This window comes from Hemitrygon akajei, chromosome 18, assembly GCF_048418815.1.
Source record: "Hemitrygon akajei chromosome 18, sHemAka1.3, whole genome shotgun sequence".
Lineage (NCBI taxonomy): Eukaryota > Metazoa > Chordata > Chondrichthyes > Myliobatiformes > Dasyatidae > Hemitrygon > Hemitrygon akajei.
The window spans coordinates 29,141,102-29,272,973 of record NC_133141.1 but is presented as its reverse complement, the minus strand read 5'-3'; the positions used below and the strand labels follow the sequence as shown (position 1 = coordinate 29,272,973).

The 131,872-nt window shown below is 49.9% G+C and overlaps 4 protein-coding genes across 5 annotated transcripts; 2 read left to right on the top strand and 2 right to left on the bottom strand.

Annotated features, from left to right (window-relative positions):
- Nucleotides 1-15,390: 15,390 nt before the first annotated feature.
- Nucleotides 15,391-17,034, bottom strand: LOC140741638 (integrin beta-7-like). The gene is made up of 3 exons (XM_073071922.1): nucleotides 16,690-17,034; nucleotides 16,358-16,434; nucleotides 15,391-15,672 (listed from the first exon to the last, which is right to left on the bottom strand). The coding sequence occupies exons 1-3, from the start codon at nucleotides 16,778-16,780 to the stop codon at nucleotides 15,391-15,393; spliced, it is 450 nt and encodes a 149-aa protein (XP_072928023.1). The 5' UTR covers nucleotides 16,781-17,034.
- Nucleotides 17,035-29,658: 12,624 nt separating this feature from the next.
- Nucleotides 29,659-52,618, bottom strand: LOC140741239 (retinoic acid receptor gamma-like). 2 transcript variants are annotated; one of them, XM_073071209.1, is made up of 9 exons: nucleotides 52,454-52,618; nucleotides 46,055-46,363; nucleotides 42,703-42,851; nucleotides 39,880-40,021; nucleotides 37,399-37,556; nucleotides 36,649-36,825; nucleotides 36,145-36,349; nucleotides 34,707-34,865; nucleotides 29,659-31,031 (listed from the first exon to the last, which is right to left on the bottom strand). In XM_073071209.1, the coding sequence occupies exons 2-9, from the start codon at nucleotides 46,209-46,211 to the stop codon at nucleotides 30,901-30,903; spliced, it is 1,278 nt and encodes a 425-aa protein (XP_072927310.1). In that variant the 5' UTR covers nucleotides 46,212-46,363; nucleotides 52,454-52,618; the 3' UTR covers nucleotides 29,659-30,900. The 2 variants fall into 2 exon arrangements, with proteins under 2 accessions (XP_072927310.1, XP_072927309.1); XM_073071208.1 differs by having other exon boundaries at nucleotides 46,028-46,363; nucleotides 52,454-52,617.
- A 19,274-nt stretch (nucleotides 52,619-71,892) lies between these two features.
- Nucleotides 71,893-121,997, top strand: espl1 (extra spindle pole bodies like 1, separase). Its single transcript, XM_073071206.1, has 29 exons — nucleotides 71,893-72,023; nucleotides 74,921-75,967; nucleotides 77,025-77,123; nucleotides 78,251-78,371; nucleotides 79,066-79,202; nucleotides 79,899-80,092; nucleotides 80,882-81,130; nucleotides 83,718-83,862; nucleotides 84,943-85,093; nucleotides 85,593-85,732; nucleotides 90,514-90,648; nucleotides 91,065-91,184; nucleotides 94,463-94,634; nucleotides 97,869-97,997; nucleotides 102,374-102,530; nucleotides 103,519-103,628; nucleotides 104,016-105,251; nucleotides 105,528-105,689; nucleotides 105,795-106,008; nucleotides 106,106-106,311; nucleotides 107,058-107,185; nucleotides 109,629-109,751; nucleotides 110,260-110,415; nucleotides 111,666-111,845; nucleotides 112,148-112,252; nucleotides 112,494-112,609; nucleotides 113,509-113,592; nucleotides 114,388-114,552; nucleotides 121,640-121,997. The coding sequence occupies exons 1-29, from the start codon at nucleotides 71,949-71,951 to the stop codon at nucleotides 121,839-121,841; spliced, it is 6,258 nt and encodes a 2,085-aa protein (XP_072927307.1). The 5' UTR covers nucleotides 71,893-71,948; the 3' UTR covers nucleotides 121,842-121,997.
- A 3,942-nt stretch (nucleotides 121,998-125,939) lies between these two features.
- Nucleotides 125,940-130,162, top strand: pfdn5 (prefoldin 5). Its single transcript, XM_073071205.1, has 6 exons — nucleotides 125,940-126,085; nucleotides 128,091-128,193; nucleotides 128,482-128,513; nucleotides 128,809-128,883; nucleotides 129,288-129,393; nucleotides 129,568-130,162. The coding sequence occupies exons 1-6, from the start codon at nucleotides 126,014-126,016 to the stop codon at nucleotides 129,645-129,647; spliced, it is 468 nt and encodes a 155-aa protein (XP_072927306.1). The 5' UTR covers nucleotides 125,940-126,013; the 3' UTR covers nucleotides 129,648-130,162.
- The last annotated feature ends 1,710 nt before the right edge of the window (nucleotides 130,163-131,872 follow it).

Sequence of the window (131,872 nt, the reverse complement as noted above, 5' to 3'; positions counted from 1 at the left end):
ACACACACTCCTCCCCAACTCCCCCATCACACACACACCCTCCTCCCCTAACTCCCCCATCACACACACACACCCTCCCCAACTCCCCCATCACACACACACACCTCCCCAACTCCCCCATCACACACACACTCCTCCACAACACCCCCATCACACACACACCCCTCCCCCCAACTCCCCCATCACCACACACTCTCCACCAACTCCCCCATCACACACACACACTCCTCCCTAACTCCCCATCACACACACACTCCTCCCCCAACTCCCCATCACACACACACTCCTCCCCAACTCCCCATCACACACACACTCCTCCCAACACCCCCATCACACACACACACTCCTCCCCACTCCCCATCACACACACACTCCTCCCAACTCCCCATCACACACACACACTCCTCCCAACTCCCATCACACACACTCCACCCAACTCCCCCATCGCACGCACACTCCTCCCCACTCCCCCATCACCACACACTCCTCCCCAACTCCCCCATCACACACACACACTCCTCCCCAACTCCCCCATCACACACACACTCCTCCCCAACACCCCCATCACACACACACACTCTCCCCAACTCCCCCATCACACACACACTCCTCCACAACTCCCCCATCACACACACACTCCTCCCCAACTCCCCCATCACACACACACTCCTCCCCAACTCCCCCATCACACACACACACTCCTCCCCAACTCCCCATCACACACACTCCTCCCCAACTCCCCGTCACACACACACACTCCTCCCCAACTCCCCATCACACACACACTCCTCCCTAACTCCCCATCACACACACACACTCCTCCCCAACTCCCCCATCACACACACACTCCTCCAACTCCCATCACACACACACACTCCTCCCCTAACTCCCCATCACACACACACACTCCTCCACAACTCCCCCTCAGCACACACTCCACCCCAACTCCCCCATCACACACACACTCCTCCCCAACTCCCCATCACACACACACTCCTCCCCAACTCCCCCATCACACACACACACTCCTCCAACTCCCCCATCACACACACACTCCTCCCCAACTCCCCATCACACACACACACTCCTCCACAACTCCCCATCACACACACACACTCCTCCCCAACTCCCCATCACACACACACTCCTCCACAACTCCCCATCACACACACACTCCTCCCCAACTCCCCCATCACACACACACACTCCTCCCCAACTCCCCATCACACCACACTCCTCCACAACTCCCCATCACACACACACTCCTCCCCATCTCCCCCATCACACACACACACTCCTCCCCAACTCCACCATCACACACACACACTCCTCCCCAACTCCCCCATCACACACACACTCCTCCACAACTCCCCATCACACACACACTCCTCCACAACTCCCCCATCACACACACACTCCTCCCCAACTCCCCCATCACACACACACTCCTCCCCAACTCCCCCATCGCACGCACACTCCTCCCCAACTCCCCCATCACACACACACTCCTCCCCAACTCCCCCATCACACACACACACTCCTCCCCAACTCCCCCATCACACACACACTCCTCCCCAACACCCCATCACACACACACACTCCTCCCCAACTCCCCCATCACACACACACTCCTCCCAACTCCTCCATCACACAAAACACTCCTCCACAACTCCCCATCACACACACACTCCTCCACAACTCCCCCATCACACACACACTCCTCCCCAACTCCCCCATCACACACACACACTCCTCCCCAACTCCCCCATCACACACACACACTCTCCCCAACTCCCCCATCTCACACACACACTCCTCCACAACTCCCCCATCACACACACACTCCTCCCCAACTCCCCAATCACACACACACACTCCTCCACAACTCCCCATCACACACACACACTCCTCCCCAACTCCCATCACACACACACTCCTCCCAACTCCCCCATCACACACACACACTCCTCCCCAACTCCCCCATCACACACACACTCCTCCCAATCTCCACCATCACACACTACACACTCCTCCCCAACTCCCCACAGCACACTCACACACTCCTCCCCAACTCCCCATCACACACACACTCCTCCCCATCTCCCCCATCACACACACAACTCCTCCCTAACTCCCCCATCACACACACACTCCTCCCAACTCCCCCATCACACACACACACTCCTCCCAACTCCCCATCACACACACACACTCCTCCCAACTCCCCATCACACACACACTCCTCCCCAACTCCCCCATCACACACACACACTCCTCCCCAACTCCCCCATCACACACACACTCCTCCCCAACTCCCCCATCACACACACACACTCCTCCCAACTCCCCATCACACACACACACTCCTCCCTAACTCCCCCATCACACACACACTCCTCCCCAACTCCCCATCACACACACACTCCTCCACAACTCCCCCATCACACACACACACTCCTCCCAACTCCCCATCACAACACACACTCCTCCCCAACTCCCCATCACACACACACTCCTCCCCAACTCCCCCATCACACACACACTCCTCCCCAACTCCCCCATCACACACACACACTCCTCCCAACACCCCATCACACACACACACTCCTCCCCAACTCCCATCACACACACACTCCTCCCCAACTCCCCCATCACACACACACACTCCTCCCAACTCCCCATCACACACACACTCCTCCACAACTCCCCCATCACACACACACTCCTCCCCAACTCCCCATCACACACACACACTCCTCCCCCAACTCCCCCATCACACACACACACTCCTCCCCAACTCCCCCTATCACACACACACACTCCTCCACAACTCCCCCATCACACACACACTCCTCCCCAACTCCCCATCACACACACACACTCCTCCCCAACTCCCCCATCACACACACACTCCTCCCCAACTCCCCATCACACACACACTCCTCCCCAACTCCCCCATCACACACACACTCCTCCCCAACTCCCATCACACACACACACACTCCTCCCCAACTCCCCCATCACACACACACTCCTCCCCAACTCCCCCATCACACACACACTCCTCCCCAACTCCCCCATCACACACACACCTCCTCCCCAACTCCCCCATCACACACACACTCCTCCCCAACTCCCCATCACACACACACCTCCTCCCAACTCCCCCATCACACACACACACCTCCCCAACTCCCCATCACACACACACACCTCCCCAACTCCCCCATCACACACACACTCCTCCCCAACACCCCCATCACACACACACCTCCTCCCCAACTCCCATCACACACACACTCCTCCACAACTCCCCATCACACACACACACTCCTCCTAACTCCATCACACACACACTCCTCCCAACTCCCCATCACACACACACTCCTCCCCAACTCCCCATCACACACACACACACTCCTCCCAACTCCCCCATCACACACACACACTCCTCCCCAACTCCCCCATCACACACACACTCCTCCCCAACTCCCCCACACACACACTCACTCCTCCCAACTCCCCCATCACACACACACTCCTCCCCAACTCCCCCATCGCACGCACACTCCTCCCCAACTCCCCCATCACACACACACTCCTCCCCAACTCCCCATCACACACACACACTCTCCCAACTCCCCCATCACACACACACTCCTCCCCAACACCCCATCACACACACACACTCCTCCCCAACTCCCCATCACACACACACTCCTCCACAACTCCCCCATCACACACACACTCCTCCCCAACTCCCCATCACACACACACTCCTCCCCAACTCCCCCATCACACACACACACTCCTCCCCAACTCCCCCATCACACACACCTCCTCCCCAACTCCCCCGTCACACACACACACTCCTCCCAACTCCCCATCACACACACACACTCCTCCCTAACTCCCCTATCACACACACACACTCCTCCCCAACTCCCCCATCACACACACACACTCCTCCCCAACTCCCCATCACACACACACTCTCCCCAACTCCCCATCACACACACACTCCTCCCTAACTCCCCATCACACACACACACTCCTCCACAACTCCCCCATCAGACACACACTCCACCCCAACTCCCCATCACACACACACACTCCTCCCCAACTCCCCCATCACACACACACTCCTCCCCAACTCCACCATCACACACACACACTCCTCCCCAACTCCCCCATCACACACACACACTCCTCCCCAACTCCCCATCACACACACACACTCCTCCACAACTCCCCCATCACACACACACACTCCTCCCCAACTCCCCATCACACACACACTCCTCCACAACTCCCCCATCACACACACACTCCTCCCCAACTCCCCTATCACACACACACACCTCCCAACTCCCCATCACACACACACTCCTCCACAACTCCCCATCACACACACACTCCTCCCCATCTCCCCCATCACACACACACACTCCTCCCCAACTCCCCCATCCCACACACACACCTCCTCCCCAACTCCCCCATCACACACACACTCCTCCACAACTCCCCCATCACACACACACTCCTCCACAACTCCCCCATCACACACACACTCCTCCCCAACTCCCCATCACACACACACTCCTCCCCAACTCCCCATCGCACGCACACTCCTCCCCAACTCCCCCATCACACACACACTCCTCCCCAACTCCCCCATCACACACACACACTCCTCCCCAACTCCCCCATCACACACACACTCACTCCCCAACACCCCCATCACACACACACACTCCTCCCTAACTCCCCCATCACACACACACACTCCTCCACAACTCCCCCATCAGACACACACTCCTCCCCAACTCCCCCATCACACACACACACTCCTCCCCAACTCCCCCATCACACACACACTCCTCCACAACTCCCCATCACACACACACTCCTCCACAACTCCCCCATCACACACACACACTCCTCCACAACTCCCCATCACACACACACTCCTCCCCAACTCCACCATCACACACACACACTCCTCCCCAACTCCCCCATCACACACACACACTCCTCCCCAACTCCCCCATCACACACACACACTCCTCCACAACTCCCCCATCACACACACACACTCCTCCCAACTCCCCATCACACACACACTCCTCCACAACTCCCCCATCACACACACACTCCTCCCCAACTCCCCCATCACACACACACACTCCTCCCCAACTCCCCCATCACACACACACTCCTCCACAACTCCCCATCACACACACACTCCTCCCCATCTCCCCCATCACACACACACACTCCTCCCCAACTCCCCATCACACACACACACTCCTCCCCAACTCCCCCATCACACACACACACTCCTCCCCAACTCCCCCATCACACACACACCTCCTCCCTAACTCCCCCATCACACCACACACTCCTCCCCAACTCCCCATCACACACACACTCCTCCCCAACACCCCCATCACACACACACACTCCTCCCCAACTCCCCATCACACACACACTCCTCCCCAACTCCCCCATCACACACACACACTCCTCCACAACTCCCCATCACACACACACTCCTCCCCAACTCCCCCATCACACACACACACTCCTCCCCAACTCCCCCATCACACACACACACTCCTCCCAACTCCCCCATCTCACACACACACTCCTCCACACTCCCCCATCACACACACACTCCTCCCCAACTCCCCATCACACACACACACTCCTCCCCAACTCCCCCATCACACACACACACTCCTCCCCAACTCCCCCATCACACACACACCTCCCCAACACCCCCATCACACACACACTCCTCCCCAACTCCCCATCACACACACACACTCCTCCCCACTCCCCCATCACACACACACTCCTCCCCAACTCCCCCATCACACACACACCCTCCTCCACAACTCCCCCATCACACACACACTCCTCCCCAACTCCCATCACTCACACACACTCATCCCCAACTCCCCCATCACACACACACCCTCCTCCCTAACTCCCCATCACACACACACTCCTCCCCAACTCCCCCATCACACACACACCCTCCTCCCTAACTCCCCATCACACACACACTCCTCCCCAACTCCCCCATCACACACACACTCCTCCCCAACTCCCCCATCACACACACACCCTCCTCCACAACTCCCCCATCACACACACACTCCTCCCCAACTCCCCCATCACACACACACCTCCTCCCCAACTCCCCCATCACACACACACACTCCTCCCCAACTCCCCCATCACACACACACCCTCCTCCCCAACTCCCCCATCACACACACACACTCCTCCACAACTCCCCATCACACACACACACTCTCCACAACTCCCCCATCACACACACACTCCTCCCCAACTCCCCCATCACACACACTCCTCCCCAACTCCCCCATCACACACACACCCTCCTCACAACTCCCCATCACACACACACTCTCCCCAACTCCCCATCACACACACACTCCTCCACAACTCCCCCATCACACACACACACTCCTCCCAACTCCCCATCACACACACACTCCTCCACAACTCCCCATCACACACACACTCCTCCCCAACTCCCCCATCACACACACACTCCTCCCCAACTCCCCCATCACACACACACCCTCCTCCACAACTCCCCAATCACACACACACTCCTCCCCAACTCCCCCATCACACACACACCTCCTCCCCAACTCCCCATCACACACACACACTCATCCCCAACTCCCCCATCACACACACACCCTCCTCCCAACTCCCCCATCACACACACACACTCCTCCACAACTCCCCATCACACACACACTCCTCCACAACTCCCCCATCACACACACACTCCTCCCCAACTCCCCATCACACACACACCTCCTCCCCAACTCCCCCATCACACACACACACTCCTCCCCAACTCCCCCATCACACACACACCCTCCTCCCCAACTCCCCATCACACACACACACCTCCCCAACTCCCCCATCACACACACACACCTCCCCAACTCCCCCATCACACACACACTCCTCCACAACACCCCCATCACACACACACCCTCCTCCCCAACTCCCCATCACACACACACTCCTCCACAACTCCCCCATCACACACACACACTCCTCCCTAACTCCCCATCACACACACACTCCTCCCCAACTCCCCATCACACACACACTCCTCCCCAACTCCCCATCACACACACACACTCTCCTCCCCAACTCCCCCATCACACACACACACTCCTCCCCAACTCCCCATCACACACACACCTCCCCAACTCCCCATCACACACACACTCCTCCCCAACTCCCCCATCACACACACCACTCCTCCCCAACTCCCCCATCGCACGCACACTCCTCCCCAACTCCCCCATCACACACACACTCCTCCCCAACTCCCCCATCACACACACACACTCCTCCCCAACTCCCCATCACACACACACTCCTCCCCAACACCCCCATCACACACACACACTCCTCCCCAACTCCCCATCACACACACACTCCTCCACAACTCCCCCATCACACACACACTCCTCCCCAACTCCCCCATCACACACACACTCCTCCCCAACTCCCCCATCACACACACACACTCCTCCCCAACTCCCCCATCACACACACTCCTCCCCAACTCCCCCATCAGACACACACTCCTCCCCAACTCCCGCATCACACACACACTCCTCCCCAACTCCCCCGTCACACACACACACTCCTCCCCAACTCCCCATCACACACACACACTCCTCCCTAACTCCCCTATCACACACACACACTCCTCCCCAACTCCCCATCACACACACACACTCCTCCCCAACTCCCCATCACACACACACACTCCTCCCAACTCCCCCATCACACACACACTCCTCCCCAACTCCCCATCGCACGCACACTCCTCCCCAACTCCCCATCACACACACACTCCTCCCCAACTCCCCCATCACACACACACACTCCTCCCCAACTCCCCTATCACACACACACACTCCTCCCCAACTCCCCCATCACACACACACTCCTCCCCAACTCCCCCATCACACACACTCCTCCCCAACTCCCCATCACACACACACACTCCTCCCCAACTCCCCCATCCACGCACACTCCTCCCCAACTCCCCCATCACACACACACTCCTCCCCAACTCCCCCATCACACACACACACTCCTCCCCAACTCCCCCATCACACACACACACTCCTCCCCAACACCCCATCACACACACACTCCTCCCCAACTCCCCCATCACACACACACTCCTCCACAACTCCCCCATCACACACACACTCCTCCCCAACTCCCCCATCACACACACACTCCTCCCCAACTCCCCCATCACACACCACACTCCTCCCCAACTCCCCCATCACACACACTCCTCCCCAACTCCCCCGTCACACACACACACTCCTCCCCAACTCCCCATCACACACACACACTCCTCCCTAACTCCCCATCACACACACACACTCCCCAACTCCCCATCACACACACACACTCCTCCCCAACTCCCCCATCACACACACACTCCTCCCCAACTCCCCATCACACACACACACTCCTCCCTAACTCCCCCATCACACACACACACTCCTCCACAACTCCCCCATCAGACACACACTCCACCCCAACTCCCCCATCACACACACACACTCCTCCCCAACTCCCCCATCACACACACACTCCTCCCCAACTCCACCATCACACACACACACTCCTCCCCAACTCCCCCATCACACACACACACTCCCTCCCCAACTCCCCCATCACACACACACACTCCTCCACAACTCCCCATCACACACACACACACTCCTCCCCAACTCCCCATCACACACACACTCCTCCACAACTCCCCCATCACACACACACTCCTCCCCAACTCCCCCATCACACACACACACTCCTCCCCAACTCCCCATCACACACACACTCCTCCACAACTCCCCATCACACACACACTCCTCCCCATCTCCCCCATCACACACACACACTCCTCCCCAACTCCCCCATCACACACCACACACTCCTCCCCAACTCCCCCATCACACACACACTCCTCCACAACTCCCCCATCACACACACACTCCTCCACAACTCCCCCATCACACACACACTCCTCCCCAACTCCCCCATCGCACGCACACTCCTCCCCAACTCCCCCATCACACACACACTCCTCCCCAACTCCCCCATCACACACACACACTCCTCCCCAACTCCCCCATCACACACACACTCCTCCCCAACACCCCCATCACACACACACACTCCTCCCTAACTCCCCCATCACACACACACACTCCTCCACAACTCCCCCCATCAGACACACACTCCTCCCCAACTCCCCATCACACACACACACTCCTCCCCAACTCCCCCATCACACACACACTCCTCCACAACTCCCCCATCACACACACACTCCTCCACAACTCCCCCATCACACACACACTCCTCCACAACTCCCCCATCACACACACACTCCTCCCAACTCCACCATCACACACACACTCCTCCCCAACTCCCCCATCACACACACACACTCCTCCCCAACTCCCCCATCACACACACACACTCCTCCACAACTCCCCCATCACACACACACACTCCTCCCCAACTCCCCATCACACACACACTCCTCCACAACTCCCCCATCACACACACACTCCTCCCCAACTCCCCCATCACACACACACACTCCTCCCCAACTCCCCATCACACACACACTCCTCCACAACTCCCCATCACACACACACACTCCTCCCCATCTCCCCCATCACACACACACACTCCTCCCAACTCCCCCATCACACACACACACTCCTCCCCAACTCCCCCATCACACACACACACTCCTCCCCAACTCCCCCATCACACACACACACTCCTCCCTAACTCCCCATCACACACACACTCCTCCCCAACTCCCCATCACACACACACTCCTCCCCAACACCCCCATCACACACACACACCTCCTCCCCAACTCCCCATCACACACACACTCCTCCCCAACTCCCCATCACACACACACACTCCTCCACAACTCCCCATCACACACACACTCCTCCCCAACTCCCCCATCACACACACACACTCCTCCCCAACTCCCCCATCACACACACACACTCCTCCCCAACTCCCCCATCTCACACACACACTCCTCCACAACTCCCCCATCACACACACACTCCTCCCCAACTCCCCATCACACACACATACTCCTCCCCAACTCCCCCATCACACACACACTCCTCCCCAACTCCCCATCACACACACACCCTCCTCCCCAACTCCCCCATCACACACACACTCATCCCCAACTCCCCATCACACACCACACACTCCTCCCCAACTCCCCCATCACACACACACTCCTCCCCAACTCCCCATCACACACACACCTCCTCCACAACTCCCCCATCACACACACACTCCTCCCCAACTCCCATCACACACACACACTCCTCCCCAACTCCCCCATCACACACACACTCCTCCCCAACTCCCCCATCACACACACACCCTCCTCCCCAACTCCCCCATCACACACACACACTCCTCCACAACTCCCCATCACACACACACTCCTCCACAACTCCCCATCAACACACACACTCCTCCCCAACTCCCCCATCACACACCACTCCTCCCCAACTCCCCCATCACACACACACTCCTCCCCAACTCCCCCATCACACACACACCCTCCTCCCCAACTCCCCCATCACACACACACACCTCCCAACTCCCCCATCACACACACACTCCTCCCCAACTCCCCCATCACACACACACTCCTCCACAACACCCCATCACACACACACCCTCCTCCCAACTCCCCATCACACACACACTCCTCCACAACTCCCCCATCACACACACACACTCCTCCCTAACTCCCCATCACACACACACTCCTCCCCAACTCCCCATCACACACACACTCCTCCCCAACTCCCCATCACACACACACACACTCCTCCCCAACTCCCCCATCACACACACACACTCCTCCCCAACTCCCCCATCACACACACACTCCTCCCCAACTCCCCATCACACACACACTCCTCCCCAACTCCCCCATCACACACACACTCCTCCCCAACTCCCCCATCGCACGCACACTCCTCCCCAACTCCCCCATCACACACACACTCCTCCCCAACTCCCCATCACACACACACCACTCCTCCCCAACTCCCCCATCACACACACACTCCTCCCAACACCCCCCATCACACACACACACTCCTCCCCAACTCCCCCATCACACACACACTCCTCCACAACTCCCCATCACACACACACTCCTCCCCAACTCCCCCATCACACACACACTCCTCCCCAACTCCCCCATCACACACACACACTCCTCCCAAACTCCCCCATCACACACACACTCCTCCCAACTCCCCCATACACACACACACTCCTCCCCAACTCCCCATCACACACACACTCCTCCCCAACTCCCCCGTCACACACACACACTCCTCCCCAACTCCCCATCACACACACACACTCCTCCCTAACTCCCCCTATCACACACACACACACCTCCTCCCAACTCCCCCATCACACACACACACTCCTCCCCAACTCCCCCATCACACACACACTCCTCCCCAAACTCCCCATCACACACACACACTCCTCCCCAACTCCCCCATCACACACACACTCCTCCCCAACTCCACCATCACACACACACACTCCTCCCAACTCCCCCATCACACACACACACTCCTCCCCAACTCCCCATCACACACACACACTCCTCCACAACTCCCCCATCACACACACACACTCCTCCCCAACTCCCCATCACACACACACTCCTCCACAACTCCCCCATCACACACACACTCCTCCCCAACTCCCCCATCACACACACACACTCTCCCCAACTCCCCATCACACACACACTCCTCCACAACTCCCCCATCACACACACACTCCTCCCCAACTCCCCCATCACACACACACACTCCTCCCCCAACTCCCCCATCACACACACACTCCTCCCCAACTCCCCATCACACACACACTCCTCCCCAACTCCCCCATCACACACACACACTCCTCCCTAACTCCCCCATCACACACACACACTCCTCCACAACTCCCCCATCACACACACACTCCTCCCCAACTCCCCCATCACACACACACACTCCTCCCCAACTCCCCCATCACACACACACTCCTCCCCAACTCCCCATCACACACCACACTCCTCCCCAACTCCCCATCACACACACACACTCCTCCCCAACTCCCCATCACACACACACACTCCTCCCCAACTCCCCCATCACACACACACTCCTCCCCAACTCCCCCATCACACACACACACTCCTCCCCAACTCCCCATCACACACACACTCCTCCACAACTCCCCATCACACACACACTCCTCCCCATCTCCCCCATCACACACACACACTCCTCCCAACTCCCCCATCACACACACACTCCTCCCCAACTCCCCCATCACACACACACTCCTCCCCAACTCCCCCATCACACACACACACTCCTCCCTAACTCCCCCATCACACACCACACACTCCTCCACAACTCCCCCATCACACACACACTCCTCCCCAACTCCCCCATCACACACACACACTCTCCCCAACTCCCCCATCACACACACACCTCCTCCCCAACTCCCCATCACACACACACACTCCTCCCCAACTCCCCATCACACACACACTCCTCCCCAACTCCCCATCACACACACACACCTCCTCCCCAACTCCCCCATCACACACACACACTCCTCCCCAACTCCCCATCACACACACACACTCCTCCCCAACTCCCCATCACACACACACACTCCTCCCTAACTCCCCTATCACACACACACACTCCTCCCCAACTCCCCCAATCACACACACACACTCCTCCCCAACTCCCCATCACACACCACACACTCCTCCCCAACTCCCCCATCACACACACACACTCCTCCCCAACTCCCCCATCACACACACACACTCCTCCCCAACTCCCCCATCTCACACACACAATCCTCCCCAACTCCCCCATCACACACACACACTCCTCCCCAACTCCCACATCACACACACACACTCCTCCCCAACTCCCCCATCTCACACACACAATCCTCCCCAACACCCCATCACACACACACACTCCTCCCCAACTCCCCCATCACACACACACACTCTCCCCAACTCCCCATCTCACACACACAATCCTCCCCAACTCCCCCCATCACACACACACACTCCTCCCCAACTCCCCCATCACACACACACACTCCTCCCCAACTCCCCCATCACACACACACTCCTCCCCAACACCCCCATCACCACACACACTCCTCCCCAACTCCCCATCACACACACACACTCCTCCCCAACTCCCCATCACAAACACACACTCCTCCCCAACTCCCCCATCACACACAGACTCCTCCCCAACACCCCCATCACACACACACACACTCCTCCCCAACTCCCATCACACACACACTCCTCCCCAACTCCCCATCACACACACACACTCCTCCCCAACTCCCCCATCATACACACACACTCCTCCCCAACTCCCCCATCGCACACACACTCCTCCCCAACTCCCCCATCACACACACACACTCCTCCCCAACTCCCCATCACACACACACTCCTCCACAACTCCCCCATCACACACACACACTCCTCCCCCAACTCCCCATCACACACACACACTCCTCCCCAACTCCCCCATCACACACACACTCCTCCCCAACTCCCCATCACACACACACACTCCTCCCCAACTCCCCCATCACACACACACTCCTCCCCAACTCCCCATCACACACACACTCCTCCACAACTCCCCATCACACACACACTCCTCCCCAACTCCCCCATCACACACACACACTCCTCCCTAACTCCCCCATCACACACACACTCCTCCCCAACACCCCCATCACACACACACACTCCTCCTAACTCCCCATCACACACACACTCCTCCCCAACTCCCCCATCACACACACACTCCTCCCCAACTCCCCATCACACACACACACTCCTCCCCAACTCCCCCATCACACACACACACTCCTCCCCAACTCCCCCATCACACACACACTCCTCCCCAACTCCCCCATCTCACACACACACTCCTCCCTAACTCCCCCATCACACACACACTCCTCCCCAACACCCCCATCACACACACACACTCCTCCCCAACTCCCCCATCACACACACACACTCCTCCCCAACTCCCCCATCACACACACTCCTCCCCAACTCCCCCATCACACACACACACTCCTCCCTAACTCCCCCATCACACACACACACTCCTCCCCAACTCCCCCATCTCACACACACTCCTCCCTAACTCCCCCATCACACACACACTCCTCCCCAACTCCCCCATCACACACACACACTCCTCCCCAACTCCCTCATCACACACACACACTCCTCCCCAACTCCCCCATCACACACACACACTCCTCCCCAACTCCCCATCACACACACACACACTCCTCCCCAACTCCCCATCACACACACACTCCTCCCCAACTGCCCCATCACACACACACTCCTCCCCAACTCCCCCATCACACACACACACTCCTCCCCAACTCCCCCATCACACACACACTCCTCCCCAACTCCCCCATCACACACACACTCCTCCCCAACTCCCCATCACACACACACACTCTCCCCAACTCCCCCATCACACACACACTCCTCCACAACTCCCCCATCACACACACACTCTCCTCCCCACAACCCCCATCACACACACACACTCCTCCCCAACTCCCCCATCACACACACACTCTCCTCCCCAACTCCCCATCACACACACACTCCTCCCCAACTCCCCCATCACACACACACACTCCTCCCCAACTCCCCATCACACACACACTCTCCTCCCCAACTCCCCATCATCACACACACACTCCTCCCCAACTCCCCCATCACACACACACTCCTCCCCAACTCCCCCATCACACACACACACTCCTCCCCAACTCCCCCATCACACACACACACTCCTCCACAACTCCCCCATCACACACACACTCTCCTCCCCAACACCCCCATCACACACACACTCCTCCACAACTCCCCATCACACACACACTCTCCTCCCCAACTCCCCCATCACACACACACACTCCTCCCCAACTCCCCCATCTCACACACACTCCTCCCTAACTCCCCCATCACACACACACACTCCTCCACAACTCCCCATCACACACACACTCCTCCCCAACTCCCCATCACACACACACTCCTCCCCAACTCCCCCATCACACACACACTCCTCCCCAACTCCCCCATCACACACACACCTCCCCATCTCTTTCTCCTCACACAGACTCGCATTCCCTCGGCTCTGCACACCCAGAGGTCGTTGGGTAGGGAAGGGGAAGGAGGGTCTGTGACTCACCTGGCCGGATTTTGACGCGTATTTTTTGGGGAGCCAGTTGTACGTGGCCCTCTCCCTCAATGGGCTGTCCCAGCCTCCGGTTCTCCAGCACCTCGTGGGAGCTGCTTGGATTCATGATATCGTCCAGTGGGCAACCCCGGGTTTGCAGGCTCTGATTCCCATCACAGCGCACCGAGTCCGGCTCCCCAGGCTTGGTGAAACTCTGCAGGAGAAGAGGGGTTTGGGTGTGTGGGAGTGAGGGCAGTAAGAGCACCCAGTGGGAGTGAGATATTTGAACCCCCTCCAACTCCCTCACCTCCCTCCATCTCTCCCTCCCTCCCCACCTTCCGCATCTTTCTCTGCTGTTTCTGCACGCTATTTTCTGAGACCACACAGTTTCTTCAGTAAGTGAATGTTGTTTTTCAGCATAGCTCTCCTGGAGACGCAGCATTGGAAGTGAGGTATGGGGATGGGAGAGGGGTTGGTCTCGAGGTGGGAAGAGAGGTACGGAGATTGAGGTACAGAGCAAGAGATGAAAAGAGAAAGCAGAGGGATTCTATCTCTGTGTGTGTGGAGGGTTTGAGAAACAGAGAGCAAAGGGGTGAGTGTGAAAGATAGTGAGGCCGAGAGGTGGAGGAGGGAGGGAAGGGTAGAGGACAAACCACTGTGAGGAAGGAGAGGATGTGTGAGGAGGGCTGTGAGGAGGAGGATCCCAGCAATGGACCTTCTCAGTGGGTCCCAGGCAGGAGGTGGGATTACTGGACTTGGGGGAGGGGAAGGTGCCTTGGGCAGGGCTGAGGGTAGGAGACACCTTCCCTTCCCTTCATCTCCTCTCCCCAATCCCCCTTTTCACTCTGCTCCCCTCCCCTTTCTCCCTCCCAGGTGGAAGGTCACTGACTCCCACCTACCTTTTGTTTACACCAGGAACAGCTGGGGTGGGCGCTGATGCAGTCATCACAGGAGGCATGAGATCCACAGGGCGGTGCTGAGGGGAGACACATAGGTCACTGATACTCCACACCCCTCTATCTTCTGACCCCCTCCCCACCCAACCACTCAGTTACTCCCCTCCCTCAATCATTTTCTCCCTTCCTCTCTCTCTCCATCATTTACTCTGCTCCCTCCCTCCTTCCCCCACCTCAATTACTCACCTCCCTCAATCATTTTCTCCCTTCCTCTCTCTCTCCATCATTTACTCTGCTCCCTCCCTCCTTCCCCCCCCCCCACCTTAGTTACTCACCTCCTGCAGCCAGTTTCCCACCTCCACATCCAGAAGGGTCAAGGTCCCAGAGGAGGAGGGTGATTGGCACCCACACCCACACTGGTGGCATCTGTGGCAAAGAACACCAGTCAATCCCCAGACTCCCAGACTTCTCCCCCTCCCCAGGGGCACGACACACTGTGAACAGTGGGGAGTGTCAAGGGACAGAGGGACCTCAGCTTACAAAGGTTGGGTGTGTGTTGAGAGACTGAGGAAGTTCGATGTACAACCTCAGTCCCTCAACACTTTTTGCCTCAGAGGGGGGTGTCTGTGGGGGCGTGTGGGGACGGAAACACTCTTGGTTCTGCAGCGCAGGGAAGAGTCCACAGCGAGTGCTGGGGGTTAGGATTGCAGAGAAGGGGTCAGCACAGACTCAGTGGGCTGAAGGGCTCTGTCTCACCTCAGCTCGCACACTTCCCGTCTCCACTTCCCTCCTCCCAACCCCATCACTTTCACATCCCTCTAGCCTTACCACTGATGACGCCTCCTCACACACTCGCCCCTCATCTTAGCATGAAACCTGTCCTGTCCGTGCTGACTAAGATCTCCATATCAGCCAGTCCAATTTGCCTGTGTTTGTCCCATTTCCCTCTAAACCATTCCCGTCTGTGTACCTGTCCAAATGTCTTTTAAATATTGTTAATGTACCAGCTTCAGCCACTTCCTCTGGCAGCTCGTTCCACACACCCATCACACTCTGTGTGGAAAAAGTCCCCCCCCCCCCATGTTCCCCGTATATCTCTCTTCTCACAGCTTAAACCTGTTCCTTCTGTTGATTGATTCCCCAGATCCTGGGGAAATATACGTCCATCCTACCAACACCACTCAAAAGCTTATAAACCTCGATCAGGTCTCCCCTCAGCCTCCGTCGCTCTAGAGAAAACAACCCAAGTTTGTCCAGCCTCTCCTTGTAGCTCACACTCTCTAATCCAGGTAGCACCCTGGTGAACCTCCTCTGCTCCCTCTCCAAAGACCCCATACCCTTCCTGTAATGGGGCGACCACTACTGAACACAAAACTCCAGATGTGGCCTGATTAGAGTTTTATAAAGCTGCAACATCTTGACTTTTATATACAGTGGAGTTAAAAAGGTGTAAAAAAGACAAACTACCATTTACCTGAGTAACAAATTATGTATTTAAATGAAATACAGAACAAATTGGAACACTACCAATACTACTATAGCACTATAAAACTGTATTAGTTCCTAATGGTTATTGACAGAGAAATTTTTGCAGCCTACGCTGCCATATTCTCTCGACTGACTGTAACTGTACAAAATCAGTCCAGACACCTAGTGCAGATAAAGGACTGCTATCAACGATTGCATTCTCCTTATCTTCCTTTTCATTATAACATTCAAGATGACTGTAGATACCTTCAAATTCTTTGTAGTTTCTAACTTGTTGAAGTAGTGAAATAATTTTATTTTCACTTCCGGCCGTTTCTATCATCTTCAAACCTGAATGCTTGAAACTGCAGTCAGCAAAACAGCTCTTAATTCTATTACTGCTTATTTCTCGCCAACTATCAATGACAAAAATCATTGCTTTTGAACACAAACACACGCATCTAATGCTATTTAAAGACTGTTCATGCTAAGCGCTGTTGTTTCTACACAAGTGTACACAGCTAACACTAGTTAGAAGCTGTTTGGCCACAGTTTCCTGCCCCAGTTAAACAGCATAGTGTCCCAAATAGACAAAGGGACCTCCCCCACAAGCTATTTTCTCAATGTGTTTTTGATTTTAAAAGTTGCCCCAAATAAACAGCTGTCCAGATTAACTGATGGCCCGATTAACCTGAATCCACTGTATATTATCTTATCTTTTAACGTATGAGAGGTCCAGTCAATAGTTCTACAACAGTGGGGCAGAGGCTGTCCTTGAGCCTGGTGATATGTGATTTCAGGTTTTCTATCTTTTGCTTGATGGGAAAGGGGAGAAGAGAGAATGTCCAGGGTGGGTGGGAGTGGGGGTTCCTTTGAAGCTGACACCTCTGTTGCGGTCACCACTCCCTATGACAGCTTGTTCCATACACCCACCACCCTTCTGGCTGAAATAGTTGCCCCTTAGGTCCCCCTTAATTCCTTCACTTCTCCACAGACAACTCACATAACATTACAGCACAGTACGGGCTCTTAGACCGATGGTGTTATGCAACCCTTTAACCTACTCCAAGATCAATCTAACCCTTCCCTCCTACATAGCCCTCCATTTTTCTATCATCCATGTGTCTATCTAAGAGTCTCTTGAATGTCCCTCATGTATCTGCCTCTCACACCACCCCTGGCAGCAGGTTCCACACATTCACCACTCATTGTGTGAAAAACCTGCCCCGGACATCCCCCCATCACCTTAAAATGATGCGCTCTTGTATCAGCCATTTCCACCCTGGGAAAAAGTCTCTGCCTTTATCATCCTGTACACCTCTATCAAATCATCTCTCATCCTCTTTCGCTCCAGAGAGAAGAGCCCTAACTTGCTCAATCTATTGTCATATGACACGTTTTCTGATCCAGGCAGCTTTCTGGTAAATCTCCTCTGCATTGTCTCTAAAGCTTCCACAACCCTTCTATTATGAGGCAACCAGAACCGAACACAATACTCCAAGTGTGGTCCAATCAGAGTTTTAAGAGCTGCAACATTACCTCACTGATCTTGATTTTATTCCCCTGACTAATAGAGGCAGAAACACTTAAACACCCAATCAACTTGCACGGCAGCTTTGAGTGATCTATGGACCTTGACCCCACAATCCCTCTGTTTCTCCACACTGCTAGTAATCCTGCCATTAACCCAAGATCTAGGCCTCAATAACTCCCTGTGCAACTGGAACCTCAATTTCCTCATTTCAGATTAGCAACAACGTCTCCTCCACAATCTCCATCAGCACAGATGCACCACAAGGCTGTGTCCTTAGCCCCCTGCTCTACTCACTTTACACCAATGAGGGTAAACACAGCTCCGATGCCATTTTGAAGTTTGTTGACGACACCACTGTTGTTGGTTGAACCAAAGCGAGTGACCAATGGGCATACAGGAGAGAGATTGAAAACCCGGCTGAGTGGTGCCACAATAACAACCTCTCACTCAAAGTCAGCAAGACCAAGGAGCTGATTACTGACTACGGGAGGAGGAAACTGGAGATCCACCAGGGGATCAGAGGTGGGGAAGGTCAGTCATTTCGGAGAGTCTGTCCTGCGCCCAGCACGCAAGAGCCATTACAAAGAAAGCATGGCAGCTCCTCTACTTTTTTACAAATTTGAGAAGATTTGGTGTGTCATCTAAAACTTCGACAAACTTCTATAGATGCACAGTGGAGAGTGTATTGACTGGTTGCATCACGGCCTGGTATGGAAACATCAGTGCCCAGGAACAAAAAAGCCTTCAGAAAGTGACGGGTACAACCCAGTCCATCACAGGCAAAGCCCTTCCCGCTACTGAGCACACCTACAGGGAGCACTGTCACAAGAAAGCAGAATCCATCACCAAGGACCCCCACCATCCAGACCACACTCTCTTCTCACCATGACCATTGAGCAGGAAGTACAGGAGCCTTAGATCTCACACCAGCAGGTTCAGGAACAGTTATTACCCTTCAACGATCAGTCCCCTGAACCGGCGTGGATAACTTCACTCACCTCAACTCTGAGCCAATTCCACAACCTACAGACTCACCTTTAAGGACTTTACAATTCATGTTCTCAGTATTATTTATTTTTTATTTGCACAATTTGCCTTTTTTGCACATTTGTTGTTTGTCATTCTTTGTTTATATACAGTTTTTCATAAGTTCTATTGTGATACTTTATTTTCATGTAAATGCCTGCAAGAAAATGGCTCTTACTGTAGTAAATGGTGACATACTTTGATGATAGATTTTCTTTGATTTTGACTTTGATTAATCCTGTGTAGTCTGCCTTTAATTTCACCTTCCAAAGTTAATCACACTTTTCCAGCTTGAACTCCATCTGCCACTTCTCAGCCCAGTTCTGCATCCTGTCAATGTCCCATGACAACCTTTTACACTGTCCACAACTCCACCAGCTTCATGTCATCTGCAAACTTACTAACCCATCCTGCACTGGTGAGTATTGAAGGGCAACCTGAGGGAGAACTTCTTCACGCAGTGTGGATCAAGCTGCCAGTGAGTTTGATTGTGACCTTTGAGATACATTTGGGTAAGTCCATGAGTGGAAGGCTATGGTGCAGGTGCAAGTCTATGGGACTAGGCTGTGCTGTAGTGCTTTATGTCTCGAATTTTTTCCTATAATCCTTAATTCCCCTACTCTGCAAAAATCTGTCTAACTATGTTTTTTTAAATATACTTAATGAGGTACCCTCTACTGCTTCATTGGGCAGAGAATTTCACAGATTCACCACTCTCTGGGAAAAGCAGTTTCTCCTCATCTCTGTCCTAAATCTATTTCCCTAAATCTTGAGGCCATATCCCCTAGTTCTGGTCTCAGTTACCAATGGAAACAATTTCCTGTCTCTATCTTATCTATCCTTTTCATAATTATATATGTTTTACATTATTATTCATTATTATATGTGTTTTTATAAGATCCCCTCTGATTCTTGTGAATTCCAGTGAGTATAGTCCCAGGCGGACACATCCTTCTACACCCTGCGTGTTCATGTCTAAGTCATCCTGTCCAAGGAAGAGGGCAGTGTTGGGGGGCTGGAGGTCCTTCATCAGTGGTGTTCCGTAGAACATTTGGGGAAATTTGGAGTGTCACCAAAGACTTGAGCAAGTTCCCACAGATGTACGATGGAGACCATTCTGACTGGGTGCATCACCGTCTGGTGTGGAGTCTCCAATGCAGAGGATCACAAGAGGCTGCAGAGGGTTGTAGACCCAGTCAGCTCCATCACAGGCACAAACCTCCCCAACATCGAGGACATCCTCAAGAGGCAGGGTCTCAGAAAGGCGTCATCCATCACTGAGGACCCTCATGACCCGGACATGCCCTCTTCTCGTTACTACCATCAGAGAGGAGGATCAGGAGCCTGAAGACCCACACTCAATGATTCAGGAACAGTTTCTTCCCCTCCACCATCAGATTTCTGAACGGTCCATAAATCCAGGAGCACTATCTGCGTTCCTCTTTTACACTAATTTATTATAATCTATAGTCTGTTACGAAGGATGAACAGCTCTGATGGGCAGAAGGGTGCAGGGTTGCCCATGTCCCCCCCCCCCCCACCCCCGGGAGAATCACAAACCGTTACTGTTGCCAGGCTGCTAATGAGAGAGAAAGAGATGGAACAAAAACATACTTGGACTGGAACATTTGCTTCAGATAAGGGAGAGATAACACCGGGAGAAAGATACTTGTTGTTCCACCATATTATGACTCCTGTAAGACTCACGGCTCCGGAGAGGGCTGTTTACTCGGTACCATTCTGTTCATTAAAATTCCTCAGTGGACAGTCAGAGTGGGCTGGTTTGATGGGTTAAGCCATTCAAAACTGATTGACATCTGAGACCCCGTGAGTGGGGATAAAAGTGAGGTCTGGGGAGACACCCCTCAGACACACTAGTGAGCACTGCTTGAGTGTTGGAACCCACGGGAAGGTGTGGGGCATCGGAGACCGAACGAAGGATCGGTCAGTTTAACTCACAGTGTTTATAGCGAGGCCGGTGGGGGCTTGTGTGTGTGTCCATCCTTGCCTGGGTGATGAGTCCACCACGGAAGAACGGTCTAGCTAAAGGACGGAGGGGTCACACTTGAATGGCCACAGCAACAACACATCGACGGATCAAGAACGTAAAGGAAGGTTTGACTGGCTGTAGCTGTTTGCTCGTTCTCTCTCTCTCTCCAACAATTACAACACATCGACCAACAACTACCTCAGCCTGTATGAACTGAACTGAACTTTATATTTCCATGTGACAATTCATTATCCCCTAGACATCGATAGAGCTTGTTTATTATTGATTATTATTATACCCACACTTTTAGGCTTAGTATTGCTAACGTGTATTATCTGTATATTTGCATTGTTGATATTGATTTGTATATTTTACTAATAAACACTGTTTTGAAAATAGTACCAGACTCCAACGGATACTTCTATCTTTGCTGGTAAGACACCCAGTTACGGGGTATGTAACAAGTCATTTGTATGTCTTGCTCTGCGCTGCTATCACAAAACAATGAAACAACACATTTCACAACGTACGGCAGTAATAATAAACCTAATTCTGATTCAGATTCTCGATCAGTGCTTAGACCTCTGCTGTTTGTCGTGTATAGGTGAGATTTAGACAAAAATGTAAATGAGATAATTGGTAAGTTTGCAGATGACAAGAAAATTGGTGGAATCTTGGACAGTGAAGAAGATTGTCAGAAGATCAGATAGGATATAGATCAGTTATAGCGTGGGCAGTGAAATGGCAGATGGTGTTTAATCAGGGCAAGTGTGAGGTGTTGCACTCCGAGAGGTCAAATGGAAGGGGAAAATGTACAGTTACCAGCAGGAGCACTGATGTGCAGAGGTATCCTGGGGTCTCTGAAATTGGTGACAGAAGTAGATAGTGAAAAAGTGGTTTTAAAAAAAAAAGCTTGCTTTTGTCGATCAAGGTCCTCACAATGCAGCTACATAAAACTCTGGTCAAGGTGCACTTGGAGTACTGAGTACATTTCTGGTCACCCTATTACAGGAAGGTTGTGGGGTCTTTGGAGAGGGAGCAGAGGAGATTCACTGGGATGCTGCCTGGATTAGAGAGCACGAGCTATAAGGAGAGGCTGGACAGACTTGGGTTGTTTTCTCTGGAGCAGCGGTGACTGAGGGGAGACCTGATAGACGTTTATAAGCTTTTGAGTGGTGTTGGTAGGATGGACGTATATTTCCCCAGGATCTGGGGAATCAATCAACAGAGGGAACAGGTTTAAGCTGTGAGAGGAGAGATATACGGGGAACATGGGGGGGGGGGGACTTTTTCCACACAGAGTGTGATGGGTGTGTGGAACGAGCTGCCAGAGGAAGTGGCTGAAGCTGGTACATTAACAATATTTAAAAGACATTTGGACAGGTACACAGACGGGAATGGTTTAGAGGGAAATGGGACAAACACAGGCAAATTGGACTGGCTGATATGGAGATCTTAGTCAGCACGGACAGGACAGGTTTCATGCTAAGATGAGGGGCGAGTGTGTGAGGAGGCATCATCAGTGGTAAGGCTAGAGGGATGTGAAAGTGATGGGGTTGGGAGGAGGGAAGTGGAGACGGGAAGTGTGCGAGCTGAGGTGAGACAGAGCCCTTCAGCCCACTGAGTCTGTGCTGACCCCTTCTCTGCAATTTCACGTGGTAGGAAAGATGTGGAGAGGGGGCTGAAGAGTTTCACCAGGATGTTGCTGGGTTACGGAGAATGAGCTATAAGGAGGGGTTAGCCAAATGTGGTTGTCTAATTATAATTGCAGCCTGTAATTGCCCTTTTAAGAATGTAGACAGAGCAGACAGCTGGTATCTATCTCCCCAGAGCGGAACTGTCTGACACCAGAGGGAATAAATTTAAGCTGAGAGGGTTAAGTTCAAAGGTGATGTGAGTGGCAAGTTTTTTTACACAGGGAGTGATGGGTGTTGGAACATGCTGCCGGGTGGTGGTAGAGTGTTTAACAGGCTGTTCGAAAGACACATGAATGTGCAGAGAATGGAGTGACATCGACATTGTGTAGACAGAAGGGTTAAATTGGCATCACGCTAAGCACAGACATGGTGGGCTGAAAGGCCTGTTCTGTGTCTTAAGCCCTGTGAGAGTCTCTGATTCCACCCCTTCCTCTGGCAGCATCTTTCAGATATCACCCACAGTCTGTGTGTGAGGAAACGTTCCCCTTTAAAACAGGTCACACCTGCTCCCTCTTGTTTATGCCTGTACTCTTGGTAAAATATTCTGACTTAACTTTGCCTCCCATAATCTTCTACATGGACATGCCCTCTTCTCATGATTACCTCCAGGGAGGAGGCACAGGAACCTGAAGGCCTACACTCAATGATTTAGGAACAGCTTTCTTCCCCTCTGTCATCAGATTTCTGAACAGTCCATGAACACTACCTCACTATTCTTTTTTGGAATATTTATTTGCTATGTCACCAAAGACTCGAGCAAATTTCCACAGCTGTACAGTGGAGAGCGTTCTGACTGGGTGCATCACCGTCTGGTGTGGAGACTCCCACGCAGAGGGTCACAAGAGACCGCAGAGGGTTGTAGACCCAGTCAGCTCCGTCACAGGCACAAACCTCCCCAACATCGAGAACATCCTCAAGAGACGGCGCCTCAAGGCAGCATCCATTATCAAAGACCCTCTTCTCATTACTACCATCAGGGAGGAGGTACAAGAGCCTGAAGACCCACACTCGGCGATTCAGGAACAGCTTCTTCCCCTCCACCATCAGATTTCTGAACCGTCCACAAATTCATTAACACTAGCTCACTATTTTGCTTTCTCTTTGTACTATATATTTGCAACTTCTAGTTTTTTTTAATGTCTTGAACAAAACAACAAATTTCATAGCACATGTCAGTGATGATTCTGAGTTTCTTAAACACCAAAGAAACAGAGGTGGGGGTGGGGTACGAGGAGTGAGAAGTGTACAAAGTGGGAGGGGGAGAAGGAGATGTGCCTGGTGGCAGAGAAGTGATTGAGGGAAAGAGATAAACAGAGAGACAGAAATGGAGAGGGGGAATAAAGGAGGAAGAGGGAGAGAGGTGAGGGAGATGGGGAAAGGGGGAGAGGAAAGGGAAGGGGAGAAAGACAATAGAAAAGAGGGAAGTCAGGGAGAAGGACAGGAAAGGACAGGCTGGAGGGGAGAGAAAATATCGCAGAGAGAATAAAAGAAGCTGGGGAGAGAGGGAGAGGTACAGGAGTGGAGGGAAGAGAGAGGTGAGGGGAGGGTTGAGAGAGGCGAAGAGCGAGGGATGGAGGGAGAGAGGTAGGCAAAAGGAAGGAAAAGCTCAGCGATAAAGGAAAAAGGGAGAGAGGGGGAAGAGGGACACGGAGAGAGGGTGTGGGACACAGTGAGGGAAAGGAAGATCCCACACGGAGCGCACCTGCTACTGATGGGGACGGTCTCGCTGTTCTCCCGCTCTGGCGCCGGTAACGTCCCCTTGGTCAGTGGGCTAAAGGCCTCGGTCCGGTGGTGAGGTGCTCGGATCGCGGGGAAACGGAGAGGACACGCGGAGCGAGGCTAGACAACCGTTCAGAGAGCGGAGCGGCAACTGGGGTTACAGCGAAGTCCCAACAGGAACCGCGTCAGAGAGGGAGAGAGAGAAAAGCAGAGAGCGAACCCAGCAGAAGAGAGAGAACAGCAGTGGGAGGAAAGGAGGAGACCAGCAGAGAGAGAGAGAGAGAGAGAAAGTAAGAGACCCAGCAGAGGGAGGGAGGGAGAGACCATGAGTGAGGGACCCAGTAAGAGGCAGAAACCAGCAGAGGGACCCTGCATTCTGGGCTCTCCATTTAGCAGAGGGGATTTACCAGGATGCGGCCAGGAATTGGAGGACTGAGTTATGGAGAGAGAATGGGCAGGTTGAGTGTAGGAGACTGGGGAGGGACATTGTAAAACCATGAGGGATCTAGATAAGTTGTGTGGTCTGCCCTGCTGGTCTCATTCCCTCTGATCCCTCCCTCTGCTGGGTCTCCCCTCTCACCATGTCTGTGCTCCTCGCGGGGTGGGGGGGGGGGAGGGAGTGGGAACTAGAATGGGGAATGGAAAAAAAGAGAAGGGGAGGGGGAGATTACGGAAGTTGGAAAAATCGATGTTCACGCCATTAGGTTTGACGTCTACCGTGAGAGGATATGAGGTGTTGCTCCTTCAACCTGAGTGTGGCGGTAGAGGAGTCCATGGACTGACAGTGTCAGAAGGGAATGGGAATGGGAAGTCATATTGAAATGGGTGGCCAGTGAGAAATCCCGACTTCTGTGGCGGACAGAGCGAAAATGCTCGATGAAGTGGTCCCCCAATCCACGTCAGGTCTCACCAATGTAGGGGATGCACTGGGAGCATCATAAGCCTTTCCTACCCACGGACCTGACCAAGTGCCTTTAAAATGTTGTTAATGCACCTGCCTCAACCACTTCCTCTGGTGGCTGGTTCCATGTATTGACCACCCTCCAGGTGAAAAAAAACCTCTCAGGTCACAATTAAACATCTACCCTCTCTCCTTAAACCTGACTTTAAGACGCTCCATAAGACATGGGAGCAGAATCAGGCCATTTGGCCCATCCATTCTGCTCCACCATTCAATCATGGCTGATCATTTTTTTTAATCTCCTCCTCAACCCCAGTGCCTGGCCATTGATCCCATGTCCAATCAAGAACCTATCAGTCTCTGCATTGTATACACCCAATGACCTGGCAAAGAATTCCAGAAATTCACCACCCTCTGGCTAAAGAAATTTCTCTGCATCTCCGTTTTGAATGGACGCCCCTCTATCCTGAGGCTGTGCCCTCTTGTCCTAGACTCCCCCACCATGGGAAACATCTTTTCCACATCTACTCTGTACAGGCCTTTCAACATTTAAAAGATTTCTATGAGATCCCCCTCATCCTTCTAAATTCTAGCCAGTACAGACCCAGAGCCATCAAACACTCCTTGAATGATAACCCTTTCAGTCCTGGAATCCTCCTTGTGAACCTCCTCTGGACCCTCTCCAATGCCAGCGCATCTTTTCTAAGATGAGGAGCCCAAAACTGTTCACAATACTCAAGGTGAAGCCTCACCAGTGCTTTATAAAGCCTCAGCGTCACATCCCTGTTCTTGTATTCTAGACCTTATGAAATGAATGCTAACATGGCATTTGCCTTCCTCTCCACCGACTCTACCTGTAAGTTAACATTTAGGGTGTTCTGCACAAGGACTCCCAAGTCCCTCTGCATCTCAGATTCCTGGATTTTCTCCCTGCTCCTACCCTTAGATAAAAAAGCTATGACCATCCACTTTATCTACACCCCTCGTGTTTCTATAAAGCTCTGTCAGGTCACCCCTCAGCCTCTTTCATTCCGAGGAAAACAGTCCCAGCCTGTCCAGTCTCTCCCGATAACTCAACCCTCCAGTCCCAGTAACATCCTGGTGAATCGTTTCTGCACTCTCTCCAGCTCAATCCCATCCTTCCTATTGCTGGGTGACAAAACTGTACACAGAACTACAAGGTGCAGACTCACCAATATCCTGTACAGCTGGAAAACAACGTCCCAAAAACTTGAACACGGTACCCTGTGGTTCCGGGGCCAATGTGGGTCCCGATATCAGTGTAGGTATGCCACATCCTGTCACTGCTATGTATGTTGCTCAGATCCCCTGGCCAGGAGCAGAGATAGTGGTGTAACTGTCACATGGGTCAGATTAGCACCTGTGCAAAGCCTATGCACGCACACACACACACACACACACACACAAACACTCACACATACACAGACACACAGACATACACAAACAGATGTACATGCACCAAAGACACACGCATAATCACACTCACACAGACACACACACAAGCACGTACACAGACACATACAATTTGACATACACACACACTCTCTCTCACACAGATACACATGCACCAAACACACACACACACACACTCACACAGACACAGACACAGACACACGCACACACACACAGATACACACATACACACACACAATCTGACATACACACAAACTCTCTCTCACACAGATACACATGCACCAAACACACACACACACACACACACACACACAGACACAGAGACACACACACACACAGATACACACATACACACACACACACACACACAATCTGACATACACACAAACTCTCTCTCACACAGATACACATGCACCAAACACACACACAGAGACACAGACACACACACACACACACACACACACACACATACACAATCTGACATACACACATACTCTCTCATACACAGATACACATGCACCGAACACACACACATACTCACACTCGCACGCATCGACCCACACTGTCAAAGTACTCCCATGATGACATTGCTGGACATGCTCCCTCCACTCACTCCCCCCAGCTCTCTGTAGATGGAGTTACCATGGAACGGGGTCACGGAAAGCAGAGGGCTCTCAAATTTGGGGAGAAAGAGAGAGAGAGCGAGTGTGTGTGTGAGAGAGAGAGAGACAGACTGTATATCTGTGTGAGGATTGCGGGGGAGAGAGAAAGAGGGGGAGGAGAAGTCAGAGGTTGATCCTATTAGGTGAGGATTCTCAGATGGGTGGGGATGGAGTGTGGGGGGTGGGGTGAAGTGATGAGAGGAGACACTGGAGTTGCCCCTGATCCATGAGGAACCATCTGTGAACTCAACACTGGACTGTGGGGTGAGTCATCATCACTGGGAGGGAGGGTCAGTGAGGAGGAGGGTGATGAGGAGGGGACAGGTGAAAGGGATTTGAGCTAAGGTGGGAGATGAGGTGAGGATGTATACTGTGGGAGGGGAGGTGTGGAGCAAAGGGGTGACCTTATAAGTGTTTAAAATTATGGATGCATGGTAACAGCATTTTCCCCAGGGTAGGGGAGTCCAAAACTGGAGGAGAACTATTTTAAAGAGATCTGAGGGGCAATTTTTTCACAAAAGGGACCTGAAAGGCAATCCAGTGTTGGTAGTGATGTGGTGAGGGAGATCTGGCAGGGGGAATGTGGAGGGGGGGGGGGAGAGCTGGTCTAGAATATCAGTGATTGTGATTGTGATGGTGATCTGGCAGTGTATGGTCTTGTGATGGAGATCTATGGGAGGGGATCCACTGGCAATGATCTGGTAGGGGAGATCTGGAGGGAGACAAATCGGGTGGGGATGATCATGTATGGAGATACAGTGGGGTGATCCACTGGGGATAGATCAAGTGGGCAATGTTGTGGGGCGATTCCATGGGAGACCAGCAAGAGATTGGCTTGGGAGATCCGGTGCGGATCCAGCACAGACACCGAGTATTCAGAGCAGAAAGGTTTTTATTTCCTTTTTTGTGCAAAAATAGAATTTCAGCCACAAACAAGCTCGGCACGGGGGTTGGGGGCAGGTATTTTGGGTCACAAGCCCCTCTCCCCCTGACCTTGCCCCCCTGGACAAGCAGGTGGGCATCGTCCCCACAGTCCACCATCCTCTTCCCCCACCCCCCAGCTGGGGTAATTGGGGAGGTGTCTCTCCAGCACCTCTGAACCCCAGCAACCCCCACCTGCGTAAAGCCCCCCCACCCATTGCGAAAGCCCCCAAACCAAACTCATAATGGAGTCTTGCTGTGTGTCTCATCCCTCTCTCTTGAATACCCCCAAGGGTCCAGGGTAGGTGCAGAGGGTGGATGGGTGAGTGGGTGTGTGTGTGTGTGAGGAAATGTACCATCCCTCCCAACCCTCCCCCCCAACGTACACACCATGGAAACCCCATCCATCCTTATCAGAGTGTTTCACCCTCCTCCCAGGTGTTTGTTCAAACTCCGTCATTCACTAGTATTGGAGTCTTGCTGTGCAGATACCCCCACCAGAGACATGGGGGGGGATAGATCCAAACCCATAATGGAGTCTTGCTGAGTAGTTTCTCCCACCCCCCTCCCCCAGCGACAGGGTAGGGGGGCCGATCCAAATCTCAACCCATCCACTCATATGGAGTCTTGCTGTGCAGTCCTGCACCCCTCTCCAGAGACAGAGGACCCTGTCGTATATTGGAGTTGTCCTCTGCAGTGCCCACCCCTACCCCACCCATCCACCAGTATTGGAATCACTCTCTCCCCACCCCCGTTTGAAGGGGGAGGGGTTAGTCCATTCCCCAGCATATCCACGCATTGTGGGATCTTGCTGTGTAGTCCCCCCCACCCCATTTCCCAGGGGAGGGGGGGTTTGATCCAAATGCTGATCAACCAGAATAATGGAATCTTGCTGTGCAGTGCCCACCCCCTCTATTTTCCAAGGGAGGTGGGGTTTGGCCCAATCCCCAAAATCTCCATGCCTATTGGAATCTTGCTGTGCAGTAGCCCCCACACCCCTACCCAGAGAACAGGGAAGCTGGAGGCCCATTCCCAGATAGTGGAGTCTTGCTTTGCAGTCTCTCCACACCCCTGGTCCCAGGGGAAAGGGTGGGAGGACACGGATGAGAGGAAAGGGGTTGATTCAAACTCCGATCACTCGCCCCAATTCCCTCTCGCCCAAGGGACAGTTGCTCCCAGCGGAGGGAGGGCACGATCAGAGGGGTGGGTGAGGGCTGCCTCCAGCCTCCTGTTCTGGCAGTGTCTCGGGATTCTCCAGCATCTCGCGGATCAGAGGGGGCATCGGGCCCGGGATCTCCGTCTTCAGGGTGAGGGCTCGCTCTGCACCTGGGTGGGGCGAAGAGGTCAGAGGTCAAAGAGAGGGAGGGCTGGTAGATAGAGAGAGCAGACAGGAGGGAGAAAAGGAATGGAGAGAGAGGGAGGGAGGAAGGAGGTGGAGGGCAGAGAGAGGAGAGAGGGGATAGAGGGGGAGGGGAGGAAGAGAAGGTAATGAGGGGGTAAAGGGGGTGCAGAGAGGGTGGAGAGAGACATACCCATTGTATCCCCAGAATAACCCTCTCTCCCTCCCCACCCAGAAGAAATGCCACCCTCACCTCCATCACCAACATCCTCTGCCCACACCCCACACACGCAGCCCTATCACGCCCTCACCACCCCACCCAAACACCGCTCCCTCCCCATTGCACCACACACACATACTCCACACTTCCCAATCCCCAACCACAGTCCCTCAGAGCATCGACCCAAGCTGTCCACGGTCCTCGCTGGTTTTTAACACACTCCCAGTCTGGGAAAGGGCTAGCTCAGTGGAGTGCTGGGGAGGGGGTGGTTTCTCTGGAACCCCTCCCATCTGACACCCCCCACTCCCCAACCCCACCAAGAGCTCTGGGACACTTGGGGGCAGATTCTGTACATTAGGGACTCTCTCTCCCGGCCTGTGTCACAAGGGCAGCTGGGAACATTCCAGAAGGTGGTCAATTGGACAAGTGGTCAGTGGTGTCTGGACCAGATCCTAGGGGCTGGTGGATGAAGGTGGTGAGGGGGGATCCCTGGGGTCAGGGATCCTGGGGTACAGAAATCTACTTTTGAATGCTGACATGACTTAACAAATGGATAATTCCACAAGGCACTGGGAAGGTTTCCAGACGATGCACAGCACAGACAGTTCTGTGAAGTGACCTCACGCACCTTGAGTGGGGCCCTGTTGGCGCCAGTTTGTTTTCAGGGGTTATCATAGCCAGACCTTTGTGCATTACTCACAGTGATTACCACATGCTTTGTGCTTATTCTCTGCTCTGTGCAGTGAAGATATTGTTGAAAATGTCAAATAGACCTGCAGTTACCCCTATGAGTGATAGTGAAAAGAAAAAGAAGCATTTATGTTTATCTATAACACAGAAAGTCAAGTTGTTGGAAAAACTTGACAGCGATGTTAAGGTTCTGTGCTGAAAGTAATGAACAGAAGTTAATGAAAAATAGAAGAACACTGCATTAAGTGAAAAATGAAGATTGATTGCGTATTGGAAGAGTGAATTCATCAGCACTGGAGTGAACATAATCCACTTAACAATATGCTGATCCCGAAACAAGCAAAGATCTATCATGACAAATTGAAAATTGAATAATCAGCAGGCTGGTTGCAGAACTTAAGGAAAGGTGCAGTATTATTTTTTGAAAGATTTGTGCTGAAAAAGCATCTGTTGATCACGAAGCAGCAGAGAAATTCATTGATGAGCCTGTCAAGATCGTTGCTGATGAAAGTCTAACACGCTGAATGGCTGCATCAGTATAAATGTGTGATGTATGAATGTAAGACAGAGACGACGTGCACGTTGGAAGAATTGCGGTGCTGAGACGGAACCTGTGTGGGAAACTCAACCCGGTGTAACCAGGTTGTAGACTGTCCTGATGCCTCGGACGAGATGAACTGCTGTAAGTGATTCCAAACTCCCAATCTGCACTGGAGGCTGCGGAAGGGATGGTGAGGAGGGGGTATTGCACAAGGTTCAGTAGGGTGGGAGCGCTGCACTGTGGCAGATGCTGTGAGAAGAGAATTGGAATAGGTTTACTATTGTCACACGTACCGATGTACAGTGAAAAAGTTGTCTTCTATACTGTTCATACAGATCAAATCATTGCAATCAATCAATCGACCTTACAACAGTGGGTTAGAAGCTGTCCTTGAGCCTGGTGGTACATGCTTTCAGCCGAGGGGATGGTGGCAAGGTGTGTGCAGGACTGAGGGGCGTAGATATGGTGAATGCAATGCACACTGTCTTTTACCCCAGGGTTGGGGTTGTGTTTTAGGCAGCTTTGAGCCTGCAGGCCTCCTACAGGAACAGCGGCACCATCCACTGGCCTGTAGTGGCACTGCAGTGTGACCGAGATGTGTTTACATAGAAAATAGAACAGCATGGAATAGGCCCGTCGCACCACCTTGTCTGTGCTAACCTACAGGTTGAGCATTCCCCCTTATTTGAAAATCTCTGAAATTTGAAGTTTTTTTGAGCGCTGTCATATGCCACAAGTAGAAAATTTCACAAGGCGCTAGGAAGGTTCCCAGGTGATGTGCAGGTTTCTACGCACCACATACAGTTCTGAGAGGTGATCTCACATACCCCAAGTGGGGCCTGCAATTTACCTCTAATCAAATTCAATCTTTTTGTTTTTATACCTTGCATAAAGCATAAAAAAGTGAAGTACAAATACAGTATTTTAATCAAAACATGGCATGGTAGGTGGAGACTGAAGATATTGTTGTACAACGGCTGATTCAACTGATCTCTCGATACTGTTGTGCTGCTTTTGCCACCCTGCACACATTATTTTTTCATTATAATAATGGTATGTAATAATTTTTACTGTAATGTGTGATAAAGGAGTGTAAGAGAAAGACTGCTCACCAGTAGCACATAAATTCAGAGTTGGGAATGATGTAGATGCCAAACAGCCACTGACTGTCCACCTGGGCAGCTGATAGCTTACCTCTAATGTGCCCGTTATTGTTTCATGCACAAAATTAGTAAATCTATTACATAAAACTATCTTCAGAGTCTATGTACAAAATGGATTTTGTGTTTACACTTGGGTCCCATCCCCAAGCTATCTCATTATTCAAAAAATATTCCAAATTCCAAAAAAATCTCAATCCAAGATACTCCTGGCCCCAGGCAATTAGGATAAGGGGTGTTCAACCCGTACAATGGACATTGTTCCATTTGTGTTCTTCCTTGCAAAAATCGTAACTTCAGAATCAAAATCAGTTTTATTATCATGGATACGTGTCATGAAATGTGTAGCAATTCCTAGAATGTTCTGTGTGGGTCCTGTACCTCCACCCTGATGGTAGTAATGAGAAGAGGGCATGACCTCTTGCAGATATCCTTGATGTTGGGGAGGTTTGTGCCTGTGATGGATCTGACTGGGTCTACAACCCTCTGTAGTCTCTTGTGATCCTCTGCATTGGAGACTCCACACCAGACGGTGATGCACCCAGTCAGAACGCTCTCCATCGTACATCTGTAGAACTTTGCTGAAGTCTTTGGTAATACACCAAATCTCCTCAAACTCCTAATGAAGCAGAGCCACTGTTGTACCTTCTTTGTAATTGTATCAATGTGTTGGGCCCAGGATAGAACTTCAGAGATATTGCCACCCAGGAACTTGAAACTGCTCACCCTTTCCACTGCTGACCCCTCACTGAGGACTGGTGTGTGTTCCCTCGACCTCCCCATCCTGAAGTCCACGATCAATTCCTTGGTCTTACTGCTGTTGAGTGCAAGGTTGTTGTTGTGACACCACTCAAACAGACAATCTGTCAGCAGCCTGCATGCCACTGTGAGATTTTGACAACAGCGCTTCTGTCAAGGTTCAGTCATTCTCGCACTCCTCAACTCCAGGGAAGGCAGACACAGCCTGTCTGATGGCTCCCTCCCTCCTGTACCACTTGGGAAACCTTCCCCCCCCCCACCTTGGTCTGCAAAAGGACAGCCAGACACCCACCTTTGGCACTAATACCCCTCAGGTCAGTAATTTTCATCAGCATTCGGGGGAACATGGAGGGTTTGTCCGGCCTGCGTTTCCGGGCATAGACCTTCAGTGCTTCCAATAACGGTTCCTGAAGACGATCAACTCTGTCTGGGTCCTCAAGGTCCATCCGATCTGGAGGCAGGGGGCATGGGAGAGAGGAGAGAACAATGTCAGTGCCCGAGTAGTGGGTCAGTGAGATCTTAGGGTACAGGTACACAGAGAGACCGGTAAACGACGGGAGTGTTGTAGAACAGAGGATGCTTGGGGTACAGGTACACAGTTCCCTGATAGTGGCATTACAAGCAGACAGGAATGTGAAGACGACATTTGGCATGTTGGTTTTCATTAGCCAGAGCACTGAGTACGGGAGTTGGGATGTTCTGTTGCAGTTATTTGCGATGTTGGTGAGGCAGCACTGGGAGAATCGTGAACTGTTTTGGTCACAGTTATAGGAAAAGTGCCATTCAGCTGGAAAGAGTGCCGAGATTTAAAGAGGATGTTCCCAGGACTTCGTATTGGAGAGAGATTTGGTTGGTTGGGACTTTGTTCCCTGGAGTTTAGGAGATTGGATGGGGTGTGTGGGTGCAGTGACCTTACAGAGGGTTTTAAAACCATCAGAGGCATGGATAGGGTAAATACACACAGTCCTTTCTCTCAGGCTGTGGAATCAAGAACTAGAGGGCACAGGTTTAAGGTGAGAGGGAAAAGATTGAACAGGGACCGATTGTAATGTGTTCAGTTTTAGTCACCCCACTACATGAAAGACATTGTGATACTGGAATGAGTTCCGAGGCAATTTATGAGGATGTTGTTGGGTCTCAAGGGACTAAATTGAGCAGGTTGGGAATTTATAAGTCATAATACATAAGACATTGGAGCAATATTTGGGCAGTTGGCCCACTGTGTCTGATTTATTTTCCCTGGAGTGTAAGAGAATGGGAGTGATCTTATCAAGGAGCAGAACTCAGGAGGGTCATAGTCACAGTCTTGTTTCCCAAACACTTTTCTGCACAGTTCAGGGTAGGGGAACCAGAGGGTACAGGACTAAGGGTTTTAGCGGAGAGATTCAATTGGAACAAGAGGGGCAACCTGGAGGGTGGTCTGTAGCTGCCAGAGGAAGCGGTTGAGGCAGGTATGTTAACATTTAAAATACACCTGGACAGGTCCATGGATAGGAAAGCTTTAGAGGGATATGGGACAAACACAGGCAAATGGGACTGGCTTAGATGGATGGATTGTTTGAGTTGATTGTGTGTGTGTGTGTGTGTGTGTGTGTGTGTGTGTGTGTGTGTGTGTGTGTGTGTGTGTGTGTGTGTGTGTGTGTGTGTGTGTGTGTGTGTGTGTGTGTGTGTGTGTGTGCGTCCTGTCCTCTCTCTCTCACTCGGAGGGCAGGTGTTCCTCTGGCCCTCACCCCCACAGATGAGGCAGATAGCACTGAGGAGGCCAGTCTCCGTGTCGTCCATCTCCAGGGGCAGAAGGTGACTGGCGAATGCGAAGAGGAGGTCGGTGAGGGGCCCAAAGCCGGCATTGTGCATCTGGGTCCTGTTCAACGTCAGCCCGTCCGAGAAGGTCATGGTGTCCTGCTCAGGGGTGTACCGGGTGCAAATGCGCAGCATCTACAGGGGGGTGGGGAGGGAGAGTGGAAGAACAGCATGAGGTTCAGCGGGGGGTACAAGATGGAGCAGTTCATGAACAGTCCCTCGGACCACCGTGCTATCCTGGACTAACTGTACCAGTGGTTTAATGACACAAGTAACCCTGACTGGTTTTAGAAACTTGCCTGTCCCACATTCAACATTCTATGCCCTACATTTGAATGCTCTATGCCCCTTGCCCCTTGTTTTCCCGCTCCTTGTACCCTACCCCCACTCCTCCTCTCCCGCCAGGCACCGCTGACAGACCCCACGGCACTGACCAGGATGTCGAGGCAGGCGGCCTTAAGCAGGGTGATCTGGTCAGCAATGCTGAGGCCGGTGAAGCCCGGCAGCCGCTTGGCAAACTCCACAATCTTGATGATGCACTTGGTGGCGAGCTCACTGAACTTGTCCCAGAGACCCAGGTCCAGCTGCACTCGGTGGTCAGCACTGGAGTTCTGCAGGTCGAGGTGAGGGGAGGAAATGGGAGGGAGAGAGGGAGGAGGAGGAAGGGGGTGAGGAAATATGGAGGGTGGAGGAAGAATGAGAGAAGACGGGGTAGGGGAGTAAATGGAGAGGTAGGTGGGAGGGACAGACAATAAAGTAAGAGAAAAACATTTTCCACAGGGTCCTTTTCCCATTCTCCAATCCCCTCTCACCCTCTCTCCCCCCTCCCCCCCCTCTCTCCCCTTTCTCTTTCCTCCTTCCCCATCTCTCTCCCTCTCTCTCCCCCGTCTCTCCCCTGATCTTCATCACTCCCTCTCTCTCTCTCCCCATCTCCCTCCCCCTTTCTCTCCCCCTTTCTTTTACTCCCCCCTTTCTCCCCAATTTCTCCCCCTCTGTCTCCCCCTCGCCTTCATCACTCCCTCTCTTTCCCCCACCTCTCTGCCCCTCTCTTTCACTCCACCCTCTCCCCATTTCTCTCCCCCCTCACCTTCATCACTCCCTCTCTCTCTCCCCGTCTCTCTCCCCCCTTTCTCTCCCCCACCTCTCTCCCCCCAACCCCTCACCCCTCTCTCTCCCTCTCTCACCGTGGTGTACTTGCCCAGCTGACACAGTGAAGGGAAGGTTTCCTGATGGGCCCGGCACACCTTCTCGATCAGTTCCTCCAGCTCCACACTCAACTCCGAGTTCCCTCCATCCCCGTCCTGGGATCGCGGCTTCCTCACATTCCGGTCATTCCGCACCGCTGTCCGGGGAGGGAGAGAGAGAATGGGGAGAGAGGAGGAGAGGGAGCAAGAGGGAAAGAGAGTTTTAATTTTCAAATTATTATGGAAAAAATTTGGACTGGTCCACAAGTTAAAGTCTTTAACTGGGGAAAATTTTGAAGTCAATCCCTTGAGGAGTGTAGGGTTGGTCAGGGTGAGTTTATGAGGGAAATCAGGAGTGCAAAAAGAGGACATGAGATGTCATACAGCCAATAGAGCACTACAGCACAGAAACTGGACCATAGTTCTCCACACCCCTCCCATCCATGTCCCTACTTATTTTGCTTAAACACTGCAATCAAAACCACTGGCAGCTCATTCCACACTCACACCACCCCCTGAGTGAAGAAATTCCCCCTCATGTTCCCCTTTCATCCTAAATCTATGTCTTCTAGTTCTAGTCTCACCCCACCTGAGGGGAAAATCCCTACCTAAGCCACACAATTTTGTATACAGTACCTCTATCAAATCTCCCCTCATTCTTTTGTGTTTCAGGGAATAAGGTCCTAACCTTTCCAACCTTTCCCTGTAACTCTGTCCTCATGGCCCGGCAACATCCTTGTAAACTTTCTCTGCACTCTTTCAATCTTATTGATATCTGTCCTGTAGGTGGGTGACCAGAAATGTACACAAGACTCCAAATTAGGCCTCACCAACGTCATACACAACCTTACAACAGGCCTGAGAGCTTCAAGTTCCTAGGGAATGAAGTGGTATAGGTCGAGTGGATAGCCAGAGACCTTTATCATGCATCACGACTGACACAGCATCTGCTCTGCCCGTGACCGGTAGAAACTGCAGAGAGTTGTGGACACGGCTCAGCACATCACGGAAACCAGACTCCCCTCCATAGGCTCTGTCTATACTCACTGCCTCAGTGAAACAGCCAGCATAATCAAATCAAAGACCCCACACACTCCAGACATTCTCTCTCCTCCCGTCTCCCATCGGGCAGAAGATACAAAAGCCTGAAAGCACGTTCCACCAGGCTCGAGGACAACTTCTACCGCACTGTTATCAGTCTATGGAACAGTTCTCCGGTACAATAAGTTGAACTCTTGATCTTACAATCTACCTTGTCATGAGCTTGCACCTTATTGCCTGCCTACACTGCACTCTCTCTGTAACTGTGACACTTTATTCTGCATTCTGTTATTGTTTCCCTTGTTCTACCTCAATGCACTGTGTGATGATCTGATCGGTATGGAAGACAAGAATTTCACTGTATCTCAGTACGGGTGACAATAATAAACCAGCCTCCTCTCCATGGACTCAGCTGCCTCAGGGTAGCAGCCAGCATAATCAAAGCCACGCTGACTGTTCCTCACTGATAGATCTTCACTCAGAATCCCCTCCCACAACTCCTCCACCGCCCCAGATGTCAGTCTGATTTCCCTGGCTTGTCTTTGCAGACCTCCTCAAAGAATAAAACAACTTTCGCCACCTTCCAGTCTCCCTGTGGCAAAGGGAGATGCGGAGATCTCTGCTAGAGCTCCAGCATCTTCTTCCCTGCTTTCCCACAGTGTCCTGGGATATACCTGGGGACGTACCCTCCTTCGTCTGCTTCAGAGTGCCAGCAGTGTAGCAGTGACAGAGAAAGTGCAGTACACGCAGAAAGCAAGGTCCATAACGGTAGATTGTGAGGTCAAGAGTCCATCTTATTGTACTAGGGGACCGTTCAATAGTCTGATCATAGTGGGGTAGAAGCTGTCCTTGAGCCTGGTGGATCGTGCTTTCAGGTTTTTGTATCTTCTGCCCGATGGGAGAGGGGAGAAGAGAGAATGTTCAGGGTGGGTGTGGTCTTTGATTAATCTGTCTGCTTTACCCAGGTAGCAGGAAATGTAGATTAACACACATAAATTGCTGGAGAAACTCAGCAGGTCAGGCAGCATCTACGGAAGGGAATAAACAGTTGACATTTTGATCTGAGACCCTTCATCAGGATCTCAACCTGAAACATTGAATGTTTATTCATTTCCATAGAAGCTGCCTGGCCCACTGAGTTTCTCCAGGACTTTGTGTCTCAAAGGTTCCAACAGGGTTGTCATAGCAACTTTTACTTCCCCAGTACTGATCAGAACTTCCTCAATGCAAAATGAGGTGTGGTTTGGAGGAACAGAGCTTTGATTAGGAGGAGTTGTGTGCGGGATATCATGTCTCATGAACTTGACTGAGGGGGCTGAGGATCGGCACGGGCAGGAAGTGAGGGGATGGGAGGAATGTGGTACAGGAAGGGGCTGAGGGAGAGAAAGGAGCAGGAGTGTGGTGAGGACAATAAGGGTGAGGAGTGTGTGGGACTCTTACACTCTCGGGACATCCCGACCTGGAAACACTTCTGTAGCCGACAGAACTGGCATCGATTCCTCGTCACCTTACTGATGGAGCAGTTCCTGTCACGGTGACACGTGTAAACCATGTTCCTCTGGATACTCCGGCGGAAAAAGCCCTGCCAGACAGAAACAGCAGCCTCATCCTCACTCCTCTCATCCTCCTCCCTCAGCTCCCTCCCTCCCTTCCTCACTCACCCTCCTTCCTCCCTCTCCCTCCCTCACCATCCATTCCTCATTCCACCTCCCTCCCTCTCACCCTCTCTCTCCCTTCTCCCCATTCCACCCTTCCTCCTTCCCCTCTCTTCTTTCCTCGCTCCTTCAATCCTTCCTTCTTTTCTTCCCTCCCCCTCCTTCTCTTTCCTCGTCCACTTTTTCTCTCCTCCTCCATCTCTGAATAGTGGTAGGGTGAGGGTGGGTTGGGGGAAGAGATCATTGACGATTCACTCCAAGACTCGGGATAATTTGCCCCTGCTTTGCTGACTGATTGGCTCTGATCTGCTCCCCTCATTTGGGATGGTCTAGCAGTGTGTTGGGGGGGGGGGGGGTCAGTATTTAGTAGGCTTAGGGGCTTCCTCCTGTGCCATACACACCCATGACAAGGTCCCACATAGTAGACTAGTCCGGAAGGTCAGGAGTAAGAGGGCACCTGGGGTGAAATGGTTGATTGAATCCATTATCCTAGTGGCAGGACACAAGGGAGTGGAGGGTGTCAAAGAGTCACACAGCACAGAAACAGGCCCTTTGGGCCAAATGGCCCATACCGACCACGATTCCAATGTAAGCCACTCCCTTTTGCCCTCATCTGGCTCAAATCTCTTGTTTTCTGATGAACCGGTCCAGGTTTTATGATGAACCCGGTCCTAGTTTCGTGGTTAAGCCAGTCCTTGTTTTCCAATGAGCCCAATACATTTTTTTGTGTGATGAACCCACGTTTCCTGCTTAATCCGGTCAGGGAGAGTATCTGATCCAATCCAGACAACCGATGCCAGGTTTTGTGTGGTATGACAAACACGAGAAATTCTGCAGATGCTGGAAAACCAAACAACACACTCAAAATGCTGCAGGAACTCAGCAGGTGAGGAAGCGTCTGTGGAAAAAAAGTAAACAGTCGACGTTTCGGGCCGAGAACCTTCTTCCTGAAAGGGTCCTGAGTTCCTTTAGCGTTTTGTGTGTGTTGTGCGGTATGAATTAGTAATAACTTGATTTAACTCTCAGCCTTCCTGAAAGTGTTTTCACACAGCTGCCGGCTGTTCCAGGTTCTGTACTGGTCCAGTCTGGATTTTGTGATTGTACCGATCGAGGTTCTGAAGTAGATCAAATCCATATGTTTATGTCAGACACCCAATCCTGGTTTTGTGGTTGCTCTCTTCTGGAATTAGTTATTAAGCTATACAGTCCATGTTTTGTATATAGATCCATGCCAGATTTTGTAAATCAATCCTCAGCCAATTTCATCCAGGTTATGTAATGGATCCATTTCAAGTTTTGCAATTGAACAATTCCAGATTCTGTGATCGATCCGCGTTAGGGATTGTGATTGATCTAATCCCAGCACTTTGAAGGCTCCAAGACAGGTTTTGTTATTGTTTTACTTCGAGGTTTGCTATTAATCCATTCCAGATTTTGTGATTAATCCAGCCCCGTGATTGTACCATTACAATTTCCCTGGGGGTGAAGGGTTGACCAGGTTGGGATTTATACCTGTTGGGGATTTGGGAATACAAAAGACCATCTCATAAGAGAGGTTGGGAACTGAAGAAAGGAGGGTGAATAGTATGAATGGGCTGTTTGGTCGGGGGTGGGGAAGAGGGAGAATAAGGAGAGAGGGGGGTATCTTTAGACGGAGGTGAGAAGGAGTCCGTTCCCCAGGAAGTAATGGGATTTCAGGAATTCGGTTATTCTATTCCCATGAGACTGTGTAAGTGGGATGATGGGGTGGGCAGATGTTTCGGGGGGAGGAGAAAGGAGAGCGGAGGTTGGGATCGATCCCTTGCTCTTCTCTGGAGCTGATCTGCCTTGGGTTTTAGTTCATCTGCTCATCTCCAGTGATCCAGTGCAACACACAAAATATCCAGTCCGGGCTAAGGGATGATCTACTCGGATCTTGTCACAAACCACTCCAGGTTTGCTGTTGATCCAGTCCGGGTTTGATGACACACTGGGAATAAGTGTGGGATGTGGGGAGGGTGGATTTTACTCAAAAGGCTTCTTCACTCTTATTCCTGGCCGAGACCAAACACATTTTCCAGGCAGGTCCAGTTCCTCCCTCCCTTCTTCCTGCCGACCTTCTCACTGTTGCCATCAGGAAGAAGGTACAGGAACCTCAAGACCCACACCCCCAGATTCAGGAACAGTTATTACCCCTGCCATCAGGCTCTTGAACAAAAGGTGATAGCTACGTTCACTTGCCACATCATTCAGATGTTTCCCCACAACCAATGATCTCACCTTAAGGACTCTTTATCTCAGGTTCTCGTTATTTACTGGTATTTATTTATATTTGCACAGTTCGTTGTCTTCTGCACTCTGATCTTTCATTAACCCTGTTATAGTTACTATTCCATAGATTTGCTGAGTATGCCTGCAGGAAAATGAATCTCAGGGCTGTATGTGGTGACATATATGTACAGTAGTTCAATGAATTTACTTTGAACCTTCCTTCCCTCCCTCTTCCTCCTCTCTCCTCCCTCCTTCCTTCCGTCCACCAATGGTTGGGTCCCGGGGAGAGCAGTGAATGGGAATGGGAGCTGAGTGTGAGTTGGAGTGTGCACAATGAGTGTGAGCAGCAGCCACTCACCTTGCAGCCCTCGCACGAGCTGACCCCGTAGTGATATCCTGAGGACTTGTCCTGACACACGAAGCAGGGTTTGTAGACCCGGGGCGGAGGAGGGGGCGACGGGGAACTGGGCGCCATCTCCTCCGAGCTCGTGCTCTGCGTGTCTAGAGCTGTGGGGAGAGGGACCGTGTGTCATATGTGTGGGACCGTTGAGAGGCACTGCGATTGACAGCATGTCTAGCACACGCAATTAACACACCCACAGTGTGCAATAAATTACCTAGAATACATAGTATGTACACAGACTACGCTATACACACTTGCTAAGTGCAATATCTACACCATAGCACACAATATACACCCGCATAATACACCTCATAGTGCACAATATATACACCTGGAACACACAATAAACACCTGGACAATTTTAAGTTCCTCTGAGGACCTGTAAGTGCAATTATGAAGAAAGCACAGCAGCACCTCTACTTTGTGACAATCTGGCATGACATCTAAAACCTTGACAAACTTCTATAGACGTGTCGTGGGGAGTATACTGACTGGCTGCATCACAGCCTGGTATGGAAACACCAATGCCCTTGAACAGAAAAGCCTACAAAAAGTAGTGGATATGGCCCAGTCCATCACAGGTGAAGCCCCCCCACCGTTCCGCACATCTACATGGAGCGTTGTCGCGGGAAAGCAGCGTCCATCATCAAGGACCCCCACCATTTGCTGCCATTTGGAAGGAGGTACAGGAGCCCCAGGACTCTTACCACCAGGTTCAGGAACAGTTATTACCCCTCAACCATCAGACTCCTGAACCAGAGGGGATAACTTCACTCGCCCCATCACTTGATATGTTCCCACAACCGATGGTCTCACTTTAAGGACTCTTTACATTACCTCTTTATTTCATGCTCCTTCATTTCATTTCATGTTTTCTCATACTCATTATTTATTGCTATTTATCTTTATTTGCATTTGCACAGTTTATTGATCATTGATCCTGTTTACAGTCACTGTTCTATAGATTTGCTGAGTCTGCCTACAGGAGAAAGAATCTCCGGGTTGTATGTGGTGACATGTACGCGCTCTGATAATAAATTTTACTTTGAACTTTGAACTTCATCTCATGGTCTTGATATTTATTACCTATATATTTATAATTTTTGTTTGTCTTTTGTGCACAGATGGAACACAGAGGTGGTGTGGTCTTTCATTGATTCTATTGTATGATGGATTTATTGAGTATGCCCACAAGAAAGAGAATCTCGGTGTTCTTTCAACTTTGAACATTTTTGGAGCATTCAATAAACACCCAGAGTGTGCAGTAAATGCCTGGAAGTCAGGATTACACATGGAGTGCACAATTGACAGACCCTGGAGTGTGCAATAAATGTACCCCTCACTCCATAAATACTGACCACCACAGTTAAAAACTCCTCCAATAAACACCTCCAGTCAATAAAACCCCTCTCCCGGTAAATAGCTGTTTAGAAAAAAAAACTCCAACAGATACCCTCCAGCAAATACTCACACAAGGAAATACATGTGCCTGTAAAGACTCCTTGGATAAACACACTCTCAGTATATACCCCATCAAATAAATGTTCAGGAAAATGCTTCTTCCAAGTAAACACCCTTCCGGTAAATACCCCATTTGTACATATGCCTTCCAGTAATCAGCCTCTCCTGTAAATACCATATCAGTAAATACTACCTCCAGGTGTTAACATCTTCAGTAAATAAACTTCACAATTGCTACTCAATATAGTAAAATGGGCCAGCACTAAATACACTTCCAGTAATGCCTGCTCATCAGTAAAAAAGCCTGCTGGGATCCCACAGCACACCACTCCCTGCCTCCATCCCAGCTATGTGTCCAGATCCTGGGATCGGGAACCAGGATAAAGGACGCATTCAGTGCGAGGATTCCAGTCTTTCACACAGACGACTGTTTTCATTGCACACGGAGACAGGAAACTTCACAAACCCCACCAACTTCACTCACCAGCCAGCGTTAAAACATCCCAACCTCAACACAAAATTGTCTATTCTGAGAGACAAAGTGTTACTATAACACCGGGGAACGGTACCGGTGGGGACGAGTCTGTCACTGTGTAACACTGGGGTACGATACCGGTGGGGACGGGTCTGTCACTGTGTAACACCGGGGGTACGGTACCGGTGGGGACGGGTCTGTCACTGTACAACACTAGGGTACGGTACCAATAGGGACGGGTCTGTCACTGTGTAACACCGGGGTACGGTACCGGTGGGGACGAGTCTGTCACTGTGTAACACAGGGGTACGGTACCGGTGGGGACGAGTCTGTCGCTGTGTAACACCGGGGTACGGTACCGGTGGGGACGGGTCTGTCGCTGTGTAACACCGGGGGACGGTACCGGTGGGGACGGGTCTGTCGCTGTGTAACACCCGGGTACGGTACCGGTGGGGACGGGTCTGTCACTGTGTGACACCGGGGTATGGTACCAGTGGGGACGGGTCCGTCGCTGTGTAACACCGGGGTACGGTACCGGTGTGGACGGGTCTGTCACTGTATAACACCGGGGTACGGTACCGGTGGGGACGGGTCTGTCACTGTATAACGCAGGGGTACGGTACCGGTGGGGACAGGTCTGTCGCTGTATGGCATTTACTGGTCTCTCTGTGTACCTGTATCCCGAGCTCCCTCTGTTCTCCAATACTCCTGAAGCCCTGCTGTTCACTGTGACAGTCCTGCCTGGGTTAATCTTGCCAAATTAGAGCAACTTGAATTTAGCTGAATTAAACTTAATTTGCCATTCCTCTGCCCCCAATCTCCCCCATTTAACCTTCACCATCGATGACACCATTTATTTTAATGTCTGGAAAATGAGAAACCATTTTCGGAACCAGATTTCTTTGGAATTTTTGAAGGAATTCTCCTTCAGAGTATGGAGTTATCCCTGGTGGGGGTGTTGCTCTTGAGTCAGGGTTCCTGGGAATTCCTCGGAATGGGAAGGAGTAATTCTATCTACAACTTTAGGGGTAGTTAAGGGGGATGAGCTGAGGCCTGACACGGCAGGGAACAGACAGCCAGAATGGTCACAGCCCTGGAATAAAGTGCTTCATTGGGCAATGAGTCATTTTCCTAATTTGTTCCATGTGCGACTGAGACAGATCTCATCACAGTCCAGACAGTCTTACAGTGCCCCTCCCTCTCTCTCTCTCTCTCTCTCACACACACACACACACCTTGTTCACACACAAACCTATTTCCCATGGTGCTCCCTCCCTCACCTCCACACCCTCCCAAACCCACTGCCCACTTCCGTCCATCCTCGCCCCTCCCGAGGTTACTCACAGAACGGGGCTCCCTGCTGGGACTCACCCCCGGCTCCTCCCCCTCGGTAGGGGTTTAGTCCGGAGCTGTGGTTCAGTAGCCCCAAGGGGGGGGACCCCCTTAGCGTCCGGGCAAAGGGGAACGAGTGCACCATGGCCGGGAAACTCCTCACATGCCTGGGGGCGCCCAGGGGTTCCGGCTCCATGCCCACCTCCGGCAAGGGCTGCCACCTCTCTCCTCACGCCCCTTACCGCCACCCACCTCCCCCTCACGCTGAGTGGCTGGGCATGTTCTTGGGGGGGAGGCGGTGGGGTGGGACGGTATGAGGACAGTGGCTGGCTCCCGACTGTGATGGTCCTGTGTGTGAGTGAGATAGAGAGAAAAAGAAATGGAGTCAGAGACCACGGTTACATCACAGAATGTGAAACAGACAATGCGGAACACGCAATTAAGATTACGCAACAATAAACGTGGAACTCCTTTGAATTTACTCCCTCTCACCTTAAATGCATATCCTCTGGTTTTAGACAAAGGTACCAGCTCCCTACTCTATCAATGCCTCTCACAGTCTTATAAACCTCTATCAGATCTCCCCTCAGTCACCGCCGCTCCAGAGAAAACAACCCAAGTTTGTCCAGCCTCTCCTTATAGCTGATGCCCTCTAATCCAGGTAGCATCCTGGTGAACCTCCTCTGCTCCCTCTCCAAAGCCCCCACACCCTTCCTGTAATGGGACGATCAGAAATGTACTCAATACTGCAGATGTGGCCTGAACGGTTTTATAAAGCTGCAACATATCCTCCTGACTCTTGAACTCAGTGCCTGAACTCATAAAGGCAGACATGCCGTATGCCTTCTTTACCACCCTCTCAACCTGTGCAGCCACATAAATGAGTAAATTTTTGATAAACGTTTACAGAGACACATCAAATTTCTTTAGACTCCTGAGGAAGTTGAGGCATTGGTGGCATCAAGGTGGTTAGACCAAGACAGGCTGTTGGTGAAGTCCAGAGAGCAATGTCAAAGGTCAATATCTGGACCTTGCTGAGGCTGGAGGTAGAAAACCCCAAAGTTCAAGTCAGCAAGCCCAGGCCAGAAACTGGAGGTTGGAGGCCGGAGGCCATGCCAAGGACTGGAGGCCTGGAGGCAGCCTGGTCCTCGGGTCAGAACTTATCTGTGTGCGTGAGGGGTTGGGTGACAGGGTGGGAAAGGGCTGCTTGTTTTGTTCCTTCGCTGTTGTTTTTGCTCTTTCTCATTGTTCTGTGCTTTGTGGCGTACTGCTCTGCCGAGCATTGTGGGTATGATGCTATGCTGGTGCCGGAATGTGTGGTGACACTTGCGGGCTGCCCCCAGCACACCCTTGGGTGTGAACACAAATGACACATTTCACTGGAATCTGATGTTCATTCGGGGGAACTCGAAGCTCTCAGTCCTCTCAACACAAGGATCATTGGTGCAGACAGGAGGATCCACCAATCCACTCCCCCCTGTCCTGACGCCAATGACCAGCTCTTTTGTTTTGCTGGTGCTGAGGGAAAGGTTGTTGTCATGGCCACAAACCTCAAGTTGGATTGGATGAAGGAACAACATGGAAGGTTGGAACAACATCTGCCAGTGACATGAAAATAGGTGGAAGCTCCATGAGAGGTTGGTAACACTCTTTTCCCCAGAGTAGGGGAGCCTGAAACTGAAGAGCATAAGGTGAGAGGGGAAATGTCCAAAGGGGACCTGAGGGGCCACTTTGTCACCAGAGTGTGATGGGAGTGTGCGACCGGATTGTGATGAGGAAAGTTGCTGAGCCTGTAGTGGTTGAGTCTACAGATGGAAACTTAGCAACAAGAGGAATCAGGAGGATAAGAAGGAGGAGTAAAGACCCAGCAACACCTTCATTTCCTCAGGAAGCTAAAGAAATTCAACCTTCCCCAATCCTTATCATTGCACTATGGAAAGCATCCTCTCCAGATGCATATCTGTGACTGTGACGCTTTATTCTGCATTCTGTTATTGTTTTACCTTGTTCTACCTCAATACACTGTGTAATGGTCTGATCTGTATGGAAGACAAGATTTTCACTGTATCTCAGTACATAATAATCTAATTTACTAATTGACAGTTTATGCAAGTGGGGAGAGAGGGCCTATGTGAGGGTTAGAGGGAACTGCAGCAGATGCTGGAAATCCAGAGCAACACACAAAATGCTGGAGGAACTCAGCAGGTCAGGCAGCATCTATGGAGGGGAATAAACAGTCAACGTTTCAGGCCGAGACCCTTCATCAGGACTGCAAAGGGAGGGGGCAGAACATAACACCCACCCATGTACCTTCCTCCTCACCTGGTCCCACATCACCCCCTCACCTGGTCCCACCTATCCCCCTTTCACCTGGACCACCTATCCCCTCTCATCTGGATGCACCCATCACCCCCTCACCTGGAACAACCCATTCCCTCTTCACCTGGCCCCACCTATCCCTCCTTACCTGGTTCTACCTATCACCCCTCACATGGGCACACCGATCACTCCCTTACCTGGTCCCATCTTCCCTTGCTTCCTTTGAGCCCATCTAAGGACATCTTATCCTGTACTCACTGGAGTTTTGAAGAATGCGGGGGGGGGGGGCGGGTATCCCATTGAAACCTATCGAATATTGAAAGACCCTGATAGAGTGGATGTGGAGAGGATATTTCCTATGGTGAAGGAGTCTAGGACCAGAAGGCACAGCCTCAGAATAGAGGGGCGTCCATTTAGGTGGGCAAGAATTTCTTTAGCCAGGGCGGTGAATCTGTGGTATTCATAACCACACATGGCCGTGGAGAGCAAGTCATTGGGCATATTTGAAGCGGAGGATGAAAGGATAATAAACCAGCCATGATGGAATGGCTGAACAGCCTAATTCTGCTCCTGTGTCTGATCCCCCTCACAGTGATCACCTGCTAGCTCTTCCCCAGCCCTTTCCCCCACCGTGTCCCCCCCCCCTCTTCCTTTCCAGTCCCAGTGAAGGATTTGGCCTGAAACATCAACTGTCCATCTCCCTCAGCAGGGTGCCCAACCTGCCACCTCCCAGAGAGATGTGTGACACAATACCAGCAGACTGGTCTGACTGGTCGGTTGGCAGCAAGTCAAGAGGCCACACCTGGATCACAGCACTCAATTCTGGTCCCCAATACTCAGAGACGGACCTGAGGTGTTGGAGGCATTCCATAGGAGATTCATTGGGATAAACCGCAGGAAGATGGGGGTGGGGGGTTATCCCTCCAGGTGAGACTAGACTGTTTAGGAGAAAGAAAGGTGAGCTTTTTCAAACATCTCAGATCCTGAGTTGAGACAAGCAAGGGGGTTGAACTTATTAGGGAAGCTGTTCATAGTCATACAGGGTGTTGAGAAGGTCATAGCTAAAACATAGTTCTGGTCCATAAGACCATAAGACAGAGAAATAGAATTCTTCCCAATGAGTCTGCTCCACCATTCCATCATGGCTGATTTATTTTTCCCTCTCAACTCAGTTTTTCTCCCTTCTCCATGTAAACTTTGACACGCTGAATAATCACGAACCTATTAACCTCCACTTTAAATATATGACTTGGCCTCCACAACCATCTGTGGCAACGAATTCCTCATCATCTCTGTTCTAAAGGGACGTCCTTCTAATTCTGAGGCTGTATCTTCTGGTCCTGGACTCCCCCTCCTCCACTACTGGAAATATCCTCTCCACGTATACTCTATCTCGGCCTTTCAATATTTGATACATTTCAATAAGATTCTCCCTCATTCTTCCAAACTCCAGCAAGTATATGCAATTCCTGGGATCAGAGGTTATCCCACCAGGAGAGGCTGGACAGTTTGTGTCTGTAACCTGTGGAGTTTAGGATAACCCTGAGGGAATGTGAGAGGAGAGATGTGGAGATATGGGAGAGCCTCGCGTGAGGGGACACAGTTGTAAGGATGGAGAGGGAGGGAGGGAGGTCAGTTAATAGTGAGGTGCATAAGAACATTTATCTCTCTGAGGGAGGGGTATCTCTGGAATTCTCTAGTGGGGGTGGAGCCAGAACATTGGATGTGTTGGGGGTGGAGGTGGATGAATATTGGGAAGGTCAAGTGATTGAGGCCTGTGTTGAGGCAGGAGAGGGCAGGAGTGGTAGGAGGGGCAGCTGGGATTGGACCTGGGGTGAGGCTATGTCCTATGTTTGTGTGGAGGGTGGCTGTGTCACTTGTGCAGGAGACCTCCCTGTACTCCAGGGAGTCCCTAGGATTTGGCAGGGAGCTCTCCCTCAGTCCCACCTCCCCATGCTCTCTCACCCATCCTCCATCGCCCTGTCTCCCGCTTGCCTGTCATAGGTGAGGCAGGGGAGGAAGAAAGAGGGTGCAGAAAGAGGGGGAGAGAGAGGGGGAGAGACAGTGCGTGAGAGGGAGGGGGAAGCGGAGGAGAGAGGGAGACAGAGGAGAGGGAGAGAGTTAGAGAGGGAGGAGGAGAGTGAGAGGGAGGGAGAGGGACAGGAGTGAGGGGAGGAGGGGAGTGGGTGTGTGAGATAGGGGAGAGGGGGTGTGAGAGAGGGAAGATGGTGAGAGAGGGGGTATGAGGGATAGTAAGTGGAGAGAGGAGTGAGAGGGCACACATAAGGGGAGAGAGATGGGAAGAGTGCGAAGGGAGATTGGGAGAGCAAAGGGTGAGAGAGGGGAAGGGGATAGAGAAAGGAGGAGAGAGAGGGGGGAGCAGAGGCAACAATTAAAGAGGGAAGGAGGGATGCAGAGAGGTGAGAGGCAGGACAGACAGAGTGTGTGTCAGGGAGAGTGAGGGAGGTAGGGAGGGATGGGAGGTGGTGAGGCGGGATCAGGGGAGAGAACACAGATCTCTCTGGCAGCAGAAATCTCCTGAGCTGTTTCTGTTCCATTCCTCATCCTGCAGTCAATCTGATTAACCCCCCAACTGCCAGTCCACATGCCAGCTGACAGTTCTCCACAGTCCCTCCGCTCCCCTCTCTCTCCTTCCCTACCTCTCCCCTCTCTTCCCCTCTCCATCTTTCTCTTCCACCTCTCTCCCACTCACTCACCCTCTCTATCCCCCTCTCTCTCCCACTCCCCCTCTGTTCCCCCCTCTCTCTGCCCCACTCACTCACCCATCTACCCCCTTCCCCCCTCTCTCTCTTTCTCTCTCCCCCCCCTCCCCCTTCTATCTGCCGATACCGATTCTATTTCTACAAGACATATTATACTATTTGGGGGGGGGGGATATGTGTGTGTGTGTGTGTGTGTGTGTGTGTGTGTGTGTGTGTGTGTGTGTGTGTGTGTGTGTGTGTGTGTGTGTGTGTGTGTGTGTGTGTGTGTGTGTGTGTGTGTGTGTACTCAGCCTGTCTGGGCTCGCTCTCAACTTCAACAAGTTCTCTCCTTGCCCGACACACTGGCTGCTCAGATCACAAACACACCCAACAGGTAACTTATGGAGAGAGAGTGGGGGCAGTGAAGAGAGAAAAAAGGGGGATGGATGTGTGAGGAAATAGGGGAAGAGTAGAAGAGAGGAATGAGGAGATTGATTGAGAGAGCAAGGGACGGAGAGAGACAGATAGAGATGAAGAAAATCAGACAGAGATGGAGGGAGGGTCAGAGAGAGAGATTCTTGCAAAGTGAGAATGTGTTGGGGTGATGGACTGAGAGTGAGAAAAAGAGTGAAAGAGAGACTGAGGGAGAAAAGGAGACTGACAAATTACAGAGAAGGGAGATAGAAGGAGAAAGAGACGGGGAGAAAGTGAGTGACAAATGACAGTGAGAGAGGGGGAGAAAATGAAAGTGGCAAATGACAAAGAGAAAGCTGGGGCAAGAAAAAGAGTAGTAAATGATAGAGAGAGGGAGAGAAAGAGAAAGTGGCAAATGAAAGAGAGAAAAGGAGAGTGACAAATGACACAGGGAAAGGAGAGAGGGAGAGAAAGAGAAATGGCAAATGACAGAGAGGGAGAATGATAGAGGGGGGTAGAGAAAGTGGCAAATGACAGAAAGAGAGAAAGAGAGAGGGGGAGAGAGAGCGGCAAATGACAAGGAGAGAGGGAGAAAGAGAAAGTGGCAAATGAAAGAGAGAAAAAAAGTGACAAATGACACAGAGGGAAAGAGGGAGAGAGAGTGGCAAATGACAGAGAGAAAGAGAGTGAGAAATAACCGAGAGAGAAAGAGTGAGAAATGACAGAGAGTGAGAGAGAAATGACAGAGAGAGAGATTGAGTGACCGGCAGTGAGAGAGACAGACAGATGGACAGAAACAGAGAGAGAGAGAGAGAGAGAGAGAGAGAGAGAGAGAGAGAGAGAGAGAGAGAGAGAGACAGACAGAGAGAGAGAGAGAGTTTAAAAGCACATAATACAAGGGAGAGAACTGAAGAGAAGGGGAGAGGCAGGCAGAGGGACGAAGAGAGAGACGGGGAAGGCGAGGAGAGGGACAGAGGGAGAGACAGGGAGGGGATGAACTCACCTTTGCTCTGACGGAGGGTGTTAGAGTGTGGGCGAGCTGTGTATTCTGGATTCCTCTCTCCGGGACAGACCGCCTAGGCTGGTGGGCTCCATGAAACTCTCGCAGGCTGCCACATCATGTGATACAGAGGCAAACATGATTCACATACTTCACTGAAACCACAAAATGACTAGAGGGAGAGAGAAAAAAAGAAAATTATTTCACAGAGTGAAGGAGAGCTGGTAAGTTTAACCCCCTCCCTGCCCAGAGCTAGTAAGAACTGGAACAGAACTGATCCAGGAACAGGACAACTAGTCTAGCAGTGGGTCAGAACTAGTCCAGGAATGGGACAGAACCTTTCCAGGACAGAAGCTGAGGGGAGGGAGGGAGGAGAGATAGAATAGGGATGAAGAGAAAAAAGGAGGGAGATGAGACAGAGAGAGGGAAGGTGGGAGATTGATAGCGAGACAGCAAGGGTCAGCAGTCCCTGGAGAGGGTCCAGAGGAGGTTCAGACCGATCCTGGGAATGAAAGGCTTGCTGTACGAGGAACGTTTGATGTCTCTGGGAGTTCAGAAGGATGAGGAAGGTTGGGAAATCTCATTGAAGCCTCTAGAATACTGGAGAGAGCGGTCGTGAAGAAGTCGTTTCCATTAGTGAGAGAGTCCAGGATCCGAGGGCACAGACTCAGTATGAAGGGGCATTCTTTTGGAACTATAATGAGGAGTATTTCTTCAGCCAGTGGGTTATGAATCCCTCTCCTTTCCCCCTTCTCCTCTCCCTCTGTCTCCTCCACCTTCCCCTCCTGTCCCCTTCCCTTACCTTCCCCCTCCCTCTCACCCCTCTCTCTCCTCTCTCTTTCCTTCTCCTTCCCTCCTCCATCTCCAAGTGCTTCTGAAATGACACTATTGTACCTGCCTCAACCACTTCCTCTGGCAGCTCCCTCCATAGACTCACCACTCTATATGGAAAAATTACCCCTCAGGTCCCTTTTAAATCTTCCCTCTCTCATCTTCAACCTACGGCTCCTAGTTTTTTACTCTCCTACCCTGGGGAGAAGACTGTTACTGTCCACCTTTTCTATGCTTCTCACAATTTTAACCATTTCTATAAGGTCACCCCTCATTCTCCCACATTCCACAGAATGAAGACCGAGCCTGGCCAACCTCTCCCTGTAACTCAGACCTTCTAGTCCCGGCCACGTCCTTGTGCCTCTCCTCTCACCCTTTCCAGTTTAACCACGTCTTTCCTACAACAGGGTGACCGGAACTGTACACAGTGCTCCCAGTGCGGTCCCACCATCGACTTGTACAACTGCAACATGATGTGCCAACCCCTGTACTCAGTGTCCTGACTGATGAAGGCCAGCGTGCCAGACACCCTCACCCCCATGACACCACTTGTACCCCTCGGTCCCTCTGTCCCATCACACTCCCAAGGGTCCCACCGTTCATCGAACAAGTCCTGTGCTGGAAGGTCACGTTCCAAAATGCATCATCTCACATTTACCTGTATTGAGATGCATTTGTCACCCCTTGGCCCACTTCCCTAACTGATTAATGAATCAAGACCATCACCCCTCCCCCCGTGATCACTAACAACCACTCCCAATTTCTTGTCATCCACAATACTGGCTACATCAGTGTCAGCTGAACAAGAGAGCCGGAGCTGGTCATTGACTTCAGAAAGGGTGGGGAGGGGGGACAGCGCACATGTTTCTGTGTACACCAGTGGTCCTGAGGTCAAGAGGATTGAAGGCTTCAAGTTCCTAGGAGTGTACATCACCAATAGCCTGTCCTGGTCCAACCACTTCGAAGTCAGGGCCAAGAAAACTCACCAGTGCCTCTACTTCCTCAGGAGGCTTAAGAAATTCGGCATGTCCCCATTGACCCTCACCAATTATTACAGATGCACCACAGAAAACATCCTATCTGGATATAACATAGCTTGGTATGACAACTGCTCTGCCTGTGACCACAAGAAAGTGCAGAGAGTTGAGGACACGGCTCAGCACATTGGGAAACCCCCCCTCCCCCATGGACTCTGTCTACATTTCTCACTGTCTCAGTGAAGCAGTCTGTGTAATTAAAGACCCCACCCACCACAGACATTCTCTCCTCTCCCTCTCCCTTCAGGCAGAAGATACAAAAGCCTGAAAGCACGTTCCACCAGGCTCTAAGGCAGCTTCTCTCCTGTTATCAGACTTCGGAGTGGTTCCCTAGTACGAATAGATGGACTCCTGACCTCACAATCTACCTCATCATGGCCCTCGCACCTTATTGTCTGCCTACATTGCACTTTCTCTGTAACTGTGACACTTTATTCTGCATTCTGTTGTTGTTCTACCTTGTTCTACCTCAATGCACTGTGTAATGATCTGATCTGAATGGACAGTGTACAAGACAAGCATTTCACTGTATCTCAGTACATGTGACAATAATAAACCAATTCCAATTCCAAAATTTAATTTGCTTATTTGGTTGTTGTCATTTAACCATTTCTTCTTGCACTACTACAGTTTGCATTACAGTCTTTGCACCATTCTGTTGTCTTGTGTTCGTCACCATGCTACAAGGACAAAGTGAAGTTTATTGTCACCTGTACAAGTCGCTGTGTGTACAGGTGCAGTGAAAACCTACAGCAGCGTCACAGGCACAGAGTATCAGAAACACAACATTCACAAGGAAAAGTATAAAGATAAATTTATTTCAAAAGAAATTAAAATAAAATCAATCAACGTAATCTGATTCTGATCATGCCAGGTTTAACTCAATTAGAACAAACCAAGTCCATCATAGTGCAGAGTGGTCACGGTGTTTCTGTACTGAGGTGGTGATCAGGGTTGTGCCGGTTGGTTCAGAAACCGAATGGTTGAAGGGAAGTAGCTGTTCCTGAACCTGGTGGTGTGGGACTTCAGGCTTCTGTACCTCCTGCCTGATGGGAGCTGTGAGAAGATGGGATGGCCCGGATGGTGGGGATTTCTGATGATGGACGCTACCGATGGTAGGGAGGGAGGGAAGTGCCCGTGATGTATTGGGCAGAGTCCACTACTCTCTGCAGCTTCATATGTTCCAGCACATTCCAATTGCTGTTCCAGACCATGATGCAACCAGTTAGAATTCTTTTATTTATTTGAGCTTTTCTCTTTTCAGTGAAGGAGGATGAGAGGTGATTTGATACAGGTGTATAAGATGATAAAAGAGGCAGAGAGTGGACAGCCAGTGCCCTGTTCCCAGGGCAGAAATGTCTAATGCAATAGGGCATAATTTTAAGATGATGGAGAAAAGTATAGGGAGAATGCCAAGGATATGTTTTTTACACAAAGAATGGTTGTTGCATGGAGGCAGATACATCAGGGACATTTAAGAGACTCTTAGATAGGCACATGGATGAAAGATAAATGGAGGGCATTATAGGAGGGAAGGGTTAGATTGATTAAAAAGGTCAGCACAACATTGTGTTCTATGTACTATTCGTATTGCGTCAATCTAGGCCTGGATAGACCAAGAAAAGGACAGAACCCAGTCCAGTATGGAGCTGTTTGGACCCACGCCAGGACAGCACAAAGCAGGTTCAGTACAAACCAGTACAAGGGAGAAAACTCCAGGACAGTGATCAGATGGAAAGGCAGGGACCGATTGGGATCAGTCAGCACGGCTTTGTGCATGGAAGTTTGTGTTTCATGAACTTGACTGAGTTGTTTGAAATGGCAGCCAAGAGGATTGAATGAGAAGCAGAATCAGGTTTATTATCACCAACATATGTTGTGAAATGTGTTGTTTTGTGGCAGCAGTTCATTGCAATACATAAAATTTACTATAAATTACAATACGAAATACACTCAGTACACTCCTGTATTGAATAAAGTGGCCACGGAGTGTACGTTCATGGTCTTCTGCTGCTGTAGCCCGTCCAACTCAAGCTTCAACGTGTTGTGTATTCAGAGATGCTCTTCCGCACACCACTGTTGTAATGCGAGGTGATTTACATTACTGTCACCTTCCTGTCAGTTCAAACCAGTCTGACCATTCTCCACTGACCTCTCATTAACAGTCTCAGAACCACCGCTTGCTCACTGGATGTTTTTTTTCCCGTTTTTCAAACCATTCTCTGTAAACTCTAGAGACTGGGTGAAAATCCCAGGAGATCAGCCGTTTCTGAGATACCCAAACCACTCCATCCTGGCACCAACAATCATTCCACAGTCAAAGTCACTTAGATCACATTTTTCCCCCATTCTGAAGTTTGGTCTGAATGACAACTGAACATCTTGACCATGTCTGCATGTTTTTATGCTTTGAGTTGCTGCCACATGATTGGCTGGTTAGATACTTGTATTGATGAGCAGGTGTACAAGGGCACCTAATAAAGTGGCCTCTGAGTGTATATCACTAAAGCAGTGCAAAAAAGGGAGCAAAACAGTGATGTAGTGTTTATGGGTTCATGGGCCATTCAGAAATCTGATGGCAGAGAGGAAAAAGCTGTTCCTAAAATGTTGTGTTTGGGTCTTCAGGATCCTGAATCTCTTCCCTGTTGGTATTATGAGAAGAGGGCAAATCCTGGGTGGTGATGGATGTCATCTTCGTGAGGCACCAGTTCTTGAGGATGTCCTCGATGTTGGGGAGGTTTGTGCCTGTGGTGGATCTGACTGAGTCTACAACCCTCTGCAGTCTCTTGTGATCCTCTGCACTGGAGACTCCACACCCAGTCAGAATGCTCTCTACTGTACATCCGTAGAAGTTTGCTAGAGTCTAGCAAGCTCCTCGATATACCAAATCTTCCCAAACTCCTAATGAAGTAGAGCTTTTGGTGTGCCTTCTTTGTGTTTGTATCAATATGTTGGGCCCAGGAGAGATCCTCTGAGATGTCGAAGTCCAGGAAATTGAAACTACTCACTCTTTCCACTGCTGACCCCTTGATGAAGACTAATACGTGTTCTCCTGAAATTCCCTTCCCAGAGTCAATAAAACCAGAACCGACAACAATCCATAGCTGCAGAATTAGACCATTCGGCCCATCAAGTCTGCTTTCATGGCTGATTTACTATCCTTCTCAACCCCATTCTCCTGCCTTCTCCCCATAACATTTGATGTCATTACTAATCATGAATCTACCAACCTATACTGGAGTTTGTACTGTGCCTAGCCACAGCCATGAAGGAGAGAGTAGAGCAGTGGGCTAAGCACACATCCTTGAGGTGTTCCTGCATTGACTGGCAGTGTGGAGAAGGTGTTATTTCTGATCCGCGCTGACTGTGGTCTCCCAATGAAAAAGTCAAAGATCCAGTTGTAAAGGGAAATATGGAGGCCCAGGTTTTGAAGCCTATTGATTAGTACTGAGGGGATGAAGGTGATGACTGATAATGGTGGGGTGGTAGACATTGTCTATGTGGACTTCAGCAGGCCCTTGACAAGGTCCCACACAGAAGGCTAGTCTGGAACCTCATATCTCATGGGATCCAAGGGGAGTTGGGCAAGGTAGCACACCAGGGTCTCTACTTCCTCAGGAGGCTAAAGAAATTCAACACATCCTCATTGACCCTCACCAATTTTTCTGGATACGCCACAGGTTGGTACAGCATCTGCTCTGCCCACGGCCACAAGAAACTGCAGAGAGTTGTGGTCAATGTACAGCTCAACACATCACGGAAACCAGCCTCCCCTCCATGGACTCTGTCTACACTTCTCACTGTCTCAATAAAACAGCCAACATAATTAAAGACCCCACCCACCCCAGACATTCTCTCTCCTCCCCCTCTCCCATCGGGCAGAAGATACAAAAGCCTGAAAGCACGTTCCACCAGGCTGAAGGACTGCTTCTACCCTGCTATGATCAGACTATTGAACATCACACACAAAATGCTAGAGGAACTCAGCAAGTCAGTAAGCATCTATGGAGGGGGATAAATTGCTAATGTTTTTCACCAAGACCCTTCGTCAGGACTGGTTTCTTTACCTCATAATATACCTCGTTATGATGCTGCACCATATTGTTTACCTGCACCCCACTTTCTCTGTAACTGTGACACTTTATTCTGCATTCTGTTATTGTTTTACCTTGTTCTACCTCGACACACTGTGTAATGATCTGATCTGAATGGACAGTGTGGAAGACAAGCTTTTCACTGTATCTCAGTACCTGTGACAATAATAAACCAATTCCAACTCCCACTCTCGATCCCCTCTCTCCCCTCCTCACTCTCCCTTGCTGCCTCTCTCTCCTGCTCCCCCTCCCTCCCTGCTGCCTGTCTCACTCCTGTGTTAATTTTTTCCACTGTGCCATGTTTCCCACTCCTGCAGTGCCTGACGTCATGTGTCCAAGACGGCTCTCAGATCCTTCAGAATCTTTCCCACTCTCCATTGACAGAGACCTCCTCCTCTTCTCAGTCCCAAACCCCACCTCCTCTCTCTCACACTCCCCCTTTCCCCCTTCTTTCACTCCGACACCCTCGCTCACTTTGTCTGCTCTTCATCACTCCCTCTCTCCATCTCTTCCTCACTTTCTCTCTCTCCTCCCTCACTCCTTCTCTCCCTCCATCCCTGTTTCCTTCCCTCCCCCGGTTGTCTCACTACCTAACTCCTCTGGTGTCTCCCTCTTTCCCCACCGCACCATCTCTCTTTCTATTTCTCTTCACCTCCCCTCTTCCCCCTCCCAACCCCTTACCCTTCCCCTTTCTTTTCCTTTCTCCCCACTCTTTCCCACCCTGTCTCTCTCCCTCCTCCACTTTCTTCCAACCTCTCTCCCTCCATCTCTCTCTCTCTTTTCCCCTTCCTCCTCCCTTGCTCTTTCAGAATCAGAATCGGGTTTATTATCACTGATATGTTGTTTCTGGACAGCATAAAAATTACTATCAATTACAAAATAAATAACAGTGCAAAAGAGGAATACAGTAGTGAGGTAGCATTCATGGACCGTCCAGAAATCTGATGGCAGAGAGGAAGAAGCTGTTCTTGAATCATTTAGTGTGGGTCTTCAGGCTCCTGTACCTCCTCCCTGATGTTAGTAATGAGAGGAGAGCAAGTTCCAGATGGTGAGAGTCTTTGCTGACTTCTTGGAGCACTGCTTCTTGAAGATGTTATCGATGGTGAGGAGGGTTGTGCCCATGATGGAGTGGCCAGGTCTACAAGCCTCTTGCTCCCTCTCTCCCTTTCTCCCCCTCTCCCTTTCAATATCCCTCTCTCATTATCCCCCTCTTCTCCTCTGTCCTCCCTCCCTTTCCCTCACCATCTCTTTCTCTCCCTCTCTCTCCCTGTCTTTACTCTTCCCCCCAACTTTCATCCTGGTGTTCAATCCCTCCCTCACTCCCTCTATTTTCACACTGGGAGAGTTGACTTCCCTCTTCCAGGTCTCAGACCTGGATCTCAGGATTCCCAGACCCCTGATCCTGGACAAGTTCTGTGGATTCCCAAATTCGCAGAACCCTGTATCCTGGGATTCCCAGACCCTTGGCCTCAATCCTAATATCCCAGGATTCCCGCTCCCAGGTTCCTAGTCAGGATCCCTGTATCCCTGGGATTCCCAGACTACTGCCCTGGCTGGGATACCAATATCTTAGAATTCCCAGATCCTATGATTCCTGCTCCCACAGGTTGTAGGCTGGGCCTGGCTTGGGGCGATGGGTCCCACCCTGTCTCCACAGCAACCAGGCCTAGTCAGCCTGGCTGCTACTGAGTCAGTGCCAGAATATAGCAAAAACAACAAATCACCGCTCAACCCGTCCAGCCGGTCGGGATGTGTAGTCCAGACATGTACGTACGTGTGTGTGTGTGTGTGTGTGTGTGTGTGTGTGTGTGTGTGTGTGTGTGTGTGTGTGTGTGTGTGTGTGTGTGTGTGTGTGTGTGTGTGTGTGTGTGTGTGTGTGTGTGTGTGTGTGTGTACAAATGTGTAGTTTGTGTGTGGGTGTAGGTGTGCACAATAATTTGTTTGTATGTAATACTGTGTGTGGGGTGGGTGTGTGATATTGTGTGTGTATGTTTGGGTGCAATTGTGTGTATGTTTTAAACAGTCTGTGTGTAAAATACTCTGTCTGTGTTTGTGTGCCTGTCTCTATTTTTGTGCCACACACCACAGGAACAGACCCTTTGGCCCACTGCCAGTGCTGATCCCCTCCACTGATCCCATCCCCCAGGACTCACTCTGTACCCTCCTCTCCTCTGATGATTCGGGGGCTGATCCCAGGCAGTTCACACTCACTCCTCCTCCCCTCTCCCTCCAACCTCTCTCTCTCCACTCACCTTCTCTCCCTCCACCCTCCCTCTCTCCCCTCTTCTGTCCAGCTGTTGCCCTCCCTCCACCTCCTCTCACTTCCCCTATCTTCCTCTCTCTCACTCCCTCCCTCCTCCCTTCCTCACTCCCCCTCGCTTGCTGGCCATCCAGCTGTGTCCCTGGCTGCCTCTGCTCTGCCTGGGGCTGAACATGTGGCAGTCATTCAGTAATTGGTTTCAGAGGCTGCAGCAGGATGTGGGAGCCTCTGCATTCCTGCCCAACACTGAGGCCCTTGTCCGTGCCAGCCGGGGGGGGGGGGGGGGGGGGGGAAGAGAGAGAGGGTGAGAAAGAGGGGGGGGAAGGACAGGGGGAGGGAGGAGGGAGTGTGGGAGAGGAGGGAGGGGGAGAGGGAGGTGGTGAGAGGGTGGGGAGAGGGGAGAGCGGGAAGAGGGGAGAGATGATGAGAGGCGGAGGGAGGAGATCAGGGAGGGAGGAGGTGAGAGAGGGGAAGAAGGGGGAGAGATGGAGGAATAGAGGGGAGAGGGTGAGGGAGAAGGGGAGGGAAAGAGTGGTAAAGAGAGGGGAGAGAGAAGGGCGAGGGAGAGGGGGATGGGGAGGAGAGGGGGATGGGGAGGAGAGGGGGATAGGGATTAGAGATAGGGGAGAGGGAGAGAGAGGAAATAGAGGGGGAGGAGTGGGACTGAACACAAAGTTCTTTATTCCCACCTCCCTGTTCCTCTCCCTCCTACCCTTTTGAGCCCATTGAGTCTGTTCCAGCCCACAAGTCAAACCCATCCCCTATTAATCCCCACGAGTGACCCACCCCCACACATGCTGAGATGTGGGTGGGAAGCAGAGCATGGGGCGGGGGGGGGGGATGTCCAATGGGGTCATATGGAGAATATGACAGACAGACAGAGTGTGTCTCTGCCCGCTGGGTCGCCACCTTTCCATCTGTCCCTCTGTACTTTCTCCCTCCTTCCCTTTCTCATTCCCTCCCTTACTCTCCTCCCGCTCTCAGTCTCCATCGTTCCCTCTCTCTCCATTCTTCCCTTCCTTCTCTGACTTTCTCCCTTCCTCTCTCTCCTTTCTCTTCCTATTCTGGGAGGAAGGGGAATGTGAAGAGGGGGGAAAAGGGATTAGGAGGGAGCACATGGGAGGAAGAAAGGAGGGAGGCAGGATAGGAAGGTGAAAGGAGAGGAGAGGAGAAGGGAGAGGGAGAGAGAAGGGGCAAGGGATTGGTGTTTTGGGTGGTGAGCACGTTAACACAGAGTTACCCTTTTGGGTTTAGTCACGTCAGTGTGAAACCACCAACCCCTTCCCTCTTCCCTCACTCAACCTTGGGACACTCCCTCTGAACAGCCCTCATAATTATATAAACCTCTATCAGCCACCACAGCTCCAGAGAAAACAACCCAAGTTTGTCCAGCTTCTAATGTCCTAATCCTGGCAGCAACTGGATGAACCTCTTCTGCATCCTCTCCAGTGCTCCACACCCCTTCCTGTAATGGGGCGACTAGAACTGTACATGATACTCCAAGTGTGGACTGACCAGAGCTTTATATAGCTGTCACGTGACTTCCTGACTCTTATGGTCAACACCCTGACCAATGAAGACAAGTGTGCTTTGTACTTTGCTTGCTGTTCTATCTAATTGTGTGGCTGATTTCTGAGAAAATAATGCGACGAGGGTTATTAAATGCAGTCCAGTACATGAGAAAACTCAACCACCACTACTGAGCTCATTTGCAAAGAGCGCTACCACAAGAAAGCAGCACCCATCGTCAAGGACGCCCACCTTCTCACTGCTACCATCAGGCAGGAGATACAGGAGCCTTAGGTCCCACACCACCAGGTTCAGGAATGGTTATTACCCTAGGCTCCTGAACTGGCGTGGATAACTTCACTCACCACAACTCTGAAATGATTTAATGATCTACAGACTCAATTTCAAGGACTCTTTACAACTCACGTTTTCAGCATGACTATTTTTAATTTACATGTTTTGCTGTCTATTGCACACTGTTCGTTTGTCCATCTTTGCTTTTTGTAAAATTCTATTGTATTTCTTTTTCTCCTGTAAATGCCTGCAAGAAAACGTATCTCAGAATCAGAATCAGAATATGTCATGAAATTTGTTGTTTTGCAGCGGCAGTACAGTACAAGACATAAAATATTTATAAGTTACAATTAAAAATGTAAATAAATACATAAATAGTATAAAAGGAAAGGAATAATGAGATAGTGTTAAGCAACACGCACAAAATGCTGGAGGAACTCAGCAGACCAGGCAACATCTATGGAAAAGATTAAACAGTTGACATTTCGGGCCGAGATCCTTCTTCAGCACTGGAAAGGAAGGGGAGAAATTAGAGTAAGAAGGTGGGAGGAGCGGAGGAAGAAGTACAAGGTAGCAGGTGATAGGTGAAACGGGGGGGGAGGGGTGAAGTAACGAGCTGGGAAGTCGGTTGGTGAAAGAGATACAGGGCTGGAGAAGGGGGAATCTGATAGGAGAGGACAGAAGACCATGGAAGAAAGGGAAGGGGGGGGGGGAGCACCAGAGGGAGGTGATGGGCAGGCAAGGAGAGAGGGAAAAGGGAATGGGGAATGATGAAAGGGGGGACATTACCATATGTTCAAGAAATCAAAGTTCGTGCCAAAGGGTTGGAGGCTACCCAGATGGAATATAAGGTGTTCCTCCTCCTGAGTGTGGCTTCATCGCAACAGTAGAGGAGGCCGTGGACTGACATATCGGAATGGGAATGGGAAGTGGAATTGAAATGGGTGGCCACTGGGAGATCCTGCTTTCTCTGGTGGATGGAGCGTAGGTGCTTGGTGAAGTGGTCTCCCAATCTATGTCGGGTCTCACTGATATACACGAGGCCACTTGGGAGCACTGGGTACAATAGATGACCCCAAAGGACTCACAGGTGAAACATCACCTCACCTGGATGGACTGTTTGGGGCCCTGAATAATAGTGAGGGAGGAAGTGTAGAGGCAGGCGTGGCACTTTTTCCGCTTGCAAGGAGGGACATCAGTGGAGAGGGATGAATGGACAAGGGAGTCACGTAGGGAGCAATCCCTACGGAAAGTAGAAAGTGTGGGGGGTAGGGAAAGACATGCTTGGTGGTGGGATCCCATTTGAAATGGTTACGGAGAATTATGCGCTGGACACGGAGGCTGGTGGGGTGGTAGGTGAGGAACAGAAGAACCCTATCCCTGGTATGGCAGTGGAAGAGCGGGTAAGGAGAGTCGTTTGTGAAATGGAAGAGATGTGGGTGAGGGCAGCGTTGATGGTGGAGGAAGGGAAGCCCCTTCCTTTGAAGAAGGAGAACATCTCATTAGTTCTGGAATGAAAAGCTTCATCCTGAGAGCAGATGCGGCGGAGACAGAGGAACTGAGAGAAGGGGGTGGCAGTTTTACAAGTGACAGGGTGGGAAGAGGTGTAGCCCAGATAGCTGTGAGAGTCAGTGGGTTTATAAAATATATCAGTTGATAGACTGTCTCCAGAGTTAGAGACAGAGAGATTGAGTAAGAGGAGGGGGGTTTCAGAAACGGATCAAATAAATTTGAGGCTGGGTGGAAGCTGGAGGCAAAGTTGATGAAGTCGACGAGCTCAGCAGGGGTGCAGGACCAATGCAGTCGTCGATGTAGTGTAGGAAGAGTTGGGGAGCAATGATTTTCTTGTGTTGATGAGGTTATGTTCATGGGTTCATGATCTATTCAGAAATCTGACGACGAGCACACCAGGCTGCTAGCATGCAGGAAACTCAACTGAACTTTACTGCCAACGCTGCTTGTACAACATGTGAACTCCTCCCATATGGGAGTGACTAACTGAGTGACACAGGAATAACACCATTATCTATCACTACATCTCCCCTTCCTGAGAAAAAAGAAAAACTAGGTATGTACTTCTTGTCTAGAGAACTGCATTGAAATTATTATCACTGAACTTGAATGATTCAGTTCACTTTACCCCATAGCACTTGTTATGCTCCTTGCATAAACATTTTTTTAAAATTGCCAACATTATAACTGTCTTTCTCTTTGTTTTTAAAGGTTTCTCACTCTCTTTGTGTTCCTCCCTTTTCACCAATTACTTCTTTTAAAGAACAGTCTCATTTTGTGAAATGTTTTCAACATTATAACTCTTTTTAAAAACACTCAATCCAAGGGGGGTCAGGCCAGACTACCTGAATACTCTGGCAGAGTGAGTGCATTACTCTGCCTCTTTAGTCACTCGCCCTAAGCCATTAGGCTATGGAGTTTATCTCTGTGGTGGGACAGAGAAACGACCCTGGTATCAGTTCCTGGAAGTGTTGGAGTGGATGGAGATTCTTGAATCGGTGCGTCCTCCTCAGCTAAGTGGTCCTCGTCATAAGGATCAGGCCACTTTATTTCTGCCTGTACCTTTCGTGGAATTTGAAGGTGCACATGAGCATGCCTGTTTGGCCTGATTTCACCTTGTGAAGTTCTGATCACAAATGATTGTGGTGCATGTTGCCAGACTATCGTTCCTTTGGTGGATTGGGCTGAAACCCTAACAGCTTCACCACTCCTGAGCAGTGACAAGATTTTGCTCTGAGTCTGAGAGCACGCACGCTCTTCGTTTTCTCACGCTGTGGTCTCTCAAGATTTCTCACTTTGTCCAAGTCTGGTAAGTGAAGTTGGAGAAGGGAAGGAAGAATAGGGAAGCTTGTTCTCAGTCTCTGGCTCTGATGAACAGAAGCCACTTGCAAGAAGTGTGGAGTGATTAGCTAGCACTGCTTTGAAGGGGTCTTTTGCCTTCAGTAGAAGTTTGTACTGCTTTTTCTTGTTCTCCATTTGCCTGTGGGTAATGCAGACTGCTTGTCTATGTTTGAACTCTATCCCCAGTGTAGCAGTGGGATTTAATAGCAGAAGGGGGTATCGAACCATTGGGAAGACATAAGTTATGTTGCAGCTTTATAAAACACTAGTTAGGCTGCATCAGGTTGCCCCATTATAGAAAGGGTTTGGAGAGGGTGCAGAAGAGGTTTGCTAGGATTCGGCCTGGTTAAGAGGGCATGTGCTATAATAAGAGATTGGACAAAAGGGCTGTTTTCTCTGGAGCAAAGGAGGCTGAATGGAGATCTGATAGAGGTTTATAAGATTATGAGAGACATAGATAGAATAGACAGACAATATCTTTTCCCCAGGGTTGAAATGTTTAATACCAGAGGACATGCATTGAAGGTGAGGGGGGTAAGTTCAAAGGAGATGTGAGGGGAAAGTTTTTTACACAGAGTGGTGGGTGTCTGGAATGCACTGCCTGGGGTGGTGGTAGGGGCAGAAACATTAAAGACTTTTAAGAGACATTTAGATAGGCACATGAATGTGAGGAAAATGGAAGGGTGTGGGCATTATCTTGGCAGAGGGGGTGAGTTTAGTTGGCCATTTGATCACAGATTTATTTGGTTTGGCACACTGTGGGCTAAACAGCCTGGTCCTGTGCGTGCTGGTACTGCTCTGTGTTCTAATTGCACAACCAAAGTCGGCCCTGTCGGTCTGAGGGTTGTTGGAGGATTTGGTACAACAGTCTAAGATTTGCTGATTTCCTGTTGCCATGGGAGAAAACGCCGCAGAACATTATTCTCTCTGTGATGCCCAAGCCCACTGGTGGATTAGTGGAACGGCTCGACAGAAATAGAAAAGCGCCGTGATGCAAGCTGACCCTGAGTCAATGGTGGGAGGGTTTTGAGCAGCCTCATCTGACAGAGAGATTCACATTAACACACTGGCCCTATTTTACATAGCTCTCTCCAGTGAATTGCTCCAAATATCTATCCTGTTTCGATCTAAAGCTATGCATCATTTCAAACTGTCTCCCCAAGTCACAGGGGTATGTGATGCTTGCTCCTTAAGTGCCTTGGGGTGCTTTGTGATGTTACAGACCTCTATAAATATAGTCTGCTATTGTGTCTGGGAAAGACTCAGTCTTATGAATTAACATTGCATGCACAAACTCTCCCCTCTCTTTCACCATTCCCCATTCCCATTTCCCTCTCTCGCCTTATCTCCTTACCTGCCCATCACCTCTCTCTGGCTCTCCTCCCCCTTCCCTTTCTTTCATGCTCCTCTTCCCTCTCCTATCAGATTCTCCCTTCTCCAGTCCTTTATCTCTTTCACAAATCAACTCTTTACTTCACCCCCCTCCCACTCTCCTGACTTTGCCTATCACCTGCCACCTTGTACTTCTTCCTCCCCTCTCCCCACCTTCTTACTCTCGCTTCTCATCTTTTATTTTCCACTGATGAAGGGCCTCGGCCTGAAACACTGACTGTACGCTTTTCCATAGATGCTGCCTGACCTGCTGAGTGCCTCCAGCATTTTGTGTGTGTTGCTCAGATTTCCAGCATCTGCAGATTTTCTCGTGTTTGCTAGAACCATGAGTTTGCATCTAGTTTGGCGAAGAACTTTGTAATTTTGCTCCGCCCAGCGTACCCAACTTGTGCTCAGGGCAGAATAAACTTTTCGTGCCTCACTACATTATTCAATTTTGTTAGATCAACACAGATCCTCACTGTGCTGTCTGGCTTGGGAACAGGGACAATGCCCGCACACCAATCAGTAGGTCCATTTACTCCAGTTATGGTATCAAGCGCCTCCAATCTCTCAAGTTCAGCTTTGACTTTGTTCACCAATGGGACTGGTATATGCCTTACTATGGTCAGAGAGTAGGGCATCACACCTGGCCTCCAACGGATAAGGTACGCATATTTTCAGTACCCCTAGGCCTGTGAACAACTCTGGGTACTTTTCCTGCCACTGAGCATTCTGTAGCAAATCCAACCTTGCAATGAGGTTCAGCTTCCCGATGGTATGTCATCCCAGTAGTGGTGAGAAGAGATTCTGGACAATATAGACATCCTCATTTAATTGTTTCTCATTTTTACGGATGGAAGTAGTAAACACTCCTTTCGCACTGAGCTTATGTGTCCCTGGCCCCATGAGCACTTTCTTTGTTGGGTTTAGCGTAAGGCCTGTTTTCTTCACCAGTTTTGTGAACAGACATCCGAGGACAGCTGTGACATCTACCCCAGCATCCATTTTGAATGTAACTGCCTCATTTTGCAACTGGACCCTAGTATACCAGCCTTGTCTATTTGAACGTAGAGCCCCGAGGAAAGCTCTCTAATTTTGAGTGACACTGGCTTTTATAAAAGCTGCACAAAATCAAAAAGGGTGAATGACTGAGGATGTTATATTTGAATGCGTGCAGTATACGGAATAAGGTAAATGAACTTCCAGAACAATTGCAGATCGGCAGGTATGATGTTATAGGCATCACTGAATCATGGCTGAAAGATTTGTAGCTGGGTGCTTAATGTCCAAGGATACACATTGTATTGAAAGAACAGGCAGGAAGGCAGTGGAGGCATTGCTCAGTTGGTAAAAAATGAAATCAAATTATTAGAAAGAGGTCACATTAGGTTGGAAGGTGCTGAATTGTTGTGGATAGAGCTAAGAAACTGGAAGGGTGAAAAGACCCTGATGGGAGTTGTATACAGACTCCAAAACAGTAGTAAGGATGTAGAAATTACAATGGGAGATAGAAAATACATGGCAAAAGGGCAATGTTACAGTAGTCAAGGGGAACTTCAATATGCAAGTAGATTGGGAATATCAGGTTGGTGCTGGATTACAGGAGTGCCTACAAGATGCCTTTCTAGAGCAGCTCATGGTTGAGCCCATTAGAGGATCAGATATTCTGAATGGGGTGTTGTGCAATGAGCCAGAATTGATGAGAGAGTTGAAGGTAAAAGAACCCTTAGGGGTGAGTGATCATAACATGATGGAATTCACCCTGAAATTTGAGAAGGAGGTGCTAAAGCCAGATGCATCAGTCTGAGAGAGGCATGCAGAGGCATGAGAGAGTAGTTGACCAGACTTGATTGGAAAAGAACACTGGCAGAGCAGCAATAGCTGGAATTTCTGAAAGCTCAGGATATATACATACATCCTAAAGAGGAAGAAGTATTCTAAAGGCAAGATGACACAACAAGACAAGTCAAAGCCAACATAAAAGTCAAAGAGAGGGAATATAATAGAGCAAAAATTAATGGGAAGTTAGAGGATTGGGAAGTTTTTACAAACCAACAGAAGACAACTAAAAAGTCATTAAGTACGGAATACGAAAGTAAATTTGCCAATAATATTAAAGAGGATACCAAACGTTTCTTCAGATACATAAAGTGTAAAAGAGAGGTGAGAGTGGATATTGGAACACTGGAAACAATGTTGGAGAGGTAGTAATGGGGGACAAGGAAATGGAGGATGAACTGAATAAGTATTTTGCATCAGTCTTCACTGTGGAAGACACTAGCAGTATGGTGGAAGTTCCAGGTGTCAGGAGTCATGAAGTGTGTGAAGTTACTAGGGAGAAGGTTCTTAGGAAGCTGAAAGGTCTGAAGGTAGATAAGTCACCTGGACCAGATGGTGTACATCCCAGAGTTCTGAAAGAGGTGGCTGAAGAGATTATGATGGCATTAGTAACGACCTTTCAAGAATCACTAGATTCTAGAATGGTTCTGGAAGACTGGAAAATTGCAAATGTTACTCCACTCTTCAAGAAGGAAGAGAGACAGAAGAAAGGAAACTATAGGCCAGTTAGTCTGACCTCAGTGGTTGGGAAGAAGTTTGAGTTAATTATTAAGGATGAAGTCTCAGGGTACTTGGAGGCTCCTGATAAAATAGGCCATAGTCAGCGTGGTTTCCCCAAGGGAAAATCTTGCCTGACTAATTTGTTGGAATTCTTTGAAGAAATAACAAGCAGGATAGACAAAGGAGAATTGGTTGATGTTGTGTACTTGAATTTTCAGAAGGCCTTCGACAAGGTGCTGAACATGAGGGTGCTTAACCAGCCACAAGCCCATGGTATTACAGGAAAGATTCTAGCATAGATAAAGCAGTGGGCTGATTGGCAGGAGGCAAAGAGTGGGAATAAAGGAAGCCTTTTCTGGTTGGCTGCTGGTGACTAGTGGTGCTCCACAGGGATTGTCTGTGTTGGGGCCAATTCTTTTATGTTATATGTCAATCACTTGGATAATGGAATTTATGGCTTTGTTGCAAAGTTTGCCACATCTCCCGCAGTTGGATGTTTGACCTGCTCTTTGTTTCGCTTGCTGTTTTGTTTGAGCTGAGCTCTGCTGTCACCTCTTTCTGACTGTACCTTGTTTGTACCCTTTTCGTACAGCTTCAAGCTTAACCTCAGCATCATTATCGTGCTTGAGTTCTGCCTGTTGCTGGCGAACATTCTCACTCTGCTTGACCATAGTAATAGCTTCCTCCAGTGTGAGGTTTGCTTGCATCTGGACTCTCAACAACAATCCTGTCTCCAATGAGCTCATCTCACAGATTTCCACTCTCGGTGTGTAAAAAGGGCCCAAAGGATCATTGGGGACCTGAGTCACCCCAACCACAAACTGTCCCAGCTGCTACCATCCGGGAAACGGTACCACAGCATAAGAGCCAGGACCAACAGGCTCCGGGACAGCTTCTTCCACCAGGCCATCAGACTGATTAATTCACGCTGACACAATTTTATTTCTCTGCTATATTGACTGTCCTGTTGTACATAATATTTATTATAAATTACTACAATTGCATATTGCACATTTAGACGGAGATGTGATGTAAAGATTTTTACTCCTCCTGTATATGAAGGATGTAAATAATAAAGTTAATTCAATTGTCTGACAGTTGTCTGACAGGGCATGCAATGCTATGATGAAATCATTTACACTTCCAACTGGCTCCTATTTCCTGGAGTTGAACTTTTATAAGGTAATATTTGGTTTATAAGTAGATGTAGGTACTGCAGGTATTTGCTCTATTTTCCTGTTTGTTTATTATTGTGTTTGTTTCTGAGGGATAGTGTGGAGCACACCAGGATGCCAGCAGGCAGGATACTGAACTGAAGTTTATTGATAACCATGTTTGTACTGTGTGTAAACTTCCTCCCATGTGGGAGCAGCTAATTGAGTGACATTCATGGGAGAGTGTGGGATGCATCAATGGGAGAGATGGGCAATCTGGAAAGGCAGACGAGAGGGGGCAAATAGAGGAGAAACCAGAATGCACTCCATGTCTTCCTCACTCTCAGGATTCTCGAGTTCAGCTGGAATTTGGGGGATGAAGAGGAATCGAAGGTGAGAGACAGAGACAGGGAAGGAGGAAGGTGGGAGAGGGAAGGGGTGGAGAAAGAGCAGAGAAGAAAAGGAGAGTGAGGCAGGGTGGGGTTGAGGCAGAAAAGGAATTGAGCAAGTGAGGGAGCGGAGGTGAAGGTGAGATGAGGATAGGAGTGAGGTAGGGGAAGAAGAGGAAGAGTGAATGAGCGAGGGAGTGAGGAGGAAAGCAAGGGAAGGAGGGAGAATGATGGAGGGGAAGGGTGGGGGAATGTGGGAGGGTGTGAGGGGAGTGGTGAGGAGGAAGAAGGGGGTGTGGTGAGAATGTAATGTAGTTGTGATGATTTAATCGCGTTCTTGAATAATAGGGAGTGACCATACTCGAGGGGTCGAACTTTCCCCGCCTACCAGTTACCCGAATGTTCCCTCCCTCCACACCAGGCCGGCTGGATGGACTGTAGCTCTGTGAACAGGCAGCTGCCAACACCTGTCCTCATCCACTTTATTATTAACCTAAGGCATTGGTTAGAAAATGAAATTAAGAAACCACCCTGACTCGGCAATGGGGCTGGGAGGAATTTATCAATTAATAGTTATATCGCTTGTTACAGTGTATGAGTGAGCAGCCCCCGCCGAAATCCTGCTCGGGAAAGGCGTTCTGTATGTCGCTGGGAGGGGTTTGGATGAGAGGAAAATATGGTAAATCACTGACATTAACTCCGTTAGGAGCGGGCATCTTCCTGCATTTTTGCTTTCACAATCTGTGATTGGCCCATTAGAGAGGGGCGGAGCGGTTTGTGTCGAGCTGATCATGTGCGTCAGACTGCTGGTTGCGATTGGTGGAAGGTGTTGAGGAACTTAGCTCTCATTGCCTGCGCTGGCTGCCTGACGTATCGGAGCGCGGGGACAGTCGACGGAAGGCGGTTACAACACATGGGGGGAGGGCCGTGCTGCGATTGGCGGGTGCTCACGAGAAGGCAGTGTCATGTGGGCGATGGCCGGCCCGCGCTTGACGGACCAGACTGTGATTGGCGGGAGCTTGACTCGTGCTGCATCACGTGGGAGGGTGGGCACGTTCTGTGATTGGCTGGAGCGAGCGCGGGTGGTTTTGAACGGCTAACGACGAACGGCCGTCGGCAGGCCGTTGCAGACCTTAACAGGGAGATGGTGAGCGTAGCGGAGCTGCGGCGCCGCACTGGCGGCCCGCGGGACTGTGACCGGCTACGGGCCGAGCTGCAGGTGAGCCCTGGTGCTGCCGCCATCCCCACAACTCTTTCGTATTCAACTTCGTACTCTGTCCTTCACAGAGCACTGATCCCAACCACGACTGTGACTCCTGGGTTAATCCTCACTGAACCTTGACCTAGGCCTCACTGTTATGGCCATGTCTCTGATCCCTCCCCCCCCCCCCCCATTAATCTCCAGTTTGCCTTTCCTGAACCTTGATCCCTGTGTTGGCTCCCACAAAACCCTGACCCCTTCACTGTGACCCTGACTTGCCTCGGTCCAGTTCATATTACCCTCGCTGTCCCCTTCCTGTGAGCTTTGACCCCTGGCTGTAACCCTTTCTCTGCCCAGTGAAGGTAGGAGTGCATGGTAGATTATGGGAGAAGTATGTTAGCTGAAATTTGGCAGATAATGGAGACAAGAATAAACACAGAAACTGGTAATCTGAAATTAAAAACACAAACTTGGCAGAGCAACATAGATCCCCTGCTGATCCTCTCCACCATCTGTGGGTCAGGATTGTGATGGAGCCTACTGCCTACTAAGCTATTACTTTTGCCTGACTGTCCATGTTCCTCCCTGCACATTTGCATATCTGTCAAAGGCCACCCACCACTCAATATATCCTCTCCTTATAGCTCATGACCTTAAATTCAGGCAGCATCTTTCTGGATTGATGCTGATCAGCAGAGGCATACTGCACCCTCTCCAAAGTCTCCAATGAGGCATCCAAAATTGATTGCTGGGGCTGAAGCAGAGTTTTTTTTAAGCTGTAAAGGAATTTCTGATTCTTGAACTCAATGCTTGGACTAATAAAAAGCAAGCATGTCATATGCCTTCCTTACCATGATATTTGCTTGTGTGGCCACTTTCAGTCAGTTTTGGGCTTGGACCCCAAGATCCCTCTGCATATCATTTAATGTATAATTTCCTATCTTGCATTTGACATCCCAAAATGCAACCTCTCACTTGTCCAGAATAAACTCCTTTACCACATCCTCGCTAACATTTCCAAATGCCCTGTATCTTAGAACATAAGAAGTTGCCTGTCGAGCAATAAGATATTCAATAAGATATTCTGTTCAGGCTCCAAACGCAGCCTGAACAGAATTTAGTAACTTCTTGACACATTAAACTCCATTCCTCGGCTAATAAAGGCAAGTGTGCCTTCTTACTGTGTGGCCACTTTCAGAAAACTGTGGACTTAGATACCCTCACACATCAACACAGTTAAGGGTCCTACAATTAATATGTCCACTTGGGTGTGTGATGACAGACTTGACCCTGATAACTTCCCCCCACCTTCAGTACCTCACAGAAGCCAGCCACCCTTTCATGGGTTCATTGTTTATTCAGAAATTTAATGGTAGTAATGATAAGAGGGCAATTCCTGGTTGATGGGGGTCCTTAAATGGTGCCTTTTGAAGATGTCCTCGATGGTGGAGAGGCTGGTGCCCATGATGGAGCATTGCAACCCTCTGGAACTTTTCTCAATTCCGTACCGTGGTTTCTCCACACCAGACGGTGAAGCTCTCCACTGTACACCTGCAGAAATTTGCTAGAATATTTGGTGACATATCAAATCTCCTCAAACTCCTAATGCTGGTGTGCCTTCTTCATAATTACATCAAAATGTTGGGCCCAGAATAGATCTTCAGAGATGTTGACACCCAGGAACTTGAAACTGCTCACCCTTTCCACTGCTGACCCCTCACTGGTGTGTGTTCCCTCGACCTCCCCATCCTGAAGTCCACAATCAATTCCTCGGTCTTACTGACGTTGTGTGCAAGGTTATTGTTGTGACACCACTCAATTGGCTGATCTATCTCACTCCTGTACTCCTCATCACCGTTTGAAATCCTGCTGGACAACAGTTGTATCATTGGCAAATCTATAGATGTTTGAGAGTCAAGGATCCAGTTGCAGAGGGAGGTACAGAGGCCCTGGGCTTTGGAGCTTGTTGGTTAGTACTGAGGGTATGATGGTGTTGAACACTGAGCTGTATCAATGAACAGCAGTCTGACATAGGTATTGCTGTTGTCTAGGTGATCCAAGGCCGAGTGGAAGGTCAACATGCTTGTAAATTTTCTCTGTACTCTTACAATCTTGTTGATCTCATGGCCCATGTGCTTCTCTCATGCTGTGCAGCTGCAGAACTCTCCAACAGAGATGCCCTTGTTATTGTTTATAGAGAGAGTAGAGCAGTGGGATAAGCACACATCCTTGAAATGTGCCGGTGTTGACTGTCAGCGAAGAGGAGATGTAATTTCTGATCCACACAGACTGTGGTCTCCTGAGGGGATGTCAAGGATCCAGTTGCAGAGGGAGGTACAGAGGCCCTGGGTTTTGGAGCTTGTTGATTAGTACTGAGGGTATGATGGTGTTGAACACTGAGCTGTGCCAATAAACCGCAGTCTGACGTAGATATTGCTGTTGATTAGGTGATCCAAGGCTGAGAGGAGAGCCAGTGAAATTGCATCTGCTGTTGACCTATTGTGGTGGTAGGCAAATTGCAGTGGGTCCAGGTCTCTGCTTAGGCAGGAGTTGATTCTAGCCATGACCAACCTCTTCCTCACAGTAAATGTGAGTGCCACTGGGTGATAGTCATTGAGGCAGCTTGCCCTGTTCTTCTTGGGCACTGGTATGATTGTCATCCTTTTGAAATGGGAGAGAACCTTCGAATGCAGAACTGAGAGATTGGAAGTGTTCTTGAACACTCCAGCTAGTTGGTTGGCACAGGTTTTCACAACTCTATTAGGTACATCTTGCTATTCTGTTATTGTTTTACCTTGCTCTACTCCAATGCATTGTGTAATGATTTGATCTGTATGAATAGTATGCAAAAGGACCTTTTTGCTGTACCTTGGTATGTGTGGCAGTAATAAACCAATTCCAATTCCTCCCTGCAGGAGTCGTTGCGCAGCCTGTTGGAACAGCCGAGAGAGAGTGCTGAGAACCGGGCTACCTGTGACCGAGTGCTGCGGGCCTGTATCCAGCGGCTGTGCGAGGGGACTTCTGACCCTAGGCATCCTGATAGCCTGAGCCGATTGGGGGAGCTGGCCTACCAGGGCTACCGGGCCTCAGGCAGTCCACCAGCGCAACCGCTCTATGCCGAGCGGCTGCTCTTCCATCTGCTGAGAGCGGCGGCGACTGCTGGCGCCTCTGCTGACTGCTGCTTGCCCCTGTGCTATCACCTGTACCAGGACCTGGCCTCCTGCCGCGGTGGGAGTGCTGGCTTCACCCAAGATTATGAGGCGGTGGCCAAGAACAGCTTCAGTGTGCTGTGGAAGAGGGCGGAGTCTGAGGAGGAGGCAAGCGAGGAAGGTGGAGGCAGACCCTACCGGCAGGCCCTGACACTGCGACTGAGCTCCCTCCGGTTCCTGGCCCTCCTGGAGGGGGGCCCATTGAGGCCCAGCCCACTGCTTGGGAAGTTCTCACTGGCCTGCAGCCTGTACGAGAAGGGTGGCGGCTGGCCAAGCAAGGGGCAGGCTGGGCATCTGGCCCGGGCTTTCGAGGAGGGGCTGCTGCCCTCGCTGGACTCCATTGGTCCCAGCCCCTTCCTGATCTGCCAGTTGACCACCCACTGCTGCTCAGTCCTGTGCAGGGCTGGTCATCCCACGCTGGCCCTGGACATCCTTTCCCGGGCCCAGGAGCTCCTCCCCTCCAGTGCCCCGCCCCACTTTGGGGCCTGCCTGGGTCTTTGCCAGCTGGCGGCCCGGATGAGGCTCCCAGGGCTGGGGTGGAGCGAGACCCTAGACCAGGCCGAGCAGCTGCTGCACTCAGTGGGAGAGGCTCCAGGCTGGGATGAGATGTGGGCCCTGGCCTTGGGCTGCCGGCAACTGACTATGGCAGCTGGGCTAGAGGCAAGGAGAGGGCAGAAGGAGCCTTTCTCTGCCCAAGAATTGTTAGGACTGGCTGCCTTCCTCCGGCTCTACCTCCCTCTGCTGACACAGGAGGTGAGATATGGGAGGGAGGAGTGAGGAAGGGGTGGTGGGCTGGGAGGGTAGGAAGTGGGCAGAAAGGTGGCATGGAGATAGGATGTGGAGAGGGAGAGTGAGTGAGAGTGCAGTCGGAGGGGGAGAGGGAGGTTATGGGGTGGAGGGTGTGAAGAGAGAGGGGGTGAAGAGGGAAGCTGGAGAGAGTGGAGAAAGGAGGGAGGAATTGCGTCTGGGAGGATCCTTTTGGCCCAGGATTTGCCAGGGACGGCAACCTTCCTGAGGCTCTGCCTACCTCTTGTGAGACAGGAGGTGGGAGTGAGGACTGAGAGAGTTGAGGAGAGAGTGGAGAAGATAAACACAATTGGAGGGGAAAGGGGTTGAAGGAGTCAGTGGGAAAAAAAAGATGTGAGAGGAAGGATGAGGAAAGTTCCTGGGTGGTGGGAGGAGAGCAATGCATAGTCTTGGTGAAGGGGGTTGAGCAGAGGCTCTGTTCCTGCTTTGGTTGGTGGGAGGGGGTGCTTGGTGTGAGTGGTTTCTGACATCTGCCTAGTTGAATCTCCTTTTAGCTGGCTGGCACTGCCTGACTAAGCTCCTTCACTGACACCTTCTGGCTCTCCCTGAGCAGCCATAAGATCATAAGACATCAGAACAAAATGGTCTTCTCCACCATTCCATCATGGCTGATTTATTTTCCTTTCAACCCCATTCTCTGACTTCTCCCATAACCTTTGACAACCTTAGTAAACAAGAACCTATTAATGTTTCCTTTAAATATTCCCATTGCCTTGCCTTCTACCACTGTCTGTGACAATGAATTCCACAGATTCACCACCTTCTGGCTAAAGAAATTCCTCCTCATCTCTGTTCTAAACAGACAATCTTCTATTCTGAGGCTATGCTTCTGGTCCCAGACTCTCCCAGAATTAGAATCATTCTACGTTCACTCTTTCTGAGTCTTTCAGTCATCTGTAACCTGGGGAGAGCTGTGCTGAGCTTGGCCTGGGAGGGGTTGGGCTGATTGTTAGCCTTCTCTCCACCAGGACTCATTAATGGTGTCTCCCATTGTGTTTCGCAGGTGGATGGGGCTCAGGAACAGACTGCCCTGTGGAAACAGTGCTTTCAGAATTTGGAAGGCTTCACCAGCAGTGTGTATGATTACCTAATGGAGTCTCAGGTAATGACGACACATCCCGCATCTGCTCACCCTCCTCCCCCCCACCCAGCAATTTGCCTCTCTCGGCTCTGTCCACTCCCCACATAACTGCAGTCTCTCTCCATTCCCTAAACCAGCAGAAATTAGGCCATTCAATCATGGCTTTTTTTTTTATCCTCATTCTCCCGCCTTCTTCCTCTAACAGTCAGTTTCCCTTGCCAATCATGAACCTGTCAATCTCAATGATTTTGGCCTCCACCACCCTCTGACAATTAATTTGACAGATTTACCACCTCTGGCTGAAGAAATTCTTCATTGTTCCAGTTCCAAAGGGATGTTCCTTCATTCTGAGGCTGTGCACTCGAATCCTAGAGTTTCCTATTGAAGAAGATGTCCTCTCCACATCTGCTCTGTCCAGGCTTTAAATATCTGGGAGGTTTCAATGAGATCCCTTCCATCTCGTCTTCATCGGGTACTGGCCCAGAGACATTAGATACTCCCAGGCCATTACAATTGAATCTCTCTACCCAAAATTTTGGTTCTCTAGCCATCTGCAGTTTTATTTTGTGTGTGTTGTCTATATAGATTTCAGTAAAGCTCTTTGACAGAGTTCCACGTAGTACGGTTTGATACAGATCTCCAAAGATCCCCAGATTCTTGGTAGGTCATAGGTTCAGGGTGAAATATTTAAGGGGAATCTGAGTGAGAACATCTTCACTCAGAGGGTGGTGTGAGTGTGGAACAAGCTGTCAGCAGAAGTGGTTGATGCGGTTTTGATTTCAACGTTTAAGAGAATTTTGGATAGGTACATGGATGGGAGGGGTATGGCGGGCTATGATCCCAGTGCGGACAAGGCAGAATTACAGCTCAGCAAGGACTAGATGCCTGTTTCTGCGCTGTAGTTCTCTGACTCTGAATTACTTGGAAAATATTATTTAATTTTAAATTTAATCCTGATGAGTTGGAGCCCACTGTATCACAAAGAATCCTCAGTGCTTCAAACGGGTTAAGTGTGTTTGCATTGTAGACTGAATATGTTCTGTTCCACTGCTATAATCTAAAATAAAATAGGTAACTGGTTGTAAAGTATTTAGTGTGAGGACTGGTGCTTGCATTATGTTGAGGCTATTTATATTCCTCTCTCCCAGGAGAAAGATCCCTCAGAGGCCCAATGCTTGGCGGATTCCTGTCACGATATGGTGAAAACAATGGTGCAGCTGGAAGCTGCACTGACCCAGGAGGGTCTGTCTGAGTACGCGGGTGCTACAGGTAAGTGGGAAAGGCAAATGGGGTTGTCTGTCACCCTGTGGAGTTGGGAACCATGGGGAGATAGAGGGTTGGATTCGCTATCCACCTATCCATCTAAGTCCTTTGTAAACAGAGTGACCGAAACACATGAAATTCTGCAGGTGCTGGAAATCTTGAGCAACACACACAAAATACTGGAGGAACTCAACAGGTCAAACAGCATCTATGGAATTGAATAAACAGTTGACTTTACAGGCTAAGGGCCTTTATTAGGATGGGCAAGGAAGGGGGCAGAAGTCAGAATAAGAAGGTAAGGGAAGGAGTACAAGATAGCAGGTGATGGGTAAGACCAGGTAATGAGAAAGATGGGTGGGTGGAGGCACGGATGCCTCCTGTGTACTTTCTGCCCTCAGCGTAATATCTGTCAGATACCCCCTTCGTGCTCCCTGTCCCTGACACAATGTGTGTCACAGGCACCTGCTGCGTGCTCCTTGCCCTCAGCTTGATAGCTGGCACAGGCACTTCCTGCACGTTCCCTGTCCCCCGCAGAATATCTGGCACAGGAGCCTCCTCAGAGTTTCTTGTCCCTGACATGATGTCTGGCATAGACATTCCCTGTGCGTTTCCTTCCCTCAGTGCGATATATGGCAACAGTGTTTACCCCTTGTACGAGTCTCTCACCTCTAATGGCTTACCTGCATTCTGTTCCCCACAGCTCTGCGGGTCCACAACCTGGCCTATGGGTTCTACAGCCACAGACTGTTCACACAGGCTATAGAGGTGGCCTGCGCCCTGGGAATGGAGGGACCCCTACCTGGCTGGTTCCGGCACATACATCTCCCCCAGGATCGGGTAAGTCCCAAGGAGGTGGGGTGGCTGTCCACTCTCTCTTCCCCTGCACTCCTCCTCTCCCACCTTCCTCACAATCTGTCCTCTCCCAACCCCCCCACCCACTTCACCATTGGATTACACAGTAACCCACAACCCCTCTCCCTCCCTCCACTGAATCATAAAGCTAAAAAGCGGATCAAAGAAGCAAAGCCCCAAGTTAAGAGACTTATGACTGGACAAAACACAACTAACATGAAACTTTCTCTCTGTCTGTAAGCACTGTCAAGGACAATGTAGAAAGGATAGATGCTTTGGAGACAACTTGAAGAATTTACTGAGAAGTGTGAGAAACCATATAAGCCTGTGGTGCTGATAAATGTTGAGTGGGGACGGCAGCGCAAGAAAAGTGGACATTGGAGCAATTGATGCAGGAATCAGAAATTTAAGTGAGGAGAAGACTGATGGTTATTCTGTTATAAAGAAGATAAAGTATTATGCTGACTATATGGAAACTGTCAGACCACCACCCCCCCCCCTCCCCGCTCTATCTCCCTCTTCTGTTGGACTATCCTGTCTCCTCTCCCTGTCTGCCTGTGTCGGGCTCTCCACCAGTCCACTCTTCCCTTTCCTGATCAGACTATGCTACTTTGTCTCTCGCTGCCCCATCAGACTAGCCCTCACCACCTGCCTCTCTCCTACCTTGTCACTCCCCTACAGGTTCCTAAGTTCTACCGGCTGCTGGTGGACTGCTGTCGGAAGGCGGGGAGGTTGCAGCTGGCTCTGGACCTGGTCACCGTGTGGCTCGGCTCACCAGCCTGTTGGGGTCCAGGTTCCCTGTCCAAGCCCGTTGCTCTGTGGGTCAGCCTGAAGGCCGAGGCAGTGAAAGATGGGGACGAGGAGCTCCAGCTCAGGTAGGACCCTTTCCCTCCTCCTTCATTTCCCCTTCACCTCTTCTCCCCCCCGCCACCCCTCCCCTTCTGCAGGTGCATAGTTTCAAGGGATGGGGCTGAAACATGCCTCCATCAACCCTTAGCAATATTTATTGATGCACCATAGAAAGCATTCTGCCTGAATGCTTCATGGCTTGGTACAGCAACTGCTCTGCCCGTGACCACAAAAACATGCAGAGTTTTGCTAACACAGCTCAGCACATCATGAAAACCAGCCTCCCCCCACCCCCCTCCATGGATTCTGTCTACACTTCTCACTGCCTGAGTGAGGCAGACAGAATAATCAGAGACCCCACCCACCCCAGACATTCTCTCTCCTCCTCCCTCCCACTGGGCAGGAGATGCAAAAGCCTGAAAGCACGTACCATCAGGCTCCAGGACAGCCTCTACCCCACTGTTATCAGACTCTTGTGTGATAAGGCTAACCTCTGGCATCAGAATTTAATGCATGTACATGTACTGCACTTTCACTCTGTGTATGTGTGTGTGAGTGAGTGAGAGAGACATTACGCTGACCCCCATATGTGTGTGATGTTACACTGATTCCTCTGTGTGTGTGCGCGTGGTGTTACGCTGACCTATGTTTATGTGTGTGGTGTTACAAGTGGCATGTGCATGCTGTAAAACTCTTACAATGGCATGTGCGTTCTTTCACTGACCTCTGTTCGTGCACAGTGTTACACTGACCTTTTGTGCGTGTGCAGTCCGTATCACTAACCCTTCTATTCTAATGCCTCTCCCTATCCACAGGACGTTGATGGATGCGTTAGAGCCTTGGGGCCTGGATTCCTGCTTCCTGGCTGGGCTGCTCTCTGAGGAGCTGCAGGCCTACAAGCGGCTGCGGGTGGACACTGCCCAGGAAAGGTTCAATGTGATCTGTGACCTGCTGCAGCTGGCAGACCAAGAGCCGTGTGCCCGGCTGGAGCAGGAGCGTGCTGTGCATCTGGTGGAGCTGGCACAGGTCCTGTGTTACCGTGACTTCCGACAGCACACCCAATGGTGAGGCCATGGGGCAGTGTGTCGGCAAGCACATAGAGTGGTAGAGAGGGGAATGTGGGGCTTGATTCAGGACTGCAGGGGAAGGTTGGTCTTTATTGCAGAAAGGAAGGCAGTAGTGTTGGTGTCCAGGAACAGAGATCTCTATTTAACAGGAATTGAGATAAAGGTGTGGACTGTTTCCAAATGGGGAGGGAATGTTGGTGAGGGTTGGGAGTTGCCAGCACTCTTGGGGAGCATGTGGAAGGGTCATGAAAGTAGGACAACCTGTTGGGATGGGGTAGGGTTGGCATCCACGAATGCATGCACTTCAAATATAAAGCAATAGTACACAGTTAATGCCAGACCCTTAACAGCGCTTTAATGTGCAGAGGGATTTTGGGTCACTGAAAATGGCTACACGGGTTGATAGGATAGTAAAGAAGTTGTATAAAATGCTTGCCTTATTCAGTTGAGGTACTGCGTTCAAGAGTCAGGTAGTTGTGCTGTAGCTTAATAAATTAACTCTGTTCAGGCAGCACTTGGAGTATTGTGTGCAGTTCTGGTCACTCTATTACAGGAGTGGTGCAGAGGAGGTTCACCAGGATGTTCAGTTGACGTTTCGGGCTGAGACCCTTCAGGATGAAAAAAGGACTCGGCCTGAAACGTCGACAGTACTTCTCCCTATAGAAGTACTGGCCTGCTGCGTTTCACCAGCATTTTGTGTGTGTTGCTTGAATTTTCAGCATCTGCAGATTTCCTCGTGTTTGCGTTTTTAAATTCACCAGGATGTTGCCTGGATGAGAGGGCACGAGCTATATGAAAAGGTTGGACAAACTTGGGTTGTTTTTCTCTGGAGCATCAGAGGGTGAGGGGAGATCAGATAGAAGTTTATAAAATGATGAGAGGTATAGATAGAGTAGACAGACAGTATCTTTCACCCAGACTGGAAATGACTAATAGCAGAGGGCATGCATTTAAAGTGAGAGGGGAAAGTTTAAAGGAGATGTGAGGGGCAAGTATTATTTTACAGAGTATAAAGTGTATTGGTGGCCGCCAAGGCTGGTGGTTGAGGCGTTTAAGAGGCTGTTAGACAGGCAGGAAATGGAAGGATGGGGTCATTGTGTATGTAGTAGGAACTAATTTAGTTGGACATTTGATTACTAATTTTGTTTAAGATTGTGTTCCTGTGTTGTGCTGTTCAATGGGGAACAACGGGGTCAGGGTTAAAGGTGTAGGCTGTTCTCTAGAATGGGAGAGAATGTTGGTGAGGTCCCATTTGGGATATCATTACAAGTAGACAAGGTAGTGAGGAAGATGTTTACCACACTTGGTCTCCAGTCAGGGCACTGGGTAAAGGAGTTGGGATATTATGTTGCAGTTGTACAAGGCTGCACTAGCAGTCCTGTGTACAGTTTTGGTATTCTGTTGTAGGAAAGATGTCAATACGGTGGAAAAAATGCAGAGGAGATTTACAAGGACATTGCTGGGGCTGGAGGGACTGAATTACGCAGAGATGTTGGGCAGGTTGCGAGTTTATTCCTTGGAGTATAGTTGGAGGGGCAGATAGTGTCGGAGACTGCAGAAAGACTTGGATAGGATGGAAAAAGAAGTGGCAGGTGAAATAGTGTAAGGTAATGCACTTTCGTAGGAAGATTAAAAGTGCAAACTATTTTCTACACGGGTAGAGTATTCAGAAATTGGAGGTGCAAAGGGATTTGGGAATCCCAAGTTTAGGATTCCCTTAATGATATCTTACAGTTTGAGCTGGTAGTAAGATTTAATAGGAAACTGAAGGGCAACTTTTTCACTTAGAGAATGGTCCATCTATTGAACGTGCTGCCAGAGGAAGTGGTTGAGGCAAGTTAGTTAATAGCACTTATAAAACACTTGGACAGGTACATGGATAGGAAAGGTTTATGGGCCAAACATGTTGAACAAATTGGACAGGCTTATGTAAGAATCTTGATCTGTATGGACCATTTGGGCCAAAGGTCCTCTGCTCTCTGGCTTTGCGTATCCAGAAATTGGAGGTGCACAGGGATTTTCCTAGTTCCACAATTTTTAAGTTTAATTTGCAAGTTGAATCAAGGTAAGCTAAACAAGACAAAAGCCCATGGTGTTAGAAGCAAGGTCCTTGCATGGACAGATGATTGTTAGGCTGGGACAAAGAGAGCCTTTTTGGGATGGTTGCCAGTGACTAGTGGTGTTCCGCAGGATCAGTTTTGGGACCACTTCTGTTCACCTTGTGCATTAATAATCTGGATGAAGGAAGTGATGGCATTGTGGCCAGGTGGGATAGTTGGGAGAATGGTCAAGGAAGTGGTAGATGGAATACCATGTGGGGTTGAGGACAAGAGTCAATCTTACTGTATTAGGGGAGTATTCAACAGTTCTGATGGAGAGTCTCTGCCTGAAACATCAACTGTTTGTTCCATAGATGCTGCCTGGCCTGCTGAGTTCCTCCAGCATTTTGTATGTTGTTCAAAATTTCCAGCATCTGCAGAATCTCTGAGTCATATAGCCAGCCATATGGAGATTTCTAAAGTCATGAGGGGTGTAGAAAGGATTAGAATATTTCCCTCACCTCTGTTTCCCCACTTCTTTACAGTTCAGCCACAGACTGCGTGGAGGAGGCACTGGTGATTCTGGAATCCTTGCTGGAGACCTCCACCAGCAGGCAGCAACTGCAGGATGACCAGGCTCGAGCCTCCCTATGGCTCTACATCTGCAATCTGGAGGACAGAATCCGGGATGTGAGACAACTCCTTTATACATCCCGTCTTGTTGGGGGTGGTGGGATAATGGGGTGGGGAGCACTGTGGCCTTGTCTTCTCTGTTCGTTGTCACAGCATGCAGAGCACAAATGACACGAAAATTAACTTCTTGCAACAGAATTAGATTTATTATCATATGGAGCACAGTACAGTACAGCCCTTTGGCTTACAATGTTATGCCAACCCTTTAACCTACTCCAAGATAAATTTAACCCTTCCCTCGCACATTGCCCTTCATTTTTCACTGATATACTATATGATGTGAAATTTGTTGTTTAACAGCAGCAGTGCCATGCAAGGCATAAAAATGACTATGAATCACAAAATTAGTGCATGAAAGAGAGCAAAATAGTGGGATAGTGTCCGTGGACTATTCAAAAATCTGATAAAAGAGGGGAAAGAAGCTGTTCCTGAACTGTTGAATGTGTGTCTGTGTGTACCACCACCTTGATGGTAGTAGCGAGAAGAGGTGCTTAGTGGTGGATGCCATCTTCTTGAGGCATCACCTTTTGAAGGTGTCCTCGATGTTGGGGAGGGCTTGTACCTGTGATGGAGCTGACTGAGTCTACAACCCTCTGCAGTCTCTTGTGAACCTCTGTGTGGGAGTCTCCATATCAGATGGAGATGCAGCCAGTTAGAATGTTCTCCATGGTACATCTGTAGAAATTTGCTGGGGTCTTCGGTGACATACCGGGTCTCAAGTTCCTAATTCAGTATAACCACTGGCATGCCTTCTTCATTATTGCATCAATGTGTTGGACCCAGGATAGATTCTCCAAAATGTTGCACTGGACATTACCCACACAACTTAACATAAACTTAAGTTAACAAAGATTTCACAGCTTGCAGAACAAAATAATCATTGTGATATTTGCAAGTTGAGAGAGGGGTAGTGGTCTGAGGTAGTGCTTGGGTTTTTCAAGTGAGTTCAGACTCTTCACTATCTGTGCAGTATGGGACTGGTTTAGAGTTCAGGCATCTGTCTTTCTGCCTCTGTGCATGTCTCTCTCTCTGTACCTGACACCACCTTATCTCTCCTCCCCCTCCCCCCCCCCACAGAGTGTGGAAGGGTGCCGGAGGAAGCGGGCAGCAGCAGTGGGCACTGCTGGGCTGGAGGAGGGAGAAACCAATGATGTGGATTATGAGGAGCGACAGCAGGGGGCAGCCTTCCCACAAGACAGTATTGCCTTCAACCTGCGTGCTGAGAACCGTGAGTGTGTGTTATCCCCCACCCCCAACTCCTCCCTCCTTCCTGTCGCATTCAACCTGTGGTCTGAGACACGTGTGTGCATGCAATTCCTCCTCCAATCCTCCCTCTCCCTAACTTCAACATGCAAGCTAAGACACTTGAGTGTGTGTGATCCCTCCCACCTTTCCTCCACCATTACCTTCAGCTTGAAGGGTAAGACTTGTGAGTCTGCTTGATTCCCGCCCCCCCCCGCCACATCTCTGAGGGCCGAGATCTGTCAATGGAACTCGGTAATCTCACCCTCTCCCACTGCCCCTCCCTCCCCACTTGTTCAACCCCCCCACCCCAGCACACCGCTAGCCAGTCTGAGGTCAGAGACCTCAAAGTTAAGCAGTTTCCTGCCCCCCACCACCTCTGTCAACTTCTCTACACATTCTCTCCCTCTGTTGGCATTAACCTGAGGCATTGTTATGGAATCCTCACCATATACACATCCTGTTCTCTGCCTTCCCACTGCCAGGGCACTGCCGACCCCTGGACCAAGCCCTGCACCTTTGGAAGAGGGTCCTTTCAGAGTATCTGGCTCCTGCCCTCCGCAGCCTGGAGCAGACAGTCCACGATCTTCACCTGATGGCTGCTCTCTACCGGCTCATGGACAAGGTAACTTAAGAATCTTGCGACAACTCATCCTTGCTGATCTCTGCCAGTCCCTTCTGCCTGAGTTAGGCCCATCTCCCTCTCCTCCCTTCTTGTCCAGGTGCCAGGCATTGTATTTGTACCTGCCTCCAACATATCTTCCGGTAGCTCATTCCAGATGAGCACCATCTCTCTAGAGACTGCAGACAATCTGCTAGACGAACTCAGTGAGTCAAGCAGCATCTGTGGGGGAGGGGAAGAAGTTTCAACTCAAACCATTGATAACTCCTCACTCCACACAGATGGACACATGTACAGGCACACAGTAGATGCAGAAAGATCTGGTGAGTTCCTCCAGCAGATTGTTGCTCCAGATTCCAGCATATGTATGTTCTGGTGTCTTGTGAAAAACTTGTCCCTCGGGTCCCCTTTACATCTCTCCTCTCTCACCTTAAATCTGTGCCCTCTAGTTTTAGACTCCCAAGCCCTGGGGAAAAAGACTGTCAGGTCAGGTTACCCCACTGCCACCTTTTTTTCCAGGTGCAACGGTCCCAGCCTTTCCTCGTAACTCAAGCCCTTCAGTCCTGGTAACATCTCCATAATTTTTTCTGCATCCACTCCAGCTCATTCCCATCTTTCCTCTAGCTGGGTGACCAGAACTGGTCACACTACACCAACCATGGTCTCGCCAACATTTTGCACAGCTATAATGTGATGTCACAACTCCTGTATCTCAGAGCCCTGACTGATGAAGTCCAGCGTGCCAAGCGCCTTTGCCAGTCCATTTGTGTCCCACTTCCAGGGAACTAGTCACCTGTAGTCCAAGGTCTCGCTGTTCGGTAACATTTCTTGGGCCCTCCAATTCACAGTGTAAGTCCAGCCCTGGTTTAACTGTCCAAAATGTATTTGTCTGAGTTAAATTACATTGGTCATTCCCTCGCCCACTTTCCCAGGTGATGAAGATCCTGTTGTAACCTCAGACAGCCTTCTACACTGTCCTCTTATATGAGGGGTGCCAATCCTTTTGTCAGTGTGTCACCAAATTGGCAATAATTGTCTTTTTTTTAAAAAAAGTTCTCTCAAATGTCAAGGTAATTTTGAGCAAAGATACCATAGATTAATGAATTAGTAACAATAATGATGGACTTTGAGGGAAAAGGGTGAGTCCTATTGCTTATTTATGTGTATTTATTGTTTTATTATTGGAAATCTGGTGCAGCTTATAGAGAGGTACTTACACCCAAGGTGCAGGACATCTGGGTAACAGTCAGGAGGGTGAAAGGGGTTAAACAGCCAGTGTGGAGTACCCCTGTGACCATCTCATTCAACATCAGGTATACCACTTTGGATAGTGTTGAGGAAGGAAGACAGTAGAGGAAAGTCACAGTATGGCTCTGTGCCTCAGAAGGGAGGGGAAGAAGAAGCAAGTTGTTCTGATAGGGGATTCATTAGTTAGGGGAACAGAAGGGAGGTTCTGTGGATGAGAATGAAATTCCCGGATAATTTGTTACCTCCCAGGTGTCAGGGTCCAAGACATCTCGGATCAAGTCCTCACATTCTTAAGTAAAAGGGTGAGCAGCCAGAGGTTGTGGTCCATATAGGTACCAATGATGTGGGTAGGAAGAGGGACGAGGTTTTGCAAATTGAGTTCAGGGAGTTAGGTGCTAAGTTAAAGGACAGGACTTCAGGGTTGTGATCTTAGGATTGCTACCCTGGCCACATGCTAGTGAGGCCAGAAATAGGGAGATCATCCAGTTTAACACATGGCCAAGGAGTTGGTGTAGCAAGAGGGCATAAGACTTTTGGAACATTGGGCTCTCTTCCAGGGAAGGTGGGACCTTTACAGAAGGAATTGTTTGCACCGAACTGGAGGGGGAACTAATATCCTAGCATGAATGCTGCACGGTGGGGTTTAAACCAGAGTTGCAGGGAGATGGGAATTAGAGTGTCAGAACAGTTAGTGGAGAGGTTGTAGAGACAGATGTTGTTGAGACCTCAGACAAAGTCAGGAATGAAAAACGTTGAGCATGGTGGGACTAATGTTCTGAGCTGTGTATATTTCAATGCAAGAAGTATTGTAAGAAAGGCAGATGAACTCAGGACTTATCAACACATGGAATTATATTATCGCCATTGCTGAGACATGGTTGCAGGAGGGGCAGGACTGGCAGCTCAATATTCTGGGGTTCCGTTGTTTCAGACGTGATAGAGCCGGAGGGGTGGCGTTACTAGTCAGGAAAATATCACGGCAATGCTCATTCAGGACAGATTGGAGAATTCGTGTAGAGAGGCTTTATAGATAGAAATGAGGAATAACAGAGGTATGACCATGTTAATGGGGCTATATTAAAGGCCACTCAATAGTCCGTGGAATTTAGAGGAACAAATTTGTAAAGAGATTGCAGATTGTTACAAGAAACATAAGGTTGTGATAATAAGTGATTTTAACTTTCCACATATTGACTTGGACTGCCATACTGTAAAAGGGCTAGATGGGATCGAGTTTGTCAAATGTGTCAGGAAAGTTTCCTCATTCAGTACATAGAAATCCCAACAAGAGTGTGTGCAATACTTGATATGCTATTAGGTAATGAGACAGGGCAGGTGACATGTTTGTGCAGGGGAACACTTTGTATCTGGTGATTATAATGCTATTAGTTTCAAGGTTGCTATGGAAAAGGATAGGTCTGGTCCTTGGGGTGAGATCCTAAGTTGGAGAAAGGCCAATTTTGATGATATCAGAAAGGGTCTGGCAAGTGTGGATTTGAAGAGGCTGTTTTCTGGCAAAGAGGGAGGCCTTCAAAAGTGAAATTTAGAGAGTATAGAGTTTGTATGTTCCTGTCAGAATAAAAGGCTAGGACAACAGGTTTAGGGAACCTTGGTTTTCAAGAGGCAAAGCAGCAGCGAAGTCATGAACTTTATACAGATTGTAGAGGTGGTGTTTGCTGTCTTGGGTAGATAAATTCCCAGGGCATGACAAGATGTTCCCTCAGACCCTGGGGGAGGGGAGTGCAGAAGTTGCAGGAGCCCGAGTGGATATATTTATATCATCCTTAGCGACAGGTGAGGTACCAGAGGATTGGAGGACAGCTAATGTTTCGCAGTTTATGAGTTTCTGAGAATAAACCAGAATATTGCAGTATAGGCTAGTGAGCTTGGCATCAGTAGTGGGAAAGTTATTGGAAGGTATTCTAAGAGACTGAGTATATGAGTATTCAAACAGACAGGGATTGATTAGGGATAGTCAACATGGTTTTGTGCATAGTAGGTCATGTCTAACCAATCTTTATTGAGTTTTTTAAAGAAGTTACCAGCAAAGTTGATTGAGGCAAGGCAATGGATGTTGTCTATGTGGACTTCAGCAAGGTATTTGACAAGATATTGGATTAGGCATTAGCTTTGCAGGAGAAGCCAGGGATTGGTAGTAGATGGTTGCCTCTCTGACTGGAGGTCTGTGACTAGTGGAGTGCCACAGGAATCAGTTCTGGGTCCGTTGTTGGTCATCTATATCAACGATCTGGATGATAATGTTAACTGGGTCAGCAAATTTGCAGATGACACCAAGACTGGAGGTGTAGTGAACAGTGAGAAAGGCTATCAAAGTTTGCAGTGGGATCTGGACCGGCTGCAAAGGTGGGCTGAAAAATGACCAATGGAATTTAATGCAGACAAGTGCAAGGTGTTGCACTTTCGTAGGACCATCTAGAGTATGTACTAGAGTAGTAGTACCACAGTGAGTGGTATGACACTGAGCATTGCAGTAGAACAAAAGGATCTGAGAATAGAGGTCCCTAATTCCTTGAAAGTGGCAGCACATGTAGAGAGGGTTGTTAAGGGAGTTTTTTGACCTTCATATATGAAAGTACAGGAGATGGGATGTTATGTTGAAGTTGTGTAAGATATTGGTTAGGCCTAATTTGGAGTATTGTGTGCAATTTTGGTCACCTAGCTACAGGAAGGTTGTCAATAAGATTGAAAGAGTACAGAGAAAATTTCCAAGGATGTTGCTGGGACTGGAGGACCTGAGTTATAAGGAAAGATTGAATAGGTTAAAACTTTATTGCCTAGAATGTAGAAGATTGAGAGGAGATTTGATAGTTCTACAAAATTATGAGGGGTATAGATGGGGTGAATGCGAGCAGGCTTTTTCCACTGAGGTTGGATGAAACTACAACCAGAGATCATGGGTTAAGGGTGAAAGGTGAAATGCTTAAGGGGAACCTGAGGGAACATGTCTTTACACAGAGGATGGTGAGAGTGAAACGAGCTGCCTGTAGAAGTGGTGGGTGTGGGTTTGATTTCAACATTAAGAGAAATTTGGATAGGTGCATGGATAGGATGCAATGGAGGGCTATGGTCTGGGTGTGTGTTGATGTAACTAGACAGAATAATTGACACAGACTAGATGGGCAGTAGGACTGGTTTCTGTTCTGTAGTGTTCTATGATACAACAACGGAAGAGGGTGTCGGGTGGTTGAGGAGGGAAGTGAATGTGGGGTATGAGGGTTGTAGGGGAGGCTGTTTGAGAGGAGGGATGGCTGGTTGAGAGGTGACAAGGGTGTGAGGTGGATGAATGAAGAGGAAGTTAGGGTAGCAGAAGGGGGAGAGGGATGGGTGTGAGGTGGGGAGAAGCTGGGGAGGAGGTAGGGAGGGGAAGAATGGGATGTGAGAGGATGGGTGAGGTGAAGGAGGGGAGTGGCGAGAGGCTGAGGGTGTGGATGAGACGGCAGGGAGGGAGGTGAGGTGTGTGAGGACAACAGGCGTGTTGGTGTGTCTCCTGACTCTCCCTTCTCTACTTCCCCAAGCCCTTCCAGGCGATGGAGAGCTACGGGTTGAGCCTATGCCTTCTGGATCCCCACTCAGAGCCCCTCTCTGTCACCAATGTCCTGCTACATGTGGCCGAGATTCTGTTGCAGCTGGAAGATGCCCAGCTGGCAGGGGTAGGTGCTGGGGCAAGGGTGGGAAGGGAGTATGACTGGGAACCTGGTGTGGGTCTGTGGACACCAGGGATCTGGAATGTGGGGAATGGAGGAACATAAATGGATTAGTGTGGGGGTGGAGAAGGGTGCTGGCAATGGACAGGTTGGGATGGAGGGGTGACACGGCAGAATGGGAGAGGTGGGACCAATGAGTCCTGGGCTGGGTGGGGAGGGTGCTGAAGCACCAGTGGGAGGGCATGGCAGGTATGGCAGGCAGACTCGGTGTCCAGCTGTCTGCAGGGTTGAAGGAGGGGGAGTTGCTGGGTGGGTGGGTGTCTTTTGCCATTGGTTAGGGTGGTGAGACTATGTTGTGAAGCAGCCTCATGTTATCATCTGTGCTCTCTCCCTTGCCCCCCACCCCCGATCTCTACCCCCAGACCTGTTTGGATGAAGCCGAGCTCCTCCTGAAGAGTTCGGATCCTGCTAAAAGTGACTACCCACTGGTGATGTCCACCTATTCTATCCTGCGCAGTCAGCAGCTCTACGCCACCCAGCAGGTATGTGGCTGCACTGTCCGTCAGGGAAGATGTTTACAGGCCATGTATTTCAGATTGGAAGAGTGACACGACAGGGGAACAGGACCTTTACCTACCCGTTTACATCGATTCCTTTCTATTCCTCTGACATTCCTGCAGATCTAACCCCTCCTCCACATTGTACACCCACAAACGGAAAGGTAATTAACTTACCAACTCCATTCATCATTGGGTTGTGGGATGTACCCAGACCAGAGCACTCGGGGATAAACCACAGAGTCACGGAGAGTGTGCAAACTCCCACAGGCAGTGCCAGATGTCCTGTAGCTGGAAGGCAAAGGCTGTACCCATTGAACCACTGAAACAGGTACTCCAGCCCAATGATCATGATGACCAAGATGTCCATCTGAGCCAGTCTCATTTGCACACGTAGCAGACATAAGTTACAAACGATAAATAGCACTGATAGTGAGGTAGTGATCCCTGGTTCACGGACTGTTCAAGCATCTTATGGCAGATGAAAAGAAGCTGTTTTGAATTGTTGAGTGTGGTCTTCAGGCTCATGCACCCCTTGTCCTGTGGCAGTAACAGGAGGAGGGCATGTCCTGGATGGTTCAGGTCCCTTATGATGGATACCATTTTCTTGAGGCACTGCCTCTTGAAGATGTCCTTGGTGGTGGGGAGGGTTGTGCCTGTGATGGAGCTGGCTGAGTTTACAACCCTCTGCAACTTCTTTCAATCCTGTGCATTGGAGCCTCCATACCAGGCTGTGATGTAACCAGTCAGAATGTTCTCTATGGTACATCTGTAGAAATTTGCAAGAGTCTGTGGTGTCCTCACCACAGACTCTTGCAAATAAGTGGGAGTCCTCAAACTCACAATGAGAAGTGCCTTCTTTATGATTGCATCAATATGCTGAGCCCAGGAAAGATACTCATTCTGTTATACCCTGTCCAAATTTTACCCACCTCTGTTGTCTCCTCTGGCAGCTCATTCCATATACCTTCTGCAAAACATGCCCCTTTAAATCTTTGCATTCTCAACTTAAACCTGTGCCTTAGAATTGTTGACTCCCCTGCAATGGGAAAATCCACCTTATCTATGCCCCTCTAGGTTTTATAAATGTTTATAAGGTTACCTGCCCCAGTCTTCTTCACTCCAGGAAAAGCAGTCCCAGCCTGTCCAGTCTCTCCTGAATAATTCAAGCCCTCCAGTCCCAGTAACAAACTCAGAATCAGATCTTTTATCACTGACTTAGATTACATAAATGTTGTCTCCTGGCAGTATAGTGTAAAGATATAACATTACAGTAATTTGCAAAATAAATAGTGCAAAAAGAAAGAAAGAAATAGTGTTTGTGGGTTCATAGACCATTCAAAAATCTGATGGTGGAAGGAAAGAAACTGTTCCTAAAACATTGAGTGTGAGTCTTTAGGCTCCTGATCCTCCTCCCTGATGGTAGTAACGAGAAGAGGGCATGTCCGGATCATGAGGGTCCTCAGTGATGGATGCTGCCTCGAGGCGCCGAGTCTTGAAGATGTCCTCGATGGTGGGGGAGGGCTATACCTGTGAATGGAGATATCCGAGTGGACAACCCTCTGCAGCCTCTTGTGATCCTGTGCATTGGGGCTTTCTGAGACGCACTCAGTACAGCTATAGAAATTTGTAAGAGTAAGGTCCTTGTGAATCTCATCTGCCTCATCCTTCCCATGGTGTGGTGACCAGAACTGCACATGCTATTCCAAGTGCAGTCTCATCAACATTTTGTATAAGTTCTGTCTAGACAATCAAAAGCCATGATAAAACCATCATTAGAACTATGGCCAGTCTATTTAGGTCTTAGGCTACAACAGGACATTGACAGGGTGCAGAGCAGGGCTGAGAAATGGCAGATGGAGTTCAATCTGGAAAAATGTGAAGTGATTCACTTTGGATGATCGAATTTGAAGACAGAATATAGGGTTAATGGGAGGATTCTTAACAGTGTTGAGGAACAGAGGATCTTGGGGTACTTGTCTACAGATCCTTCAAAGTTGTTGCACAAGTTGATAGGTTGTTAAGAAGGTGTTGGCCTTCATTAGTCGGATTGAGTTAAGTAACAGTGAGGTAATGTAGCTCTGTAAAAGTCTGATTAGAGCACACTTTGAGTGTTGTGTTCAGTTCTAGTCCCCTGTTATCGGAAGGATGTGGAAGCTTTAGTGAGGGAGCAGAGGGGCCAGGATGTTGACTGGATTGGAGAGTGTGTCTTATGAGGATAGGTTGAGCAAAGGATGATGACAGATGACTTGATAGAATTATATAAGATTCTAAGAGACAAAAATTGAGTGGAAAGCCAGCACCTTTTCCAAAATGGCCAATACAAGAGGACATCATTTAAGGTGATTGGCAGAAAGTCTAGGTTGGTATTAGATGTAATTTTTTTTTTTACACACTGTGAGGGGCGATGGTCGAGCCAGATACATTAGGGGCATTTAAGAGATTCAGGCACATGGATGATAGAAAAATGAAGGCTAAATGGAAGGGAAGGGTCAGATTGATCTTGGAGTAGGTTAAAAGGTCAGCATAACATCATGTGCTGTAGGGCCTGTAATGTGCTCTGTTCTATCTGTCAGCACTGATGGCACTGATCTGGCTGTGGACTCAACTCCACCTACCTGCCTTTGCCCCATAATTTATATCAGTATTGGATGATTGACCATCCCTCACCCTCCACAGACAATGCTTGACCTGCCCAGCTCCTGCATTTTGTGTTTCATTCTGATCAATCTGAAGAAGGTCTCAAATTGGTAAATTGGTTTATTATTGTTGCATGTAGCGAGGTACAGTGGAAAGCATTTGGTTTGCATGCCGTCCATACAGATAATTTCCCCACATCAGAACATTGTAATTCAGAGGCAAAACAACAATAGAATGCAGAATAAAGTGTTACAGACAGAGAAAGTGCAATAAGGTGCAAGGACCATGACAAGGTAGACAGTTAGGTTAAGAGTCAACCGTAACGTAGTAGGGCACCGTTCAAAAGTCAAGTCTGATGACAGTGGGTAGAAACTGTCCTTGAGCATGGTTGTACGTGGTTTCAAGCTTTTGTACCTTCTGCCCGATTTGGGGGAAGGGTAGTGGGGGCGATAAAGAGAGAATGTGGGTGGGTGGAATCTTTGATTATGTTGGTTGCTTTTAGCAGGCAACGGGAAGCGTAGACAGAGTGAATGGGGTGGTAGGCTGGTTTCTGCGGTGTGTCCACGACGCTCTGTGATCTTGGGCAGAAGTCTGTCTAACCCCTTGATTATGTTCCCCTGCAGGTTGCCGAGGGGTTGGCCCTGTTGCTGGAGATCTTGCAGTCTCCTTTGCTCCAGACGCCCTCCAAGGTATGGTACCTGCTGAAGGCCAAGGCCCAACAGCTGACGGCTTCCTATCTCAGCCTGCCTGCTTCTGTCCTCCCTGCCCAGTTGCGTGGAAAGCTCCAGGAACAAGGTAGGTCACTGAAGCATCCTAGCTTGGGCTGGGTGCCCCATTTTCTCACATATCATGAAGGGATATGGATCAGCAAGATTAAGTGTAATTAGCTTAATTAGTTCAATACTAAATTGAATAGAAAAACAAGCTGTGCACCTCTCATTATTTTACAAACCTCTATCAGGTCTCCCTTCAATCTCTGCCGCTCCAGAGAAAACAAGGCAAATTTGTCCAACCTCTCCTTATAGCTCATATCCTCTAATCTAGACAGCCTCCTGGTAAACCTCTTCTGCACCCTCTCCAAAGCCTCTACGCCAGTGTTTCCCAACCTTTTTTTGCCCAACTCCCCCTAAAGCACTTTCATATTTTCCAACGCCCCTCTTAGGCACAATATACTTTCCGGCACCCTTATAGTGTAAAAACATGTGTACCATATGATTCTGCTCCAATTTTTTTATTTGTACCTGTGCGGTGTACAGCAGCTTCGATATCAATGTGACTCTTGAGCTTGATGGTCTTCAGCAAGAGTTGAAATATCTGGTTCATCGTGATAGCTAAAGCCTTGAGTCCCCACACGTAACAATATCCAAGCAGTTTCTGTGTTTTTGTGAGTATGTGGTTCACTGTACTGAAGCCTCTTTCAACAAGGTATCAGGATGGAAATGCAATGAAAGGGACTTTGGCTCTTCTCCAAAGACCAGGTAACTTTGTATGACAGTGTAGTCACATACCACTAAAGCTGACATTTTTGAAAAGCATTTCTGCTTTTTCATTCTGAATTTCAGTAGTTTCTTCTTGCAAGCTCTCTTCCTGTTCTTCCACTTCGCAAAGAAATGGGTTAATCCTTGAATCGATTCTGAAAATACTTCAGTGATTGCAGGTGTAAGCAGTACTTTTGCAAATCACCATCTGTGAAAGAGAGTGCCATACTTTCTATGCAGGGAAACTGTGAGAACACTCATCTCCCAATGTTTTGCTTATATATTTCCAATTTTTTGTAAAAGTGGACTCTGCACTTCTTGTCTGGATTAAATTGAAATTCTCACCCTGTAGTTTCATATATAGAATGTTCATTTTGTCATGCAGACTGGCTAGGTATGCCACATCTTTGCATAGAAGTTAAATCTTATTTTCCAAGCTTTGTCGACTTTGATCTTTTTGACACTGTGGTTGAACTTTTGCTCAAAGAAGCATTTTAAGCAGCAGCCTTTTGACAGCCAGCGCACTTTAGTGTGAAGAAGCAAGCGTTCAAACTCTTGAGTGTTATCTTGGCAAAACTGGCAAAATATTCTGCTATTGAATGGATGAGCTTTAATTTTGTTGATAGCAGATATTACACGAGTTGTGCTTGAAAAAAGTTACTGGCTGAGGTTTTTGGCTGCGAGATGTTAACAATGAATTACACAATGGATTGCAAACAGACTTGGAATTTCTTTTTTTCATAAATGTCACTAACCAGCATGGCGACTTGTCATATATGGTGTTCCATCTGTTGCACAAGAAATCATGCTCCTAATCAGAGTACTTTTATCCTCAATATACATTTTGAGCTCATCGCAGATTGATTCTCGGTTGATATTTGTTTTCAACTTTTTACAAAAGAGAATTTCTTCATAAGCTTTTCCGTTTTTGATAAACTGTACATATGCCATTAGCAATACCTCATTGTCTCACACAGTTGAATCATCCAATTGTATCCCAAATTCTGCTTTTTGTAGCTCTGCATAGTTGATACTCGATGACTTCACTCATTTTGTCAATACAACAAGCTACAGAGTTATTACTCAGAGGAATTGATCTTAAAATACTGGTATCCATTTTGAGAACAGTGATGAGCTCTTCTGATACAGCAGGCATTATTAATCTTTCACTAATTGTATGAGATTTTCCACACTTTGCTGCTTATAACATTTCCAAAATGATAGCAATGAGACCACTATCAAGGTCGTTTTTTGCTTGGCAAATGACTCGAATTTGGGATACTTTTTAAATACTTCTTTCACCTTCTGGAACTGAGTAATACCATAAGTTGCCTTTTCAGGAAGTCTTTTATGGAAGTGTTCCTGCAATCTTGATGGTTTCATGGCTTCATTACAAATAAGACACATGGGGTGTCACGATCTGATGGGAACATAATAAAACCATACCCCTGGTATATAACATTGCATTGATGCCCTTCCTGTAGTTCTGTTTCTTAGCAGGATTAGAATTCAAGGCTTCACTGCCTCCAGACTCAGGGATTGCGCCATACATATTTATCCATCGTTAGTGGACCTCAATTAAAATTTAAAAATTAACATAAACAAGTCTTATGCCTCAAGTTAGGGTGCTGCTTACAGTCACCTCCCCCCCGCCGACGACTTCTATTTATTTTAATGCCCCCTTAGGACACGTAACCATCCCCATTGGGAATCACTGCCCTACACCCTTCCTGTAATGGGGCAACCAGAAATGAATGCAGTACTCCAGATGCAGCCTGACCAGTTTTATTAATCTGTGGCATAACTTCGCGACTCTTGAACTTAGTACCTTAACTGATAAAGGCAAGCATGTCATATTTTTACCACCTTTTTGACCTTTGCGACCATTTGTAGGGAGCTGTGGACTAGGACCCCAAGATCCCTCCATATTAATATTGTTCCTGCTATTAACTGTATTATCCCTTTATATTTGACCTCCCAAAGTGTAACACCTCATGTTCAGTCACCCCCCCCCCCCCGCCCCCCGAATCTCCAATGTTCTACAGAATAAGGACTCAGCCTGCTCAGCATCCTCCCAAAAACTCAGGTCCTCAAGTTTTCGTAAATCTTTTTACCAATTCTCCTGGAGAGTAAAATAGCAAGACAGTGTTCATGGACTATTTAGAAATCTGATGGTGGAGAGCGAGCATCTGTTCCTAAATTGTTGTGTGGGTCTTTAGGTTCCTATACCTCCTCCCCAATGGTAGTAACGAGAAGAGGGCATGTCCTGGATGGTGAGGTCCTTAGCGACAGATGCCATCTTCTTGAGGCATCGCCTTTGATGGTGAGGAGTGTTGTGGCTGTGATGGAATCCCTCTGCAGCCCCACATGAATACAAGGGAATGGAGGGCTATATATGATACACAGGAGGAGGTCAATCAAATTTGCATTGAGACTGGCACATCATGGGCCTAATGGCCTGTCTAATGCTGTTCTCTTCTATTTTATGTTTCTCCCTCTCCCCCACTCCCCACTGCCCCTTCCTCCCTCTCTCTCCTTTCCCCAACTTTAGGTTGGAGTTCAGCAGAAGCTGCCCTGACAGACTCCCACAAGATGCTGTGTGGGATTGTGATGCTTCTCTGCCCTGGCGTGCTGACATTTGGGAACACCCACCCTGAACTGACTTCCCCTCCGAACTCAGGTAACTTCCATTTCCCCAATTTCTGGATCTCGGTTTCTAGACCCACAGATCCTGCAGATTTGCCATTGGTAAGGTGGTTAAGAAGGCATATGGTGTGTAGCCCTTCATTAGTTGGGGGGGTTAAGAGGCATGAAGTAACATTGCAGCTTTTGTTGAGATATGTTGAAGTTGTATAAGACGTTGGTGGCGCCTAATTTGGAGTATTGTGTACAGTTCTGGTCACCTACCTACAGGAAAGGTATCAATAAGATTGAAAGATTGCAGAGAAAATTTACAAGGATGCTGCCAGGACTTGAGGACAGAGTTACAGGGAAAGGTTGAATAGGTTAGGACTTTATTCCCTGGAGTGTATGAGAATGAGTGGAGATTTGATTTTATCATTTACAAGTACAGCATGGTGACAGGTCTTTCTGGCCCAACTAGCCTGCAGCAATCAATAACAGCCATGTGACTTACTAATTCGTACATCTTTGGATCTTGGGAGGAAAAGAGAGCACCTGGATGAAGCCCACGCAGTCATGGGATGAATGTACAAGCCACTGACAGATAGTGGCGGGAATTGAACCCAAGTTGCTGACACTCTAACAGTGCTATGCTAATCACAGTTCTTATAGAGGTATACAAAATTATGAGGAGTATACATAGGGTGAATAAATGTAGGTTTCTCCCCCTTCCCCTCGGGGTAGGTGAGGCTAGAGCTAGAAGTTGTAGGTTAAGGGTGAAAGGTGAAATATTTTAAGGGAAATCTTGGGGAGAATTTCACTCAGAGTGGTGCAAATGTGGAGTAATCTGCCAGCAGAGGTAGTGGATGTGGATTAAATTGTAATATTAAAGAGAAGTTTGGATAAGTACATTGATGAGAGGGGTATGGGGGATATGATTTGGGTGCAGGTAGATGGGACTAGCAGAAGATCAGGGGACTAGATGGCCTAAAGGGCCTGTTTCTGTGCTGTAATGTTCTATGACTCTAAAACTCTAGTTAGACTACATTTGGCGTATTCTGTTCAGTTCTGGTTGCCTCATTATAGGAAGGAAAGATGTGGAAGCTTTAGAGAGGGTGCAGAGGAGATTTACCAGGATGCTGCCAGGATTAGAGAGTATGTCTTATGAGGAAAGGTTGAGTGAGCTCGGGCTTTTCTCTCTGGAGTGAAAGAGGGTGGGAAGTAATTTGAAAACGATATACAAGGTGACGAGATCGAGTAGATGGCCAGAGACTTTTTTTCCAGTGTGGTAATGACCAATACCAGAGGACATCTGTTTAATGTGTTTGGAGGGAAGTTTAGGGGGGGGATGCTAGAGTTATGTATTTTTACACAGGTGTTTTGGTTTATTATTATCACATGTACTGAGATACAGTGAAAAGCTTGTCTTGCATACTGTTCATTCAGATCAAATCATTACACAGTGCATTGAGGTAGAACAAAGTAAAACAATATCAGAATACAGAATAAAGTATAACAGCTACAGAGAAAGTGCAGAGCAGACAGACAATAAGGTGCAAGATAATAATAAGGTAGATTGTGAGGTCAAGAGTCCATTTTATCGTACAAGAGGTCTATTCAAGAGTCTGATTACAGTGGGAGAAAAGCTGTCCTTGATCCTGATAGTGTGTGCTTTCAGGCTTTTGTGCCTGGAATGGACTGCCAGGCATAGTTTTAGAGGACATTTAAGAGACTAATATAGGCAAACGGTTGCAAGAAAAACAGAGGGTTATGGGTAAAACACACCAAATGCTTGGAGGAACAGCAGATCAGGCAGCATCAATGGAAATGAATAAATAGTTGACGTTTCAAGCTGAGACTCTTCATCAGATTATGGGCCGTATAGGAAGGAAGGGTTAGATTGTTCTTGGGGTAAGTTAAAAGGTCAGCATAACATCATGGGCCGAAGGACCTCTTCTTTGCTATACTGTTGAAGGGACATTAGCTGAGCCAGAATGGAAGCAGAATCTCAATCCGAAACAACTGTGCTCCATTTCTCTCTACAGATGCTGTCTGATTCACTGAATTCCTCCAGCTGTTTGTGTTTTCACATTTAATTGTCTTTGTAGTTTTGTTGCTGCTTTATAAAACTCTGGTTAGGCCATATCTGGAGTATTGTGTACAGTTCTGGTTGCCCCATTACAGGAAGGGTGTGGGGGCTTTGGAGAGGGAGCAGAAGAGGTTCACCAGGATTAGAGAGCACGAGCTATAACAAGAGGTTGGACAGTCTTTTGTTGTTTTCTCTGGGGTGGCAGAGGCTGAGGGGAGACCTGATGGGGTTTATAAGATTGAGATGCATAGAGTAGACAGGAAGTAACTTTTTCCCTGGGTTGAAATGCCTAATACTAGAGGGTATGCATTTAAGGTGAGAGGGAGTAAGTTTAAAGGAGAAATTGTTTTTTTTTTACAGAGAGCAGTTTAAGTCAAGCATTTAATTACTAGTTTAATTAGTTCAGCACACGATCATGAGCCAAAGGGCCTGTCCCTGTTCTGGACTGTTCTGTGTTCTATGAAATTTTGGTGAGTTGCCTCAGTGTATCTGGTAGATGGTATATCCTGTGTATGAACGTAGAAAATTACAGCATGGTACAGGCCTTTCAGCCCACAATGTTGTGTTGTTCTTTTAAGCTACTTCAAGATCAATCGAACCATTCCCTCCCACAGTGCCATAGCCTTCCATTTTTCTTACACCTGTGCTTATCTAAGAGTCTCTTATATGGCCCCAATGTATCTACCTCTACCACCACCCCTGGCAGTGCATTCCATGCATCCGCCATGTCAAAAAACAATTTTGTGTCTTCTCTTTCTCCCCCCTACCCCTGTAAACTTTCCTCCACTCACTTTAAATGGGTGTCCTGTGGTATTGGCCATTGCTGCCCTGGGAAAAAGATACTACCTGTCCACTCTGTCTATGTCTCTTATAACTTTTTTCACTTCTATCAAGTTGCCTCTCATTCTATTGTCAAGATGAAGCCACACTCAGGTTGGAGGAACAACACCTTATATTCCGTCTCGGTAGCCTCCAACCTGATGGCATGAACATTGATTTCTCTAACTTATGTTAATGCCCCTCCTCCCCTTCTTACCCCATTCCTTATTTATTTATCTCCCCCCCCTTTTTTTCTCTCTCTGCCCCTCTCACAATCACTCTCTGCCTGCTCTCCATCTCCCTCTGGTGCTCCCCCCCTTTCTTTCTCCCTAGGCCTCCCGTCCCATGATCCTTTCCCTTCTCCAGCTGTGTATCCCTTTTGCCAATCTGCTTTCGGGCTCTTGGCTTCATCCTTCCCCCTCCTGCCTTTTCCTATCATTTCGGAGTTCCCCCTCCCCCTCCCACTTTCAAATTTCTTACTATCTTTTCTTTCAGTTAGTTCTGACGAAGGGTCTCAGCCCGAAACGTCAACTGTACTTCTTCCTATAGATGCTGCCACACCAGCATTTTGTGTGTGTTGCCTGATTTTCCAGCATCTGCAGATTTCCTCGTGTTTGCCCCTCATTCTCGTTCACTAGAAAGAGAAAAGCCCTAGCTGGCTCAACCTTTCCTTATAAGACATGCTCTCTAATCCAGACAACATGCTGGTAAATCTCCTCTTCACCCTCTCTAAAGCTTCCATATCTTTCCTATAATGAGATGACCACAACAGAACACAATACTCCAAGTGTGGTCCAATCAGAGTGTTATAGAGCTGCAACATTACCTCACGGCTCTTGAACTCAATCCCCTGACTAATGAAGACCAACCTACCATAAACCTTCATAACAACTCTATCAACTTGAGCGGCAACTATGTGACTTTTGAGCCTGCTACAAGTGGTGGGAAAAAGAAGTAGGAAGATTGGGATATCAAAACTTTGTCTTTTAATGTACAAGAGGACTGTTCCAGAAGTCTTAATACATTCCTCATATGGCCCAGTAGGATTGGTATAGTTGAGCAGAAAGGTCAGCATGGACTGGGAGAAAAATGGAAATACAAAATATACCCTTGGTGCAAAAAAAGCAGGAGTGGTCACGGTGTTGCTGTACTGAGGTGGTGATTAGGGTTGTGCCGGTTGGTTCAGGAACCGAATGTTTGAAGGGAAGTAGCTGTTCCTGAACCTGGTGGTGTGGGACTTCAGGCTTCTGTACCTCCTGCCTGATGGGAGCTGTGAGAAGATGGAATGGCCCGGATGGGGGGGATCTCTGATGATGGAAGCTGCCTTCTTGAGGCAGCACCTCCTGTAGACACTACCGATGGCGGGGAGGGATGTGCCACAACACTCTGCAGCTTCTTAGATTACTGCGCATTCGGATTAATGTAGCAAACTATGGTGAAATCATTCAGGACTATTTCTATACCTCCCCCCACCCCCTGCTCCCTGCCTCAACCCTCCCCCCTCCTCCTACCTCCCCGGATTGCAGGGGACAATCTCTACCAGAAGTGGCTTGTGCTGTGCGCTCTGCTCACCTGCTCCCGCCGGTTGGTGCGGCTTCTGACAGGAATCGGGAACACGCAGGAGGCGAAGATGTTCTGCCTGGAGGCCCTGAGACTGACCACCAAATTGCAGTGTGTCCGACCGTAAGCTGAGGGGACCCTTCTCCGTCTGTACCCCGCCCTCACTCTCTCCCCTCGCCCTATCTCTGCTTCATAAGAACTAGGAGCAGGGTGTGTAATCTCATCCATAATGTTATAGAGGACTGAAATAGAGCCCATATCCCTTTAAATTTTTTTTACATCTACCTGTCCTTTTTAAATGTTCTTAATGTATCTGCCTCAACTATTCTACTGACAGCTTGTTGCATTTATGGGCGTCTGGGTTGAAAAGTTGCCCCTCAGGTCCCCTTTAAATCTTTTCCCTCTTACCTTGAACCTGTGCCCTCTAGTTCTTGATTCCCCAACCCAGGGAAAATGACTGACCACCCAACTTGCCTACGCTCATGATTTTATATTCCATAAGGTCACTGCTCAGTCTCGTATGCTTCAGGGGCAAACAGCTGGCTGGTTCACTGTCTCTGATCCTCAGGACTCTAGGGGAAATGAGTACACATTCACCACTCCTGTGCCCTTCAACTTTTTATAGATACGGTTCTCATTTGCACCAGGGGAAAAAGACTACACATTGACCCTGCTTGTAAGACCATAAGACATTGGAGCAGACTTAAGCCATTCAGCCTATCATGTCTGTTCCGCCATTCAATTATGACTGGTTTACTATCACTCAAAGCCCCATTCTTCTGCCTTCTCCCCGTAACGTTTGATCTTTGATGCCCTTTCTAATCAAGACCTATCAACCTGTTTCCCAATCATCCTCTCCATGTTCATTCTGTCTCTGTCTCAGGATTTTTGTGAACATCAATGGAACAAACACTGTGCACTCACCCTATCTACATCTCTCAGGATCTTGTGCACCTCTAACATCACCCCTCAGTCTCTGACACTCATGGGATAAAGGCCATGACTGTCCACCTTCTCTTTTCCTTTGCTCTTGGTGGGGTAAAGGGCTCCAACGCTCACCCCCCCCCCACCCTATCATTCTATTCACTCTCTGCCTCGTCCTTCCTGGCAGGTGTGCACAGATGTTAGTGGCCAGCGCAGAGCTGGAGTTGCAGAGGGGCGAGCATGCGGCCTGTGGGCTGGAACTGGAGCGGGTGCTGGAGCTGCTGGAGTCCAAGACAGGTCCGTCCCTGGGAAGGAGTGGGGTAGGTGAGAGGACAGTGGGGTGTGTAGGGAGAGAAGAGGGGCCAAGTGGGCATGAGGAGAGGATGGGGTGTATGGTGGAGATGAAGAGTGGAGGGAGGCGAGTGGAGAGGAAGATAGGGGAGTGGGGATAGAGATGGGAAGAGTGGTGATAGGGGTGTGGAGGGAAGGGGATGTGTGTGGGGAAGGGGGATGTGTGTGGGGAATGAGGATGGTGGAGAAGATGAGTGGGCACGGGTAGATTACAAGGGAGGTGGAGGGGAGAGAGTGGGGACAGAAGGGGAAGGGTGGTGTTCAAGGGTCAGAGTGTTGCCCGACCTCCATCCCCAACCCACCACTGACACCACTTTCCCCTCTACCCTACAGAATTTGGTGCTGGTACCTCAACCGACGGCAAGGACAGGAAGAGAAGGATTTGTCCCTCAAAGGGCCAAGTGGCGGAAGTGGAGGGGGAGGGGAATGAGAGAGGAGAGGAGGGAGAAGCGGCCTCTTCCTTCCTACGGGTCTGCCACTTTTCACCTGCACCTTGCCCTTACCCCTGGGGGCAGTCTGCCTCGCCTGAGCTCCAGCCCCGGTCCCTGACCCTGCCCCAGGCCCTGGCACACCCCCCCACCTGCTCCTGTGCCCACTGCACTGACCCTACCATCTCCTCAACCTGCCTGCGCTGGGCACTTGTCCAGGCCGGCCTGGGACAGCATAAGGAGAGCCAGGCCCTGTTGCAGGCTGTGCTGGAGAGGGCCAGACCGAGGGCTGCTCGCCTACATGATAGCCTGGTCCAAGCACTGCAGGCCTCGTGCTTTGTAGGCCGAGGAATGGGTGCCCCAGGACTGGGATACCGAAGAATGGAGGCCCTAGGAGGCCAAGTGGTCGTTCAGGGCTCCAAAAGCCATAAGGTGGAGGCTTTGGGCCATGTAGATCAAGTGATGGGCCCAGCTGGTGGGGAAGACCCTGCAACTGCCTCCGCAGTGCTGGGGCCTTGTGAGGCGGCTCGGTCCTACTCACAGCTGGCCTGGTTGAGCCTAGGCTGCGAGTGGTCGGTCAAGGTCCAGAAGCGACCTCTGGGGGACCTGGAGTGTTCATGGCCAGGCAAAAGGCGCCCCTCGGAGCTGGAACTGACCCAGGCCTGGGCCTCCCTGCTGCTGGTGCAGGCCCTGGGTTTGCTGGGTCCCCTGTCCCAAAGGCAGGGATGCAGCCCAGTGGGGCTCTTTTCTCCATCCTGGGGCTGGGCACAAGCACAGAGGCAGGGACGGGACCCTCTTCCCTCCCAGGCGAAGGCAGGGCCAGGCTTGAAGCCCCGACGAGAGCAACCTTCTCGTTTCCGGGTGCTGGAGGACAGGACAGACGTGGTTTGTGACCGGCCCAGAGCCGGGGCACGGACCCGGCTGAGGAAAAAGTTTGATGACAGTGAGGTGGAGTGGGACGGAGACCCAACTGCAGCTCCTGCAGCAGAGGCCTCCCCCTCCACCACCAGCACATCCTCCTCCTCCTCAGCCAAAACTCAAGGCGGAGCTCCTCGGAAACGCCAGTCCAAGGCTTGCAGGCCCCAGCAGAGGGCAGGAAGAGGAAGGCATGAGGCTAAGAGAGGGACACAGGCCAAGACAGGTGAGCCTAGGGGATGTGGGGGCGAGGGGAAATCAATGGGGATGGAAGGGTGAGGGGTGGGAGCTGTGCTGGGCCTCAGAGGAATTTGACTCCTGGGGGGAGTTTCCTAATTGTCGGGGGAGGGGGGCCTCCTTGCAATTGCCTATTGTGACCACACTCTTGCCGAGTGACTGAGTTGACTACACAGGTCCCTGAGGAGGGAGAAGGGGAAGGACCACACATCTCCCGCCCCACCATCTGACTCCCTTTCTCCCTTGCACTGCTCCCCCATCCTAGGCTCCAGCAGACAGCCAGTAAAGGAGGTGCCTGAGTCCGAGGTGCTGAGGCGGTGTGAGTCGGCTCCTCAGAAAGGGCTGAACACACTCACACTGGACAGGAGGGGGAATCAAACTCCCAGTGGTGCCCAGCACCCTCCATCCACACTGGGATTCTCTGCAGGTAGGGAGGGACTGAGGGATGCAGGGGGGAGTCAGGTGGAATTTTATTTCTCACTCTCCCCTCCTCCCTCCCCTCATTTCTCTTTCTTCTCCCCTCTCCCCCCAGATGTGACTGCGCTGGACTCTGTGTACTCCTGCCTGACAGAGGCCGTGGCCTCCATTAGCCACTGTCCACCCAGTGGACTGTACGCCAGAGCATGCCGGCTGCTTGCTCTGTGTGTGGGCTCTCGGGACCCCCACACCACCGCCTTCCTCCTCAGCGAGTCTCTGGCCATCACAGCTCGTCACCAGATGATGCAGAACCTCCACCGTAAGGCCCTGTGAGTGGGGGGGGAGAGGGAGGAGTGACACTTTGAGCTGTGACTGCATCCACATGCCTCCGCTCTGTCTCATCCTATAATCTCGCTCCACCCACAGGAAGAACAGGAAGGCGCAAGGTGCGGATGTGGCCACCCAACTGCAGAAGCTGAGCCTGAGTAACAACAGGAATCCTGGTCCTAATCCCCACTCTCTCTACCTCTCTGAGCTACGCTCAGCGTTTCAGTTCTGGGGGGCCGAGCCCAGTGCTTGGGCCCAGGATGGAGCCGCCGCCTTCCGGGAGCAGCTAAGACACATTCCTGCGGGTAGGGCAGTCGATCTGGCTCTCTGCCTCTCCATCTCTACGTGCCTCCCTCCCCCTCTGTTGCCCGCCACATCCCTCTGCCTCCCCCCCACCTTCCCTTCTAAAGTCACACTGATCCTTTCAGTCCACTCTTGTGCCCCTCCCCATTGACTTTGCCTGGTTGGAGGGAGAGGTGAGACCCTCCCCCTCCAACTCCCACCATTCCCTGTGATTTTACCCCTGTCACCTTTCTCTGCTCCCCCATCAATCCCCCCCCCCACTTTACCCCTCCTGTTGTCTGCCAGATCCAGATGTCGTCTACCTCTTGAACCCACTGGTGGGTGGGTGGGTGGATGGAGGGGTGAGACCCTAATTTTCAGTCCCCCGTGCTAACCCTCCTGTTCTCTGTACCCACCCCATCCAGACATGAGGGGTGACCCTTGCTCCCCCCCCTCAGTGACGCCCTCCCCCCCCAACCACAGGCCAGACATGGTGGTCTCCCTGGTGGTTACCCTGGTCACTTTATTTAATCCTCTCTCTCTCTCTCCCTTACCCCTTTAATCCTCCATGTTAAATGTAGTTGTCTCCTTGTTGCTGTCACTGGTGGAAGGAGGAAGGGTTGAGATGCCCACCTTTGATTGCCCACAGTAATTCCCCTATTCTTTGCCCCTTGTCCAGGTGTGGTGGTGTTCTTGTTGCTCTCAGTGGGGTGAGACCGCTACCTTCTATCTCCCCTGGTAACCCTTCTGTTCTCTGCCCCTTGTCCAGATGTGGTGGTGTGCCTGTTGACGTTGGCTGCTGTGGGCCCGCATGACACAGGAGACGTGCTCCTATTCACCAGGCTGGAGAAGGGCAGGGTGCCCATCAGTGTCCAGATACCCACAGAAAGTGGCACAGTGAGTGGTCAGTGAGGAGGGAGGGAATCGCGGAACCTTGGGTCCAGACCCTGCAGGCATGATCGGCTTGAGCTCTCTGTCTCATCTCATAAACCCACGTCCCTGAGGGCAGACAGTGTTCAACCTGGCTAGACTTGCCAACAGATTATTATTTGGTTTGTTATTGTCACACATACTGAGGTACAGTTTTGCATGCCTTCCACAAACATCATTTCATCACATCGGTACAAGGGAAAAACAATAACCAAATGCAGAATCACAAACATGAGATTCTGCAGCTGCTGGAAATCCAGGTCACCCTCTAACCCCCCCCCCCCCCCCCCCCCAACCGCGCGTACACCAACACACACATGCACCCCGTACCCCTCTACCCTCCCCTCCCCGCACCCTCTTCCCACACAGGCCACATCCGGAGTATTGCATTCAGTTCTGGTCACCACATTACAGGAAGGATGTGGGGGCTTTAGAGAGGGTGCAAAAGAGACTCACCAGGATGCTGCCTGGACTACAGAGCATGAGCTGTAACGAGAGGCTGGACAAACTTGGGCTGTTTTCTCTGGAGTGGCAGAAGCTAAGGTGAGACCTGATAGAGGTTTATAAGATTAAGAGATATAGCTAGAGAAGACAGTATCTTTTTCCTAGGGTTGAAATGTCTAATATCATACATTTAAGGTGAGAGAGGGAGGTACTTAGAAGAGGCAAGTTTTTTTAATAAATACAGGATTCCCCCTCTATTCGAAGGTAGAGTGTTCCTATGAAACGGTTCGTAAGCTGGAATGTCATAAAGTGAAGAAGCAATTACCATTTATTTATATGGGAAAAATTTGTGACCATTCGCAGACCCAAAAAATAACCTACCAAATCATGCCAAATAACACATAAAACCTAAAATAACAGTAACATATAGTAAAAGCAGAAATGATCTGATAAGTACACAGCCTATATAAAGTAGGAATACTTTTCTGCAATCGTTGCAGCACTGTCCACCGTAGCGAAAATCTCACGCAAGAACTCTTGGCAGAAAGACTCGGTGCAAGCGCTCTCGGCAGCACTTGCGGCAAAAACATTCGGCGCAAGCGCTTTTGGCAGAAACACACGGCGCAAGCACTCTTGGCAGAAGCACTCTTTCCAGTAACCTATAAGCTATGGAGCTGCCAAATCATACCAAATACACAGCCTATATAAAGTAGAAATAATGTATGTACAGTGCAGTTTCACTTACCGGAATCAGGAAGACAGTGAGCACACTGATGGTGTGTTAGGCTGAGTTGTCGGAGGTTGGGGTGGTGGGAGACTGGGGTGTCATCTCATCGTCGTCTGTTTCCATCAGGGCAGGCAGGTCACCTTCTTCTATGTCTGCCTGCCTCGATATTGAAGGTCGAGTTTCGTCGTCTGCTGTGGCTGATGTGGAAGGCTTGAAAAGCGATAGTATGCTTGACTGCTTAGCCTCGTGCATTTTTCTATCATACAGTTCTTTGTAAGCACTCAAACCATCCTGCAAATATGCCCTAAAGCTACGTACCCTTTCAAAATTAAAGTCATACTCTTCTGCAATCATTGTAGTGTTGTCAATCGCAGTGAAAATCTCACGCAATTGCTTCACGTTCAGTTCCTGGACGACTTAACTTTCGGGCTGTTTGCTACTGCATTCGGTTTCCATTGTTAACCTTTCCTCTTCCAATTGCATCAGCTCTTCATCTGTCAGTTGGTCATGGGATGCCAAAACCTCTTCAACATCACCTTCGTCAACTTCCACAAGCCAAACTCACTTTGTACTTACTTCGTTCACCACGATCGAAACGCTTAATTATGTCTAGTTTTACGCTAAGTGTAACACCCTTACGCGCTCTTTTAGGCTTTTCCGATATCTTAGAATTTATCTTGCTAACAGATGCACAAAATAAATCGACATAAAGCACAGATGCTCACAGGCACGCGGTTTAAGCAATGGTGGCTAGAATGCAGTTCCGAGGAGGAGCTTGGCTGCTCGGGGCGCGCGCTACCTTTTTTCATAACAGTGAAAACACCTTCTGTTAGCAAAAACAGGTAACTAATGTAGGTCTTTCATAACAGCGAGGTTCGAAAGCAAGCAAGCGTTCGAAAAACGGGGGACACCTGTACACAGAGTGGTGGGTGTCTAGAATATCCTGGCAGGGATGGTGGTAGAGGCAGATGCAATAGAGGCATTTAAGAGGCTGTTAGACACATGGGTGTACAGGGAATGGAGGATATGAACATTATATAGGTAGAATGGATTCAGTCTAATTTGAGATTGTGATCAGCACAGTCAAGGTGGGCCTAAAGGCCTGTTCCTGTGATGTACTGTTCTGTGAGGACACAGCCCGAGCTGTATGGATTGGTCAGGTCTCTCCCTATGGAAGGGAGGATTGGGACTGTGAATACTGGAGCCAGGAAGAGTAACAGAGCCGCTGCTCCCTCCTAGGTCTCAGTCAGCTCGCTGCTGACAGAGTTTGACGCCATCCTGAAGGAGCAGAAGGAGATCAGCAATGTGACGGAGCTGAAGGCTTGGTGGGAAGGACGGACTGCCCTGGACCGGCGGATGAAGGTGGGTGCTGTGGGGAGTGTGGAGACCCCTCTCTCTGACAGACACCCCTGGACCAATGGGAGAGGGGAACTGGGGGTAAGAAAGAAGAGATGGACACCTCTGGGAAAATGGGGAGTGTGGACTGTGGGGGGGTGGGGGGGAAGAAAAGAAGAGATGGACACCTGGACTCATTGTGGTGGGGGGGAACAAATCGTACTGTGCATGTGAAGATGGTTATTAGTGTTGCATTCTCCCTCTGGAGTGGAGGCATTGGGTACAGCTTCCCCTGTGTGTGAGGGATGGGGTTGAAGGGGTTGTTGCCCCTCTGCTAGATCCCAACTCTAACTGCTTTCTCCTCTGCACCTCCCCCTCCTTTTGCCCCTTTCCCCTCTTGCTCTCTTCTAACCTTCCCCCATCACCACCCCTTCCCACTCTTGCCCCCTCCCTTTCCACTTTTTACCATCCTTTCTCTCTCCTTTCCCACCTGCCCCTATGCTGCCCTACACCCCTTTTCTTGTGCCTCACATAGCATTTAGTGGACTCTCTGGAGACAGGTGTGCTGGGCTGCTGGAGGTGTCTGCTGCTGCCTAGTTGCCCGAACACCCAGGTACAGCAGGAAGCAGAGGCTTTTGGCCGTTTCCTGGAAGAGAGGGGCTACCAGTACGAGCACCAGGACCTGCTTAAGGTAGGTGACTACAGAGCTGTACAGTACAGGAATAGGCTGGTCTAGGTACATACAGAGCAATACAACACAGATACAGGTCATTTGGCCCAGCTGTCCATCCTGACCATGCTGCCCATCCAACTTGTCCCCAATTTCCTGTGTTCGGTCCATGTCTCCCTGACTGAACCAATTCCTCTGGCAGCTTGTTTCATAAACTCACCACCCTATACGTGAAGAAGTTGCCTCTCAGGTTCCTTTTAAATCTTTTCCCCTTATCCAAAACCTATGGCCCCTAGTTTTATACTCTCCTACACTGGGGAGAAGATTGTAACCATCCACCTTATCTACACGTCTCATAATTTTAAACACCTCTCCAAGGTTGCCCCCTCTTTCTCCTACGTTCCAAGGAAACTACATTACCCGCCTGGCCAACCTCTCCCTATGACTCAGATCCTCTAGTCCTGACAACCTCCTTGTGCATCTCTTCTCTTTCCAGTTTAACCATGTCTTCCTACAACAGTGTGACCAAAACTGTCCACAGTGTGGCCTCACGATTAACTCATGCAATGTCCTCACCACCCTGTCCACCTGTGACTCCACTCCCAACTTTAATGTTGTGGAAGTCTCTGTTCCAAATCCCAGCCTCTTCACCTCAAACATTCCCCCCTTAACTTCCAACCATGTAGTTTAAACCTGTGGCCAATGGTTTTTGGCACTTCTAGGGTGAAAGACTGTGACTAGACACCCTATCTATGCTGCTCACACTCTTGTACACCTCTGTTAGCTCCTCTGCCTCAAGGAGAATCCAGCCCCTGTCTGATCATGGTGGAGGGATGGTGCATGGGCAGAGAGAGCGAGGGGTTAGCAGGAGTGGGAAGAGCACAGGGTAAGGTGAGCTGAGGGAGAGAGGAAGGGGAGTGCAGGGGAGAAGATGAGGCAGTGCATGGAAGGGTGAGGGGAGAAAGAGGATACTGGGCAGGGAGAGGAGCAGAGGATGGTACAATGAGCAGGGACAGGTGATGGGGAGAATGTGCGGGGGATAAGTGGAAAGGGGCGGGGGTACGGTGGGTAAGGAGAGTGTGGGAGGGCGAGGGGTGATAGTGGGGAAATGGGGTAAAGAAGGGGTGAAGGTGGGGTTAGTGCATGGGAGGGTGCTGGACGGCAGATAATTGAGAGGACATATGTTGGGGAGGGTTGGTGAGGATTGTGTATGGGGAGTGGTGGAGAGGGTCTCCTGCCTGCCCTTGTTCTCATACACTCTGCACCCTCAGACAATGCTGAGCGCTTCGCACCTGCTGACTCCGCTGGACATCCAGTCCCTGTCCGGGGGCCTAAGGGGCAGCTGTCCCTCCGAGGTGGGTGACTACCTGCAAGGAGCCGTGGACAGGCTGAAGCTCCTCACCGGCCGACACACCAGACAGTCTTCCCAGCTCATCCTCATGTTGGACAAGGTAGGGGCTGGGGAAAGGGGGGTGTGGGTGAAGGGAGAAGCTCCAGCAAGAGTGAGGTTTCTGACCCTCCGTCTGCCTCCCCCTCCCGACCCTGACCCTCTGTCTGGTCTGCTCTGTCCCTCTCTCAGCTCCCTAGGTGATATGGGTCAGAGGAATGTTCCAGGGGAATGGGATTCCAGGATTCACTCCTTCCCCACCCCTTGTACCCAAGGGGGTAGGTACGCTGCTGTTAGTGGGCTTGAGAAGAGGGTTGTTGGGGGTGGGAGGTAAATGGACTCCAGATTAACCCCTGTAATTTACAGGATCTGCAGAGACTGCCCTGGGAGAGCATGCCCTTACTTCGAGGGGGCAGAGTCTCCCGACTCCCGAGCTTCCAGTTCCTACTGGGATACACCATCACTAAGAAGGTGAGTGTATGGGGAAGAGTTGGTGGGGAGGGGGAGTAGGGGCACTGGCAATTATAGATCATCCTCTCCACCTCCCTTCTTCTGAGCCTACTCCCTGCTCCCTCCCCCCATTCACCACTTCCCTGGGTACTCTATTGTCTGCACATTTGTGTCTATCTGCCTCTTACATTTGAACCCAAGCATTTAACCACCCCTCTCTTTCTCTCTCTCTCTCTCTCCCTCTCTCCCTCCTTTGACCCAGCACCAGTTGAAGTCTGTGATGACGAAAGGCGTGGACCCCGGAAATGTTTTCTATGTCCTCAATCCCCAGGGCAATCTGCCCAATACGGAGAAGACCTTCAAGGCCTGGTTTGAGAGGTTTGTCTGCAGGGCTGGGCTCTTACTGAGACTGGGGTTTCACCTCCAACCTCCCCCATGGCTTGCTGCTCACCTCCTCCAGGCATGTGCCTGACACAGCCAGGAGTTGGATAGGGTTAAATCTTGGGTTGTGACTTCGGGCATGGAAGGTTTAAATACTCAGATCTGGGGTCATGGCTCTGGGGGGAGGGGTGAAATCTTTGGATCTGGGGACTGTGATGCTCAAGGGGAAGGGGTTAGGTGTCATGACCCTGGACAAAGCGGTTAACTCCTTAGATCTAGAGGCTGTGACCCCTGGAAAAGGGGGTTAAATCCTCAAGTCTAGAGGTCGTGACCCCAGAGAGGTTAAATCCTGAACTCATGGGTCATGACCCCAAAGAGTAGTTAAATCCTCAGTGATGACTCTGGATGTCAAAAAGCTTGCGCCTCGGCTAATTCTTCACAAACCCAAAACCCTCTACATCCTCCCATAGACGGGGCCGGAAACATCCCTGAGATAACGTGTATTTTTCTTTCTCTCTACCTCTCACCTCTCCCCCCCATCTCCCTCTCTCTCCCCTCTCCCACTCTCCCCTTCTCCCTCTCTCCCCCTCCCTCCATCACTCCCCCTCTCCCCTTCTCCCTCCATCACTCCCCCTCTCTCCCCCTCCCTCTCCCATACCCCTCTTCTCTCCCTCTCCCATACCCTCCTCTCTCTCTCCCATACCCCTCTTCTCTCCCCTCCCATACCCCTCTTCTCTCCCCTCCCCTATACCCCCTCACCCCTCTCCCCACCCCTATTTCTCCCCCCTCCCCATCTCTTCCCCTTCCCCCCTTCCCTCCCCTCTCTCTCCCCCTTCCCCCCTTCCCTCCCCTCTCTCTCCCCCTTCCCACCCCTCCCCTCTTTCCCTCTCCCTCAGGAAGGAGGGGTGGGATGGCGTGGTAGGGCGAGGACCCAGCCAGGAGCAGCTGAAATCTGTCCTGTGTAACCGTGATCTCTACCTGTAAGTGATCTCTACTTTGGGGGCGGCAGGAGGAGGGTGGGTGGGGGAGTCAGTTCTGAAGGAAGGGCAGTTCAAGGGAAGCTGGGGATGGGGACTGGAAGGCTCTCTGGACAACAGCTGTCCTCTGCAATATACCCACCCCACACCAAGGAAGTGGGAGCTGGTCACTGAATCACACAACATGTGTTTCCCACCTGAGCTTGTTCCATTTTCCCATGCTTGTCCATATCCCTCTGAACCTTTCCTATCCATGTACCTGTCCAATTTTCCTGTAAGTGCTGTTAATGTACCTGTCTCAACCTCTGCTACGTGCTGATCACCCTCTGAGTGAAAAGGTTACTCCTCAAATTTTCCCCCTCACAAATTGATCTCTTCTCTCCCAATCCCAGTCTCTCTGATTAATCCCACTCTAAAGGACTGCCCCTTCCCTCTTGCCCCCACTAACAAATCTTATCCCTCACCTCTCTCTAATTGATCCCCCGGATCGATTTCCCCCTCTAATTGATCTCATTCCTCCTCCTCTCCTGCCCTCCCTCCTCTGATCAATTTACCCCCTTCCCCAATTGATCTCCCCTTAACTAATGGATTTCTATCCCCAACCCACTTTTCTCATTAATGGATTTCTCCACCCCAATGGACTTTGCCCCTACCCAGGTATGCTGGTCAGAGAGCAGGCATCTAATTCTTGGAGGGACAGGAGATCTACCCTCACTAATCAATCTCCACCTTCACTCCCACCACCCTCCTCCCTCACTGATAATCTCCCCCTCATTAATGGATCTCGGTCTCGCCCAGGTATGCTGGTCACGGTGCTGGCGTCCAATTCCTGGAGGGACAGGAGATCCAGAAACTCAGCTGCCGAGCAGTGTCTCTACTTCTGGGCTGCAGTAGTGCCACGCTGGCTCTTCGCGGCAACCTGGAGGGTGTCGGCATCGTCCTCAAGTACATGATGGCCGGCTGGTGAGTCTGAGAGCCAGATCCTCTACTGGGGTGAGGGAGGGAGGGGTTATGAGGGGAAGGGAAATGGATAAAACCTCCTTGTGTATCAACAACCAAAGTGCTGGAAGTTCTGGCTGGCAGGCTCTTCAGGCAGAGAATCCAGTCAATGTTTGGGCCCTGGAGCGGGCCAGCACAATAACAAACCTACCACACCCTTCCCCCTAAGACCCTGCCCATTTCAACTGTCTGTCACAATGGCAGTAAAGAATTAGTTTATTATTGTCAAACATGTACCAAGATAGAGTGAAAGGTTTGTCTTGCATCTTGTTCATACAGATGCAAGACACGCTTTTGTGTGTGGTATGGTAGTGTAGCAGTTAACGCAACGCTATTACAGCGCCCACGACCCAAGTTCAATTCTGCTGCTGTCTGTAAGCAGTTTATACGTTCTCCCTGTGACCCCATGGGCTTCCTCCCACATTCCAAAGACATACTGCTTGGTAGGTTAATTAGGTGTAATTGGGTGGCAAGTGCTCAAGGACCTGCTACCTTGCTTTATCTCTTAAAAACACTTAAATAGATAAGTTTATTGCACAGTACGTTGAGCTAGAATAAGTTTAAATGATAAGAGAATACAGAATCAAGTATTGCAGTGCTGGCAGGCAATAAGGTGCAAGATCATTGTGAAGCAGATCAGGAGGTTAAGTGTCTATTGTACTAGCCACCTGTTCAATCGTCTGATAACAAGTAGGGCACAATCTGTCTGTGAGCCTGGTGGTACATGCTTCTGGCTTTTGTATTGTCTGCCCAATGGAAGAGCAAAGAAGAGAGCAAAGAAGAGAGATGGAAGAGGGTGTGTGGGGTCTTTGATTATCCTGGCTGCTTCACTGAGGCAGTGAGAAGTGTTAGAGTTCATAGAGGGGTGGCTGTTACCCAGGAGGTCAAATGTAAGGGGAAAGTACACTATTAATGTCAAAACTCTTAACAGAACTAATGGACAGAGATACCTTGGGGTCCAAGTCCCTGAAATTGGCCACACAAGTAGACAGGGTGGTAAAGATGTAGTACGGTAATTTTTCCTTCATTGGTCGGGGTGATAAGTGCAAGAATCGGGAAATCCTGTTGCAGCTGTATAAAATTCTGATTGGGTAGCATTTGGAGCGTTGTGTGCAGTTCTGGTCGTCCCATCACAGGAAGGGTGTGGGGTCTTCAGAGAGGGTGCAGAGGAGGTTCACCAGGATGCTGCCTGGATTAGAGGGCATGAGCTACAAGGAGGGGTTGGACAAACTTGAGCTGTTTTCTCTGGAGAATCAGAGACTGGGGGAGGGAATCTTCTTCCCAGGTTGAAATGTCAAAAATGAGAGCCCATGCATTTAAGGTGAGAAGGGGAAAGTTCAAAGGAGGAGTGCAGAGCAAGTTGTGTTTTTTTTTGAAGAGTGGTGAATGTCTGGAATGTGCTGCCAGGGAGATCTGAGTTTAAGGTACATATGATAGAGGTGTTTAAGAGGCTGTTAGACATGTGACTATGCAGGGAATGGAGGAATATGGAAAAGATTTAGTTTAATTTGGCATCTTGTTCAGCACAGACACAGTGAGCCAAAAGGCCTGTTCTATGTCTTAAATGCAGTGAGAATATCTGATTCCATCACCTCCCTTCCAGGTATCACCTACTCTCCATGTGGGGAAGCTTACCCTTCAGGTCCTTTCTATATTTCCCTCCCATCTTAAACCTATGCCCTCCAGTTTCTGAAAGCCCTGCCATGGGTCCTCACTTCCAACTGCCTCAACAGCTGACAATGTAATCAACACACCCCCTCCCACCCTGGACATACTCTCTTCTCCCTCCTCCCATCAGGCAGGAGATACAAGAGCCTGAAAGCATTTAGCACCAGGCTCATGGGCAGCTTCTAGCCCACTTGAATGGTCCTCTTATACAATAAGATTTGCTTATATTTCATGCCCTCCAATCCAGACAGTATCTCTCCAAAGCCTCCACATCCTTCTATCATGCGATAAGACTATTGAACAGACCACTTGTGCACTAAGTGATGAACTCTTGATCTCCCACTCAACCTTTGGCCCATCTAGTCCATGCTGACCTATTTTTCTGGTGAATCTCATTGACCCACACCTGGACCAGACCCCTTCCATCCACGTACCTCTCCAAATTATTCCTTAAATGTTAAATTTGATTCTCTACTTTTCGTGATGTTTATTAACGACCTGGATGTGGGGCTAGAAGGGTAGGTTGGCAAGTTTGCAAGATGACACAAAGGTTGGTGGAGCTGTGGATAATGTAGAGGATTGTCGAAGACTGCAGAGAGACATTGATAGGATGCAGAAGTGGGCTGAGAAGTGGCAGATGGAATTCAACTCAGAGAAGTGTGAGGTGGTACACTTTGGAAGGACAAACTACAAGGCAGAGTACAAGGTAAATGGCAGGATACTTGGTAGTGTGGAGGAGCAGAGGGATCTGGGAGTACATGTCCACAGATCCCTGAAAGTTGTCTCACAGGTAGATAGGGTGTTTAGCTTTCATAAGTTGAGGGATAGAGTTTAAGAGTCGCGAGGTAATGATGCAGCTCTATAAAACTCTGGTTAGGCCACACTTGGAGTACTGTGTCCAGTTCTGGTCGCCTCATATAGGAAGGATGTGGAAGCATTGGAAAGGGTACAGAGAAGATTTACCAGGATGCTGCCTAGTTTAGAGAGTATGCATTATGATCAGAGATTAAGGGAGCTAGGGCTTTACTCTCTGGAGAGGAGGAGGATGAGAGGAGACATGATAGAGGTGTACAAGCTATTAAGAGGAATAGATAGAGTGGACAGCCAGCGCCTCTTCCCCAGGGCACCACTGCTCAATACAGAGGACATGGCTTTAAGGTAAGGGGAGGGAAGTTCAAGGGGGATATTAGAGGAAGGTTTTTTACTCAGAGAGTGGTTGGTGCATGGAATGCACTGCCTGAGTCAGTGGTGGAGGCAGGTACACTAGTGAAATTTAAGAGACTACTAGACAGGTATGTGGAGGAATTTAAGGTGGGGTGTTATATGGGAGGCAGGGTTTAAGGGTCGGCACAACATTGTGGGCCGAAGGGCCTGTACTGTGCTGTACTATTCTATATTCTATTAAATGTTGAAATTGAACCCACATCGGGAGGGGGGGGGGGTGTGGGGAGTGGGGTAGGGAGTGCGGGACGGGAAAGGGAGAGTGGGGTGGGGATTGCGGGACGGGGAGGTGGAGTGGGGTGGAGGTTGTGAGGAGGGGGAGTGGGGTGCAGGACGGGGCAAAAGGTGTGGGAACGGGGGAGTGGGGCAGGGGGGAGGGTTGCGGGGGAACATGATATGGAGGGGGAGTGGGGTGGGATGTGTGGGCAGAATTGGGGGTGGGAGGAGGGGGAGATGGGAAGAGGTTGTTGGACCAGGGAATGTGAGAGGGAAGGGAGACAGATAGGGAGGGAAGGGACTGATGCAGACTGGGAGATGTGTGGAACTGGGGAAAAAAGGGGGTGGGTGGGGGTGAGATGGAGATGGGGAGGGAAGGGTACAGGTGGAAGCGGAGACAAGGAGGTGTGTGGAATTTGGGAGAGGAAGGAGGTGAGACAGATGGGGAGGGGGTGGACGGTGGGACAGGAGACAGGGCAATCTGGGTGTGACTGTGGAAGACTGACAGGATCGGAGGGGACAGTGGGCGAAAGTTGGATACAGACATGGATATGTGTGCGAGCAGTGGTGGGTTAGGCTCATAGGTGACAGTATAAGATGGGAGACAGAGATGGGGAAGAGGGTGGGACTGAGGATGTGGCAAGGGCGTAATGCTGAGGCTTTATAAGGCATTGGTCAGTTTTAGGCGCCTTATCGAAGAAAGGATGTGCTGACATGGGAGAGGGTCCTGTGGAGGTTCATGAGAATAATTCCTAGAATAAAAGGGTTAATATAAATCCCTGATGGCTCTGGGCCTGTACTCACTGAAGTTAGTCATAGAAAAGTACAGCATAGAAACAGGCTCTTTGGCCCATCTAGTCCGTGCCAAAACCATTTAAGCTGTCTACTCCCATTGACCTGCACTTGGACCATAGCCCTCCATACCACTACCTTCCATGTACCTATCCAAACTTCTCTTAAACGTTGAAATTGAGCTCACATGCACCACTTGCACTGGCAGCTTGTTCCACGATCTCACGACCCTCTGAGTGAAGAAGTTTCCCTCATGTTCCCCTTAAACTTTTCACCTTTCTCCCTTAACCCATGACCTCTGGTTGTTGTCCCACCCAACCTCAGTGGAAAAAGCCTGCTTGCATTTACCCTATCTGTACCACTCATAATTTTGTATACCTCTATCAAATCTCATCTCAATCTTCTACACTCTTAAGGAATAAAGTCCTAACCTTTCCTTATAACTCAGGTCCTGCTGCAAGCCATGTCAACCTTTTTCGCTGTTCACTACACCCCCGATCTTGGTGTCATCTGCAGATTTGCATGTCCAGTTAACCCCATGATCATCCAGATCGTTGAAATAGGTGACAACCAACAACGGACCCAGCACTGATCCCTGTGGCACTTCACTAGTCACAGGCTTCCAGTCAGAGAGGCGACTATCTACTGCCACTTCCTAGCTTCTCCCACAAAGCCAATGTCTAAGCCAATTTACTACCTCATCTGGAATGCTGAGCAACTGAACTTTCTTGGCCAACCTCCCATGTGGGACCTTCTCAAATGCCTTGCTAAAGTCTATGTATACAACATCCACTGCCTTGTCTTCATCAACTTTCCTGGTAACTTTCATTGGCCTTCCCATGTCCTGCAAAAAGGAGTATTCTATTATCTAGCCTGCATCCTTACTGTTCTAACTAGGCATCTAGAAAGAAGAAAGAACAATAAATGGAGGGGGGGGGGGGGGGGACAACCTCCTTTCACTAAAGGCCCAAAGAGCTAAAAACTAAAAAAATCTCCACTCTGACAATGGTCACTCCATTTGTCCCAGCCATACATTAATTTGCTCTTGCAAATCAATCCAGAGTGGTCAGCTATGTCTCCTCAGGCTTCCGAACTCTCCAATTTGCCGCTGCTCAAATCATTGAACTTCGCTAGTTGCTGCCTTTTGTACTCAATTGCAAAACCTGAGGGAGCTATGTATTCTCAGGCTTCTGATCTCCAATTTGCTGTTGCTCAGAGCATCAAACTGACACGAATGACTGCCTCTTTGTACTGCGATCTCCGATTTGCCGCTACTCAAAGCTCCAAACTGACGCGAATTACTGCTTTTTCTACGCATTCAGAGGACCTGAGTGAGCTACGTCTTCTCAGGCTTCTGATCTCTCCGATTTGTCGCTGCTCAAAGCTCCAAACTGACGCGAATTACTGCTTTTTCTACGCATTCAGAGGACCTGAGTGAGCTACGTCTTCTCAGGCTTCTGATCTCTCCGATTTGTCACTGCTCAAAGCTCCAAACTGACGCGAATTACTGCCTTTTTGTACTCAAGTCGGAGGACCTGAGTGAGGTATGTCTTCTCAGGCTTCTGATCTCCAATTTCTCACTGCTCAAAGCATCAAACTGCCACAAATTACTGCCTTTTTTACTCAAGTCAGTGTGCTAAGTTTTCTTGGGCTTTCAATCTCTCCAATTTGCTGCTGTTCAAAGCACTAATTTGTCGCAAGTTGCTGCCTGTGGTACCCGATCGGGAAACCTGAGTGAGCTCCGTATTCTCAGGCTTCTGATCTCCAATTTGTCGCTGCTCAAAGCTCCAAACTGACGCGAATTACTGCCTTTTCTACTCAGTCAGAGCACCTGAGTGAGCTACGTCTTCTCAAGCTTACCATCTCTCTGATTTGCCGCTGCTCAAAGCACCAAACTGCCACAGAACGCTGCCTTTTTGTACTCAAGACCTGAGGTAGCTACGTCTTCTCAGGCTTCTGATCTCTCCAATTTGCCGCTGGTCAAAGCATCAAACTGCCACAAATCACTACCTTCTACTCTTGTCGGTGAACCTGAGTGAGCTACATCTTAGATTTCCGTTTTCTTTGATCTGCCGCTGCTCAGAGCACCAAACTTACATGAGTCACTGCCTGGTATTCAGTGAGCTACGCCTTAGGCTACTGATCTCTCTGATTTGCCACTGCTCAGAGCTCCAAGCTGCCAAGAGATGCTGTCTTTTCTAGTCAATCGGCGAACCTTTGTAAACCTCGTCTTCTCAGGGTTCCTTCCAATCTGATTTGCCACTGCTCGAGGCATCAAGTTGCTGCTTTTTTCTACTCAATCAGCGAACTTGAGTGAGCTACGTCTTCTCGGGCTTCTGGTCTCTGATTTGCCGCTGCTCCACTGCTCGAAGCACTAAACTGCCTTTTTCTACTCGGTTGCTGAACGTGAGTGAGCTGCGTCTTCTTGGGTTTCCGCTCTCAGAGTTTTGTGGAATGAAGGTGGATCTCACTTAAACCTGTTCAATATTAAAAGGCCTAGATATGCCATAAAACAGGAGCAGAATTAGGCCACTAGGTTCATCGTGTGCTCCACATACCTCTCCCTCATACTTAGTGTATAAGTATCTCATGCTCAGATAGAGTAGACGTAGAGAGGATGTTTCTTATAGTGGAGGAGTCTAGGACCAGAGAGCACACCCTTAAAGTATGTCTTTGTAGAACAGAAATGAGGATTATTTTTTAGCCCGCAAATCTGTGGAATTCATTGCCACAGACAGTTGTGAAGGGCAAAACATTGGGTATATTTAAAGCAGATGTTGATAGGTTCTTCATTAGAAAGGGGTCAAAGGTTATGGTTGAGGAGTCAGGAGCATGGGGTTGAGAGCGATAGTCAATCAGCCATGATGGTATAGTGGAGCAGACTCGATGGGTTGAATGGCCTAATTCTGTTCTGTCTTATGGAGATGGGGAGGTGTGTGTGAATGGGGGAGATGGAGACAGGTTGATGGGAAAGGGTGTGGGGAGTGTAAGATGACGATGGGGCAGGAGATGTGGGGGGAAGTTTGTGACTGGTGGGGATGGAGGGTGAGAACAGGGGAGGATGGGTCGGGGGGCAGATGTGGAGGTGTGTGGGACTAGGGGAGAGGGAGAGTAATGTGGTACTAATGCCTATTTTTGCCCTGCCCACCCTCAGCCCCCTGTACTTGGGCAACCTGTGGGATGTTACAGATAAGGATATCGACCGCTACATGGAGCAGCTGCTGAAGGGCTGGCTGGGCGCACAGGACCATACCTCCCTCCTGCACCACATCTCCCGGGCACGACAAGCCCCCAAGCTCAAATACCTCATCGGTGCTTCTCCTGTGGTCTACGGACTCGACGTCTCCCTACAGTGACACAGAGATCCTCACTCCCTCCCCAAGATACCAGTTTGTTAAATTGAACATATGTCTATTTAAAAACCCTAACTTGTTAAATACCCCCCACCTCAACCCAACCCTCTCAATCTCCAATGTTTGTAAGCCCTCAATAAAAGGTTCTTTTCATCATCACAGAGGAGTGTTGGTGCTGCAGGGAAAGAGGGGATCTAGGAGAGCAAGGGTGGGGACGGGATGGATAGGGAGATTGTGGGAGCCTTGTATCAGAGAACAGTACACCAGGTGTCTGGGGAAGCTGGTGGACGCAATAGTAGCAGGTGGTGACAAGAGGGTGTACAGGAGTGAGATATGCCAACTAGTGGAATGGTGCCGCAGCAACAACCTGACGCTCAACATTAGATGAAAGAGCTGACTGTGGACTTAAGGAAGGGTAAGACGAAGGAACACATACCAATCCTCATAGAGGGATCAGAAGTGGAGAGAGTGAGCAGCTTCAGGTTCCTGGGTGTCAAGATCTCTGAGGATCTAACCTGGTCTCAACATATTGATGTAGTCATAAGACAGACAGACATACTTTATTGATCCCGTGGGAAATTGGGGAAAAGAAGGCATTACAGCGGCTAGACTTTATTAGGAGTTTGAAGAGATTTGGTATGTCAACAAATACACCCAAAAACTCCTATAGTTATACCGTGGAGAGCATTCTGACAGTCTGCATCACTGTCTGGTACGGAGGAGCTACTGTACAAGACCGAAAGAAGCTGCAGAAGGTTGTAAATCTAGTCAGCTCCATCTTGGGTACTAGCCTACAAACTACCCAGGACATCTTTACGGAGCGGTGTCTCAGAAAGGCAGCGTCCGTTATTAAGGACCTCTAGCACCCAGGGCATTGTTACCATTAGGTAGGAGGTACAGAAGCCTGAAGGCACACACTCAGCGATTCAAAAGCAGCTTCTTCCCCTCTGCCATCCGATTCCTAAATGGACATTGAACCCGTGAACACTACCTCACTTTTTTTATATATATACAGTATTTCTGTTTATGCACTTCTTAAAAAATCTATTCAATATACGTAATTGATTTACTTGTTTGTTTTATTTTATTTATTATTTCTCTCTCTGCTAGTTATGTATTGCTGTGAACTGCTGCTGCTATTAACAAATTTCATGTCACATACCGGTGATAATAAACCTGATTCTGATTCTGAAATTCAAACACTGGTAATCACAACTTTTAAAAAAAGCAACTTGTCCACATGAAAACTGTGGATTGCAGAGCAGTTCAGAGAGTGGTCATCCCACAGAGTGACAGCCATCATCTACAGGTCAGGAGTGTGATGGAACACTCCCCACTTGCCCACGTGGAGTTACACTGCACACTCTACATCTGCCACTTCACCTGGCATAGTAGAGGCACTGCAGCAAGACTCCCAAGGTGGCTTCTTCCAATCTCACCACCTCTAGCAGCTGGATGGACAAGGGTGGCAACAGCACAAGAAAAACTACCCCCTGGAAAGTTTAGTCCCACTCCTCAGGAACAATAGTCCAGAGCAACTATCAATATTCAATTCCCACTACTCTCTGTAAGGAGTCTGTCTCAGTTTCCCCTTGACTCCACAGGTTTCCTCCCATAGACAGACATACTTTATTGATCCCGAGGGAAATTAGGTTTTGTTACAGTCGCACCAACCAAGAATAGTGTAGAAATAATTAAATAATAAGTAAATTATTCCAAGTGGAAGTAAGTCCAGGACCAGCCTATTGGCTCAGGGTGTCTGACACTCTGAGGGAGGAGTTGTAAAGTTTGATGGCCACAGGCAGGAATGACTTCCTATGACACTCAGTGTTGCATCTCGGTGGAATGAGTCTCTGGCTGAATGTACTCCTGTGCCTAACCAGTACATTATGGAGTGGATGGGAGACAATGTCCAAGATGGCATGCAACTTGGACAGCATCCTCTTTTCAGACACCACCGTCAGAGAGACCAGTTCCACCCCAACAACATCACTGGCCTTACGAATGAGTTTGTTGATTCTGTTGGTGTCTGCTACCCTCAGCCTGCTGCCCCAGCACACAACAGCAAACATGATAGCACTGGCCACCACAGATAGAACATCCTCAGCATCGTCTGGCAGATGTTAAAGGACCTCATTCTCCTCAGGAAGTAGAGACGGTTCTGACCCTTGTAGACAGCCTCAGTGTTCTTTGACCAGTCCAGTTTATTGTCAATTCGTATCCCCAGGAATTTGTAATCCTCCACCATGTCCACACTGACCCCTTGGATGGAAACAGGGGTCACCGGTGCCTTAACCCTCCTCAGGTCCACCACCAGCTCCTTAGTCTTTTTCACATTAAGCTGCAGATGATTCTGCTCACACCATGTGACAAAGTTTCCCACCGTAGCCCTGTACTCAGCCTCCTCTCCCTTGCTGATGCATCCAACTATGGCAGAGTCATCAGAAAACTTCTGAAGATGGCAAGACTCTGTGCAGTAGTTGAAGTCCAAGGTGTAGAAGGTGAAGAGAAAGGGAGACAGGACAGTCCCCTGTGGAGCCCCAGTGCTGCTGACCACTGTCTGACACACAGTGTTGCAAGCGCACATACTGTGGTCTGCCAGTCAGGTAATCAATAATCCATGACACCAGGGAAGCATCCACCTGCATCACTGTCAGCTTCTCACCCAGCAGAGCAGGGTGGACGGTGTTGAACACCCTGGAGAAGTCAAAAAACATGACCCTCACAGTGCTCGCCGGCTTGTCCAGGTGGGCGTAGAAATGGTTTAGCAGGTTGACTATGGCATCCTCAACTCCTAGTCAGGGCTGGTAGGCGAACTGGAGGGGGTCTAAGTGTGGTCTAACCATAGGCCAGAGCTGCTCTAGAACAAGTCTCTCCAGGGTCTTCATGATGTGGGAGGTCAATGCCACTGGTCTAGTCATTGGAGCCACTGGGGCTCGTCTTTGGTACAGGAACGAGGCAGGACATCTTCCTCTGGAGACTCAGGCTCAGGTTGAAGACATGGTGAAGTATTCCACATAGCTGGGGGGCACAGGCTTTGAGCACCCTGGAGCTGACACCATCCGGGCCTGAAGCCTTGCTTGGGTGGAGACGTTTCAGCTGTGAAGCCCACTGTGGTGGTTTCAGATGGGGGAGGGGTGTAGGCATGAGAGCAGGGTGGGCGGCTGTGAGGAGGGGAGAGTGGAGTATGTGTTGGTTGGGGGCTGACAACAGATGAATCATGTGGGGGATGGGCAGGGGCCATAGTGTCAAATCTGTTGAAGAACAGGTTAAGTTCGTTGGCCCAGTCCACACTGCCTTCAGCTCCCATATTCCAAAGTTGTACAGGTTAGGGTTAGTGAGTTGTGGACCTGCTATATTGGTGCCTGAAACATGGTGACACTTATGGGCTGCCCAGCACATCACAAACGATAATGCATTTCACTATATTTTAATATTTCCATGTACATGCGGCAAATAAAGCTGATCTTTATCTTTAAGCCACACACTTGGAACCTGTGGCTGTTCCTGCACTGCCACTGAGCCAGACTCCTGGAGCTGCATACCCAACCGCCGGGTCTACCCACACCTCACGGGCTGTGTAATTGCAGAAGGCACCACCACCTTCTCAAGGGCAGAGAGGGACAGGCAATCAAATGGTGGCTCAGCTGCACAACACCCTCGCCCAATCCTGCCAATGTTTTAAAAATAAACTTATGTCAAACTGTCTGCGGAGAGAGGAACATTCCACATTTTGGATCTACTGGGAAAGAAACACAAAATTGGGATGGATGCATCAAGGCTTGGTACGGCAACTGCTCTGCCCGTAACCGTAACAATTGTGGATACGGCTCAGCACGAAATCCAGCCTCACGTCCATGGACTCGGAGAGTATACTTTTCGCTACTGGTAAAGCAGCCAACATAATTAAAGACCCCACCCGCCCCGTCAGGCAGAAGATACAAAAGATACGTTGGCTGCTTCGAGGGGTAAAACACTCCGGTGGTTAAAGTTAGACCTGCTCAGGGCCCTGGTATTACTCTGCAGTTTGTCCTGTTCATATCCCCCGGGTGAGATGCTGATACCGCATTGCAGTCCCTACTCCTGTCCGCACCTCCCCGGGGGCGCTGGTATGCCTCTGCAATTCCTCCCCCCGCCCCTCCGGTGTCGTTCTGCAGGAAAGCACTTCCGGTGCGATGGCGCAGCCGGTGAATGTGGCCGATCTGCCATTGCAGCAGTTGGAGGCGCTGAGGGGGCAATTAGAGCAGGTAATGAGGGTAAATGTGGGTTATATTGGGCAGTACTGGGGTATGGTATGTTCTTGGGGGTGATAGTTGGGTAGGGACAAAGGAGACGCCGAAAATCAATTAGAGCAGGTACATTGGGGGGTATAGCGGTATTGTAGTGCGATTACAGTGGAGTAAGTTAGGAATTAATTGGGATATAGTGAGTTATACTGGAGCAATAGTGATAAAATATGGGTATATAGTTGGATGCAGAGGAGGGGGAGGCGCTGAGGGGTAAGAGCATGTAGTGGGGGTTATAGAGGGCAGGGGAGAGGGAGGTATGAGACTGAAGCAGGTCGGGGAGTATAGGGCATTTGAGTGTTGTGAGGTAATAGTTGGGATAGAGACAGGGAGAGGAGCCGAGGGTGCAACTGGAGCGGGTGTGTGGGTTACACTGAGGTACTGTGGTATCAGGATGTGTGTGCGGTATGGAGTAAGGTGTGTAGGGGGATATCGTGGGGAGAGAGCACTGAGTGGGCAACTGGAGCACGTGTTTGCTAAATGTGGTTTATAATGGGGTAATTAGAATCAAGTTTATTAATCACTGACTTATGAATGTGTGTGTATACGTAAGCCCAGTGAAACAGTTTCTGCTGACAGAAGGGGCAAAGGCGGGTTACTGGTGTCTTAAAACCGGTTGCTTCAGGCAGATGGGGCTTGTCAGCTCATCCAGAAAGAAACGTCTGCTAACTTGCAGCTACACCCACTCATGGGGAAAGCTTCGGGAGTAAACCCTGAGGAAAAAATCCAGAGCTGAAGTCCCTAAAGGCAGTCCTATGTTGAGTCTAACTTTGACTGGCAACTCCTGCGACGCTGCTGGTGCCAAACTGTTCCTTTGGGTTCATCGGCTGCGTGGAAAGGGGGAGTCTACTTAATGGGCAACAGCTTGCTCTCTGCCCTGGGGTGCAACATCCATGGTCAGCTCTGACGTTATATATACATGTGCAAAAACAGGGAAAATAGAATGAGCTATTGTTCATGGGTTCATTGTTTATTCAGAAATTTAATGGTAGTAATGATAAGAGGGCAATTCCTGGTTGATGGGGGTCCTTAAATGGTGCCTTTTGAAGATGTCCTCGATGGTGGAGAGGCTGGTGCCCATGATGGAGCATTGCAACCCTCTGGAACTTTTCTCAATTCCGTACCGTGGTTTCTCCACACCAGACGGTGAAGCTCTCCACTGTACACCTGCAGAAATTTGCTAGAATATTTGGTGACATACCAAATCTCCTCAAACTCCTAATGCTGGTGTGCCTTCTTCATAATTACATCAAAATGTTGGGCCCAGAATAGATCTTCAGAGATGTTGACACCCAGGAACTTGAAACTGCTCACCCTTTCCACTGCTGACCCCTCACTGAGGACTGGTGTGTGTTCCCTCGACCTCCCCATCCTGAAGTCCACAATCAATTCCTCGGTCTTACTGACGTTGTGTGCAAGGTTATTGTTGTGACACCACTCAATTGGCTGATCTATCTCACTCCTGTACTCCTCATCACCGTTTGAAATCCTGCTGGACAACAGTTGTATCATTGGCAAATCTATAGATGTTTGAGAGTCAAGGATCCAGTTGCAGAGGGAGGTACAGAGGCCCTGGGTTTTGGAGCTTGTTGGTTAGTACTGAGGGTATGATGGTGTTGAACGCTGAGCTGTGCCAATAAACAGCAGTCTGACGTAGGTATTGCTGTTGATCAGGTGATCCAGTAAAATATGGGTTGTTGAGATGTACAGGGGGTAATAGTGGGTGCAGGGAGAGGGGATGGGGTGAGGGGGCAACTGGACCAGGTCAGTGGGGTAGGTGTAGGATGTGAGGGGGGTAGGAGGGTTGGGTGCTTTATCTATCACGTGCATTGAAAGATCCAGTGAAACGCATCAAATCAGGGTGACAACAGTGGGGAGAAAGGGAGGTAGCTAAGGACAAGGCCCCCTTCCCACCCTGCCTACAGCATCAGCGCTCACACCCTCTCCCTCTTTCTCCATACTTCAGGAGACGGAATTCCTCACCTCATCAATCCAGCAGCTAAAACTGGTACAGAGCAAGTACGTGGAGTCACAGGAGAGTCTAAACAAGCTGAGTCCAGACAACACTGGTGAGCTCTCCCCACCCCAGCATGTCCTGACAGTCTCCAATACACGCTAACCCAGGCACTGTATGGCAGGTTCTCTCTCTGCCTCTGCTCCCCACCTCTCTCTCTTATACACTGTTTAACACATTCTCTCCCACCCAACACTCACTCCCCCTCCCTCCTCCACTCTCTACATCCTGCCTCTAACCCTCCCCCCCCCGTTTCAATCTCCCTCTCTCACTCAAGCACGGACAGTCAGCCCTTACCCCAACACTGTATGTAACACAGTTTCTCTCTCTCTCTCTCACTCAGGTAAAGATGTGCTGGTGCCTTTGACAAGTTCTGTATCCTTTTCTCACTTGGCCACTTTTGTGAAGGTGGCCTAGGTGGTTCTGCTCTCTTGTTGGCTTCCCGCTTCCCTCCCTCCCTCTCACTCACACCCTTCCTCGGTCCCCCCCCCCCCCCCCCCGCTCCCTCCCACAATTGAGTCCCCTCCTCTTCCCTTCCTTTGTTCTCCCACTCCCCCTCCCCTCCTCTCCCCCCCTCTCTCACCTCTCCACCTCCCTTCATCCCACCACAGCACCCTCCTTCCGCCCCTCCCTCTCTGAGAAGGACCCCCTTTCCTTGACCGGCGCCCAGATGTATGTCCCTGGGAAACTGCAGGACGTAAACCTCGTGTTACTGGACATCGGCACTGGTTACTACGTGGAGAAGGTCAGTGTCTTCCTTACAGGGGCAGTTGGGAGAGGAGAGGGGGCATGGAACACAGGGCATTATGTGGAAGGCGGGAGGTAGTGGTGGTGACTGGGTGTGAGAGCGAGGGTCGGGAGGTGTTGGGTGGAGATGGAGTGTAGGCAGATGAGGGTCGGTGGGTGGAAATGGGAGAGGGAGCATTGGGGAGGGGGTGGATGGGATTAAAAGGGACCTGAGGGCTGTTTCCCTACACAGAGTGAGTGATATCTGGAAGGTGCTGCCAGAGCACAGTGTTTGATGGGCATTTAGACACCTAAACAGACGGGAGGTGGGGGTAAGAGGTTAATATGGATGGGGGGGGGCAAAGGGACAGTTTCTATGATGCCCCACCCTCTGACGCTGGGCTGATCTCCCCTCTCTCACAGGGGGTTACGGAGGCACGAGCATTCTTCAACAGGAAATTGGAGTTCCTCACCAAGCAGATCGAGAAGGTGCAGCCAGCCCTGCAGGAGAAGTACACTGTGAAGCAGGGTAAGATGGAGGAGGCAAGGAGACAGGGTGGAGGGAGAGGAGGGCATGAATTTGATGAGTGGGGAAGAGCTATTTTTCTACCCCTCTCTTTCCCCACCCCCCACTCTACCCTCTCATCCCTCTCCCCTCCCCTCCCACTGACACATGCCCTGACTGGGTCTCTCTCTCTTCCAGCTGTGGTGGAGATGTTGAACCAGAAGATCCAGCATATGGCAGCACTCAACAACCCCCAATCCAGCACAGCCAAGGCCTGAACTCGTCCCACTTCTCACCTCCACCCGTCTCTGCCCAGTCACTAACCTGACCCTCTTTCCCTTCCCCTCCCTCGTGACCTGTTACTCTCAGCCTGACCCCATGACTGCCCTCTGGTCACCCATTCACCACCCCCCCCCAGCCTGAACCCGCGATCCATCACGGAGACCTGGTAGCCCCCACCACCCACACACACAACCACTGACCCAGCGTGGCTCTAACCCCATCACCCAGTAACCCTCAGAATGACCTTGTGAACCTTCAGCCTGACCCTTGAACCCCAGTGACCCAGTCACCCTTGGCGTAACTCTGTGACTTGGTTACCTTCGCCATGACCCAGTCATACTTGCCACGACCTTCAGCCCGGCCAAAGGAATATTCCTCCTCGTGACCCAGTTCAGCTGAGCCTGACCAGCTGGGACCACCTTGGGCGGAGTGTGTGTGCGTGCCTGGACTGCACCCTCTCCTCATCGTATGGTGTTTGAATTTTTATTAAAGTGTTTTCAGGTTTCAGCCAGCCGATAGTCTGGGTGTCCTTTCTTGCAGAAGTCGAGATTGTGGGAGGGGCACTAGTGTTGTGGGTCATACTCCTCTCTTCCCTCCCCCAACCCCCCACAGCAGGGCTCACCTCTTTGAATAGAAGAGTTTATGTGAGGGGTGCATGTGGTCCTTCATAATGCTGTTTCCTTTGCGGATGCAGTGTGTAGTGTAAATGTCCGTGATGGCGGGAAGAGAGACCCCGATTATCTTCTCAGCTGACCTCACTATCCGCTGCAGGGTCTTGCAATCCGAGATGGTGCAATTTCCAAACCAGGCAGTGATGCAGCTGCTCAGGATGCTCTCAATACAACCCCTGTAGAATGTGATGAGGATGGGGGGTGGGAGATGGACTTTCCTCAGCCTTCGCAGAAAGTAGAGACGCTGCTGGGCTTTCTTTGCTATGGAACTGGTGTTGAGGGACCAGGTGAGATTCTCCGCCAGGTGAACACCAAGAAATTTGGTGTTCTTATTGATCTCTACCGAGGAGCCGTCGATGTTCAGCGGGGAGTGGTCGCTCCGTGCCCTCCTGAAGTCAACAACCATCTCTTTTGTTCACATTCAGAGACAGGTTGTTGGCTCTGCACCAGTCCGTTAGCCGCTACACCTCCTCTCTGTAAGCTGACTCGTCGTTCTTGCTGATGTGACACACCACGGTCGTGTCATCGGCGAACTTGATGATGTGGTTCGAGCTGTGTGTTGCAGCACAGTCGTGGGTCAGCAGAGTGAACAGCAGTGGACTGAGCACACAGCCCTGGGGGGCCCCCGTGCTCAGTGTGAATACACTGGGTGTATTTAAAGTGGAGATTGATGGGTGTTTGATTATCAGGGCATCAAAGGTTATGGGGAGGAGGCAAGGGAGTGGGGTTGAGAGGGTTCTTGCCCTTCAGCCCAACTCGTCCTTGCCGACCCTGTTGCCTGAGTCCCAATTGCTCACATTTGGCAGACAGTCCTCGAACCTCTCCTTTCTGTGTCATTATCAAGATAGCTTTTAAATGTAGCTAATGTACCTGTCCAGACAACTATTTTTGGCAGCTTGTTCCAAATACTACCACTTCTGCCCTCTTGATTTTAGCCTTTCCCTCCCTCCCTGGGAATTTCACACTATAGATTTCCCTCATGACTTTGTATACTCGTGTCAAATTGCCCCTCGGTCACCTACTAACTTGTCCAACCTCAGTCCCTCCAGACAGTAAACCTGTTCTGATAATTCTGGCACCTCATTCCATATCTATATCTATCCAGAGAGTTGTGGACACGGCTCAGCACATCACGGAAACCAGCCTCCCCTCCGTGGACTTCTCACTGCCTCAGAAAAGCAGCCAGAATAATCAAAGACCCCACCCACCACCCCAGACATTGCCTCTCCCCCCACCCCCCATCAGGCAGAAGATAGAAATCTTGAGAGCACATACCACCAGGCTCAAGGTCGACTTCTAGCCCACTGTTATCAAACCATTAAATGGTCCCATACTACGATAAGGATTCTTACCTCCCAGTTTACTTCATCATGGCCCTGTATTATTACCAAGATATGTAGTGAGTTTGTTGTTTTGCAGCAGCAGTACAGTGCAAGACATTAAAAAATCAGTCTGTTAGAAACAAAAAACGGAGCAACAGAGGAATAATGAGGTAGCGTTCATGGGTTCAATGTCCAATCAGAAATCTTATGGTGGGAAAGAAGCTGTTC

Excerpts from the sequence above, each read along its gene's own strand:
- espl1 (XM_073071206.1), top strand. The coding sequence starts at position 71,949 with ATGGTGAGCGTAGCGGAGCTGCGGCGCCGCACTGGCGGCCCGCGGGAC. Across the intron at positions 72,024-74,920 it reads GGCTACGGGCCGAGCTGCAG|GAGTCGTTGCGCAGCCTGTT; the intron begins GTGAGCCCTGGT and ends TCCTCCCTGCAG. Across the intron at positions 112,253-112,493 it reads GATACACCATCACTAAGAAG|CACCAGTTGAAGTCTGTGAT; the intron begins GTGAGTGTATGG and ends CCTTTGACCCAG.
- LOC140741239 (XM_073071208.1), bottom strand. The coding sequence starts at position 46,211 with ATGGAGCCGGAACCCCTGGGCGCCCCCAGGCATGTGAGGAGTTTCCCG. Across the intron at positions 37,557-39,879 it reads GGTCGGGATGTCCCGAGAGT|CGGTGCGGAATGACCGGAAT; the intron begins GTAAGAGTCCCA and ends CTCCCCGGACAG. Across the intron at positions 34,866-36,144 it reads TATCTGCCTCATCTGTGGGG|ATCGGATGGACCTTGAGGAC; the intron begins GTGAGGGCCAGA and ends CCCTGCCTCCAG.
- pfdn5 (XM_073071205.1), top strand. The coding sequence starts at position 126,014 with ATGGCGCAGCCGGTGAATGTGGCCGATCTGCCATTGCAGCAGTTGGAG. Across the intron at positions 128,194-128,481 it reads GCTGAGTCCAGACAACACTG|GTAAAGATGTGCTGGTGCCT; the intron begins GTGAGCTCTCCC and ends TCTCTCACTCAG. Across the intron at positions 128,514-128,808 it reads TGGTGCCTTTGACAAGTTCT|ATGTATGTCCCTGGGAAACT; the intron begins GTATCCTTTTCT and ends ACCGGCGCCCAG.
- LOC140741638 (XM_073071922.1), bottom strand. The coding sequence starts at position 16,780 with ATGCCACCAGTGTGGGTGTGGGTGCCAATCACCCTCCTCCTCTGGGAC. Across the intron at positions 16,435-16,689 it reads TGGGAAACTGGCTGCAGGAG|CACCGCCCTGTGGATCTCAT; the intron begins GTGAGTAACTAA and ends GTCTCCCCTCAG. Across the intron at positions 15,673-16,357 it reads GTTCCTGGTGTAAACAAAAG|AGTTTCACCAAGCCTGGGGA; the intron begins GTAGGTGGGAGT and ends CTTCTCCTGCAG.